At 35.8% G+C, this 144179-nt stretch overlaps 6 protein-coding genes and 1 non-coding gene across 8 annotated transcripts; 5 read left to right on the forward strand and 2 right to left on the reverse strand.

Moving 5' to 3' along the window:
• The first annotated feature begins 18960 nt into the window (after positions 1-18960).
• LOC126697192 (uncharacterized) lies at positions 18961-40155 on the forward strand. 2 transcript variants are annotated; one of them, XM_050394077.1, is made up of 14 exons: positions 18961-19300; positions 19715-19793; positions 19892-19981; positions 20075-20119; positions 22271-22351; positions 22730-22823; positions 25196-25257; positions 26131-26241; positions 26355-26491; positions 26572-26611; positions 27928-27990; positions 29544-29737; positions 33432-33916; positions 39854-40155. In XM_050394077.1, exons 1-13 carry the CDS (start codon positions 19059-19061, stop codon positions 33910-33912), a joined length of 1719 nt encoding a protein of 572 aa, XP_050250034.1. In that variant the 5' UTR covers positions 18961-19058; the 3' UTR covers positions 33913-33916; positions 39854-40155. The 2 variants fall into 2 exon arrangements, with proteins under 2 accessions (XP_050250034.1, XP_050250035.1); XM_050394078.1 differs by having other exon boundaries at positions 19162-19300; positions 19707-19793.
• A 1158-nt stretch (positions 40156-41313) lies between these two features.
• TRNAY-GUA (transfer RNA tyrosine (anticodon GUA)) lies at positions 41314-41405 on the reverse strand. Its single transcript is given in 2 exon segments — positions 41314-41349; positions 41369-41405. It is a non-coding gene; the product is annotated as a tRNA-Tyr (tRNA).
• Positions 41406-43873: 2468 nt separating this feature from the next.
• Positions 43874-49297, forward strand: LOC126697196 (uncharacterized). Its single transcript, XM_050394080.1, has 5 exons — positions 43874-44119; positions 46125-46276; positions 47353-47440; positions 48334-48400; positions 48830-49297. The coding sequence occupies exons 1-5, from the start codon at positions 44106-44108 to the stop codon at positions 48881-48883; spliced, it is 375 nt and encodes a 124-aa protein (XP_050250037.1). The 5' UTR covers positions 43874-44105; the 3' UTR covers positions 48884-49297.
• Positions 48335-57368, forward strand: LOC126697193 (vacuolar protein sorting-associated protein 24 homolog 1-like). The gene is made up of 7 exons (XM_050394079.1): positions 48335-48400; positions 51935-52073; positions 52321-52397; positions 52993-53095; positions 55906-56027; positions 56777-56971; positions 57056-57368. The coding sequence occupies exons 2-7, from the start codon at positions 51962-51964 to the stop codon at positions 57134-57136; spliced, it is 690 nt and encodes a 229-aa protein (XP_050250036.1). The 5' UTR covers positions 48335-48400; positions 51935-51961; the 3' UTR covers positions 57137-57368.
• A 4291-nt stretch (positions 57369-61659) lies between these two features.
• Positions 61660-65303, forward strand: LOC126697197 (serine carboxypeptidase-like). The gene is made up of 9 exons (XM_050394081.1): positions 61660-62032; positions 62496-62664; positions 62859-62978; positions 63213-63356; positions 63452-63602; positions 63764-63852; positions 64289-64547; positions 64672-64805; positions 64938-65303. Exons 1-9 carry the CDS (start codon positions 61701-61703, stop codon positions 65067-65069), a joined length of 1530 nt encoding a protein of 509 aa, XP_050250038.1. The 5' UTR covers positions 61660-61700; the 3' UTR covers positions 65070-65303.
• Positions 65304-69109: 3806 nt separating this feature from the next.
• LOC126697199 (uncharacterized) lies at positions 69110-73718 on the forward strand. The gene is made up of 8 exons (XM_050394084.1): positions 69110-69407; positions 70174-70247; positions 70646-70687; positions 71482-71523; positions 71800-71883; positions 72429-72516; positions 73208-73305; positions 73391-73718. The coding sequence occupies exons 1-8, from the start codon at positions 69218-69220 to the stop codon at positions 73415-73417; spliced, it is 645 nt and encodes a 214-aa protein (XP_050250041.1). The 5' UTR covers positions 69110-69217; the 3' UTR covers positions 73418-73718.
• A 316-nt stretch (positions 73719-74034) lies between these two features.
• Positions 74035-76855, reverse strand: LOC126697198 (U11/U12 small nuclear ribonucleoprotein 31 kDa protein). Its single transcript, XM_050394082.1, has 2 exons — positions 75939-76855; positions 74035-74477 (listed from the first exon to the last, which is right to left on the reverse strand). The coding sequence occupies exon 1, from the start codon at positions 76787-76789 to the stop codon at positions 75977-75979; it is 813 nt and encodes a 270-aa protein (XP_050250039.1). The 5' UTR covers positions 76790-76855; the 3' UTR covers positions 74035-74477; positions 75939-75976.
• Between the last annotated feature and the right edge of the window lie 67324 nt (positions 76856-144179).

Raw genomic sequence — 144179 nt, forward strand, 5'->3', positions numbered from 1 at the left:
GGAGAAATAGCAGGAACAGCCAAAGTAGAAAGGATCCTCTGCCGCTTGACTTTCAAATCTTGTAAAACTTTGTGAGCATGAGCCAAAGCTTCCTCAGCAACAGCTATCTCAGTGTCTATACTCTTGAATGATTGCCTTTAAAACAGCATATGAGCCAGCAGACGCAAGTGATCCAGCAGAAAAGACAAATTAAACTTGGCCTCTAGAAGGTCCTGCACCACCCCTCTCCACTCCAGAAGCTTTTCTTCAGACAACGAATCTACAGAGGAATTCCTTAGGGAAATCAACACAGCACACAGCAACTCCATCAAAATATTGCCTAGAAAAACGCCTCCCCTGAAGCCGCTGGTAAAATCCCCGTGACTCTTGAGCAGGCTCTCTAGCAGCGGCAAGCCTTCCACAGGAACAGAGAAGCGCAGGAAGCTGCCATAAGAAGACCCAAAAACATGAAAATGGCTGGCAGGAAGACTGTTGAATTCCAAAAGATCAAAGCGAGCCAGGAAAGAGGAAAGCTTTGAATCAAGATCTGAGGCAGCCATCTTCGAGGCATCCCCCATCGCCGTGTCACCACTTGCAGAGACCGGAGGACTTGCAGCCTTTTGCTCTGGATGAAGGTCAGCAACTTCAACAGGTCTCACAATTCCTTCAGGGATAACAGGCTCAGAACCTGCAAAGCCTGTATCAGTATTCAAAAAAAAAGGAAGAAAGAAGAAAAAGAAAAGGAAGAACAGATTTAGAAGAACAAACCGGTTCCAGTTTCTTGAGGCAGAACCTCTTCTTCCTGATCTCCTGACTTCCCCGAAGATTCTGGGAAGGAACATAAAGCAAGTTGAAGAAAAGGTGAAGGACCAATGGCAAAGTGGCTAAAGGAAGGGATAGATGCAGGGGGCTTCGCCATATATATAAAAAAATAAAAAATAAAAAATAAAAAAAAGAAGGGGGGGGAAAGAAAAAGGAAACACGATGGGAGCAGCTTGCACTCACCTTCTGAGCTCTCTGATTCTAAAGAAGAGGCAACACTGGGAGCAGATTTCTCACTGGTTTGACCTAAAGGAAAAAAAAAGGAATTCAAGAAAAACTGGAAAAGAAAGTAAAAAATATAAGGCTATTTCAAGGAAACAAGGTTTACCTGTTTGTTTGGATAGAGGAGTGTCTCCCAAAGCACCTTTATCTGACAAGGATTGAGGAAACATAGTCCTGATAGGACTAGGAGTGCGTTCAAGATGGGGACTTTGAGATGATGGGATCCTAGAAGCTTTGGGATCCTGAGAATCCTGGGAACCTTGCATCGGTTGCCCGGTTTCCTCAGCGGGATCATCAGTAGGGGGCTTCTCCCCCATAACAGGAAAAACGACAGAAAGAGCTGTGACAGTTTCCTCCCCCAGAGCCTTGCCAGTCACAGGAGGGGATACCTCCACCTAAAGGAAGAAGAAGCGGAGAAGGCAATACTAAGTAAAAAAAAAAAGAAAAAAAACACAACAGCAGGGAATGCTAACAACACAATGTCAGAACAAAAGGGAAAGAACAGAAGAAGGGGGAACACACGTACCACGTCGTCTCCAGAAGATTGGCTCTTACCCTTCTTGTAATCAGACTTGTGCTTGGACTGCAAAGGAAATCACCACTCGTCAGCAAAATAGAAAGTGAGTGCAACAAGAAAAAAAAAAGAGAGAAGAAGGAAAGAAGTCTTGCCCTTCTCTCTCTCTCTACAGATTCTCTGGAAGTCTTTTGCTTACTACGAGTACGCCCAGAGGGTCCTAAAGGAGGCTGGGATACCAAACCAGAGGATCCTAAAGAACCATGGACTGAAGCAGTCACAGGAACCTGGGGAAAAGAAGACTCTACCTTGGTCTTCTTCCGGGTCCTTGAAACTAAAGGTTCCCTGACATCCTTGCCTTCCTGTGATGCCAAGTGTGCTTGAGATTTCCCCGTTTTCCTTCTTTTCGCCTCAGAGCCTATCTCCACACCCCCTGTACTTTCACCAACATCAGCAGCTTTCATTTTCTTCGACTTGACATCCTTACCTTTAGCAGTAGCAGCACTAATTGTCTCTGTTGCACCCTTTTTGATGGGCACCCCAGAGGAAGCACCAATGATGAGACTATCACCCAGCCAAGCCTCAAGAAAATCCTGTCCATAAGCCACCCAACCTCCCCTGGAGGCATGCCACTCTGCAAACCCAGTCTTACTGCTTGCAGCAGCAGAAACAATCCCAGCAGTAGGAAGGGATAAACGTCTATTGGCTGTCGGAGCAGAAACAATGCTAGAATTCGGGACTTCCCGAACTGTACCAGTGCCAACATAGTCAACAAAAGATTTTTGTACTCTTCTCCAATAACTAGTATATCCACTGGAAGCAAAGACTCCTCTCTGGGAGTTAGGCACTACAAACTGGGGGCTCCTCCGTGACCAATAAGAAAAGGCCTGCAGCCTCAAGAAAGGATCCAAGGAAGGAAGGGATGGCACCACATCCTTAAAAACTGGCGGAATGTCCTGATCAAAACCAAACTGTCGAAGCACCCGGTGTGCTGAATAATGAGTATATTTTGGGCCACTTGAAGAAGGCACAGGAAGCCAGGAAGGGCTAATGCAGGCAAGATAAGCCAGACTGCCCTCATCACCGCGGCGCAAATCAAAGGTATTACCTGTTGAAGATAAAAAAGAAGACAACACAGAATCACACGCAAAGCCAGGACCAAACTCACGAGGGGATCTCCAATATAAGCTCCCTGCTTGGTCAAACAACTCCACAAGATTGAGGCCACCACCTTTCAAGCTAATCCAACGAAAAATAATGGGAAAGGCATCAGTAGAATTGCCACAAAGACCCTTCACTATGTCGGGGGATCCTTGGAACTTGTCCTTCACGAACTTCAAATTTCTACACTTAGCCAAAGTAGCTGCAGAACGGTCCCACATGAAAATCTGAAGAATGGCACAGTGAAGAGATGAAGTGATCACATAGCAAGAGTCACCCTCAGCCTCATCTCCATGAAGCTGGTCCAGTTGAGAATAAACATGACCCAAAAACAGAGGGGCCAAAGGATATTGGGTACCTCGAGCCAACTTGATTGCCAACGGAAAAAACGAAGACTTAACTCCGTACCCAAGGAACTCACTAAACAAAAATTTACTAAGCCAAAAGGCCAGGAAACCGGCCCACCTCACTTCCTTATCCTTTTCACGAGAGAGGGTCATCACCCATCTCCCCATCCTAGCCGGCTTACCACCAGGAGAGGCGGAGCGACCACCAAAATGACCAAATAATTTCTCTTCTACCACGAGATCCTCACCAGAAAGATCAATATCAAAGGGATTTTCTTCACCAAACACCGGGAGGAGGAAGTTATTAACCACATCCTCCAAGGTGATCGTCAATTCACCAGTAGAAAAGAAAAAAGTATGAAGGGAAGGACACCAACGACGTACCAGATGCCTGAGCCCTTTGGCGTCTCTGAAACCCTCAAGGTTTCTGGAAATAGCCACTGCCTTTAGGATGCCAGCGCGCTCCAAACGACCCACAAACTCAGCATCAGACAGTTCCTTGTCTACCCATATAGGCCAACCCTGAATCTTTCCCGGAACAAAATCAAAGAAAATAGGAACCGCCTCTCGGATTCCTTGTCTGATCTGGAGATCGAAAATCTCTCTAGGGTCGGGAACCTGGGCGGAACCAGCGAAACCCGCTTGGCCAGAAAATAGCCAAACGTGAGGGGATGGAGGAGCCTCACCATGAGATATATGAGGAAAAAATAAACTGAGAGAATACCAAGGATCCTGTAAAGGGAAGGCCGGACGTTCGGCAACCTCGTGAGAATCGCTCGGAGCAGAACCAGAAGAACCTTCACCCTCAGAAGGACTGGGAGTACGCTCTCTCCTCTTTCGGGAAGAAGAGGAAGCCATCGGAACAACACGTACAATGAGAAGAAAGGAGATTGAAAGTGCGAAAAAGGGAAGACCAGAGTAACAGAGAAGAAGAAAAACTCAGGGAATGAAAAAAGTTCAGAGAAGCAAAATGATAAGATGAAACGGCTACAATAAAGGCGCAAGTAGCAGTTGGGAAAAACAGTTTATGAAAAGACGCGCCAGTTGCAAAAAATTTAATTTGAAGAGGAGATTAATCAGCAGTTATTAATGAGAAGCAATGGGAAACGAGATAAGTGGGTAGGAGAGTTTTACCTCAAATACTCAACTGCCACGTCCCGTGTAAAGAGGAAGCTGCGAAAAGTAATAATTATAAGAGAACACAACACACAAAAAAGGAGGCGACCAAAAGCAGCAGAAGCGAGCTGGGATCCCACGAAAATCTTAGGAAACCTAAATCACTCACGCGTGGGCTTCAGGCAACCCACGAGCTCGGGGGGCTAAATGTTGAGGTCTAAAAAAATCATAGTAAAATAAGCCCAAGAAAGAATAAGCTAAGCCCAAAAAGAATGAGTTAAGCCCAGAAGGAAAAACCAAGCCAAGTCCAAAGGGATTATACGAAAGGTCCAGAGGATCCCGAAGCCTAGAAAAGAAAAGCATCCAAAAAAGATCACGGTAAAATATAAGAAGCAAGGATCCTCAGGCACCATCAATAGACGCGGATCCTTTCAGGCACAAAGAAGAAGGAAGATCGGGACAGCTCGATAGAAAGAAGACAGAGAAAAGAAAAACAAGAAAAACAAAAAACGCGAGCGACTTCTCACGGCACAGACAAAAGAGTCCTCGGGGAACCAAGACAGGGAAGAAGGATGACAACAAACGATCTTTAAAAAGGGCAGGATGGGATTCCGCCCAAATAGGAAAGAAAAGGAAAAGCTGAAGGCACCAGAAGTGGGGATGCCGAGAAGGGCATACCTCAGCACTCCCAAAGAAGATAGCCAACAAGAAGCTTTCAAAAGAATCAGAACTGAGAGAAGGAAAGAATAAGAAGAAGCGGAAAAGGGACATACCAAGACAACAGGGACAAGACGTGCTCTGTTCGCAGGAAAGCAAAACAGGGGAACCAATGGTTCCCCGGGACGCCCAGAAAACTCCATTATAAAAGGAGGGGATGGGTTGTGAAGAAAGGAGCGAGAAAAAAAGAAAGAAACATAAGAAAGAAGAAATTCTCTAGGAAAAAACTATCAGAAAATCTGTGCAGAAAGAAAATACTAAAGGAAAAACAAATACTGCTTCCCAATATCCTGTAAAAGCAACTATGGTACATACTCGGATTCAACGAGAATCAAACTTCGCAAGTTTTGAAGGCTAAAATAGCCATTCAAGGCTGCAATTTTTGAGCTCAATTGGACCTTGTATCACGTCCTAGTGAGCTTTCTGTAATCAAACAGATAATGCCTTAATGAAATACTGTTTCATAATTCCCAGGATCCCCATAGTACTTTCTTTTTATCGTCTTGCTAATCCTGCTTTTCTTTCTTTCTGAACTTACGTTGTTAATTTTTGGCACTCCTCGATATCCTTGTTTGTCATTTTTTCTGTATGTTGTCAGGAGTATTCTCTGCATTCACTTGATTCTTAAACAGCCATTTAGCTGCGGTGAGTCAAGGCCCAGTCCACCAAATCCTTTCTTTTTCATTCAGGCTCGGGATCCTTGGGCCTGAGTATCCCGAAAAAGACACTCTCACAAATACTAACAAAACAATTATATGAAACTCACATGGACTTCAAAATACCAAAGCTAATCCATGAACCCGATGGTAGAGGAGAGAGAAACCTAGGGTTAGGTTTTGAGAGAGAGAGAGAGAGTCGATCAAACCAGATCAGCCATTATGGTCTCGCCGAAGCCGGAATTTGTGTCTTGCTGCTGATCTCATCGAAGAAATAATGAATAGCTCACTGCTCTGAGAGATCATAGCTTAGTACTATTTGATTTAGTGCTTCACATGTCACAACTAGATTTGATCATGTGCATTATTCAATTTATTCTTTATTATTTTATTTTTCTTTCTTTCGTTCTTTCATTCGTTTTTCCTTTTTATTTTTATTCAAAATAAGAAATATACAATTAAATGCCTTAATAATTTAAATGATACCTCATGTTTTATGTTTTAAGGAAGACGTGCAGGATTCAAATTCCTTATAAGTTATGACAATCAATTTATACTTGAATTTGGGGCCCTTGAAGACAAAAAGCATTACAATAGAGTGCCTAGTTGGGTTGACTATCAGCAGCCCTAAAGGAAAAATTCAAAACATCCTTCTCAATTCGGGTTGGGCTATTGATTTCTTCATCTACCATCTTTAAGTTGCTTAAACATAAATCGGACACATCTCTTCTCAAAGCCAAAAGTTTTCAATTAAGAGGAGTTAATGTTGAATAATTATACCCGAGCTTTCATGATCCTCCATGATTGCACCCAAGCAAGCCTACCACCTTCTCAAACATGCACATCGACATAAACTTATCATGATATGGGCTAGCATTTTAATTCTTCCTCGTCGCTTCTGATGAGAATGGAGATCTACATCCATCATACAAAACACACACCGCCACAATCAAGGCTGCATATAAAAAGTTGTGTGAAAAGAATAAGTTTTTTTTTTTTTTTTTGCTAGGTGATTGCGGGGGCTAGAACACTCAAGCAATAGGTCACAAGGGTACCTGGATGCCAATAGGCTACTGAGGCCAATGGCATGTGAAAAGAATAAGTTGTGATTAATAAAACATCACTTTTATATAGATTTATGATTGATCACTTTTATTATTCACTAATTATAATATGTGTTGTGAAATTTTTCTATGTGTAATCATGGCTCCATGATAGACCATTCCAATTCATTGGTTCATAATTGAGATTTTTTGGGACCCAATGAACCCCTCTAGGAGTGGTCATTAAAATAGTGGTACTACAACTATACTATCTCAATTATCTAATTTGAAATGATTGATTATGACCCTTGTGCGATTCAATTGTTTGAGTAAATATTATTGAGGAAAAAGAGCATTCACATCATCTTGCATAAATTATCTTTTTTCTTTTTTGTCTATTTTATAGGAACTTTTTTATATTTTTACTGACTCACTTTCAAAATACCTTAAATCATATTATATATTTTATACTATATTTCATTAAAATCAATTTTTTTAAAAAAATTGTTTCTTTATTTGCACACAATAACTCTCATCAACTTTCTTCCTTCATCCTATGTAAATAAAGAATAAAAAACTAAATATAAAATGAATAAAGTCAATGTAAATTTACATAGCTATTGTAGTAACCATGTATAATATGTGTTGTGAAATTTTTCTACGTGTAATCGTGGCTCCATGATAGACCATTCCAATTCATTGGTTCATAACCAATAAATTGGGATTGAGATTATTTGGGACCCAGTGGACTCCTCTAGGAGTGGTCATTAAAATACTGGTACTACAACTATACTATCTCAATAATCTAATTTGAAATGATTGATTATGACCCTTATGCGATTCAATTGTTTGAGTAAATATTATTGAGGAAAAAGAGCATTCACATCATCTTGTGTAAATTATCTTTTTTTCTTTTTTGTCTATTTTATAGGAACTTTTTTATTTTTTTACTGACTCACTTTCAAAATACCTTAAATCATATTATATATTTTATACTATATTTCATTAAAATGTCAATTTTTTTTTTAAATTGTTTCTTTATTTGCACACAATAACTCTCATCAACTTTCTTCCTTCATCCTATGTAAATAAAGAATAAAAAACTAAATATAAAATGAATAATGTCAATGTAAATTTACATAACTATTGTAGTAACCATGTATAATATGTGTTGTGAAATTTTTCTATGTGTAATCGTGGCTCCATGGTAGACCATTCCAATTCATTGGTTCAAGACCAATAAATCGGGATTGAGATTATTTGGGACCCAATGGACCCCTCTAGGAGTGGTCATTATTATACTGGTACTACAACTATATTATCTCAATTATCTAATTTGAAATGATTGATTATGACCCTTGTGCGATTCAATTGTTTGAGTAAATATTATTGAGGAAAAAGAGCATTCACATCATCTTGCATAAATTATCTTTTTTCTTTTTTGTCTATTTTATAGGAACTTTTTTATATTTTTACTGACTCACTTTCAAAATACCTTAAATCATATTATATATTTTATACTATATTTCATTAAAATCAATTTTTTTAAAAAAAATTGTTTCTTTATTTGCACACAATAACTCTCATCAACTTTCTTCCTTCATCCTATGTAAATAAAGAATAAAAAACTAAATATAAAATGAATAAAGTCAATGTAAATTTACATAGCTATTGTAGTAACCATGTATAATATGTGTTGTGAAATTTTTCTACGTGTAATCGTGGCTCCATGATAGACCATTCCAATTCATTGGTTCATAACCAATAAATTGGGATTGAGATTATTTGGGACCCAGTGGACTCCTCTAGGAGTGGTCATTAAAATACTGGTACTACAACTATACTATCTCAATTATCTAATTTGAAATGATTGATTATGACCCTTATGCGATTCAATTGTTTGAGTAAATATTATTGAGGAAAAAGAGCATTCACATCATCTTGTGTAAATTATCTTTTTTTCTTTTTTGTCTATTTTATAGGAAATTTTTTATTTTTTTACTGACTCACTTTCAAAATACCTTAAATCATATTATATATTTTATACTATATTTATTTAAAATGTCAATTTTTTTTTTAAATTGTTTCTTTATTTGCACACAATAACTCTCATCAACTTTCTTCCTTCATCCTATGTAAATAAAGAATAAAAAACTAAATATAAAATGAATAATGTCAATGTAAATTTACATAACTATTGTAGTAACCATGTATAATATGTGTTGTGAAATTTTTCTATGTGTAATCATGGCTCCATGGTAGACCATTCCAATTCATTGGTTCAAAACCAATAAATTGGGATTGAGATTATTTGGGACCCAATGGACCCCTCTAGGAGTGGTCATTATTATACTGGTACTACAACTATTTTATCTCAATTATCTAATTTGAAATGATTGATTATGACCCTTGTGTAATTCAATTGTTTGAGTAAATATTATTGAGGAAAAAGAGCATTCACATCATCTTGTGTAAATTATCTTTTTTCTTTTTTGTCTATTTTATAGGAACTTTTTTATTTTTTTACTGACTCACTTTTCAAAATACCTTAAATCATATTATATATTTTGTACTATATTTCATTAAAATGTCAATTTCTTTTTTTAAATTGTTTCTTTATTTGCACACAATAACTCTCATCAACTTTCTTCCTTCATCCTATGTAAATAAAGAATAAAAAACTAAATATAAAATGAATAATGTCAATGTAAATTTACATAGCTATTGTAGTAACCATGTATAATATGTGTTGTGAAATTTTTCTATATGTAATCGTGGCTCCATGATAGACCATTCCAATTCATTGGTTCATAACCAATAAATTGGGATTGAGATTATTTGGGACCCCGTGGACCCCTCTAGGAGTGGTCATTAAAATACTGATACTACAACTATACTATCTCAATTATCTAATTTGAAATTATTGATTATGACCCTTGTGCGATTCAATTTTTTGAGTAAATATTATTGAGGAAAAAAAGCATTCACATCGTCTTGCGTAAATTATCTTTTTTTTCTTTTTTGTCTATTTTATAGGAACTTTTTTATATTTTTACTGACTCACTTTTCAAAATACCTTAAATCATATTATATATTTTATACTATATTTCATTAAAATGTCAATTTTTAAAAAAAAAAATTTGTTTCTTTATTTGCACACAATAACTCTCATCAACTTTCTTCCTTCATCCTATGTAAATAAAGAATAAAAAACTAAATATAAAATGAATAATGTCAATATAAATTTATATAACTATTGTAGTAACCATGTATATTTACACAATTTTGCATAAATTGATGTGGGTGAATTTTGGACTTAATTGACTAAAATGTGACACTCTTTTCTATTATACAAACATTGATGCGAGTGCTTTAAGGGTCCATTTGGTTGGAGGAGTGGAAAAGTGGGAGGATAGAAAAGATTTGGTTTTTTTCTCATATGTGTTTGGTTGGAGGGGTGGAAAAGTGGGAGGGTGGAAAACTTTTTTATTTGTTTATAGAGAAAAAAGGGAGGATGGAAAATGTAGTTTATATAAATTAACTATTATGTTCTTGTTATATAATATATAAGAAATAGATATATTTACACTCATTAAATGATATAAAAATTAACACAAATACATGTACATTTATATTACTTTTCTTTATTATTATATATAAATTAAAATTTGTGAGCAACAAAAATTGATTATGCATTAACTAGGAAGAAATTTTCAAAAAAAAAAAAACTTTATCCACATGACCATTTTTGCGTAAATTGTGAAGATATTTTCCAAAAAAAAAAAAATAGAATGAGGAATATAATGAGGACAAGGCCAAAAAAAAAAAAAAAAAAAAAAAAAAAAAAAAAAAAAGAAGAAGAAGAAGAAGAAGAAGAAGAAGAAGAGAGAAGAGAACCTGGAGTTCACGTTGCTATGCTGTGAAGATGCTAAGAATTCACGTTGCTATGCTGTGAAGATGCTAAGAAAGAGATAAGGATGAAGAGGCAAAAAGTTAATCAGGTCATAGGTGTAGTGGGAAAGTGAGAGGAGTAGGTGAGTGTAATAAAAGTAAGGATATTTGTGTAATTTATTACCCACATCATCTTTTCTCCTTAGTTTTCCTCCCAAATTGGGAGGACAAAATAATGTGGGCCTGGATGGATTATTTTACACCCCATTTTTTGTCTCTCTTGTTTTCTCTCCTGAACCAAATAAAAGAAAATTTCATTTTTCATCCTATTTTCCTCTCCTTCTTTTCCATCATCCCTGTTTTGACCCCAACCACACATATCATAAGAGAACCTAACCCAAGGGGAATAGGAGAAAAAGTAAGCCATGAAACTAGTTTCGTAATTTTTGTGACAATTTGTAGTATTCAAAATTTGAGAAAACATTGTCCAAATAAGAAGATCATAAATTTTGGATACATTACATTTTAAACCCTATATTTTACACTTTGTTTGGTTGGAAATGGAAAATTTGGGATATCTAAATAGAAAATGGTAGGAATGGAAAAGATTTAGTGTTTCCTCCTATATATGTTTGGTTGGGAGGATGAAAAGTTGAGAGATGAAAAACTTATTTGTTTGGTTGAGGAGGAAAAGTGAGATAATAAAAAATGTAGTTTTTATAAATTTACTCTTATGTCTTTATTCATATATATGAGAAGTAATTTTGTTAATCATTAAATAAAAATTTATTATTTATTATCAATTAAAATTAATTTATAAAATTTAACACATTACACATTATATTATATTATATTTATGTTAAATTATTATTTTTATATATAATAATTAGTTTTTTTTTTCAATATAAACACTACGAAATTGTTTCCAATGTTTTTTTTAATTAAAAAAAAAAACTGGACAAGGACATTGTAGTAGAAAGAGATAGAGATGTGTTTGAAAATGATAGAAGATGATAAGATGGGGTAGTTAACGTTATAATGAGAGGGACATAATTGTAATTACAATTTGCTTAAGTAACTTCCAACAAAATTACCTTAGTCAAACTGGAGGGATTACATTTTTTTGGGCCTACTGAGAGAATACCCGAGTCCTGCCAAAATCTCTCCTATTTTCTCCTCTAACCAAACCACTCAAAAAAACTATTCCCCCTCCCACATTTTCCATCCCTTCAATAATTGCCCCAACCAAATGGGGCCTTCAGGAAATTTCAAATTAAATATAATCATTCCAAATTAAATTATGAGTCTTAATAATATTGCTATAAAATATAAATTAAACCTTATAGTTTTGCTAATTTAAAGTTGAACCACGAACTTTAAAAATCATATCAATTTAAATACAAAACTTATCGAGTTTGATCTGGGGGTTTGAATTAATGTGATTTTAAAGTTATATGATTTAATTTGAAGCTAATGAAAAGGAGGGATAAAGGGAGATTTGTGGTGGTTGTCTAAGATGCCTTTTTTTTCCATTTGAAGAATTAAGAGTTTTGAGAGACAACCCTCAAAAAAAAAAAAAAAAAAGATTTTTGAGAGACACAGAGTACCTCTATATTGGATAATTAAAAAAAGAAAACATAACAAAAGGAATATATTTATTCCATTCATAAAATATATTTAAAAAAAATGACCTATGTGACCAGTGAGTTAACTACGTGTGAGAACTGTGACTTTAAGAGAAGAGATTAATTTCTGTAAGGACATACAATAAACTCATATTTTACACTTCCAATTCCAATATGTCACATCATCTAATCACATATTTAAGAATAAGCACAACTATACCCAATCAATTTTAATATCCATATATAAATTCAACTGAATTGAGAGTTTATTGAGATTTTATTAGGTGTAGTTGGATGTATTAAATTTTAAGTAAAAAACTGATGTAACAATATCTTATTGGATGGTGTAAAATATGGGTTTTCCACTCCATCCTTACCAGATTCAAACTCTTATAGGAATGCTTCAAATTCTCCTTTCTAGTTTCTAGTTTAAAATGGAGTTCCTTTTGATTTAATTACCTGAAAAAAAAAATTAAGGAAAAACCTTACACAAAATGTCAAACTGGAATAGATTACAATACTTTGGTACTAGTCTACTAGATACATTACAAGAAAGTAATTACACAACTTTGTTTCCTAATTACATTCTAAACGAGAAAATAGAGAAGAAATGATTACTAAGAAAATGCATGACTAAGTTACTGAATGAAAATGTGTTTGTCACCCACCCAGTAACCTAAAGTTTGTCTCTTGTTGTGCAATAACCAATATAAAACAAGTTATCTAAGAAAACTACCGAAGGTAAAATATTGAACCCTTTTTCAATTAAAATACCCTTTTTTATAGGTGAGAGCTTAGGTTTGAACTCGAGGTTGGTCCCTTTATTTTTTTTTAAATTTCAAACAAGAAAAACCATACTATTTGTCACGTCCCAAACCTGATACCCGAATTGCAACCATGACCGACATGCTGATATCAAGCTAAAACCTAATATTAACAAGAACCAACTAAACTCTAATAAACATAAATCTTCCCTCATTCTTTCTTTCTTTCTTTTTTTTTTTTTGTTTCTTTACTTTTTTTTTTAGAAAGAGTTTCAACTTATGGCATCCACTCTTAATGATAACTCTTTATTATCAGACCAAGTCACCAATAAGTTTTTGGTATAGGTAGGGATTGAACCCCAGATCTCTTATACAACCATCAGATATTTTACCAGTTGAATTAACTGGAACCCACTGTTTCTTTACTTCTTGATATAACTTTTCACTTAATATTCAGAGCATCTACATTGTACTTCAAGAGATAACACAATCCACCAGTTATTCAAATTATAAATTTCACATAATACATCTCTAATTATACTAAAATATACAACTCCAATCAGAAGATCCTAAAATACACAATACTACAAAGCTAAACATCAAATTGCTAATTGGGATCTATGCTTTTAAAACTAAAACCAGCTCCTTCCAAAACTCAGCTAAGGCTCCCTCTGCTCCAAAATAAAACCTGCTAACTGAAAGAGTGGAAAGGGTAAGCTACACAGCTCAGTAAGAGTAAGCTACACGAGAATTTAATAAGAATATATGTAAATCAAATTATTTCATTTTATGAATATTTAGATATGAGAACATCTTTTCATGCATAGTATTTTATATTATTCATAATAATAACTTATACGTTTTTCATATGAAAATAATTGTCCTCCTTTTTCTTATCAGAATAATATTACCAAAACCTTTTCAGACTGAATTTCTTCTATTTCTTACAAAGTCACCAAATATAATACTGATTGTTTAAAATCATATATATATATATATATATAGTCTTATTACAAAATAATCATTTTGACTTAAATTAGATAATTGGTAACTTTATCTTAAATTAGAAACATCTTGACAAATAAGAATATTTTTCTTTATAAATTTATTCTCATAAAATATTATAACTTTCATTGTCACAAAACTTAACGTTTCTTAAAGAACAGATATCTGATAACTTTTTAACATAAGCTTCCATCAGAAGCTTTATCTTTAAAGCATAACAGAACTTCAGAAACTTTTATCTTTAAAGAACCAACTTTTCCTTATAATTTCCAAATAGCTTAATAGCTCATTCATGATACATATTAATCAGTCCAATTGTAAGTCTGTCATAATTTTGAAAGGCTTCTAGCACATAGTGTCAAGCATCCAACATTCTCCACAATGCTAGGTAATCCCAGGATCATATCAGAAAGTATCACCCCTTTCGGTGTGATCTTATCATTAACCATGGGGGTCGATTAGCATCCTTCACAAGTTAGCCGTTCTCAACGAAAGCGGGTACAGCAGAGTCCTCACCACTTATAATAACCAATTAGAATCTCCATGGAAATACCAGTACTATAACCCCTACTGGCTGAGTTCAGGTTATAATAATGGAATAACCGAAAACTATATTTTTCAGATAACTATGCTTTTACATAAATATTTCATAACAGTAGCATATCCACTTCATTCTTAAACATTATATTCATGATATAAGTAATATCATCAATATACTTAAATCATATACATAAGGTTTCGAAAACTCATGAACATATCTTTGTCTAAAACATGATTATATGTCATATCTCTAATCAAAAAAATTTTAATGCATAATACACTTTAAAATAACCTCATGATTTATCAAATACCCATATAACTTATCCTTTATCTGAAAGCAGAAGAACCAAGAGCCTAAAGTCAAAGGAGTTCAGACCTGGGGGTTGGTAACACCTAAATCAAATATCAAAACTTATTACTATTAATTATTCCTTATTACACATTCATCTCAAAGCCTATATCTTAAAATTAAGGAAATCCCAATCTCACCTCAACAAGGTTCCCACAAACATATTATGCACACATCAACAAATGATGTACCAAACTAAAGAAAAACCAACATTCTCATATTTATATCATATCTCTAGAAGAGCTAACTTTATTTCAAATGGTGCTTTGGGATTAGGACAATAATGCATGCATAAACATAAAATCATTTAAACATGGTCATGTAACCATATACACTCACATGGAAACATACAACACGTTGCTGAACAAGATATCAACATGAAAAAAGCAATAAAATGGTTTAGAACCCCTCATTTGAGTACTAAACCTTGAACCAAGGTATACAAAATTTATCTATAATTCAGACATACCAAATGATGAGCATATTAATTTATAGTTCAAAACATTCACCCTAACTTTAGAATTAAATTCTCAAAGTTAGGTATGTCACTTACTGTTCACTATTTATTCCAGCAACATATATTCTACTTATAAAATACAAATGGGCTATCAATTTATATCCAATTTTCATGCTAATTTACAGAGCCACTTCTATGGATGTCTAGTAGATTTCATATCATTTTCAAAGCCAAATCATAAAACTATGATTGACTAAAAATCATACAAGAAAACATACTCAACTCTGTCCCAACAGAATTTCAATTAACTTACAAATTGCACTATTATTTTTGTATTGATCCAATTGCTGTGAGACCAAATCAACAACAATCACAAGTGTCTTAGATTTCATAGGAAGGATCCCTAGAATCCAAATTCATTGTATAAAATTTAATACTTAATTTATCATGCGTAAACACAGAATCTGTCACAGTGACAACTTTACAACATTTTCTTGTAATTTCACAAACAATTATCAAACGATGATATTTTCATATGAAATTTAATGCACACATACTAGATATATTATATAATAATCTCCAACAAACTTTTTACCCATATCTGTCCTAAAAAAATACAGGATTTATAATGACCAAATAGGTTAACCAATAAATGTAACTCTTAACAAGTTTATGAAATACCTATTAACTAACTCTCAACAAGCTTCAATTACTGAATCAACTACATATTCAGCACCTCAATTGGCAATTCCATAAGTTTATTTAGCTATTTTACTCATTTCAAGACTTACCCATAACAGATTTTATATTAGTCTATCATCTAGGAGCACATGCAAGCATAAACAATGACTCAATTCATATTCGGGCAATCAACAGTTTTTAGAATCCAACACACCCATATACAAATTCATATAACCATCACTTAAGTTTAAATAGACAATAGATAAAAGAATTAGATTTTCCCCTTACCCTAGGCACAGGTTCTTGGAGTGATAGAGCAAGAATCACTCTTGCATGAAAGGATTTCCCTTTCTTAGTTGTTGGACCCAAAAGTATGAAAGGTAGAGAGCTTGAGAGAGCGTGAGAGAGTTTTTGAGTTTTCTAATTTCTTTGAGAGAGTATGAAGAAGAAATGAGATGGAGCTTTATTTTTCTTTTGGTGTGTGGACCCGTGGGTTTGAAAAAATGGACTCAAGAGAGCTTCTAGCTCTTTCCTTAAGAGAAATGAGAGCAAAGTGAGGTGAGAATTCTGGTTTATTTGAACCCGCGAGAATAGAGAGGGAGAGAGCTTCTTGGATGTTCTAGTTGTTTTGCGAAAGTCAAAAAAGAATGAGATGAAGCTTGTTTGTTGCATGGCTAGCCAAGTGTTGGTCTTTGGGGTTTAAGAGGATAACATTGTAGGGAATTTACTCGAAATTCCCAACCTGTGAGAAACAAAAGAATAGAGAAAACACATGCGCAAAGAAAAAATAATTACATACACAAGACAGTATTTATGTGGTTTGGTAATTTGCCTACGTCCACAGAGTTGCGGGAATTTCACTATTATCAGAGAAAAAATACGAGTGCGACAGTATAGTTTTTTTTCTTTCTCTAAAAAAAAAACAACAACAAACCCTAATCACCAAAACTGCGTTTTCTACTTCCTGCACATAGGATTCACAATAGGCTACAAAACGGGCCAAAAATTTTTGGGTCGACTCCGCTTCATAGACTAAGCCTTAGAAAATCTCTCATTAAAAATCACACAACATTATTCGAGTCAGATCAGGTCGTCAACCGGATCAAACATAATTAGGCTCCACAAAGCCCAACAAACATGTGTCACACATGCATGACACTTTGGCTTTACATGTGTTGAATTTCACTTGGTTGCATGTGTGGGTGGAATTTCCACTATATCCTACTCTTGACTACTTATTTACAACCTTAACCATGTTATAACATCTCATGCATATACCTAATTAAAACACCAACTATGTATCTAATAACTTAAACCACTTAATATAGTTTTGTACATACTTAGTATATATAATACAATTAGCCATTCAATTATTTATAATCTTTACAATTCTTATTTAATAGCATTATAAAATAATATGTTTATTAAATACTCTTCTATTAATTATAGAAAGGAAGTGACTTAAAATAATAATTAACCACTTAAACACATAGTTTAACTATAAAGTTGGGTCGAGATGTTACACTATTGGTTAAGCTGGCAACCTTCAAATAGTCCCCTGTACAAGGTGAACTTTGATGATGCTTTGTTTGACTTAGAACAAAGCGCTGGTTTGGGTGTGATTATTAGAAATGAAGCAAGACAGGTGATGGTTTCTCTTATCAAAAGAGCTCTGCTCTCTTTCACAACCATTAAGGTAGAAGCAATGGCAGCTAGGCGGCCTTTAGTTCTAGCTCTGGAGATAGGTTTTGATCGAGTTATTTTGGAAGGTGACTCACTGGTACTCATCAACGTGCTCCAAAAACAACAAGTGTGAATGCAAACAAACAAGATAAAAAAGGAGTATAAGAACAAAGGAAGACACAACACCAAGAGCAAGCAAAGAAGAAACAACTCTCACTCTTTATACCCCTTCAGTCACATAGTAAAAGACAACAGTATCTTGCCTCTTGTTTTTCAGAAATACATTATTTCCATGTACATTGACAATGTAATACTGTAACTCACTCTTTAGCGAGGCGAGTAATATCTATTTCTCATGATTAAATCTTGATGGAAGATGTACCACCAGATGTTCTCTCTGTACTATAAGCCAATTTTAACGGCCTCCCTTAATGCAATGCACTGTCTTTTTTCTCAAAAAAAAAAAAAAAAAAAGGTAAAGTGATAACAATCCTAATATGTCATTATGGTATTGATGACAATTTCATTTTAAACAACTTAATTAGGCAATTTAAGAGAAGTAAGAAGTTCAATGCATTTGTTTGTTTGTTTATTTGTTTATTTGTTTTTTTCCATAACTCTTAGAGAGGATAAGGTCATTCTAGTGAAAATTTTGACTTATATAATTAAGAAAGAAAAGCAAAAAAAAAAAAAAAAAAAAATTGAATTAGGTTACATTTTAGTACCTAAAATTTGAAAAAGTTAAATTTTAATCTCAAAAAAATTGTAAACGTATTAAGTTAGTCATTTCATAACCCTTTCAATATTATTATAGTTTATGTGACTAAAGTCAATAAAGCCACCAATTGCTCTACTATAATTGCAAAACTACGAAATGACTTTGGTACATTTATTTTCATATAGAATTAAAAGAAAAACCTTTTAAATTTTAAGAATTGAAATAAAGCATGATCCAAATTATAAAGACAAATAAAACATTAATAAAAAAATGCCAAAAAAAGAAAAACCTTGAACTTTGTGCTAAAATCGAATTGACTCCACAATCTTCTAATTTAAAATTAAAAGTCCCTAAACTTTGAGAAAATGCTCAAATTATGTCAGGAAAAAAAAGCATAAGAAAAGAAGAAGAAAAAAAATTTAATTAAATGTAACACATTAGATCGATGGTTGAGTTTGATTTCGATCCAAAATCTATTTTTGCATTTTATCCTCAAATAATTTATTTTATATATAAAATAATAATAATAATAATAAAAAATTCTGTGGCAGCACTATGAAGGCCCAGCCCAGTACGGCACACAGATTGATCCAAGCCCAACAATCCGTCCATGCTGACGTGGCGAAAGTGGCGCCAGAGTTAAACCGGTACGTATATAGTAGCCGCGAAATCCCAACCCGACCTATTCGACCTTTCCCTTCTCTCTCTCTCTCTCTGATAGCTCTCACTCAGTCTCAGTGAACGGTTACTCGCTAGTCCACACCCACAATGTTCCCTATACCTTCCGACGCCGCCACGCCGACGCCGATGCAAATCGACGGCGGAGAAGGGCACGATCGTCAAATTACGGGAGAAGAAGCGTCCGAGGAGCAAGGCTATGGAGAGAAGGGAAAGGAAGAGAAGGAGAAGAAGAAGAAGAAGAAGAAAGAGTTGGGTGAGAGTAACTTGGACGGGCTTTGTTGCTCTATTTGTATGGAACCCTGGGCCTCCCATGGCGATCACCAAGCCAGGTCTGGCATTTCAATTTCTTTACCTTGAGTATTTCAGTATTCTTAGCCATCTGTATATGTATATTCTTAATTCAATTATTGTTTGTGTGTAATGCAATGGTGTTATCCTTCCCTAATAGCAACTAAATTCAACTATACTTATTGGCCAATTTGAATTTAATTAGGGAACCTAAGGTACAAAACCTAAGGAAATGTATCAAATTTTTGTTGTCTTTAATGGTGGAATAATAGTTTGTTGGTAATGTTTGTGAAGCGCTTGAGTATGGTGCTGGAAGAGGTGGCATGGCATCTTTTCGTTTGTGAAATATTTTGGGTGTGAAAATTGTTGTTCTGTTCTTATTCGGATTTATTGTTTATGATATTTTGTACATTCATATTGATCAATCATTGAACAAATATGGTTAAGGATTGCAGCTGTCTTCCTTGTGGACATGTATATGGTATGTCTTGCATCATTAAATGGATTCAACAGTGCCATGGATATCCTGCAAAGGTAATTTTTTTTTCTTATTAGTTGATGTGATGTACTGCTACTGAAGAGGCTTCAGTACATTCTTTTCTGCATCTTACCTATGCATTTCTTCTTTCTAGTGTCCACAATGCAATGCAAAATGTATTTCAAAGGATGTCAGAAAGCTTTTTGCGTCACCTGTGGTTGTGCATAATGAAGGTCTACAGAAGGTAATGCTCATGTATCATACATTGAAATGCCATTCTAAAAGATAGACATGGCACATGGGCACTAATATTTATTGAATCTATTGACTCATGCAGAAAATTGAATCTCTTCAAACTGAAATCAGGTCTCTCAAGAATGAGGTAATCCCCCCAATCCAAAAGAAAGTTACTTATTCAATTGCTTAGTTACATCGCTTCCTAATGTTGGCTGCTTTTTTCCTTTGCTGTTTTATCCGTATCAGACTATCACTTATTGTCTTGGTCTATCTTCATATATCCTTTATGCCTGAGTCTTACTGAGATTATGATGTGCCTACCGTTATGATGGCTATTAGCTATGACAGTAGTCAATGTGGCTAGGAATACTTTTACAAAATTTTCTGACTATTTTACATGCAAATTATACTTCTGTTGCAAAAAAATTATAGAAATTCAAGAGGCAGAGTTTCAAGGTAAGACCAGAGGGAACTTCCTTTAGTATATGAAGTACTCTCTCTCTCTCTCTCTCTCTCTCTATGTATACATATATATATATATATATAAAGTAATTAAATTTCATTTAAAAGCTCAAAATAAAGTGCTACCCTAGAACATGGGATGTGTACAAAGGAAAAGCAAAGAAGAAAAAACAAAAAAGGAACAAAGAAAGAAAAAAGGGTTAACATTTGAAATAGAAATCATCTAAGAAGCCCCTGAAGGTAAGTGTGGAGAAATTTGATGGCATTTTTTGCCCATTTATATAAAGCCTTAAGAAAAGCAAGCTTTTGACGTGGCACAGGTAACTCCTTGTCCTTTTTTGATAATTTGATAGTTGGGAGAGGGAGAATTTGAACCTTGGATATCTCCATTGGAAATTGATGAGGTGTCAATCAATTGAGCCACAAGGTTCTTGGCAAACGACATGTAAACCACATCCCACCCTATTGATTCCAACATACATACAACAAAATTAATGCCCCACTTGGTGATAAGCTTGCATTACTAAGCTTGGAAAAGACAAAGGTAACCTTGCCCTTAAAAGTACATCTATTATGCTCTTTTTAAAGACAACACATGAGATATAATTTGGATTCGGAAGTAAGATATGTTTATAGCAAAAATACTATGCCATTTACAAAGGACATAGAGAAGACTAAAGAATACAAAAGAATGAATTTATGTACAGAGAGACAACGACTCTATAAATTCAAGAATGTAACTGGTATTAGTGAATCCCCATGCTCCAGACCAATCAAATAAAAAACCACTAAACAAAGCTACCATTTGGGTTCCTATTATATCCTTATCCTCAGACAAAGACACCACATGAACTATAAAGGAACTGTCATCCAAATTTCTCCATTTTTTATTTTTCCCAATTTTCCTTTCCAAGAAGCCAACATATTAGTTACTGAATTGGGCATTACCTAAGTCAAACTGATATAGAAAGCGCAAAGAAAATTTTATTTTTATTCAATCTTATTTGATTTAAGAAGTCAACTCAAGTGTAATTTTATTGGTAAATTGGATTTTATTTTAAGTCTTATTAGTAAAAAGGATATTAGTTTTTTTTTTTATATAAATTTTCTAGAGTCGAGAATTAGTAATTCAATAATTAGCTTTCCTAAGACCTATAAAAAAATTGGCTTTTCTAAGTCTTAGGGTTTAGTTTTAGCAGTCTATATAAGTGTGCTATTGTACTCTTGTGGAGATAAGTTTGATTGATTAATGAAATTTCTCTTGGAATTTTTCCGAAGGTCTAGTGGTGACTCCAACTAACTCTAGATGTTGACTCCAACTAACCCTAGACAAATCTTATATTTCATACCTTGTTATTGTAAGTTGTGATATATTTCTATGCTTAAGGGGAAGGGAAACATGGGGGGATTCTTGATGTACAGTGACATCTGTTTGTGTGTAATTAATGTGAGGAAGTATATTGGTCGTTCTGTTTATATGGTAACTTCAGTCTTTCTAAAACTTGCACAATTGGTCTGGAAGTTAGCTGCTCATATCTAGAGGTTAACGAGGGGATGTGAATTGGGTTTTAATTGATGGTTTATGTCACCCTAAGGGGTGGCAAAATTGGCTGCGAACACCTTATAAAACGGAGGTCACTAGTTCAAATCTTACCTGTCCTCTTCCCTCGGGGCTTAAACTTATCCAAAAAGAAGAAGAGGAAGAAGAAGAAGATGGTTTCTACGTCATCAATACTTAGGACAATATTGTTAGAGGTTGATAATTCTGTTTACTATATGCTGAACTGCTTCAGAGATGCGTTAATCTCTCTCTCTCTCTCTCTTTTGGGTGCAGAGAGCTGGTTTGCTTGATGTTCAAGATAAGTTACTCGATGTACAGGATAATCTACTGAATGAATTGCACCAAGTCAAGAAGGTATAATCTATTGATGTTTGTATTTGGAACTTGACATTTCATGCCAATGTTTTAGGTTGTCATTTTTGATTTCCTCTTTTCTATGGTGTTGATTTTTTTTTTTTTTTTTTTTGGGGGGGGGGGGGGGTGTGGTGGGGGGGGGGGGGGGGGGGGGGAGGAGGGAATACTAGATCCTTCTTTCAATTTCCACAGGTCATTATTAAATGTTTTAAAATTATTTTTGAACTGAGAATACTAAATATTTTTCTGTCCAACGAAAAGATCTATAAAAAAAAAAACTTGAGGCCCAATGACTGATAGTTTTAAAATTATTTTGTTGTGTGTTTATAGTTTTCTCTCTTTTCCCTTAAAACTTGAGGCCTGATTTTGGTTTTGTAGAAGCAAGCTGATTTGGAGAATGCAACATTAGGAGGGATGGGGAGTAAGCCTCTTGGATTCTTTTCTGCTAAGGAATCCTGGGGAGAGAATAACGGTAATCTTCATCTTCTTATTTTCATTTTTTAATATTAATTTTGATGAATAACTTTAGGAAATGAGTATTGCTTTTGTTTATTTGTTTTTCAATAGTTTGATTGGTCATCAGTGTAGGCTTTGCCTAGACACCTAGGATGAATGGATACTCCATTTTTGCTCAATTACCCATATTTGATATGTATCTTACTGATATAACACCAAATACCTCTAAGATACATACCCAGTCTTTTTTTTTTTTTTTTTAAGTGTCAATACATTTAGTATACACCCGTAATACGACTTGGATACCATTGTTACCCAACCCCCAATAGTGAGAGATAGCCTAGACTTGTAAGAATTTTTATTTATATTTTTTATATATTGGTTTTAATGTTGAACACTTATCTAGTTAGCTTTTATTTACTCTTTTGGTTCTTATTTTTTATTCTTAACATCATTTAATGGTTATGAATTCACTTTGTTATCCATTATTGCTTTTAAAGTGATATTTGCTTAACAATATATAAAAAACAAATGTTTAACAATATATAAAAAAATATATTTAATAAGTAATTAATACATGTATCCCCGATGTAATCATACCCTAAGTTTTTAAAAAATTGTTGTATCCCCGTACCAATACCCATATCGTACCCATACATGTATCTGTACCATTCCATCTTTGCTAGACACTCAAGTGAGGAGAGGTGTTAGTTAGTACTTTACGATCCTTGAGGCAAGATGAGATTTGTTAGACACATGCCTTTGTGCCTAACTGAGGGCCTGGCTCTGGTTGAGGTAACAGGTACTAGAAGTAAGCCCCTTACTGAAGGCTCCTTCATTAGTGTACCATTATTACACTCAATCCAGGCAATCCTTTCTCATTCAAACTGGAATGTTCTTGTCCAATGATAATCTACCCTCCTAAAACAAGGGGAAAAAGATGCATATATTACAAGAGTACCCTTTGCCTTATGAACAATAAAGGTTCTCAGTTAAAACATAAATTTTTTAAGTAAGACATTGTTTTAATTCTCTAACAACATGTTGCACATAGGCCTCAGCAATAAGGTTCTTCCCTTTTAATCACATGGTTTCTTCTTTTAATTGATTATTTCCCAGATTTCATATAATATGATTATTTGGTTCATTAATAAAAAATAAACTAAGTGGCTTTTGTGACAAGTGTCCCAGGCAGTATAGGGACCTAGTGGGTACCCCTTGCCTTTCTTCTTCAAGAAAATTCAATTAAAATGGTGTGAAAGGGATGCAACCCTAGTACATGGTTAATATACAAATGAAAAGCCCAAGCAAAAAAGAATAAAAAATTAAAGTAAAAATACAATAAAGGTTATTGAAAGCTCAAGGTATCTAGGAACTCTAAAAAGTCCACATTAGAAAAAAGAATGAGAGACCCACAAATATTCTATGGAAGAGAGTCATTATTATTTTAGATTGGTGCGTTATGTGTAAACAGAATGGGGATTCGGTGGTTCATCTCTATCTTCACTGTCCTTTAGACTGAGTTGTGGACCATGGTGAACTGTTTGTTTGGAATTACATGGGTTATGTCAGCGGGTCATTGATATGTTAGCATCCTGGCATGGCAGTTTTGGTCAACATCAAAATATAGATATTTGGAAGGCAATGCCACTTTGCACAATGGGGTTTCTTTGGCGGGAACGGAATGCTAAAAGCTTTGAGGGAAAGGAATAGTCTGTTTTTGAGATTAGGTCTTTTTTCTTTCATACTTTGCTCAATTGAAATTTAGCTTTATGAACTTTTACATGCTTTTCTCATATATGTCATCCAGTAATTGTGTCATATATTCTATTTCCCAATCATTCACCACTCTAATGAAAAGAGGATTTCAATAAAAAGCAACCCTAATGTACTATAGATAATCTACAACACGAGCATCTTTGTCCCTACCAAATAGGAAAAGATTAGAAAATCTCTCCTAAAGAGTAGTCTTTCCCACAGGTCAAGCTATTTTAGAACCGTCACCAATGTCATGTACGATAAAATGTGAGAAGTTGTCCCATTTGTTAATATTCTTCTGCAAACCCACACCACATGTCCCCCTAAGCCAAGAACCTTGTATCTGAACTGGCACATCTTATTGTTTTCAAAGGAGGCATCTAGGGTCCAAATCCCTCCATCCCTAACTATTTATTTATAAAAAATATGGCCCCCTCATTAAAAATCAACTCCCTCAAGTGGTGCAATACGTGAAATCTATAACCTTCCCCCAAGGGTACCCTTCACTATGTTGCATCCGATTCTTTTATCTTTTTTCCATGTTTGATCATTGTTTTGCTAATCAAACATAGCCATAATATGTAAAATCAATCAACTAAGTGGTTTATTTACTGACATATGATGATGTAGGACACCACATTGACTCAAACATTAGCAAACAGGAAATTCTTCCCTGCAGCTTTGTACTACAGGTGTGCTTGTGGCTTTTCTCTTTCTTATTTGTTAACTTGCTTTCTCAAATTTTAATTACAATTGGCTGCTGCACATTACCAATCCAAGAAAAACAAATCCACTACTTGTGTAACAAACTTTTACATTTTTTGTGCAACAAAATTGAAGTATAGCATTGAATTACACTTTCCATCATGATCAAATGCTCTTGAAATGGAGCCATAATCATTTGAAACCGAAATTTGTCGCGTAAAATATGATTTAAGGACAACCAATGATCTCTTGAAACTAAATTAAACCAATAAAATGTGAAAAAATTTACTAATTTGACTCTACTGTGCAAATTGAATTTGGTTACTTATCTATTAATTGTTTCAATTTAGTCCTTCAATTTTTAAAATCAAGTCAATATCATCCTTTTTCTGGTACTAATATGTCACCCATCAAGAATGACATTGCCTTAATTTTGAAAGTGAAGGAATTAAATTGAATTTGTCAAATAATTCAGAGACCAAATTAGTAATTTAATCCTATAATATATATAATAGCCCCTGATATGCAATTTGTTATTCCATCTCATAAAATAATCTATATTTCTCTTTTTGGATGTCTAAAAAAAATTTGTCTTTGCTCTAACTGCCCAGGTCTTAAAAGAGGATGCTGTTTTGTACCATTACATATCATACAATCCTGCTGCATGCTTTACATTGTTTTGATCCTGTCCTTTGCATATCACATCTTAAAGTTTATTTGGTTTGGTTCTTTTAGTCTTGTTTGTGGATTTCAATTCCAAATGCTTTGTCAATATTTTGAATTTTTATTTGGACTATTCTCTTTGTGTGTTGACATTTTTCTTCTCTATGATTTTAATGAAGCAACTTTAATTTTGTCAGCAAGAGTTGGCTGTAGAAGGTGCAACACTTTTTGATATGGATGCTTCTTACCAAATTCTAATTCTTGCTCGAAGGATTTCTGGGATGGGTGGGACACATATGCTCAACAAAGTATATCTCTTCCTTAAACTGAGGGAGAAAATTGATTTTTGTAACACGTGTATGCACCTGAGTTTCTTTGTTCGACTCTTTAGTTTAATTTGTGTGAACTCTTGTTTCCACAGATTAACTTGATCTGTCCTCATGAAAATGAAGATATACAGCTTCCTAAAAGAATAAGGGCCATTAAGGATCTACGTGTCTCCCCATGTGGTAGACTCACCCTTTTAGCTTCACTTGGGAAGAAATTATCCATTCTTAGGTAATCTTTTCATCAGCCTGGTGCTTTTATATACATATATTCTTGGAATCTAGCTAATTTGTTTTGTTTTGTTGTTTCAGCCATGGAAGCAATGAATTAGTCATCAATTATGATTTGCTGGTACAACTTCATTCTCTTTTCTCTAAATGCCAGTGCATGAAAACAGAGTGTTCATGTTCCTTTTAAAAAAAAAAAAAAAAAAATCATTTCTCTTATATATTTTACTAGATATTTAACTATATGGTCTTAATTATTTTACTATATAGTTGGTTTGGAATTACTACTGCCTTAAAATAATTAAGACCTTATAGTTCTTTCTAACATTTCATGAAAAGCTGTGCCAAAGGGTGCCTTGTTTAAGAGTGTATGGTTACAGAGTATCCATGAAACATCCATTCAACCACTGTTCTAATCATATACGGAGTCTAGTATCCATAGCATATATGTGATACATTCAGACCTTGCAACAGGGACTGGAATGTGGAATGCCACTTAACCTTTAATGTCGTATGAAGGGATCAGGTTTATTTAGACCCTATATACATTGCTTATGCAAAAGATAGATTGTGCTAAGGTAGTCCTAAGATGGAAGTTTGATAGTACTGCCTTCTTTTTACTAAGGAAGTCATGGTCTATTGAATGTTTATACTAAGGACAATTTTTTTGTTGTCAATGTCAGGCTTAGTTATGAAAATAACAGTCAGACTGGAGATAAAATTCTGTCAGTAACTGCAGAAAATTACTGTTCTACCACTGAGGACAAAAACACCTCCAATTTTTCAAATCTATGACTCAAATAATAAACTTAATTAACTTTAAATTCCTTTCAAGTGCAACCTTCAACATCAGGTAGACCTTCACCAAACTGGATTCACATGTGGGCCCCAAAGATGAAAATAACTGAATAGCTAAAACAGTAATTAACACAGAAACAGCAATTTGACACTTTCTTCTCACTGGCATTAACAAATTTTATATCTAACAGCAATGATTCTTTTCTAGAGGCTATTATGTTTTGCAAGTTCTGGTTGAGCAACAAAGTATTAATAAGGGATAACAGACACAGAAAGGCAAAAAAAAAAAAAAAAAAAAAAAAAAGTACAACCACAAAAATTAGGGAAGAATTAGTGGCTATCTTAATTCTTAAGGTTTGGAACTAATTGATGGTTTCCCCTTGAATGCTTTAAATATTCTTCAGGATCTCTTTTATGGTACTCTACTCTCTCTCTAGGTTTACAAATAATTAATCTAGTTCTATTGGACGTATTTTGCAACAGATTTAATAAGTGGTCTTTCTTGCAAGAATTCATTTATATTTTACAGTGTAAATAATGGTGGATACTGCATTATGCAATTATTTTCTTTCCTTTTTTTCCTATGCTGCTACACTACTTCTGCTTGGTCTGTAATTCTTTATATAAACATTGCATTTCCAGGACCCGGCATGGTCATGCTCATGGGATAGTAACAACCCAAGTTATATTTATGCTGGTTTACAGGTTTGACACTTAACTATGACCTTTTTTTAAAAAATATATCCTTGATAATATAGTTAGCATAATTTGAAGAGTAATGACAGTTTAGAGTCCTTGGTGCTCGCTGTTGTCAAGAGAGTTAAAATCATATTGCATCTTTTTCTCCTGTTGCTGAGGATTTGTTATGAATCTCGTCTCTATTTTGTAACAGATCAACCTGTAATCTTTTTCTTTCTTCGCTTGATATGTACTTATTTTGTATATTAAAACAAAAATGAGGGAAATTACATTAAAAAAAAAAAAAAAACCCAGAGGTTTTTCCCTTGTTTCAAATTGAACTTGAAGATTTTAATTTCATGAATTAAGACCATATGATATTCCTTCCATTGCAATTTCCCCATCCATGAGCCCATGTGACTTGTACGTAACACCAAATAAACATGTGAAGTGATGCCATTTCTGTTATGAAGTTGAAGTGGAAAAAAAGAAAAGAAAAAAGAAAAGAAAACTCTAGTGCTGATCAGTGACCACCACTCTCTCCTCCCTCCCCACCTCCTCTGTCTTTCTTCTTCCCTTCCTACCCAACACTCCCTCTTCACTTCCTAATTTTTCTTCTTAAAACACCACCAGATATAACACAAATTTAGAACCAATTTCCTGAATTCATAACAAGTGTTGGACCCTTTCTTAACTGTTTCCAGGATCTTTTGTACTTGATTTTTGGATATTAATACAAATTTTTTATTATCTCTAGCCCAATCACGAGCCCCAATAGTATGAAAGCATACCAACCAAAGAACATCAAGTGCTCTAGCCTCCACCATTGGTGCCATACCCTAAGCCTAAAATGAGTGTTTTACCACTATGAAACATAGCTATTTTTGAAGGAGAGCAAAGGATCTCTTAACATTGAGCAAAAAAATAAAAGAATTCTTTACCACAAGAGAAGCCTGAGAAAGTTGGTGAAGGGTGGGACACTTTTGAATTCAATGGTTGTAGTATTGAATGACAGTCTAAACCAGTGTATGGTGTAGTATTTCTTGGACTGTGAAAACCCATAAGCTCTCTCCTCTTTTGATAGTAATACTAATCTCTGTAGGCACTAAGGGAGGTTCCTCTTATTCAGGTTGTAGCACCTCAAAAGAAATTCTCTAATCTTCTGTGTTTCATCCATGTTGCAACTCTCTCACGAGCAAGTTGAGAATCAATGGTCAGGTCATGCAGGTGGTGAAGGATTTTAATTTCTAAAACGAAATCTTTCTGGTTGTTTATTTGGATTTGATACTTCTCGGTTATTCGCATTTGAAGGATGCTTATGGATGGGGGAAATTGCAACAGTAAGGAAATTATGTAATTTTAATTGATGATATTAAAAACTCAGTCCAATTTGAAACTAGGATAACATCTCTGGGCTTTTTATGTAATTTACCCAAAAAAAAAAGATGTAGGCAATCCGTAATTCCGTATATTTTACTTTTCATGTTGGTTTATATTGTATAGTGCTATTATAATTTTATATGATTCAAATACTTTTGATTTGGATGAGATTGTAAAATTAACTCTAATCAATTTTGCAGAATGGTATGCTTTTGACATTTGATATGCGTCGGACCAGAAATCCTCTACAGTGCATGATTGGATTGACCTCCCGGCCCATTCATACTATATACTCCCTCATAAACAACCCAGCTTTTGGTCAGGGTGCTCACAAACTGCTCACTGCTTCTTCCATTGGCCCATGTGTGTGGAACACTGGTTGCGCCAGAGAAAGGTTGGTCTATAAAAGCATGTCAGAATTATTTACTTGGGTCCATGCCTGTTTTGCTAACTCATTCAGGAGGCTGCACTGCTAATTGCTTTAGTTGTGACTTAATATCTTGAATTTGAATCTTAATATATAAAATTCGTCCCCTTGTTGATGAACTTTATAAAATTTATTGCCTTTTCCAGTCATTAAGTTCAGTCCAATGATATTTTCCTTTTCGTCTTATATCCATTTTAATTTTGGTTGAGAGAGTACAACTGTATGCTTAATTATGCATAACTTTTGTTGTATCATCTTAATTATCTCATGCTGAGAAATGCATTTATTTCAAGCTACTGATTTATGTTGCTTGTTGACCCATTACTTTCAACTTGATTCCTTGTGACATGATCTAGAATCCCTTTCCCAGACATGAACTTCAGTAGTTCAGTCCATTGTTTTTTTTTTTCTTCATCCCATATTACTTAGTGTTTCAGTTGAAGAGTCAACCTCATGTGTAACTATCCATGACTTTTGCTTGCATCTGAACTATAGCGTGCCAATGAATGCATATATCTCAAGCTACTAATAAAATGTGTACATTAAATTTATTGTATTTTAGAAGTTTACATTCTGTTATAAGAGATCTGAAGGTAGTTTGGAAATGAAACATTGTCACATAGTTATTGTATTTGTATATGCAAGGTTAGTTTGTACTCAGCTTGGCACTTTTTCTATTATTAATAATATTCTTACGTTACTTATCAAAAAAAAAAAAGGTTTTTTATTCTCTTGGCGCACAAATATAAGCTTGCAAACGCATCAAGTTTCAGATAATATGCTATAACAGAATAGGACCTTATAATTGTGAGATACAATTCATGGAGGAAAGATGGTGTTGGCAACATTATGATACTAGTGGGCACCTTCTCTTGAAACTTACAGAAAATCTGAAACCTTGTCTAAACACACATCTTAGGTTGGTGTCATTCCCAAGAGATGGGGGCAAAGAGAAGAAAACATGTAAAACTGTAGGTAGAAAAGCTCTATATAGCTGTATGGAGAAACTAGGGAGAGCATTAAGATACTTGAAATATGTTATTTGCGTTGGACCATGTTTATGTGCATGATAAGTTCAGCCAATTATTGACATGCATGCACTTTCAAGCATGACGTGCATTGACATAAAAATGAATTCAAACCTATGACTAAATTTTACAGAGATGTAACAATTTATAAACCTCAATACCGAAGGGAGTTTTTGTGACACCTCTTTTTTTTTGTGTAAATTACTCACACACACGGTGAGTTTTAAACCCAAGATCTCACCCTCCATCCCATTATTATAGGGCGAGGAAGTACCAATTGAGCTATAGCTCTTTGGTTGAAACCACTTTCTTCATCCTGAAGCATTGCTGCTGCAGTTAGTGGATGCACTCATACGCCATCACAAAAAAGTAATAATTCCAGTCCATGTACAGAGTACAGACATATATCTGGTTTCCTAATCTTTACTTAAAAGCTGTACAGTAGATACTATGGATTGTAGTTAGTGAATGTCATCTTTGTCATTACTAGGTCAAAAGCATGTTAACATCCCTCCCTTTTTGTATGCTTGATGTACCAACTTATCCTCTTGGCAACAAAGAAAATGAAAGCAAAAAAGAAACACGTAGTATTGGGTTCCTGGTTACCACAATCGTTAACTATAGATTAAGTCACCTGCTGGCCAATTGTAGCCATCTTTAGGAGTTAATGGTCTGCATGATCTTTTCTTGTGCTTTTTATTAATTCTTTTGTCAAAGATTGACAACTTCCTCACCTACAATTGGTCTGTCTGGAAAAAAGAAGTTTTCTCATATTCGAAGTTGTTCACAAACATGCAAAGTAGTTGATATCCTAAGGGGCAGCATGTTGGTTTCAAGCATTAAAGCCCAGAAAACAATCCCTTTACATCTGCATTCAGTTTCCTCAATTAATGAATTTTGAAGGAGCAGGAAAGGATTTCAATGTTCTAGGAGGAAAGGGATAGAAATATTTAAATTTCCTAAGTGAAACATCTTAATGATGTCATTAGCTTAACATTTAGCACTGCCTTGAAATCTCACTGGTTGTTGGTATTTTATATATATATATATATATATATATATATTTTTTTTTTTTTTTTGACTTAGGGTTTGACTTCCAATCAAGAAGAACTTTTTCATTGCACCTAAAGGCAACCTCCAATTCTAAAGAAAGAGAATATGAGAAAGAGATGTATGAATTAATAATATCAAAATAGTTAAATTAAAGAACATTTTTTTGTTCACTAGGCACAGATCGAGAGAATGACTAAATGTTTCTGATTTTCTCTAACTTTTGTCATGTCAACCTGCAAGCTCTTCTTTCCCTCTCCCATCATATTTTTTTCTCTTTTTATGCTCTTTTTACGACTTTCCTCTTGTAATAGCAGAATCTTCTCATAAAATTCCATCTGAGTTTCTGCCATCTCTTCACACAGAATTTACTCCCTTTTCTGAAATACAGCTCTCTTAATTATAGGTATGGGATGGTAGAATTGTATTGAAATTTAACCTTCTTCCCAGCCAATCATATTTTTTATCCTTATCTAGATAAGTCCCTTATCCATTAGGACTTCATCTGATCAATTAGCTGCTGCCAGCAGTGATCCATTTCATTTAGATCAGTTTTCTTAAGCCATAGTCTGATGCAGAAAGGAATGGGTAGAAAATAGAAAGAATGGGGCAAACCCTAGGCTCGATCACCTAGCTTCTAATAAGAAACCTTTGTTCAAATTGCACTGCCCCAAACCATTCCTGGAGCCTTTTTTAATAGGCTTCAAGTATTACAAACAGCCACAATTACATCCCATAAAATCCTCAACAACATAAAAGACCAAATTCAAAATTAAAAAATAATAAATTAGGCTCCAAAGATTACATCAAGCCACAATTACATCCTATAAAATCTTAAACAACATTAATGACCAAATTCAAAATTCAAAATTCAAAATGTGATCTGAAAAAAGAATAAATTCTTAAAATAAAATTTATTCTGCTCCCTGCACCAGAGTCTAGTAACAAATAGGGTTTAATTCCAGCACAAAGTGGGACCCAAAGTGGCTTGTTTGGATGCTGGAAAACCTCTAGCTGTGGGCTTGGAACCAGGCCCATATCTGACATATTTTTGGGCCTTTCAAGTCTCCTTTTAAAGCCCAATGCTGCCCATCCTCACCAAAGCATGGCTCCCCCTGGCTTTTCAAAAATTTTCCCTCCCCCTTTTTTTTATTAATAAAAATTATAAAGTATGTGTACATTTTACAGAGTGGTTCCCCTTGATATTTAAAAAAAAAAAATTATGCAAACACTCATTTGAAGTACTATTGTCTTATTTTTTGGTGGGTGGGGTCGTGTATCCATTGTTTACTCCCCAATGGTGGGTCCAAAGGGCCCTATCTTGGTGAGGTTCCATGTGATAAATAAAAAAGTACTAATGTCTTTTAATATATATATATATATATATATATGTTATTCAGTTTTTTAGTAATATAACTTATTAAATTATGGAGCATTGAAAGCCTATGTTTTCAAAATATATAAATAAATCTTTTTTAGTAAGAGTCCGAATTTTTTTTTTTGGGGGTGGGGGGGGGGGGGAGAGATATTTTGCTTTAAAAGTTTAGGACATGTTCTAACATTTCTCTTATTATATATTGAAGGCCATTTCTAGTTCCTGGTTTGGAGAATCAAGGCATTTGCATGTCACTTGCTTATAGCCCCTCAAGTGATGACATTGTTGCTTCATATCGTCCTAAGATCCTAGCATCAAATGGAGCTACTAGTTCTCAATCTTCACAGTCATCCACTGCTCTTAATACTGTGGGTTCTCAAGTTCTTGTCAAAAGGGTAGCTGGTAACTTTTACAATAAATTGGGATCTACGTCTACCAATGTAAGTTATGTTCAGATGTCAAAGTCTACAATTATAAACATAGAGAATTGCTACCCAATTTTTGCATATGGGGATGAAGAGACCCACGGATTGAGGTTGAGGGCATTGCCAAATCTATCTGACAGCCAGAATCTTAAACCACATCAACTTCCTATACTTGACGTGAAGTATGCACATTCCCAGGGCTCAGGTTTACTTGGTTGCATTAGTAAAGAGAAGTTGCAACTTTTCTCTCCAAAGTACATGTGAATAGGTATGTTTATCACTGAAAGTCTTTAATTTCTTCTGCAAAACTTCTTTATCTGGTTTTTCTATACAAATGGAAACAATATATCTCAGTCTTTCTGTTTTTAGATTTTAAACTATTAATATCTGATTGGTTCTGCTCAACTTTTTTGAATTAAGGCTTTGTTGAGTGTTTCTCAAGCATGACCAACTTGGCTTACTGTTCCTCTTCCTCCTCATCTCATTTGTTTACTCTTGAACCCCAAAACACCATTGTGAGAGGGAGCCGGATTTTGGACTTGTTCTAGTGGCTAATGAATGTCTGGATAGCAAAATTAAGAGCTGTCATTTGCAAGTGATTTGCAAATCTGATATTGAAAAGTCATATGATCATGTCAACTAGGATTGCTTGCTATATTTATTAGGGGGAATGGGTTTTGGAAAACAGTGGAGTTGGATTCACTCTTCAAAGGAACCAGGGGTTGAGATAGGGTAATCCTTTAGTGTCCTTAATCTTTATTCTTCTCATGGAGGGTGGTTGCTTTTTAGGCCTTCAAGTGGGAGATGATGCTTGTGTTACTATTCCAGTTTCTCATTTGTCAATTGTTGATGATGATACAATTTTGCTTCACGATGCTCATGTAGAGCATCTCCTTCACATTAGAGTAGTTCTACTTTGTTTTGGGTTGTGACAGGATTGAAAGTGAACTTGTTCCTGTGGGTGAGGCTCAATGATTTGGCTAGTTTCTTGTGCTGTAAAGTTGGTTAACTACCTATGAATTACTTAGGGCTGCCATTGGGTTCCTCATTCAAAGCAAAGTCTGTTTGGAATACAATCATAGAACAAGTAGAACAGAGAGTGGCTGGGTGGAATTTCCAAAGAATTACCGCAGCTTTTCCACTCTGTTTGTTTATCACATACATAAAGTCTCTTCCACTTTCCTACCAAATCTTTTTTTTTTTTTTTTTGGGATAGATAATGAAAAAAAGTTTATTAATAAATAAATATTTAAAAAAGTCAACCCAAGTACACTGGAAATTTACCATAGGGGCAAGAATCAAGAACCCAGATAACAAAAATCAATTAAAACATGAAGGGAAAAACATTAATATGTCAGCAACACTAAACTCCATTCAAGGAGAGTAAAAATGAAAATAGCCTTAATTTGGAGAATAGACCGTTCACAACCTTCAAAGCATGTAGCATTCCATTCCCTCCAAATACACCACATCAAACAATGCAGTACAAACCTCCAAATAGATATATTTCGATGCCAATTGAACTTTTCTTTCCATGAAGCTAATAACTCAATAACCCTGTGCAACATAGCCCAATGAATACCAAACAAGCAAATGACCATAGTCACTACTCATAAGCTATACGCCAGTGAAGAAGAAGATGATCTTCCGATTCCCCACAGCGCTTACCACACATAGCACCAATCAAGAACTACAATATGCCTTTTTCGAAGATTATCTGTGGTAAGAATCTTCTTTGCGTCGGAAGGGGATTTGGAAACCAAAGATTCCTAAGCGCGTGGTGGTCTTTTTGTGGACAACTACTCATGGTCGGATCCTCACTTTGGATAATCTAATGCTTAAGGGTCGCCCCTTGGCTAATTGGTGTTGTATGTGTTGCCGTGATGGGGAGTCGGCAGACCACCTTCTTCTTAATTGTCCTGTTACTCATTCCCTATGGTCCTTTATGTTTCAGGCTTTTGGTATTCATTGGTTATGCTAGGTTCGGTGGCAGGTTTGTTATCTTGTTGGCATCAATGGCTTGGGAAGCATAAATCGGACATTTTGGAACTTGGTTCCAGGATGCTTAATGTGGATTGTGTGGTTGAAACGAAATCGTCAATCTTTTGAGGACAAGGAGAAGACGTTGGATGAGTTAAAGGTTTTAAGCCATCGCAGTCTTTTGGAGTGGTCTCATTGTTGGGGTTTCACTGATTGTTCTTCTCTCTTTGAGTTTATGTCTTCTCTTAGCTTAGTTTCCTGATTACCCTCTTTTTGTTGTGCTGTGTGCTCTTTTTCTTTCTTGTTGTTCATCATCATGAACATCTTGTACTTTTCTCTTAGTTTTTATCATTAATATTAATTTTCTGATTAACTATCAAAAAAGAAAAAAGAATCTTACCTAAGGAGGCAGACCAAGACCCATCTATCTTTATTTGGACACATAAATGAAGGGATCAAAGAGATTATGGCTGATCGTGTTCACCAAGAAATTACCTGAAATTGGATCTTGGTTCATTTTAGATTTTTCCTTTTAATCATAATCAAAGATGTTTTCTTCTCTCATTTCTTTTAAAAAGAAGAAGAACCTAGTGGATCCAACTTTCACTTTGAGTAACCTTACTGCGGTCGCTCTAGTGAAGAAAGGTTGCCACTTCCCCCTCTCTAAGAATAAGGTAAGCTTACAATGCTCCTTCCTTAACCTAGGTGAGCCTTTTGACATAGGACAAATTGGAAAATTTGTCTGTTTGCTTGTGGTGGGTTAGAGGTAGGTGAATTTGTGGATCTAAAGTTTAGAGTTGTTGTAGAAAAGGTTATTGAGTTTGTATTAGAAATTAAAAGATGGTTTGAAGAGTTGTTTGATGGTTATTTGGTAGAAGAAAGTATGCGGTAAAAGGAAGGGTTTGATTAGGGATTGTATGGAAGAAGGAAACGAGAGGATTTTATGGTGTTCAGGGGCTATATGAACAGTACCACAAGAGAGAGAAGAAGAAAAGGAGATAAGAAAAAAGGAGAAAAGAACACGCAAAAGCCAACATGCCTCAATTCTCAAAATACTCAATAATTTTATTAATCAACTGCATCTCCTTTTTTAGAACATTGATCTCACATACACACACACATATGTAAGTACTATTTCTTGTCTTATTATTATTAGGACTCCTATTTTGACTAGTAAATTAAAAACCAATGAAAGACTAACTTTTTTTTTTTTGATAAGTAATAAAGAAGTATATTAAGAAAACTACCTCATGAAAACAGAGGCAGAACAGACAATACAGAGAGAGAAACAAACAGAAAAAGAAAAGAGAGCTAGAAAACAAGCAGAAAGCAACAAAGAACTAAATACAAAGAAGAGAACAAAGGAACAAAGGGAGGGAATCACTAGAGGTGAGTCCCCAAGCCCTAGACCAATCAAAAAGAGAACCACAAAAATAAGCGAGCAACTGGTCATCGGATTTGTCCCTGTCCTCAAAAGTTCGCCAATTCCGCTCCCTCCAAATACACCACATTAGGCACAACGGAGCTAAATTCCAAATGCTAGAAGAGTGCTTTCCAAACCAGTTCCACCAACTAAAGAGCATTTCTGCAACTGATCTAGGCAAGACCCAAGAAATCCCAAAAGATCTGAAAATCAAACTCCACAACTTATAAGCTTTTTCACAATGAAGAAGCAAATGATTCACCGTCTCCCCATTACAACGACACATAATACACCAATCAACTAGCTCAAAGCCTCTACACTGCAAAGTGTCCCCTGTAAGAATCTTCTCCCAAGCAGCCGTCCAAACAAAGAAAGAGACGTGCGTAGGGGCCTTAACCTTCCAAATACCTTTCCAAGGAAAGGGGCTTCAAAGCTTGTCGTAAAAGGAACGAATGTTGAAATCCCCCTTCTTCGACAATTTCCAAACCATGCGGTCTTCTTGCTCGGAGTGAGATAAACAAGAATCCAAGGTATGGAGAAAATCATCCACCTCTCCCATCTCCCAATCGTTAGGATCCCTAAGAAAAGGAACCTTCCAACTTCTACGAGCCTCAGTCCCCAATCTTTCAAGAGATGAGGCCACAGAAGCCTCTCTATTAGAAACAATCTCATACACAACCGGGAAGGAAAGATGGAGTGGAGAGTCCCCACACCACTGATCTGTCCAAAACTTCACTCTATCTCCCACCCCTATCTCAAACCGGATAAACTTGCTAAAAACCTCCCAACCTTTTCGGATACTTCTCCATAAACCACTCCCATGAACACCCCTACCTAACTTGGAAGACCAACCCCCCCACTCTTCCCCAAACTTCAAAGCTACAACCCTCCTCCATAGACGAGTCTCCTCAACCCCAAACCGCCATAACCACTTCCCAAGTAAAGCTTTATTAAAGGTAGTTAGTTTCCTGATACCCAAGCCACCATTAACCTTAGGAGCACACACCTTATCCCACCCCACCAAATGAACCTTCGACTCCCCCCACAGGAAGTCCCTCTGAATCTTCTCAATTTTATTAGCCACATGCGACGGTATGGTGAAGAGAGATAAATAGTAAGTAGGAAGGCTGGAAAGCGTACTCTTGAGCAGCGTCAATCTTCCAATGAAAGACTAACTAAGACTCAAAAGAAAATAAAACCTAAGATACTTGGGATATCCTGGAAAATTATAGACTCAACTAAAGTACCAAAATACCCTTAATTTGGAGGAATCACAGAGATTACAGATTTACCCCTGATTAAAAAACCAGCCATAACTAAGAAAATAAAAACCCAAATAAAAAATTGTTTAACTATAAAAAATTCATACCTAGACTTTTAAAACCATATGACTTTTATTTCAATTGGACTTCACACATGGACCCGATAAAATAATTCTTGAATAAGCAAATTTGCAAAGTAATAGCAAATCAATCTTCCGTCATTACCTTGGCCTTTTGGATCGTCTTCTACCCAAAGCGATATCCCCTGTTTTATGTTTCCCATTGGGTTTACCTTACCTTGTTAACAGGTTGACCCCATTGCATCAAGGAAAGTCTATCTTGTGCTATAGTTCAGCGATCTCTTTCCTACCAAGGCACTCAAACTCCCTAGTGTCCTAGATCACATTCTATGAATTGAAAGGGTAGCCTACTCATCCATCAGTTCCTCTCATAGATCGGTTCAGTTTTACGAAGCATTTAGGCACAGTTCACTTGTGTTGATCAATCAAGAGCTTTGCCGCCCCTCCTTAAGGTTACCTGTTGTATCATACACGTCTTTCATTGTTTCCCATGCTCCATGCCCCATGTATTTATCCAAAGGATGAAGAGTACATTATTCAGTCTACCAACATATTCCACCTTGTTATGGAGAGAAGGAAAATCATCTCTAGAGAGAGGTTGATCAGGATGAAATACGGGGCTGCATTAGGGCCATTGGACCATGCAGAAGGCTCAAACTAATCCTAGGTGTGGTTTTTGTGTGTGCGCACCACATGTTAATAATTACTCATAGGTATGGTTTGTGGAAGAGTGTAAGAGTAGGACGGGATAGATTTGTGACCTACATTACTCGTGGTTGGAGATGGATATAGGATAAGATTCTGGCATGATTATTGGAGTGGTGATCATGCATGAAAAGAGATGTTCCTGAGTTGTACTCCATCATAGTTGACAAAGTTGATAAGATTCTGACATGATACTTGGAGGAGGAAGCACATCATGGAACGTTAGATTTGTTGGCAAGTTTAATAATTGAGAGCTGGAATCAGTTGAAAGCAGAATGGTAGATTGGCAAGTTCCTCTCATAGATTGGCAAGTTTAATACTTGGAGGAGTATATCTTTATCATTCTATATTCCTGTACTCCTAGAGGTAGTGTTCATGATTGCTTGGAGTTGAGATTGAGAGCAATGGAAAGTTTGATGTGAAACTCTTCGTGGATCCAATGATGTAAGATTCTCATGGAAGAGTATATGGCATGTAAAGATGCCAAAGAGTTTTTTTTGTTTTTTTGTTTGTTTAGACAGACGCATTGGAAAAGATACTGAGAGGGAATAAAAGTAACTTTCTGTTAATAAAACATGATAAAAGAAAAACTCCTCTCTACCCAATCTTCACTGCTGAACTAATGATTTTTTTGATAAAGATGATCTTAATGATCTATTATTTTGTACTCATTCGGATCATCTTAATGATAAAGACAACTCTATTGATGTATTATTTTGTAATCATTCATGACACTGATCATCTTAAATTTTCAGATGAATCGAAGTGCTTCCTGGCTTTCTGGTATACCTTCTGAGCACAACACACTTAATGGTGAGTACTGTCCACTTGAGTATATGATGAGTATAAGTAGGAGGAGATGGCTGTTAAATTGTAAATAGCATTATAGAAAAGGAAAGGTAGCACTATGATAGCCCGAGGGCATGTTTGCCTAGAAGATGTGAGGTTTTAATTTGTTAGGTTGTAGACATGCCCAGTTGCTTAGATGGTGCATGCGTTACTTAAAATGTAAAAAAAATAAAAAAGAGCTCAATGTTTCAATATGTTTTTTTAGCCATTGACAGTGTCAACTTCTTTTTAGCCTTTTTTTTTTTTTTTCTTCCTTTCAAGTGTACATAGGAGGATCGAATTGAACACCAGACGTTTATCCACATAGGGTAAGGCATGCCATTAGGCCATTGGAAATTATCTTTTTAAACCATATTTCTGGTTCAAGTGAGATGGCCTGAACTTTTATCCTCTTCACTGAAATCCATTTACCTTATGTTTGGTTCAACTTATTTTCATGCTAAAAAGGAATATACAAGTCTTAAGAATCACATTTTTCAAGGTACAACTGTATTTTTACACAATAAATTGAATAAACTAACGAAAATGAGCCCATCCAAATGTACAATAACATCCAAGTGGGATAAGATTTAGCTAAATTTTGGAGGAAATTGAAATTCAATTTAAATGGTAGGAAGGAGACTTAGATCCTTTTCTCATCTAAGTCTCCTTTACTCCCCTAATAATGATAATTGTCACCCTAGTTCGAATAATGTTTTTACACGCACCATCTCGAAGTTTCTTCTTATTCTAAACTATACTATCTTAACTGCTCGGTTACAATTGAAAGCCCAAACTTTACTTCCATAGTGAAACTTCTTATTCTAAACTATACTATCTTAATTGCTCAGTTTCAGTTGAAAGCCCAAACTTTACTTCCATAGTTTGGCTACTTTATCTACCAGTAGATTTATAGATCCATATACTATGATTACTTAGCAAAAGCATATTTCTGATTCCAAATTCACAAGGCATAAATTAGTACAATGGCCTTTCTACAGGGAAATGAAAGAGTTGTATTAGTACAATGGCCTTTCTACAGGGAAATGAAAAAGTTACAACTCGTATATTATAATGTCTTCATTAAACATCCAACCTAAAAAAAAAAAAACCTAAGCTATGAAAAAAATGTCCAATAATCTTTCCATATAATAATAATAAAAAAATGCCCAATAATCTTTCCATATAATAATAATAATAAAAAATGCCATATATTTAAACTTCTTTTTATTTTATTTTTAAAATGATACTGACTTTATTCCACAAAACAGAAGTTAGATACATCGGGCCTGAGCCCATCTCTATTTTAACTTTTGTAATATACTGTAATCAGTGGAAAGCATTGAGTTATTTTATGACGGATATTTTAAAGTGAAAAAAAAACGAGTCCGACCTGCCGGATTCGAACCAGCGACCTAAGGATATCTATTAGGATAAACCTACTACAGTCCTCCGCTCTACCAACTGAGCTAAGGTCGGTTTGTGTTTTCATTTAGATTGTAATTTGTTATGTACCTTGTACGGACTAAACTTGACAACATCCCAATCTTGAGAGTTGAAAATCATGCTCAATGCGTAATCTTGCGAAGGAGATAGTACAACTGACATATAACATATAACAAGAGATGTCATGATCATGTCTAATAAAAAAAAAAGATATGAGTTTTTTTTTTTTTTTTTGGTAGAAAACAAAAATAAGTATGTGATGAAGCGATTCCTATGCACTTAGGGCAATCGAGAAGAAGATAAGCACCAACACGCTCACTACTCAAGACCAAAATCTTATTGGCCCAAGTCCCTTATCATTAGGTTACTTGTCATGTTAGCTAAGGTTATGTTTGGTTGTATATTTAGAAAATATTAAAAATAATATTTTTTTAATTATTTTGTATTTTCATAAACTTTAAAAAAAATTCAAAATCTCTGAAAAACTTTAAGAATAACTTTTATGCAATATGTTTTTAGAGTACACTAGTAGCATGCCCGTGAGATTAAAAAAATATATTCATTATATATAAACAAAAATAATATTTACTATATTATGGAAACTATTTTAATAATCAATGAGCCACCTAAAATTTTAATAGAGTTTCACCTAAAGTAAATTTAATTATCTTTATTTAATGAACCATACGACAAAAACACATTCATTTTACCACTAAATTATGGTAGGTAATTAATAAAAAAAATATTAAATTTAATTCTAAATTGTTTGAAACTTTTGATATTAAAATTTTAATTGGGGTAGAATTCAAACTTTCTTGAAATTTTAAGTAATAAACTATTGTAACAATTAATAAATCACTTGATATTTTGGTAATAAACTATAAACTAAGATAAACTATTTTAATAATTAATGAGAGGGAAAATAGTCACTTGGCACAACCATGGTTTCTAAGACCCCATTTTTTTATTATATAGTATAGTAGATGAAATATATGATTTGATAATTCATGTCATTTTCACATTGTTTTCTACTTTAATAAAAAAAATATTTCTTTTCAAAACAAGTAGCAAACTATTTTTGAAATTTTTATTGAGTAGTAATAGGGATACAAAATTTTCCACAATCTTTTTCATTTATGAAAAGTTACGTCTCTAAACTTATTATTATTTATTTATTATTATGATTTTTTTTAATAATAAAACAAGGAAAACAACAATGGGGGTTTATGTACCTATGCACTCTCAAAAAAAGCAAGGGCTTAAACACAACATTCCTCATGGATGGCCTCCACTGCTCTGAAATCACACAACCAATTACAATACAATGAGAAGCCCACCTAGATAGTAAATGAGCCCCACATTCCTATCTCTATTCACCCAAATAACGTCAAACTAGTTAGATGGATGAGTTAGACTTAGTCACAAGACTCACAACACTAGAGGAAAGCTCGTGTCATCAACAACCCTTCAACAACTACCCTCGAGAACCTTTCCTTGGTTGCAATGCAACCACAACTACTAACCTAAATGCAAGAGTTATTGCAGATAGGGGATTTTCTTGTCTTAAACCTCTAGATGACTAAATTCTATTCAACATTACACACCTTTGTGAAATGAAATTTGGCAAATTTTTCACATGTATTGAACTTGGAATGGATAGTACAACTAACAAAAGAAAAAATCATTCATTCCTATCATAGGCATACTGCATATCCACCTTGATCCCCAACATCTCTCTCCCTTTCCTTCTGATCTCAAAGTTATGGACAACTTCTTGAACTATTATGGAATTCTACCGTAAGCACCTTCCTAGAACAAATGCATCTTAAATAAGGCAATAAAATGTTTTAAAAGGGATCTCACTATTGAAATCAATAACTTAGTTATAATTTTACAAGAGAAATTTAAGCTTATAGGCTTAGACAAGCTAAACTGAGTGAAAGAGTTTGGTCCAACAAGCTTTGAAATCAAGGATTGAAGGTTTGGTTTCATTTCTGCAGCAAATATCCCTAGAAAAAGAAATTCCCGACAAAATATATTATAACTTCTTCTTCTTCTTTTGAGAAAAAGAGTAAAAGACTAACTTTATTATAACTTTTTTTTTGTTAGAAGAACTTTATTATAGCTTTTTGATTGTTTATTATTTGCCTTAAAAAATAAGATTGTTTAATATTAGCTTGATCTTAGAAAAATTATTTTTAAAAAAAAAGAGCTTGGTCTTAGAAAAAACATGCAGCATAGATGTTTATTATTATTATTATTTTGATAGGCATGCAGCATAGATGTTGGCCGTGCAATAATAAAATACATAAAAACTGATTTTTTTTTTTTTAAAGTAAAATATTGAAATCCCAAATGCAAGCAAGGTTCTTCCCTTTTGTAACGCGAAATGACCAAATTGTCCTCTGACGTTACGTTAAATTTTGCATTTTTTCTCCACGTAGGTTGAGGGTATTCCTGCCATTCCAATTGATATAAATACCTATATATGGCCTACTTATCCAATTCCAGACACATCCACGTCAGAAGGGCACATAGAATTCAGAAGCCTGTGGAAAACAAAGTTAACAAACACAAAACGCAAGCAAAACACGAAACATACAAAGAAATTCACAAATTCTACATTTTAATTCTAATTCTGTCTCCTATTATCACTCAAACCCATTTCTCTAAAATCTCTTCTCTCTACTCTCTCTGTATCAATTTCTCTGCAAAAGAAAATGATTCTGTAAAATGTGCACGACAAGGTATGGCTTAATTTTCCGTTTTTTTTTTTTTTTGGTTATAGTATTATTGTTATTATTATTATTATTATTATTAAGTTGTTGCTTCACTAGTATAAGGTTTGTGTATAAATATGATATGGGTTTGTGTGATTTTTAACTATTATGGTTAAATGCATTGCAAAAACCCTGAAATAGAATCATGGGTTTAGGCTCGTACTTGTTGTTTTTAGATTTTTATTTTTATTTTTAATATTAAGAGTTAAATCTGTTGTGTGTAATCTTTGTGATGTTTCCTTTTCTTCTTCGTTTTTCTTGCAGAAGTTTTGTTTTTTCAGGTAATTTTTTCAGTAACGTAAATGAAGTTAAATGTTAAGTTGAGATTGAGAAATTTGAGATTCAAGATTACTGAATCAATTTGGTAAAGGAATAAAGATTTATGCTTTGCATCTTGGAAGCTAAAAGATGAATTCTTGAATAAAATAATTCTTCAATTTGGTTTTGTAAATAATGCTTGACATTTTGGATAAGAAATTGTGTAGAATCTTAGCCCAGCGATGAATGGGTAATTGGGTATGGTATAACAAGTTTTTTTTTTTTTTTGATGGGTTAATTTGTATTTATTTTTTTAATTTGGTTCACATGGTATGGGTTATGTTGAAAAGGAAATCCGCTATGTTTATCTAACATTTGGATCTGTGTTGAACAAGCAATGATTGTCAAGTTTTTTTAGTAGTTATAGATGGGGAGAGTAATGAAAGCTTTAGCTCTACCATAAATTGTGCTTGTGTCAAACAAGGAAATGGGTTCTTGCATTTGAATGTGCCAGAGTTGATAGAAGATAGAAAGTATGAAAATTAATGCTTGCGGTTGCTTGTTGGGAAGTTATTATTTTTCTATCTTTAGCAAGTAGTAGAGGTTGATTGGACAATGAGTGATGGTCTAGATTGTATTGTGGAGATGCATGGGTGTCTGAGATAAAGAAAATACATGGTTGTAGAGAGTATAATAATGAGACTAGCAGTGTGACAATGGACGATGCGCTTGTTGTATTGAGAAGTAGCTTAATACCTTCTAAGTCTGATTTTTATCTCTAGAAATTTTCTATCTCTCAGGACATTTGACACTTGATCCAAAATATGGGGTATTGAGTGGCCTAGGGAGTCATTTTTATCTATTTGGAATTTGATGAAAATCAGATTATAAGGTACAGTGAACTGATACAGTGATACCTGTTTGGATGGAAGTTCTTACTGAAAGTAAAAACCAATTTCTGGGAAAGTAAATGAAGAGGGAGTCAGTGATAGAGGTAGAAATGAACTTTGTGAATGATTATCTTTTAAAAATAGTACTAAGCATTTCCTTTGGCCAATGAAGGCGTAATAGCTGTTGCCATTGGCATTGGCATTTTCTTTCTTTTTTGGTTTTTTGTTGTTTTGGATAAGTAGTGGGGTTAGTGCTTCTTTTTTTTTTGGGGGGGGGGGGGGGGGGGGGGGTGTTAATATGTCGTTAAGCTTAATTACAAGTTTGCATACTGTTGAGAAATAATAACAACTATGAATTTACTAATAAGGAAAATGTGGTTCATAAGATGGAGCTCATGTCATCTTTGTCTTTTCTGTTGAAATTCTTGTGATGTTTGCAATTAAATTGCACATTCTGTGAAAATATTTAGAAATTAATATGAAAAATTGGAATCAAACATATGTAAAATTTATGTTTTGTGTGATTCATGAATTTCTCATTTTGGGAGAATCTATCAAGTTTCCCAAGTTTCATAATTTCAAATTATGAAGCTAGGAGATGTCAACTAACATGTATAGTTTTCATGTTAAGATTATCCATATTGTTTTCTTTCTTTCTTTCTTTCTTTCCTTCCTTGACATGTCCATAGCACTGAAGAGCTACTTTATGTTGAGCATTAGCTGTTTTGTCACGTCCCTGTATTCCACATGGCCATTTCTGTTGATAGAACCTTAAGATGGCTTCTTAAAAGGAACTGTTGTCAACTTCCATTGTGTCATTGCAGAAGGGAATGTTCGTTCAGTTCAGAGACAATGGAGCAAAATACTGGAAGTTTCCGTCGCAATAGAACACAACCTTCAGAGCATTCTACATGTACTGATAAAGAAAATCAGTCCAAAGAAAAAGATATGGGCACTTCCGTATATGTCAATCATGGTAAGACTCTTGATTTGGGTGATCTTGTGCTGAAGGGTTTTGTAATGCTAGTTAAAAGTTAAAACATAAAACAAGGTAGTATCATTTTTTTTCTTTGGATAATCCTAGTCTGTCAATTGCAGTGATGTTGTCCTCCAATTTCTAGCTTTGTTTTAATTTAGTCCCGTCCAAATACATTTAAAAAAAGGTATTGGAGTTAAGTCATATGTTAGCAATGTGACTGTACAGCTTCCCATTTTTGTCACTTTTCCCTTACCAAAACTCAATAGCTAGTCTTCCATGAGAACCAAGCCTGCCATATTCTCACAAAAAGTTACAAGTGAGATTGTACATAATCAGACTTGGAGATCCAAATCCTTCAATGATCAAAATTAATGTGGGAGAGGGTGCAGTTTCCAGCAATACATGCAGGTTAATTGCTAGAGAGGAGTTGCTTTCTGGCACCCCATGAGCAAGATAATCATTGTTGATTGGTGTTATATGTGCAAACCAAATGGGGAGACAATTATCCATCTCTTTCGACATTGTGCTATTGTTAGGAAGCTCACACTGCTAATATTTGCTCTGTTTGGGATTTATTAGATCAATGCAAAATTAGATCCTAGTTTTTCTTTTCTTTCTTGTAAACCTCCCATATACTAAGGTTTTGCCTTCTTTTTTTCTTTTTCCTAATAAATTTTGATTGCTTATAAACAAATATAAACAAAATTCTATTGATGTGGGCCAATTGGCATAACTCTGTTATGACTTCCTTAAATGGAAATTTCATTCACATGACTTTCTTACGACTTAACTTTGTTAACTTGACCAAAACATATTTATGAATATTATTACTTACAAAAAACATATTTGAATGAAAGAGTGAAATTGAAATGAAGTTAAACATTGAAGAGTAACATTGCTACATTCGAAAGAATAAGCACGAAATAGCAACATTATTATGAAGACCAAGAGTGCACTTTACTCTTTCCTTTTCTTTTCTATTCTGTATTTTTCAAAATATTTTTTATAATTACTGAAATTCATTATTCAAATATTGTTCTCTGAAGAGTAATCGGGCTGAATGTGTGATGTAGCTGCAATTGCCTGGCAAGAGAGTAGAAGAAAGTGGGTGGGGGATCCATCTCGACGACCAAAAAGAAAGGCAAAGGACCCAATTATAAGGTATATACTTTTCCCAATGCTTCGTTGATACAATGGGATCAGTGACAGTAGTCAATGTTAAAAATATTATACTATCTATATATTTTACTATTTAAGCAAATAGTCTTCTTTTTTTAGAATCATAAGCAAATAGTCATTGAGATTGAGGGATGTGTTATTCTGAAGCCTGAACTAAAATCTGTGGACTTGCAAACTCGAAAGAACCTTTTTGGTCTTAATTCTTGGAAGCAAAGGTAGTGAGTATAAACAAAAGGGTGATTCATAATAGAGTGACTAAATTTTACGCTAGCCGTCAACCTACCACAACCCTCCTCCTTTTCTTGGGCTTGAAACCAACTGTGAGCAAAATATATGGCACTAGCAAAAATAAAAGGATGATTCGGCTTCTCTATTTTTTTTTTTCTTTTATTTTTTCTTATTGGTGAGATTTTTTTTATTCATCTTCATTATCAGACCTAGTGTCATAAAATGAGGATCCTGTTGCAGATTAGGTTAGGAAAAAAGATTGCTTACATACCTACAAAAAATATATATATATATATATATATATACACATACACACACATGAGAAAAATGAAGAAGTCCTCTTGTTCAAAAACCCAATTATGAAACTCCTTTCCACATCACACCTCTGAAAATAATGTTCTTATAAAGTGAGATGTGCTTTCACATCTTTTAGGGTACTTCTGAGATATAGAGCAGGGCTTGTAGCTTAAAGGATTAGAGCACATGGCTGTGAACCACCAAGCCAGGGGTTTGAATCCCTTATATTTGCTTCTTTTTCTTTTTTTTTTTGGGTCTGTTACAATATTTCTGGCCATCACAGTCTTTGTCCAATGTCATTTTTCTGTAGTTACATGATTGAAAGATATCTGGAAAATTTATTGTTTCAGTTGGTCCATGGCATATGAAGATCTGCTCTTGACTAATGAGCCTTTTCCCGAGCGAATTCCTCTACCTGTAAGCTTCTCAACACACACAATTCATACATGCATGTCATGTTCTTGTATTGAATATTTATTTATTTATAACAGCAGCACAGGGTGCTGATGTGCACGTGTTTGTTGTGTGTGTGTTAGGGAGAGAGGGGGGAGAGCAAGAGACTTAGATTTGAAGCTTTGAAAATTAAAATGAGAGCAAAGATAGAACTGATCACATCATTACATAACTTATTCTTTTTGGTGCTGACTGCTGAGATCACATTTATGTCTTTAAATTGATTCCGAGTTACCCATTTTACCCCCCAAAAAATATTTCTAACCAATAATTTGTAGTTACAGTTTAGGACAGGGGATGTCTAGAGTGTATTATAACTGCCACCTTAATTGTGCGCGTGCCTATGATTTTGGAAGTGTTTATGTGAATCTGGTTGATTGGTCGCTTGTGCAGGAGATGGTAGACTTCTTGGTTGATATTTGGTATGATGAAGGCCTTTATGACTAGATAGCTAATTGATAGTGTTTGAGTGATGGAATGGAGACTGATGGAAGGTGGATACACTTGAACACTTAACATTCCAATTACACAGTCTATTTCTTGTAGCCTATTCTTCCATTTACTTCGAATTAACACGACTCATATAGTCGGATTTTTTAGAAAGTCCCCACGTTGGTGGGGGGGTGTTCCTCTAGAATTATAAAGTTCACATTTTATTGAAAATTATAGCTCTGAATTATAGCTCTCAGATATTAATGTATCTCATTCAGCTTTTACCATTGATGGAAATTGTGTTGTATTTGTCACTTGCATCATCAGGAAAATACTACCTATTAGAACACGCTTTGTAATTCTTCTGTTATTTGTAATCTTTTTAACATAGTTCTGTTATTTGTAATCTTAGAAGTATGTTATTCTGTCTCTTTAGTCTTTTTTGCTAGTAGTGTAAAAAAATTTGTTTTTACTTAATTGATTTTTTCAAACCCTTCCATTTTTTTTTTCTAGGATGCCACGTAAACTCTACAATTAGTAAAACGATTTATTTTTTGTTCATTTTTAGAGTGACATAAGTTAAAAAGTTTGAATAAATTTGTCAAAACTTAGTTTGCGTTGGTTTTGAGCAATTCTTTTGGATTAGCTAACGAATATTAGTCCGAGCCTGATGATCTCAACCTGAATTTTGGATAATTGCACAACTTATAACTAGCATGGTTTTGTAAGTTCCAAGTAGCTCAACTAGTAAAAAAATTTCTCATCAAACCAAGCTCATCACACGCTCTTTGCGTGTGCAATAATACTCTTTTTTATTTATTTGTTTTTTTGGTTTAGTGTTATAATTTTTAAAAGTGATATATAAATAACTGTGTTTTTTTTAGTGTTATAATGTTTAAAAGTAATATATAAGTAACTAGGAAGATAACGTGAAATAATGTTTAAAGATGAGATTGAGATAGTGTCTTAAATTTAGTCTAAATGCCAAAAAAAAAAAAAAAAACTTTAGGCTAAATGGAGAAGATAAAAGAAAAAGTCTAAAACTTAAGAATAGTAAATTACTCTTTTAACTTGTTTGTGTTTTTTAATTTAAAATTTTTTAACTAAAAGATAGGGGTATTTTAAAAAGTTTAAGAATTTGTGTGAGGGTATTTTAGTATACAAAATATTAAAAATTAAACCAGAAATCCTGTTATTAATAATGTAGATAGATAGATAAGAGGCCTGAGTTTGAATTGTCTACACGAAAAAAAAAATTTCTTGGTGTCTTATAATAAAAAACAATTTTTATAAAGTGAACATTAAATATTTTAAATACTATTGTATTTATTAGAAAAAGATCTTCGAACTTAGTCATCACTGATTCACTAGTCACTATAGGCTGTTATATGGCATAAATTATAATAATATTCAACACTGTACAAGATAGAAAGAGTATGTATATCATCAGATAATTGGCTCAAATGGATTAAATCTGAAATCTTGTGATATAATTATCAAATCCCAAAATGGTCTATAGTAAGGACTAAGGAGGGCCATTTTGAATCTCCTACGTCCTTAACCTTGCCCAGCACATTCAAATGGGCAGTTTGGATTGCCTATCCCTTACCTGTGGTGTGAAAACAATGTTCCCAATCATCTTTTAGCAACCTTAAACCTTCAAGACGAGGTCCCATAAAAAAGCAGTATCCATGTCGATAATGATCAGGCAATCTTCTTGAGTTTGGTATAATATAAATCTCTTAGCTGAATATATGAAGTCTAAATTGCTAAACTTTTAAACCCAAAACCGAGTTGAATTTATATCGGAGTGAAAAAATAGTTTCTTCAAAATCAAAATTTTAACACAGTTAGAATTATTGAAATTGGTTCTTTCACAAATTGGATAAAATTGATATGTTTTCCAATAACCAACTTTCACAGATTCTCTCTTATTTTTGTGTTGCGATGGACGCAAGTGAACTAGTGAAGTAAGATAGTAAGTATGTGTGAGAAAGTTTGAAATTAAAAAAAAAATATATATATATATATATATATATTACGTTAGTACTAGTAGGCTTATCAATAGATCTTAAACGGTATCTATGTGATATGATATTCACTAGGATTAAAATTGTTTTATTTCCAATGTTTCTTAACCTTTAATTTATATTAATATTAATGAAAGAATTATGGAGATTAACACCATGTTATGATTGAATTGGATTCTATTCCTTCAAAAATAAATTACAGAGGCTACCATAGAAAAGCACCAAAAAGGGGGAAAAAAAAGGTTGTATTTGGTTCGATGGAAATTGATTTTGAAAAAATATTTTCTGCATTTACAAGTGTTTATTATAGTAATTGAAAATGTTGATTAACCGGAAATTGTTTTCCTATTGACTATAAAATAAAGGCACTTATAGTGGAATACAGTTTACACTTTTATTTTCTGTCTTACTCAAAACTTATCAACTAAACCTCCAATCCCATCCCTATTATCGTCCTTGGTCACCATTGCCATCGGTGGCCACCATCGTCGGTCCCCAATCACAATATATTTTATCTAAAATGTTCCTTTTTTTATTGTGTTTGGAAAATGAGAAAATTTAAAAATAAAAAATATATTTTTCATCCCATTTTCAGAGACACAACCAATCACTTGAAAACTTTTTTTTTTTTTTTTTTGTTGGGGGGGGGGGGGTGTAAATATTTTATGGCCAGAAAAAAAATTTCATGGAACCAAACATGGCAAGTTGTAAAGTAGCAAAACGGCGTAGTTGCTTCATAACCAAGTTAAGCTGCAAAACCCATCAAAAAAAAAAAAAAAAAAAAAAGTTAAGCTGCAAACGACATCGTTCTAACGCAGCCACCCCTGGACCCCGGCTAGACTTTTTTTTTTTCTTTTTCTTTTTACCGCAGAAGGACACGCAGACTTTTCCTAGGAAACAAACACGGAAAATGAGAACGAGTAGATGCTTTGAGTTTTGATCCAAAGCAGAATATCATCTTCTGAAGGTCTTTATTATTTTTTTTTTTTTAGTTAGTTCATCTGAGTTCTGAATTCTCTTCACTTTTCTTTGAAAGGCATAGAAAAAACAAAAACAAAAAAAAATGGACAAATTTAAGAGCGTGTTAAAGCCCAAAGCTAACCCACAAGAGCAATTGAGAGGTTGGCAGCGACGCCTCCGCCAAGAGTGCCGCAACATCGAGCGACAAATCAGAGGCATGTTCTCTTTTTTCTCTTTCTCTCTCTTTTTTTGTTAAGTAATGTAAATTTTGATTTATGGGTTTTTTTTTGTTGTTGTTGAAATTAATGAATTTTGTTTGAATTCGTCAACTTTTTTGTTTGTTTGTTTGTTTTGGTTTAATCGGTTTCAAAGATTGGATTTTTAGATTGATGGGGTTGTCTGATTTTGTGTTTTGATGTTGAATTTTTTGTCTAAAAAAATTTCTTGGGTTGGTTTTTTTAGATGTTCAGAGAGAGGAGAAGAGTGTGCATAAAGCAATTAGAGAGGCTGCAAAGAGAAATGACATGGGCTCAGCAAAGGTAATTTATAAATTTTATTGCTTTTTCCCTGATGGTTCAATTATTCATTTATTGTTAAAACTTTTTTTTTTTTTTTTTGGGTATATATATTTATATAAGATCTGGGACTTTGGAAATAATGAATTGTTATGATGACTTAAGATTTGTTAGAAGAATCGAGGATTCGTATGTTTGATGTGTTCTCAAAGTCTATCAGTGTTGTCTTAGTTTGTTCCTTAGTTCATAAAGTTCCTAAAGTCATAGATTCCTTGAAGGATTTGTGGGTTATGAACAGGTTATGTATTTGAAAGGAAATGCAGTTAATTATATGGTCCAGATGGTCTTTTTGCCCGTGTTCTTTCTTTCTTGGTTTCAGGAGTAACACTGTTCTGATTGCAAGAGTAAATGAAAGGACTGATGGAGTATTATGGCCCTCTTGCATGTGTGTCTAAGTTCAATTTTTATGCGGGCATGTGCATCTCAGTTTAGGTTTAGCCACATGGAATGCTTGGGTGTTCACCTTACACTGAATGTCTACTACTGTTACTATGTTATAATTGAGCTTTCATCTTTTCCATTATTTTACATTCAAAATTCTCATGTATATTAAATCCAGGCACTTGCAAAGGAAATTGTGATGTCAAGAAAGGCTGTGAATCGCCTTTACGAGAATAAAGCCCAACTTAATTCAATCTCAATGCACCTTGGAGAAAGTGTTGGTATGTTGCTTAACTTATCTGAACATATTTGTAATTTTTTTTTAATAAGTAGTGCAATCTTTATTGATATAAAAATAGAGTCACTCCCGTATACATGGAGTATACAGCAGGGGACCAAATAATCACATGCAAATTACATGAATCTAATCAAACAATAACAGAACATAAAGAATGACTATGTATGATTGACATCCAATCCAATAAGGTTCTAAGAAAAAACAATTTAAGGTCAGGCATAGTCCTTTTTGTGTCCTCAAAGCTCCTATTGTTCCTCTCCCTCCATATGCACCACATCAAACAATGTGGAGCAGACATCCACAAAAGTCCATTCCGATGGGGCGTCTAAAGTGACCTGGCCAAGAAGCTAAATAAATCCACAACAGTCTTTGGCATCACCCAATAAACTCCAAATAAACCCAAAGCCATAGTTCATAATTCTATAGCAATAGGGCAATGCAGTAAAAGGTGATTAACTGATTCCCCATTGCATTTACACATATAGCACCAATCCAAAAGCCACATTTTCTTTTGCCATAAATTGTCAATTGTCAAGATCTTCCCCAAAGTGGCAGTCCAGCTAAAGAAAGCAACTCTATATGGAATCTTTGATTTCTGTATGCTCTTCCAAGGGAAAGATTGGTCATCATTGCCAAGTAGAACCCTGTAATAACCCTCACTGTGAAGCCCTTATTGTTATCAAGTTCTAAATTCAATGCAAGCATGTAATTTAGGGATGGCAAAAATTTCCACTCCGCTTGACCCACCCTGCCCCACTTTACCTTGCATGGGTTTTCTCAGCCCCAAAGAGGCTATGAAGCACGGGTGCGTTTCGGGACTCGGGTGCGGGTGCGGGTGCGGGTGCGGGTGCGGGACTCGGCAATTTTTGAAAAAGTAGGGTGCGGGTGCGGCGGGACTCGGCGATTAAAAAATTATTAAAAATATTTTTATTTATATTTTTTATATATTTTTACTATTAAAATATTCTTAAAAAACACATTAATATACTTGATTCACAAAACAAAGAAAGAATAAGGCAAGAAACGCATCTGAGGCCAGAATTTCGGCCTCTCTGGCGATTTTCACGGCCGATTTTGGCCTGTTTCGGCCGATTCTGGCATGTTTTGGCCGATTCCGGCCTGTTTCGGCCGTATCGGTCGCCGGCCGATACGGACCGATTCGGCCCGATTTCGGCCGCGTCGGCCCGAGTCGGATCCGCCACGTGGCGCGACGCGGCACGACGCGGGACGGACGCGCGGTCTGCTGCGTCCCTCCCGCGTCGCCGCGTCCCGCAGCGTCGGACGCGGGTGCGCCGGCTTGGGAGCCGCGTCCGTGCATCCTTGCAAAGAGGTGACTGGCAAGGGGCGGGATTTACTCCATCAGCCTCATCTTACTCCGCCCTGCCCCAAATGTGTGTGTGTGTGTATATAATGTTTTAAAATATATATTTAAATTATTTTTATATATAATTTAATCTTTTTTTGCATTCCTATATATAATTTTCTTTGAACATCTATTTACAATTATAATTTTTTTTGGTACATATTCTATTATTATCCCCCTAAATTCTTGCTTTCTCTCTCTCCCTTAGCGTTCTCATGACTATCCTTCTCCTTTGTGTTTCATCTCTACCCCATTAATGTTGAAGCCAACTCATTAGGGATGACAAAATACCTCCAAAGCCACCTAAATCTGACCTGGCCCGCTCCTGCCCACACGGGTTTTCCCGCCTTGAAGAGGGGACATGGCACCTTTGATCTGAGCCCGCACCACCCCATCGCCATCCCTAGCATGTATATTGTCATGTGAAAATAGACATTACCTCGTTTTTAAGCATCAAGTTGATGAACCTTGTTTGTGACTTACAACTGAAGAAAATTACTCCATATTCTTCTTTTCTTTTTCTTTTTTGGAGGACTTACATTTCACAATAAGGTAAAAATTAACATGTTGCTTAAGAATTTTAGTACATCAATGCTAGATTTTGTAAGAATGGTTTTCGAAAAGAATGGGCAAACTATGTTCCCATGTGTTGGTGATATAATACCTGATCAGTACAGGAGTGTAAATTCTCAACTGATGGCAACCCATGCTGTTAGACATCTTTTATGATAGTTTATTCAAGGACAAATAACAAACTTGAACTAGAGGGTGTAGTAGGTAGAATTTAGACGAAACCATTTTGTTGGAGTCAATATATGGTTTAAGAAAGAATTCACTTCTTGCATGTTTGTGATATGACATCTCTAAAATAGTGAAAGAAATTTACTCCAATATGAAAATTTTCCTTTGTTTCTCTTCAGAAAACAAACTAAGAAGAAAGAAGGGAGAAAGAAATATAGAGATCAACTAACATGTATAATTGTGTTGTGACTGGCCTACAAATTGATTGTTGAAGGAAAGTCTCAAAGTCCACCATTTAGTTTATGACTATACTTGCTGCAAAGAAATTCTTTTGCCACTGCTTAATGGTTAAAGTCATATTCAATGAACTTGACTTTATTGCTGATAAGCAATGACTTATGTGAATAAATGGAGATTTTCACTAATGACTTTTTCTTTAGATATTCTATAAACTAAACATACAAATAGAATTCAGAACCCCTTACCATCTTTATGTGTAAATTTATGTTGTGGTCTATGGATGTGATGTCAGCAGTGAAAGGCTTTGTCACACTCGTAGCAATCTCTTTTAATTATAATTGTATTGTGTTCTCATTGATTCTGTGTTTGCTTGTTTTTAGTTTTTTTGCAAGAATATTTTGAAATAATTTCAGTGAAATAAAAAATTCAATGTGCCATGAAACTTGCAGCAATTTCTCGTACTGTTGGTCATTTGTCCAAGAGTGCAGAGGTCATGAAACTTGTCAATAACCTCATGAAAGCTCCGGAAGTGGCAGCCACAATGCAAGAATTTAGCAAAGAAATGACCAAGGTATCTCTTCACCTTTGAACAAGTATTCATTCAAATTCTTTATTGGTAAGAATGATACTTTTTGACAGTTCTAGTGGGAAGAAAACTATTGTGTTTTGCTCTTCTGATGTTCACTATTTCAGTGTATAACCATTTTAATTTCCACTGGGAGTGGTTTTAATGGCATGTTAGAATATCTTTTGACTGCACTTAATGCGCTAAGTGCTCAATCTGGCTTAACTAATGTTGTTTGGAGTTACAATCTTGTATGCTCCTTATGTTAGCTTATGTGATTAGACTTCTCTTGTTTTACATATTAAACATTTTGGCTGAGAAGATATCATTTTTATTAGAAGAATGTTTGTTATGTATCCTGCAAAGTTTGACTGTTTTCAAATGTCATTTAACATATAATCATTTTTTATATAATTAAATTGTTACAACAAGTGGGGAGGGGGGGATTCAAACCTTGGCCTTCCTCATAAAGGAGACCAAGCAATGCCACTAAGCTACAAGGCTCTTGGCCATCTAACTTACTCATGTGAGAATGAATAAAGTATTGCTCAATTCTCTCAATGATATGCAAAAAGATGAGTCAGACACACCCTTTAATTTGGGTCCCTGTGATATAAGGTGTCAAGGAGTGACCTTTTACATACTAAGGTTTCGGAATGTTCACTGTCAAGCACCAGTTTTGATCTTCTTTTAATTATTCACTTTTGTCATATGTTCTTGAATTCTCTAGAAGTGACACTTATTTTTTAATTCAGGCAGGAGTGATTGAAGAATTTGTGAATGATGCTGTTGACACTGCATTGGATTCAGAAGATATAGAAGAAGAAACTGAAGAAGAAGTTGATAAGGTCCTGACTGAAATAGCTGGTGAGACGGCTGCACAGCTTCCAGAAGCTGTCAGGAAGGAGAGGACAAAGTTACCTGCCCAGAGAGCTAGTACTTCACAAGAAGTATGTGGAAAATTACTCTCTTCATAACTTTACGTGAATTTTTTTTAACGAAACCAAGGAACTGATCCGTATGGATTTTCACAGGAAGAAGCTATTGCTGAGGGAGCAGACGATGAGGAAGAGCTGGAAGAGTTAAGAGCACGGCTTGCTAAAGTGAGATCATAATTTCTCCAATTGTTTTCATTGCTTAGCCACTAAAGTATTAGAGAAAAAGGGGTTTGTATCATTAGGGTTCTAGCCCATTGTTCTGTTTGAGATTAGGGCTTCAAACCCAGCTTAACATATTATGAACAGATGATACTTTTTTAGCAAAGGCCATTATATGCTATCTCGTGTATGATATTAAAAAAAATACTAACAAAATTTTTATTTTTTTAATAAAAATGAATTTCTGAAATCTTCTAGTTTTTATCTGATTATCTGTTTTTGCTTTATTCGACAGCTTCTTGCCTTTCTTTCCTTTTCTGAATTAAGGATTTTTTTTTCCCGGGTGCGTATGTGTGAGTTGGGGTCTCTGATGTAAGAATTGGCACTTGGCATTTCTTGACATAACAAACAATTATAATTGAAAAACACTATAGAAAATATTGGATTTTTTTTCTTAATCCATCCGCACCTTGTGGTCTAGGTTGGAAACTTTGGTGCTTGCCTTTTTTATGCTACTTAATACACAATGTTTTCCAATTGGCACAATCTTGAATATTGATGCCTTCAAATATAAGGAATTTTCAGCATTCAAGTTCAACCATTATAGTTTTTTCACTAATGATGAGAGTTCAATCATGATATTATATCTATGTAGATTGTGTTTTAATATAAACTCAAATTTTTATTTTCAAAAAAACTAAGTATTAACACAAACCAAAATCCAACCAAAACTACAAGAGAGGGAGAGAGAAAAGGCTCTGTGATGGGGAATTAAAAAAAAACACACATAATAATATTAATAATAATTTTTTTAAACCATAAACCTAAATTAGAGTTATTTGATGCTTCAAAGCTAAGGCTACTAAACATAGCTTCTACTACTGGACTGAATTTTGGATTTGTTTTTCTCCTTTTGTTGTTTAGTTATGGTGGCCTTTGTAAATCACATTAATTTCGTGTACGAGGAAATTCCTACAAAGTACATAGCAAAAAAACAAAAACAAAAACAAAAACAAAAAAAAGAGTCTTGCTTAGACAGAGGGGAAAGGAAGTTATATAAAGAAAAAGTCTTGTTAATTTCGTTGCCTTGTACAATTGGCTTGCACCTCTTACATAGGAAGAGAGGATGTAACATGACAAATCATGAATACTTACAATTCTCTATCAATAATACACGCTTCCTTCCTACTCAATGAATATTTACAAATTTCTACTTATACAAATTGGTGTCCTTATAGTCATATATACTTTCAACTTCATGGCAATTTATAACGAATAATAGATAACTTTATGGCTGTTCGCAACGAATAATAATCTAAGAACATCTTTTTAGCTGTATGTTATACTTTTAATACTTTTACATTGATTTATATTCTTAATTTATTTTGAGTAATTAAGTTATCATGAATAAATAAATAAAAAAGGTGCAAATGTACTTTTAGTCCTTACATTTTGCACTTTTTCAATTTTGGTCCCTACATTTTATTTTTACCACTTTTAGTCCCTAAACCAATTAACGCGTGACATTTAAGTCATTGCCGTCAACCAACTAACAAGAAAAGCTGAGTGGGTTCCAGTTAGCTCAACTGGTAAAGTCTCTGATGATTGTATAAGAGATCTGGGGTTCGATCCCCGCCTACACCAAAAACTGATTGGTGTCTTGGTCTGATGATAATTAGCTATCATCAGGAGCGGACGCCATAGGTTGAAACTCTCTCTCAAAAAAAAAAAAAAAAAAAACAAGAAAAGCTGAGGTGGCTGATGGAGAGAATTAAAAATCATTTAGAAACATTAAAATAATAATAATAAGTTTTATTTTGGTATTAAAAATGTCACATCAGTATATAAATTTAAAAACAGAATTAAAACCCAAAAATCACAAAAATTAAGATCTAAAAAGTATCTTGAACAAAGTTAAAAAAAAACAAAATTTTCGGAAAATTTTCTTTTTCATTAAAATATTCAGAAAAACATGTTTTTTCCCCAATCTAGTTGGAAACATGTTCAAACCATCTCTTTCTTCCAATTCCATTTCCAATTACAATTCCTAACTAAAACCCAACAAATTTGTATAAACCAATTTCTCTTCTCCACTTATCAAAAAAAAAAAATTTCTCTTCTCCTCTCTCTAAGCTATTCCACAGTCCCGATCAAATCTCTCCAAACCTCTATCTCTACCTCTTGATCTCACTCTCTTAGCAAGGGTGATGACAACCTTGAGCTTCTCCATGACAAAACCGTTCTCGAGTCAACGCCATAGCTTGAGGGGTTCAGGTGGAAAGAAAATTTATGGGTTTGTGTTTAAGTTTGTTGGTTGGGTTTGTGTTTATGTTTGTTGGCTGGGTTTGATCGGTGGAGGTGGTGGCTAGATTTTTCTGTGTTTGGGTAGAGAAAATTTCTAAGTTTGGGTTCGGGTGGAAAGAAAATTTTTGGGTTTGTGTTTAAGTTTATTGGCTAGGTTTGTGTTTATGTTTGTGTTGTTAAATGTGAGTTATTTAAGTGTTTAGTTTGAAAGAAAAATCTTGATTTTCTAGGGAAAATGTTGATGATTGTTCAAGAAAAATTTATGAGTTTGGTTGGGTTTGTTGTTATTGTGAGCCGAATTGGCTGGGTTTGTGTGCATGTGTTGTTTTATAAGAAAATTTATGGTTTTGGGTGGAAAGAAAATGTTATGATGCATCAGTTTTTTAGATGTGAATTTTTTTAGTGTTTGGTTTGAAAGAAATTTTCTGGGAAAGAGTTCTTTGATCTAGGTTCTAGTTCTTTGGTTATGGGTTTATGGTTCTATTTCTTGGATTTATGGGTTTGATTTACTAGAGGTTTCAATGTTGAATGTGTTAGAATTTTTTGTGTTAAGATTGATTATGAATGTTGGCTAGTTGGGTTTGTCTTGATTGGGTGAAGAACATGAAGTTCATGTTCTGAAGAAGAAGTAGAACATGAAGACTATTAACAATCATGTTCTTCCCAAAAACTAATGAGTATTTTTATTTATTTATTTATTTTAATATTTGTTTTTAATTTAATTAATTAATTAATGTGTGTGATTATATTATTTTTTTATTCCCCGTCGGCCACGTCAGCTTTTGCTATTAGTTGGGTGATGGAAATGACCTAAATATCAGGCGTTAATTGATTTAGAAACTAAAAATAGTAAAAACAAATTGTAGGGACCAAAATAGAAAAATGTAAAATATAGAAATTAAAAGTGCATTTATGCATTAAAAAAAAATCTTAAAGTGGTAAACAGATTCAAAAATATGAAAAATCGTCAAGAGAAACTAAGCAAATTAAACCAAGTTTGAAAAATAAATTACAATTTAACATTTCTATTTCATTTTATATGACAATTATATTATTCTACAATTTTTTTTCAATTTTATTAGTGATATCAATTAATATTTTAAAAATAAATTTTACTTTCCGATTATATGTTTCTACAACCATTTTCGGTGTGAACTGTGAAGCATCTTAAAATGTGATAAAGTGGGCAGGAAAAACAGAATCTTTAACGTAATAAATAAACAAACATAACATTCCCTTTTTTAACTTCTTTAATAAAAAGCAAAGCAAGGTACGTCATGAAAAGCATTTTTTTTCCTTTCCCTAGTTAATATCTCACACAGACTAGCACCGACCTTCTCGCCCACTCCACTGCCAAAAGACAGTTCTCTCAGCTTTAGATAGCAACGACCCAAAACGGAATCTCTTAGACCAAAGCTTATTAGTTACGTGCATTCTTTTTAACAGTAGCCCACTTCACACGTGATCCCTCCATCCTTTACTTCCCGCAACTGCAACCCAAAGCAGCTTCTCCTCCACTCTCCACGTCACCACCATTACCAACCCCCCAAAAATATCTTTAAACCCAAAAAATAAAAATAAAATTATACTATCATATTTTCATAGCAAATTTTAATGGAGGAAAAATTATAGTCTCTTATTCATTATTTTACTATAAAACTCTTACATGTTTAAAATTATTGAAAACTTTAGTTAGTTTATAATAAAAAAAAATTGTTAAATTTACTTAACAATTTTAAATGAATAAGAGTCTTTAAGTAGAATAGCCGAATAAGGGATAAATGACGTTGTCTACTTTGAGAACGGTATAATTTCTCGTAAGTAAAGTGTTGTTACTTTCTGTTATTGCCGGACAAAAAAGTAATTTTAGTAATGATTTCAAATTATAACCAGTAACAACCATTAGAATTTATTATGAAAATATTATGAGTACTGAAAAAAGAAAATCTGAATTCAAAACTTTTGCCAGTATGTTGGATCACTCTAAGGAATTCTTAGGTGTGGAATAGAGAATTACGTAACCAAAAGAATAGTCAAATTCTCAAAGAAAAAACTCGTCCGTTTCGTATGTTATAAACCGACCCAGACCGACTCTCCCGCAACTAACAGCCCACGAATGAAGTAGACCGTTAGATACTTAGTTACCGCCACCTCACCAGTAACAGGTGAGTCAGGTGACCTGTACTCTCTCTCTCTCTCTCACTCACAAATATATATATATATATAAGCATTTCCATTTCTCTCTCTCTCTTCAGAGAAGAAAAAAAAACTTACAAAAATGGAGTCCTCAAAAATCTCTCTCTCTGTTCTATTCACTTTCCTTTCCCTCTTCTCTCTCTCTTCCTCGATCAACTTCAACGAGGACCTTCATATATCTCGGTCGAACCTGCCATCGGTCCAAGCCGAGAAGTTTATCAGAGACCTCAATTTGTTCCCCAAGACCGAAATCAACGTCGTCGACCGTCCAGGTTTCTCCTCCGCCGCCGCCGAACCCAAGAAGATCGTCGAGAAACGGTTCGCTTTTCCCGACCTCGTCGGCTCCGGAGTCACCGTCGACGATTTGGGCCACCACGCTGGCTACTACGATATCGAGCATTCCCATGCCGCTAGGTCAATCTTCTAAACCCTAGATTTTCCTTAACGGTCTCTGATTGGTATTTTCATGTAATTATGCGAGTTTTAGAACCGTAAAGTTTTTGTTCTTATCTTAATCTGATCATTACTATTAATTCAAACAAATCAGTGATTTATTACTCTACTGGGTTTCTTTAATTTTTTCCTAATATGTGTTAATTCAATGCTTGTTTGTTTTCAAATTATAGGACAAACCCAATTTAAATTTGGTATGTGTAGGCGATTTAGGAAATGAATTTGATTCGATAGCAAAGTCTCACATGTGGAAATAGTGAAATATTATTACTTTAAAGGGAATTAAGGTCTTAGTTGATCATCAAGGTTTTTTTTTGGTAGTTTAGCTGTTTGTAATAAAATTTTATTCATGTTTGTTTCTACGTAAGTGTCAATTTTGGGTACTTGGTTACTGTTTCTTAGTATTTGGTTTGATGTTTTTCAGGTTGTTCTACTTTTTCTTTGAATCGCGCACCAACAAGAAAGACCCTGTTGTTATCTGGTTGACCGGAGGGCCGGGATGTAGCAGTGAATTGGCCATGTTTTATGAAAATGGTCCTTTTTCTATTGCAAACAACATGTCTCTTGTGTGGAACGAGTACGGTTGGGACAAGGTATCTATTTTCTTTGTACTTTTAGATGTGATTCTATTTCTATGGTTATAGGTTGTATTAGTTTAAGCTAATATGAAAGTGTTAATATTGTATAACAATTAGATGGGTGTTCCCTTTTTGACATGTAGCCACTGTCTACATTTCAAGTCTTCTATCTAGAAGAGAATTTACAAATTCGTTTGCTGATTTTGTAGGCATCAAACCTCCTCTATGTTGATCAACCAACTGGGACTGGCTTTAGTTATACTTCTGATAAACGCGACATCCGTCACAATGAAGATGGTGTTAGTAATGACCTTTATGACTTCTTACAGGTGTGTCTGTCTATTCATAATAAAAGTTATTGTGATAGAAAGATAATTCAGTAAAAAAATTTCTCAATTGACTCGTTTGTGTATTATAATGTTGTAAGGAGAGAATTAACTGGACTTTACATCATTGGGATTATTATTAAGAAAAACACTGTTGAGATGAGAGAGAATAAAAAACCGTGTTGTAACTGTACGTGAGTATTATTTTGACTCAATGAGCTCTTTCTATGATATCAGGCTTTCTTTGCGGAGCATCCTGAATTTGCAGAGAATGACTTCTACATAACTGGGGAATCTTATGCTGGGCACTACATCCCTGCCTTTGCTGCTCGAGTTCACCGTGGAAACAAAGCTAACGAAGGAATTCATATAAACCTAAAGGTCTGTCACTGATGACTGATATAACATAATCTAGATTTTATACTTGGTCTTTTTAACTTTCCTGAGCAGCTGACCTGAAATTAAATGGTTAACAGGGATTTGCCATTGGTAATGGACTTACTGACCCTGCAATCCAATATAAAGCTTACACTGATTATGCACTGGACATGGGCTTGATTTCAAAAACTGCTTACAATCGCATTAGCAAGGTGATTCCGGTCTGTGAAACCGCGATCAAGCTTTGTGGTATGTTTGCATGTTAGATTGGCATATCCCCTAATGTAAATTTGATACTGTGTTGATCTTTTCATTTGTGCTTGTGCATTGTAGCCTCTTGTTGGTTGGCTACTACTGCTTTTTTGTCTCTCTCTCTCTCTACACTGTGGTTAAACTTTTTTTTTTTTCAGGCACTGATGGTACAATCTCTTGTGTGGCTTCATATTTTGTTTGCAATACTATATTCAGTAGCATCATGGCCCTTGCTGGCGGTATCAATGTAAGATAACTCATTCTATTCTTCATTTAGTGCTTTAAGTCTGATCATGGTACTGCAATTTGTCAGTTCTTTTTTTTTTTTTTGGGGGGGGGGGGGTGAGTAATTAAATTTTCAATTCTTAATTTAACATGTTTAGCATTTGACAATTTCCTTTTAATGAAAAATATAAAGAATGATTTTTTCAAACAGAAGAGTTTGTAGAAGATGGGAATATCCCCCTTTTTTTTTTTTTTTTTTGTATAGACAATGAGACTTAAGACCTGAAAATATAGACTATTTGTGACATAAGCATAATTCCTTTTTTTTTTTTTTTTTTTTTTTTTTTTTTCCTGAAACATAAGCATATTTCCCTTACCTCTTGATTTTCATAACTATGTGCATTCTGACACCTGGATAGACCTCAAATTTGACAAGCATTAATATTTTTACTTTGCAGTATTATGACATTAGAAAGAAGTGTGAGGGGACCCTCTGTTATGATTTCTCAAACATGGATAAGTTCCTAAACCAGGAATCTGTTAGGGATGCACTAGGAGTTGGGGATTTAGACTTTGTGTCGTGTAGCCCTACAGTGTATCAGGCCATGTTGGTGGACTGGATGAGGAATCTCGAAGTGGGTATTCCTACACTTCTTGAGGATGGAATCAAATTGCTTGTGTATGCTGGAGAATATGATCTCATATGCAACTGGCTTGGTAAGCTTTTATGCTTAATGGAAAACCAGCATGTTCTAAGTTAGGAATCTAATGTGTTAAAGAATTACCAATAACAATTGTATTGGATGTGATTCAAGCCTGGATTATAATTTTGTTTGAGTAGGTAACTCAAGATGGGTTCATGCTATGGAATGGTCTGGTCAGAAAAATTTTGTAGCATCCCCTGAAGTTCAATTTGAAGTCAATAATTCAACAGCTGGAGTACTGAAAAGCCATGGACCTCTCAGTTTCCTTAAGGTCTCTCTCTCTCTCTCTCTCTCTCTCTCTCTCTCTCAGACACACACACCACACGCACACCTCACCTACCAATGGCTAATTGTTGGTTGCCAGTGCTGACATAGTTGTGTGATATATGTAAACAATAAACAGGTCCATGATGCGGGTCACATGGTTCCTATGGACCAGCCCAAAGCTGCATTAGAGATGCTGACAAGGTGGACTCAGGGCAAACTTTCTGAAGTGCCATCTGATGATACTGGAATATTGATTGCTGAGATGTGATTGCCTCCTTCTTTCATCTTATTTTGTTATCTTATACAGAGCTGTGTTTGACCTCAATGTCAGAGCAAATCAGTATATTGTTTCCTTGGGTTCTTACTATGCTTGTAAATATTTGTGCACACCTCAACTTTGGTATGAAAAAGAACTCTAGTCTCTAGATAATGTGGTATCTTGACGTTTTTTGAAGATTTCTCAACAATAACCAATGAGAATATGATGCCTAATGTTTGTATAGTTGATATGCTTCTGTATATTCTTTCTTTTTCTAGTTTGTCTATTGTTCTGCGTTGTAATTTGACCTGCAAGACATTTCAACCATCATCATGTGGTCATTCAAGGGGAGTGGATGTAGACGAAGTTCTCAAACAAAAAGTCTGTTTTGTGTTTTTTCAAATTTCTCAAAAGAAAAGTCTGTTTTGTGTTTTTTCTGCATTGATAACCAATTACGGCTTTGTGCTAAGCCATCTGATATCACCATGAGGTCGATGGTTATTTGCTTATGGATGGTACTTCTGTGATGCGCAGTAGACCAAGTATGTCAATCCTGTCAATTTTGATAGAACTTGAACAAACTACCAGGTTGAAGCCCATGAACACAACCTTGAACAAACCCATCTGAATACTCTCTCTCTCTCTCTCTCTCTCTCTCTCTCCCCCAATGCCAGAGCGGGAAACAATCCTTGAATTTCTGCTGCTAATCTCCCTATATTCTCATTTTCCCCCTCTTTCTCTGTGTCTTCTCTATTTTTATGTATAGAGAAAAGACGAGAAGGGGGAGGAAAATCAGGAAAGATGAGATGGAAGAGGAAGAGGGGGTAGTAGATTATAGGTTGTAGAAAAGATCTTGCTCTGCTAAAACAAATGCAGTTGAGATCTTAACGTGCGGGGTCCAGACTACAGAGGTTAATGTTTTGCGGACCATTTATATGTTGGGGTGGGCTACCTCATGATTGGCACAATTTGGTATCAGTTCTTCTCCCAAAACTTTCCACCTCAATTTCATGTATATATCAATGTATGTCTTAAATGCAATGGCTTTAGCATTTCGAGTGTGAGCCTATCAATTTACCAGCAAACACTCTTCTAGCCCGAATGCCATTTCTCACAAGTCACAACTAACCAGTCAGGTTAAAATTAAGTCTCTCTCTCTATGTACTCGAACCCCAAGTTTGCTTAGTCATCTGAAAAGGTTGTCCCTGCACTAGATGCTAGAATATCTCATTAGCATTATGGAGTACTATATAAAAGTATACAACTGAAACGGATCTCGATGGATAACTTTAGCCACCAATACCATGAAAATTTCACGAGTAGAACATTTTGTTACTGGGAGAGGTTTATGAGTTAGAAACATTTGTCGAGGGTTCTTTTTACATTTCTTGTACCTTAAACATGCGTCTTAATATTATTGGACAACGCTTAGTCTAGGCTTTTTCTAAGAAGGAAATTGGGCCTAGCGCTCCGTGGAATGGGCTCCAAAGTACCATTCTGCCGCTGCTAGTTTGTGCGCAAACATTGAGTCCAAGTCCAAGGGAAGACGTTGCAAAGTAGGCTTATCCTCTGTTTCTGCCACAGAAGGAACTTTTCTTCAGTTTCTGCCATAGGACTGACTTTTTTGCTGTGCGGTAAAACTTTCTGCTGTCCAATAAAATCCTCTGTTGCACAGTAAAACTTTCTGCTGTGCAGTAAAGCTTTTTGCTGTGTAATAAAACTTTCTGCTATGCAATAAAATCTTTTGCTGTGCAATAAAGGTTTCTACTGAGTAGTAAAGCTTTCTGCTGTGCAGTAACATTTTCTGTTGTGTAGTAAAACTTTCTACACTTTTCTGCAACATGAATGACTACTCTTCATTTTTTTTACTGCAGAAATACTTTTCTACTTCCTGCACATAAACAAATCTAAAATCCAAAGAAAATACCATCAAATAAATGTTAGTTTAAATGGGTTAGCATATTCTCAAATATATATATATATATATATATATATATGCGTATATATACATATATGTATTCATATTTACATATATAAAATATATGGCAGAACATAAGCTACAATGTATATGTATATATACTTATGATGGGATAATGATTAGTTCACGTCAAAAGTAAAACACGTAATAACAAAGAAATAGGAAAGTTTCAGCAGAAAAGGTTTAGCTAGTATAATAGCTAACACAGTAAATATAATAAAAAAGGTGCTATAGCAGAATAACTAGTACAACAAGTAAAAATACCACAGCAGAACAATTGATCCAGCAAACGTGATAAAAATGTGCTACAACAGAATGACTAAATACAACAGATATAAGTTCCAATGAGTGAAATCAAATATATTTGCAATCAAAATCAAGTATTGAATCTTCCCATAGGATAATTAAACCAAGAAAGAACCCAAACCCCAACTTGAACAACATTGCCATAGGCTTTTGCCATCAAAATTGTGCATTTTGGAAATAGGCCTAAATGGCCATTAGCTAATACTTTTGAGGACTTCAAAGAGTGGGTTTGCTAAGAGTGAGGGAAAGGATGATCTATTGATGCATGCCCCTATTTCTGCCGTATTTTCTCTCTTCTTTTTACCACTTTCTTTCTTTATTTCTCTCCGTTCTTTTTACTCTTAGTTGCTTACTACTCTCTTGTCATGAGTTGTTTTTCTCCCTTGGGTATTTTCCCTTTTGAATCCCCCTCTCCCTAGGTGCCTCTCTCTCTCTAAGTGCCTTCCGTAGGTTCTTACTGCTCTCTTACCATGGGTTCCTCCCCTTAGGTGCTTCCCGCTTTCATCCATGGCTACCTCTTCCTTTTATAGCGAATTGATTCAATGAGATTTCTCCCTTTTACCCCTAGGGTTTTACCAACTATTTTTCGCTTGTTGTGAGCATTCCTTCAGTACTGCCCACCAACCCATTGGTTGCCCGGCCACTGCCTCTGCTCATAATACATTTGCTGCATCACTACTCATTTATTTCCTTTAGTTTGGCTTTTCTTTCCTTCACGCAATTCCTGCTATTGACACTTCCTGTCGTTCCTTATTTCTTTTTATGTTTTCACACCTATCTTTTATACAAAAGGATTTGGGCCTTTGTAGGCCAAATAATGTTAACTAGATCAAAAAGGTCTTGGGCCCAATTTGCCTTGATCTGTCAAAACCATTTTGCTGAAGAACTGTATTCTGCGGCAGATCTGTATTCTGCTACAAATTTGTAATCTGCTGTAGATCTGCATTTTGCTGTAGATCGCTTTCCCTTGCACTTCTTTCTTTGGACCTTTCTTGCTCTATGGTCTTCTTGGTGGGTCTTTGGGCCTTGCTTTTCATTGGGCTTTCCTCCATATGGGCTTTTGGGTACAGATTCAAAAAATGGGCATCAACAACATTCAATCATATAAATGAAATTAGACATTGCTATGTTTGGTTTGCAAGTTTCCGTCCCCAATTCTCACTTTTTATAACTCAATTCTCAGATTTCATGAACCCCACCCTATTTTAGTTTGTTTGGGTTAGTTTCTGTAACTCAATTTCCATAATTCAATACTCAAAAAACTGAGTTTGAGTTATGGAAACTGAAAACGAGTTTTCATTATTTTTAGGTGATGAGTTATGAGTTTCAATGGCATTTTTGTAAATTTATGTAAACAAGTGGGATCCACTCTCATGACTTGTCTCAACAAGTCATACCTCTCCTAACTTCGTTTGAGTTTTGTGTGATGCTAAAACTAAACATAAACTTAGTTTTCAATATTTACCTTGTGTTTAACATATTAAATTATCTTTATCTTTTAAAATATTTCAACTTTAATCTTTTTTTTTTCTATTATCCGAAGGAAATTTAAAAAATAGATTAAAATAGACCATTGATTTCTGAAGTTTGCCAAGTGATTGTTTTTGGTCCCTCTCAAATATCTTTATATGTTATTAACTCATTTGTTAATTCCCCCTCAAAAAAAAAAAAAAAACTCATTTGTTAATTGTTATACGAGTACGACAATGCTTTATCTGTCACCCACTATTTATCAATACGGCGAGCCGTTTCCCTAACATAGCAAGTTAACAACAAGAAGCTCATCGACAAGTAAAACAAAAAACAATGTACGAGTTCGTTTAGCTGCCTCCGGATAAAGAAAAAGGTAGAGTCTCAGACTCATAGTCTCATCATGGCGTCCATGCTTGGGTTTTTACCAAACCATTCTCTGTACTCTCGAACGCTATGGGCCCCTTCGGTCTCCATAAACCATTTTGTAGCTTCACCTTCACATACTTCAACTGTTTCATATTTATCCCCAAACAACACCCATCAGCTGAAGCTCAAGCATTTCCCACAACCGCAAGCATCTTCTTCTGAAGGTGAGCTTATCCTTTTCAGTTTCTTCATTTCTTGTCTTTATTTTCACTCAGGAGGGTATTTTGGGAGATGGGTATGTGTTAAACTTTAGTGGTTAAGCTTTTAGCCTTTTAATAATGTTAAATTTTGCATTTTCTTGATTGTTTGCAAAGTTGAACCAATTGAAGTTGAATATGTAGCGTTATAATAATGGTTAAATGATCAAATTCACCCTTTCTTAATGCTTTATGCTGTTGGAACAATTGGAAATTTATCATAGTATGGAGCAGATGGTCCTGAGTTTACATGTGAAAGGGAGTGTTAGAATAATAGCTAAATGATTAAACTCATCATTTCCTAACAGCTTAGGCTTTGGGGAAATTGGTAATTTATAATGTAGTGTTTGGAGGATTTGGGAGCAGGGACTATGGTTGTATAAGTGAAACAATGTAGGAAGGTTAAGGGGTAGAAGGAATTATTTGAATGCAATTTTGTTTGTTTCTTTTGGAGTCATTTGCATTAGAGAATGAATTTGACTTATTTGAACAATCTTATCTTCTTGATGCTGCTACCATTTCTTCCCAGTGGGCAGGCAATAATTGAAAATTCAGTAGAGACAAGAAGAGGAATTGGTTGTTGGAAAGTTGGCATCTTTATTTCTAAATCGAAACTTATTCATAAACACATTTTTGAGATACACTCGCTCATTCTCATAATCATTATTTATATTCTTATATTCTTTGAAATTTAATGCTACCTTTTTTTTGGATTATTATCTTCATCTTACAGGAATTCCTGGTGATTTAATTGAAGACTCAAAGTTTGTACCTTTGAATGCTGAGGATCCCAGATATGGTCCACCTGTAAGTTCTGGTTAGTTACATTCCAATTGTAAAATTCTTACTTCCTCCTATGTGATGACAAAGATTGCTCATGCTCTTATTAGTAATACTTTTAGACAATCGTATATACTATGTGGTTTTGCTGTATGTATCAGCTCTAAGATACAAGTTTCTGAAACAGAAAGATATTTTTAGCTTTAAATCTTTTTCTATATTTAGTTGTTCAGTTTAGAATTTACAGTACCTTAAAGAAAGTAGTTACTCTTATTTTTGGATCATGTATACTTATAAGTTATAACCACAACCATAACTTGTTGCCTGGGAAATCATAAACATTTTCCTAAAAGTGGTTATTAAAATAACTAAATAGATGGGATCATATTCTAAATCCTACTGAAGTTGATGATTCAAACTTGCAGGCTTTATTGTTATTGGGCTTTGAAGTGGAAGAGGCCATGAAGGTAATCTTTTGTTTTTCATATCATTTGCCATCTCTGCCACTATTCTATACATTAGGTGAATATTTGAATAGGCTCTAGGAAATGCTTTTGTACAATAATAAGCGTAAATCAATGTAATACTGTTGTTTGCTACAAAATATATATTTTTTCATATTAAAATTCATGCATATTGTGTCCAATAAGCTTTGACTCAAATGACATGTTGAAATTTGTTGTGTGTGTGTTGGGGGGGGGGGGGGGGGGGTGTTATTTTGCACCTCTGTTTGAAGGTTATAAGGTTCAACGTTTAACTTAAGCGTTCTTTTCTGTCTCAACCAAATCTTTGAACACCATTTCTGCTCACCATATATAGTAAGAAGTGCCGCATCCAGGATCTTTTGTTTATTCTCATAGTATTTATAATGGTATTCTGACTGATTATTTAAATATATATATATATATATATATATATTTTTTTTAAAAGAGAGTTTTGTCACTCTTTAGTGGTCAGGTTAGCATGTATCATTATGATCGTATAACTCGAGGTCTATTTCTAAGATAATAATATCAAATGGTGAACCAGTATGATTTTTTTTAAGGGGGGGATAGGAAAATTGTCAATGTGAAGATATGGTGCCTGAATTTGAATTTGTAAGCCTTAGGAATGACTTCCGTGCAGCTTTGAGATGAATCTTCATTTAAGGAAGCATACTGTGCTTGGCTACTTGCCTCTTTGTAGGACTTTTTTTTATATTAATGCCCAAGAAATTGGTTCTATCCCACCCTACAATTCTTTTTTTGTTTTCCTCATGCAGATACAACAGCTTTTGAAAGAGTTGGATGGTGAATTCCTTGAGGTATTTAGTTATACCATATATTTGTGTTCACTTTATATGAGCTTGATGGAGAACTTTTTCCGGATAGGGGGTAAACCTGAAAATCGTAAAAATCATTTGTTTCTTTTTTCTATACGTTTTCCATTGATATCCTGCTCTTGACTTAATTATTTTGAAATTTTCACTTTATGCAACTCTGGAAGATATTGAGTACCATAACCCCATGCTTAAGACTTACGTGATTTTGTCTAAATGTGCTCCTAATCTCTATATTAAACTTGATGCTCACTATTGTAGATTATTTTTTGTACTGAAGACATGATTACTCGTCCCCTTTGGGAAGCAATGAATACAAGGCAGCCCCATTTGGAAGCAGTAAAGGTTGATTTCTTCAACTTGCTACTCACTTTTTTCCTGTTGATAATTCTATTATGGCCAATTTTTTACCTATGTCCTGCCTATCGTATCTTGCCACCAACATGTTTCAGTGGAAGCTGAATAATCCAATCATGTTTTAATAGCATTTGATTCAATATATCTTGTTGTTATACCATCGAACGAGTACATCTTTTCTCTTAGAACTCTTACAAAGGGAAAGTCATCTTAGTATCTAAATAAATATCTCTTTACTCAATTTGTTGAATTTTGTTATTTACTGGGATGGAAAATGTAAACTACTACATACTTGTTTTTAATATTTTTCATAGCATCAAATGCCAAAAACTTCTCTTCTCAACATTATGTGAACCAACCAAATAATAATGCAGTCAAAGCATTTCACCTATTGATCGGAAGCCAATACTTCCCAGAGAAGGCAGTGCTTTAGGTTCTAATAAAATGAAGGATCATCTCAGATTATAAAACTTGTTAAATTTCAACTTGTATTCATACTTGTATGCATGTAACCAGTGTATTTTCTTCCGCAGGTAGCCAAGTCACTGCCACGGATCTGCTTCTTATCTGGTCTAAGTGGAGAGGAGATGATGGTGTTGATTGATGCCTTTCCAGAAACTGGTATTGGAACTTTCCTTACCCCAGATGAAGCTAGTAAACTTCACATTTCGCTTTGAATGGTAGTCAAGTCATAATTGAGAATTTTGACTCAACCAGAGGGGCTTCCTGAAAATTTTGAAGTTCCAGAAACTCTAATCTCAATACTTTAATATGAAGGAATAAATCACATTAAAACGGAAAGAATGTCAGACGCATCGATACAAAAGGATGTTGAAATCTGGAACTTGTTACCAAGTACCAGCATTATGGCCTGGGTATATATGTGGAACAGAGATCTATCTCCACCATATGTACATGCATTTAAAAAAAAAAAAAATTGACGAATATGTATATGCATTTAATTCATATGGGTGAACTTGTAGAGTCATAGCAATTTCTTCATGTGGTTTTCTTGTACAGGGATGCCCCAAACCCAAATGCAAAACTTCATTTTGCAGTATATTTATATTTATACACATACATGCCCCTTCCTCCTAAACCCTAATTTGGCTCAGGGAAGTGGACTCTTTGGTCTTCTCAATGGGTGACCCCTTGTGTCTATCAAGTATCGTTACAGTTAATGGCGATAAACCATATTTCCAGTGTTCCTTCTTTTAATCAATTATACAGTTCCTGATAAATATATCCTGATAAATATATCTTGTGCTAGCTTCCATCTATGTATTACATTTGAAACTGTCCTTTTATACAGGACTAGAACCAGCCGTATTTGCGGCACTTGTTCCCAATAGTGCTGATAAGCCGCTCCAGGAGTTGATAGAAGAGATTATGGGGGACCATGAAATGCTGGTAAAGATTTTTCCTTGATATCTATGTGAGTTTCTATGGAATCATCTCATCTTGTTACCGATGCTATACTTTTATTTTCATGCAGACTGCAAAGCAACCCAGTTCGACATAGGCATATCCAAATCAGATGTCTGCAAGAGTATCACTTTTCTTCATGAGCTCGATTGTTTTATATAGTGTTGTGGCAAAAGATCATCTAGTTTTCAGTTAGAAAAACGTATCTTATGTTCTATAGCAGGAAAAGAGCATATAAGTAAATATGAAGCTTTGTACGTCATTAAAACTTCAAATGATATCCTAATCTTCTTATGATGTTGACAATGATATCTGACGCCTCTTATGATGTTGACACCAATGCACGTGTAAAATTCAAGCAACTCTAGAAGCTGAAATGGATACCTTGTCTTTACATTGTTTTTGGCTTGATGATCCAAATATGTTACATAAAATTGCTCAATCATCATGAGATATATATATATAAATTTGAAACATCCAATGTTTTATCGTTCACATGGTAGTTTTGCTTGTAAAGTGCTCCTGTCTTTCTAATTCCTATTCCATCAATAGTCACAAAACCTGTGGAACATGGATGTCTTCCCCAATCAAAGCCACCATCCAATAACAAGATATGAAATGTGTTAATTAACAATTTCTTTAACTTTTTCACTAGGTCAGCACTATGAATGTAGGTACCAGCCAAAAGGTACAAGCTAGTCAGTAGACAAGCGGTTATTGTAAAGGTTGATAGAATTCCTGCATTCATTTGCGTACAATGTAATTTGAATACACATCTCTATGTCCACCGTGACCACTGCTCTAGGACATGAATTATACTATCCTACAGGCCTCGATACCAAAGGAAAAAAAGGAAAAGAACAATAACCCTAATCACTAGAACTTGTGCTTCTTTATTTCTTTTACACAGTATGACAAGAGTCTATTAAATTACATACTGCTCAGAAGAACTTCAGACTGAGCGAGGACCACCTACATCATCATAGAAAGAGAACCAAAAAATTGAGATGATCCAAAATAATTTAAGCCAGAGCATCAATATTCAACTACACTGGTCCTTGCTACAGCAACCACAAATGTGCTCTGGTGAGAATTCAGAGCAGTCTTAAGCAACCTTGCTGGGAGAATATGATGAGCAGCATGCAGCATTATGTCTCCTGCAAAAGAGAGAGTTGGTTTGGTTAGCCCCAATATCCGAGTAATCCTGATATTAGCAGCATAAGTGTACTAATTATTACCAATGTTTTATCTGATAACTTCCTCTGTATTTAGCCATACAACCTATTGTCAATACATAATATCTTATCTTCTCCTATACTCCCCATCCAAACATATTATTTTTAGATAGGCAAAATTAATTTTATTGAAACAAGACTACCTAGTGAAAATAGTCACGAAGTAGCCTAAAGAATTAGAAACGAAAAACTATCTACATATGCATCAAATCTATGAAAGAATTAATAGAGTTGCTATCTGTGAGACCCAAAGCAAAGGACCACTCATAAAGATAACTAACTACTACTACTACTACCATGTTCTTTTTTGTTTTGAAAAAGTGGTTAATTCAAAACAACTCAAGTTCAGTCATTCTTGAGTTTATCCTAATCAATCAACAAACCTAAACCCAGTATCCCCTATTGTAGACTCTAAATCATATATTTCCCCAAACCTAGCCATTTGAGCAAGCAGTAACATCCAGGTCACCATATTTATCATACACAAAGTTGGTTCATAAATTTCAAGGAATAAACCAAAACAAGCATCAAACTTATCCAAATAACAAAACATTTGAGCAAGCAAATTAGGCCCAGGCTCAGGTAGCTTGGTTTTTTATTCAGGCCTCTGAAAACAAATATATCGTCTCTTTGCAAACTACATATGAAAGCCCTAACGAAACAAACACATCTAAACCAAATTAAAATGAATGCATATAACCCAGAGAAAGAGAACTCCCTAACAACTTTACTCAACCTCTTTTTCTACAAAGGCTAGAAAAGAAGGAACAGGGAAAAGCTTATGTTTTAATGAATCACTTGTAGATATATTGCTAATACACAAAGAGTTAATGGTATTTCACGATGACCAGTCGATTGAGGCAAAGCAATACTTGAAACAGCAATCCATAAGATAGGAGACACACCTTCATTTATAAAATCTATGCAAACAAATTCATCCAAGTAACATGGCTGCTCAACAAAACCATTAATCATTGATACCTACAAACTTCCTGTAACCCCAAGTTTACAAAGAATAAACCCCACTACCTCCAATGTCTAGACAACTAAGAGAACAGTACAGAAACTTTCAACCATGTCCCCCAATCTCATGTTATGGTTTCCCAACACAATCATATATAGCTCTACATACAATAATCCCATCAATCAAAGAACCACCCTCTGCAAAATTAACCAAAACTGATCTTATCTTCACAATTCAGGCACATCCAAATATGTCAATGATAAAAATCAAAACTAACAAACCCCCTAACTTGACATCCACTACCATCTAAACCACGTATTTTCAATTGGCATCTCTTGGTATTTCCAATGGAAAGGTTCAAACAAAGTACAAACAATTAAAACACATCAAATAAACCAGTGAGGTTCGATTAAACTTACATTTAAAGCATACCCAACACAACAAAATTTGGTTTTTTTCACTCATCCTCTTCACTCTCATCGCTGAAGTAGCTAGCTTTCTTAACTTTCTTCCTCTTCTTCTCCTCAACCTCAACAACCCCATCAGTCAACAACCGCTGGTTAGCCCCACCGTCCACCACCGACGCCCAATTATCATCCTCCAATCCCACCACCTCTTCCTCCTCCTCCTCCTCCTCATCATCATCATAACCACGATCTCCAATCCGAAACCCACCACCGCCACCGCCACCGCCACCGCCACGTGGCTTTTTGGGAACAGGTCGCTCCCTAGGACCCAGCTGATTCTTAGGACACTCATAGGAAAGGTGCCCATCGTCCCCACACTCATAACACCGAGACTTATCCTTGTACACGCGCTTCCGAATAAACTCAGGAGCTCGCCCATTGTCGGCGGCAATGGAAGCCGAGATGGTTCGTCCATTGAGGATCTTCCCGTGCATTTGACGCGCGGCGGAGAGAGCGTGGTCCTGGGAGACGAACTGGACGAAAGCGACGCCGCGGCTTTGGCGGGTGACGCGGTCTTTGAGGACGGTGACGCGGGCGATTTTGCCGAAGGTGGAGAAGAAAGTGTGGAGGTCGGAGTTGGTGAGGGTGTAGTCTAGGTTTGATACGTAGAGCGTTGATTTTGATGGGGCTAGCCCTTTAGACCCACCTTTGGTTTTGGCGGCTCTGTTATCGTTGGCGTTGGGGTTTTGTTGGGGTTTTGAGGTTGTGGTAGATGCTGGGTTTGAAGAAGAGGAAGAAGGGTAGCGGTAATAGAAGGTGTCGTCTTCATCGTCGCTGCTATCGGTTTGCTTCTTCCGCACCATGGTGCCTTTTCTCTCTCGACTGTTCTCTTTGCCACTATTTGTTTTAATTTTTTTTTTTTATATATGAAATTTCTGGCTTTTTTTTTTTTTTTTTTTTTTTTTTTCGCCCGTATAGCACAATTTAAGAAAATTTTAAGTGAGACACTTCCGATCAAACTCTTGAAAGTCTCAAGCGAAACTCAAGTCTCAAGCAAGCATTATGGGCTCACATGGCCATTTGATTAAATGGATTTGTTAACGGATGCTTTTAGAGCAATTATTAATAAACTATAATAAAAAAGTTTTGATACCACTTTCATGAGAAATATAAAAAATTGCCAATAATATTTATTGTTTTATTATTCTCTCAATAAAATGTTTCTAAAAATAGCTCTTAAACCAATGCCCTTAAGGTATTGGTTAACATTTCCCTTAAACATAATACTTGGAACTTGAGTTTATTTCACTTTATTCGAGTTCTAAAAAGTACTATATAATTAAATAAGTTTGACATGATATTTTTCTTACAATTTTTATAAAACTATGTTATTTGGCAAAATTATCTTGAAATTTCATCATATATATGCATATCTTAGTTTTTTTTATAAAAAAAAAAAAAAAATTATTATGGACAAATAATGGCTACAACTTAATATGCCTATATTTTGAAAATCTTAGATTGCATGTTCTTTTAAGATCTTAACATGCGTGTCAAATTTTGTATCAATCATATATTTTTTATTATTCAATCTCCGTAAACCTATTTTTTTGCACATAATTTTATACTACAAAATTTAAAATTTAAATATTTGATTGACAATTTAGATATCGTTCTTTGATCTTCTATAAGTTTGCACATATGGAGGGTATAAGAAGAAAATATTATTCAAATGTGAATTTATCAAAATTCACATCCGATAAAAAGATATTTGGTGAAGTTGTAGTCCTTGGTTACAATTAAGTTTATAATCAAACTTTTTCTATTTGTAATCCCCAAATATTTGTCTCTCATTCTCTTTCAAAACTCTCACAGTCGCCCTTCCATTTTCAATTTCATCTCTATCTTAACAATAATGGAGTCATATTATTAAGAAAAGTAAATTACCTCTATCTTGCCCCATTCCTAACTTACCTCGCTTTCACCATGTGCTGGTTTTACCAACCTTACCCCACCCTATAACAATCCCTAATAATTTTATTAACATATCAAAAGGACAGTAGAGTTCCTTGCTCCAACAATTGATTAAACTAGTTTACATCTTCTAAGGGATTGTGATGCAGTGAGGAGGTTGTGGTGTCAAGCTGATACTAATAGGCGTGATAACAGGTTCTTTAGTGCAGACCTGGGCTTTGGGTTGTGGAAGAACTTGTGTGATAATACGAATTATGGCAATCACAATATTACTTGGAGCTATTTCTTTGGTTTTTGCATTTGGAAGCTTTGGTTATTTTGCAATAGATGAATATTCGAACCAGGTGACTCAAGTACACTTGCAGTGGAGGAAATCAGAAACATGGCAGTGGAGTTTTCCTTCTCTGCTGGGAAGGTGAAGCATACAAGTGGCAGGTTCCCAATACAGGTTAGATGGAATAAACCTGATATAAACCGGATTAAGTTGAATACTGATGGTTCGGCTTTAGATAACCCCGGGCTAGCTAGTGGCAGTGATCATAATGGTAATTGGGTATCAAGTTTTGCCAAAGCTCTTGGCATCACTACTAGTTTTGAGGCTAAACTATGGGCTCTTTGTGATGGTCTTAGACTAAGTTCCTCACTTGGGGTTCAAGCACTGGAGATAGAGTTAAATGCAAAAGTTGTTGTGGATTGGATATTATTAGGACATATGTGATTCACTTGTTAAGAACATATGTCACTATTTTATGTAATTGACTAATCTTTTGACAAAACGCACTTTACTTGTAATTGAATAAATCTAGGATGTGTTTAATGCTTCAAGAAACCTTATTTCAAGTTCAAGTGTTAAAATCATGCAAGTCCGTCTAAGATTCAAGTCTAAAAAGTGCCTGTCATTAAAGCTCAACAGCTAACTCGATAGATAGGTATCTATCGAGGTTTATGAAAAACAGAGTTTCAGTTCTGTTTTGACTCCAATCCGTGATTGTATATTTGGGCTTTCTTTTCTCACAACTCTAGACATATAAAAGGATTATTTTAAGAGCCGTCAAAGGTAACACAAGTTGCACAAATATTGAGCAAAGTTTGTTCAAGCAAATTGTGACCGGAAACAAAATTTGCCCTAGTTCATCTTTCTTGTGAAGAAGCTGCTGTGTTTGTACACCGTAGAGTTTTGTAACCAAGAAACTTCTTGATCTTCATTGTGTGATGAATTGAAGAACTTTGTAGCCAACAACCTTCTCTAGTTGGTGATTGAAGTCGCGTACTAGGATCCACGCAATTGGTTAGTCACGTACTGGGAGCCGTGCATTACAATGAGAGATTGTCACTACAAAACAAATCCAATTGGGTATTGGGGTAAGGGTTAAACTGTAGGTTGGTATAAGGTACTAAGATTCTTTTACTTGTAACTGAAAGTTCAAAAACGTGTACAAAAACACTTTTGAACGTTTAGACCCCCAAAAACCAATTTAATCAACACACGCAATATGTTAAACAATAGTGTGCGGAAACTTAACATATGCTATAACATTGTATTGATTAAACAACTATCTAAGCCACAACAAAATAAACCACAGCAGATAAATGTAAAGGCAGAGATAGAGAGGAAGGAAGATGCAAACACAGCGATAACACCAGATATGTTATCGAAGAGGAAACCGAAGACCTCGGCGAAAAACCTCTCCGCCGCCCTCCAAGCGGTAATCAATCCACTAGAAAATACAGTTGGGATACAAGGACAGCAATAGACCCTCCAAGCCTAATCTACCCAATGCACCTAAGCCCTCCAAGCTTCTTACTCCAACGAGGTTGCGCCGAACCTTTTTCTTTTCTAGCTTTCCGGATTCCGCTACTTCACCGTAGCATCAACCAATAAAGATTGGCTCCTTCCTAACTGCTTCCCAGAACTCCAAACGACTGTCTCACAGAGATGATAATGGTGAGAACCAGGTTTGGTATAAAGGCCTCTCAAGGATTTGACAATGGAGAGGAAGAGAGTGAGGGATTTTGATGAGACTCTAAGGTAGAGATTGTGGGTAAAACAATCTGGTTTTTCTTTAGGGTTTCTCTCTCAAAATTCTCTCTGGAAGCTCTCTTTCAATCGTGGGTTAAAAGGGTATTTATACTGAAGAGGAGTGGAATGCGAAACGTCAGGTTTTTCCAAAACAGGGGTGGCTCGCGGCTTGACCTCGCGGCTTGACTAAGTCGCGAGTTCCAGTCGCGAGTTAACCGTATGGCCAGTTGTCCTGTTTTGTCCTGTAGTGCTCCAGCTAGCATGACTGTTCATCTTCCAGCATGCTTGGCACGTGTGCAGATTCTGGCGGGTTGAAGCCGCGAGTCCAGTCGCGAGTCCCAGCCGCGACTCTCTGTTTTCTTGCACACTCTTGAGCAATCTTCACACTATCTCACTCACTACCCTTACAACAATCCCACCTAAATACAGGGTTACTAAATGCTGAATTACAAGCAAATTTGGCACGGAATAAAGCCAATTAGATGGTTGAATAAATTCAACCTTACAATCTCCCCCTTTGGCTATTCCGTGACAAAACCCTAAAACAGACTCTAGACTTAACATGTGAGTTGGGAACAGTTGAACAAAACTCACTCACACCTAACTCTAGAAGCTGTAAAGCACTTGAATCAAATGAACATAACCTCCTGAAACACAACAATACACCATGATCATTGTAAGCAGAAAATTCTAAATGCATATGAAACAGGCAAAAAGAGATCAAGCATAAGATGGAGTTAATGAACAAACCATGGCTTGATCAACCAAGTGAACACCACAAAGTAGTGATCACAGTGTTCATTCACACATGGAATGAACACAAGGACATACAAGTTAACAAGCACAAGGCAAGACACTTGTATGTTCAACACTCAACCAATGCATAGCACACAAGGCATATGCATCTAGGAACAATCCTACAAGGGCACAAGAGTGACAGTACATAAACCACAATGCTGAACATTTAGATTTAAAATACTGATTTCACATAGCATAAAGGCTGCACTTAAGCATGGTACAAACCACAAGGCCTACAAACTATGCATAAAACATAAACCCTCAAAGCTTACAAAAGCATATGGGTACAAAACATTATATTGAATAAAAACTTAAACAATATAAACTAAAAGTGCTTTAAAATTTCTCCCTTTCAAAGAGATGAGAAGCTGTGATGCACTTGGAACATATATGTACTTGTGCCCTGAAACACTTGCACAAACCACATTAGACCCTCAAGGTAAAGTACGTAATAAATGACAAGTATAGAAATGACTACAATGATCACATAGCAAAGCAAATGATCATCTGAACATGCATTCAATGAAGTATAATAACATAGGGATATATGCATGTCCAAAGCACAAACATGATGCAATGAGAACACCAAAGCATAACACAAAGCACCATAAAGCTAACAAGAAAACAAACAGAACAAGGTTTTCTAGTTAACACAATGTCTTCTCCCCCTTGGTATATGCATCTCCCCTATGGAATATCTCTCCCCCTACAAATGTGCATGAGAAATAGAATTTCTCCCCCTAAGGATGTGCACAAGAGTCATATAGAAATGACAGAATACTCCGAAACATACTCTAGAGTATACTCTCCCCCTTTTTGTCAGGAATAGACAAAGGGTCAAGAAGAAACGAGGGTAAGATATGAAGGTATGAACAATGCTAATGATGCATGAGGGGAAAAAAGAAAAAAAATTTTTTTTTTGAAAACAACTTTGAAAATAACCCTCAATATGCAAAACACGCGATTTTCGCGACTGAGTTAAGTCGCCAGGGCAAGCCGCCAAAACGCTCAAAGACAAAATTTTGAAAAATTTTCTAAGTGTTTTTCGCGACTGAAGGGTCTACCCGCGAGGGAGTCGCGAGCTGAGCCGCCAAAATCTCTGAGTAACCCTCGCGACTGGACCTTCCACTCACGAACAAGTTGCCAAAAAAGACCCGCGAAGACGCGACTGAGTCTCGCTACTTGACTTACCCGCGACTGAGTCGCCAAAACAGGGCAAAACTGTATTTTTGAAATTTTCAGATTTTTCCAGCAAAATACTTTCCAAAAACACCTAAAACACTCAAAAATCTTTTTGTGCTTGAATTAACAAAGATTGAGCATGTGAAAACACATTTTATCAAGTACAATCACACAAATGAATATGGCATTTATCAAACATAAACTTGTGTGATGTGTGTGGATATCAACAATGAAATAGTCCTTTGTCTAATGTGAAGCTTCAATGATCAATTCAACCAAGGCATACACAATTAGCACTAGATCATGTGACCAATCTCAATTATAGAAATATGAATATATGACTTCCCACACAACTTGATAACATAACTTGGAGCTTTTCATTTGACTCCACTAACAATCATAACATTTGATCTTTTTGATCTATTGAGGCAATCATCTCTCATTGTGAAAGGGATAGACAACATTTTTCTTTGAAGAACAGGCCTTTGGCCTTTTTGAAAGAAATTTCACTTTTAATATAAGGTCGCTTACCCTTTTTCCTAGTCAAATACTAGAATGTGCGACAGGCTTTTGCAGCTCAATATCTCTTTTCATTTGGAGATTTACATTTGGTGAGCTCTTTTTAGCAAAAAAAATAAAAAGTGGGAAGATATATAGACACAAGTCTATGCATGTCTCAAGATCAACATAACCATTCACTAATCATTCATGACAAGTTTGGAGATCTATTTACAACAATCACATAGATTTCAAGATTTCTTCCACAGTGATATGAGTGCAAAGAAACAAGCAATGCTCGAAAATGCACAAAGCCATTAGCACAAAGGTACAAGGCAAAACAAGTTTTGAGACAAAACTCAACAACGTCGATCAAGCTTTTTGATTTTCTACTTTTTATGTGGTTTTGGATTTTTACACACACAAACCAAAGACATAAAAGTAAGATCAAAACAAAAACAAAACAATGCATATAAAGATATGCATGATGCACAAATGCATGACAATGAAGCATCTAATGCATAAAGGGTCCTACAAAGATCGAAAGAATTAGATCAAGGACCAAAGGAGCAAAAGCTCAACCAGAGGAACCCTTCCTCATCCAAACAGAACAATTGTTTGGAATGAGTGTCTCATGAGAAGTGAGACGAGGGTTGGAAGAATGAGAACCGGAGATGCACATAGACAAGGAGTTAAGAGCATTAAACACTTTCTTTAACAACATGCCATTATCACTCAAATCCGGTTTATCCTTTTTAGCACAACTTCCAAGAAGCTCAAGTTTTTCTTTTCTTTTGATTCTTTTAAAAGCATGAAACTTAGAGCATTGAGGTCTTAGATGACCAAAGGCACCACAATGGTGACACACAATGTGTTTAGGTCCACTAGGCCTTTTGGGAAGGGATCTAGCAATATGGTTTTGTTCCCTCTTCAACTTATGACATTGAGGTCTTATATGACCAGTCACACCACAATGGTGGCAAGTTGGAACAAACTTAGATCCATCCAGAGCCTTAGGTTGAGACCTAAACAGAGGCTTTGACTCAACAGCCTTTCTCTCCACATTTTGATTTCTTTTATGTGGAGGAATGTACACCGATTTGTCCTTTAAGGTAGAACACACACTAGGCACAAAATCGGGTATCACAACATGATTGCAACAAATATTTTCATCCTTTTTAACAATAGGTTCAGCAATCAAACACTTGGCATGCATCTTAAGAGATTCATTTTCACATTTAAGATCATCAACAAGTTTGTTAGACAAAACAAGTTTAGCATCCAAGTCCATATTCAAACATTCAAACTCTTTCAGCTTTTCAAGAGAAATTTCAGCAAGTTTTTTATATTTCTCAACCAATTTGTTGGATTCATTGAGCTTAGCAATCAAATCATCCTTTTCACAAAATAACTTGCTCAAATTCTTTTGAAACTTCTTAGCATTTTTCTTCAAGAGTTTGTCAACAACACCCATGGATTCAATTAACATGTCATCACAATTATGAGGATTAGCACTCATAGAGACATTTTCACAAACACGTGGCATGTTACATTCATCACCAACCAAATCATGCAAAGAGGCATACAAAGCACAATCCATGGCAAATAAACAAAAGGGGTCAAGGATCACACTTAGGTATTTAAACCACAATAAGTGTACCCGCTCTGATACCAATTGAAAGTTCAAAAACGTGTACAAAAACACTTTTGAACGTTTAGACCCCCAAAAACCAATTTAATCAACACACGCAATATGTTAAACAATAGTGTGCGGAAACTTAACATATGCTATAACATTGTATTGATTAAACAACTATCTAAGCCACAACAAAATAAACCACAGCAGATAAATGTAAAGGCAGAGATAGAGAGGAAGGAAGATGCAAACACAGCGATAACACCAGATATGTTATCGAAGAGGAAACCGAAGACCTCGGCGAAAAACCTCTCCGCCGCCCTCCAAGCGGTAATCAATCCACTAGAAAATACAGTTGGGATACAAGGACAGCAATAGACCCTCCAAGCCTAATCTACCCAATGCACCTAAGCCCTCCAAGCTTCTTACTCCAACGAGGTTGCGCCGAACTTTTTCTTTTCTAGCTTTCCGGATTCCGCTACTTCACCGTAGCATCAACCAATAAAGATTGGCTCCTTCCTAACTGCTTCCCAGAACTCCAAACGACTGTCTCACAGAGATGATAATGGTGAGAACCAGGTTTGGTATAAAGGCCTCTCAAGGATTTGACAATGGAGAGGAAGAGAGTGAGGGATTTTGATGAGACTCTAAGGTAGAGATTGTGGGTAAAACAATCTGGTTTTTCTTTAGGGTTTCTCTCTCAAAATTCTCTCTGGAAGCTCTCTTTCAATCGTGGGTTAAAAGGGTATTTATACTGAAGAGGAGTGGAATGCGAAACGTCAGGTTTTTCCAAAACAGGGGTAGCTCGCGGCTTGACCTCGCGGCTTGACTAAGTCGCGAGTTCCAGTCGCGAGTTAACCGTATGGCCAGTTGTCCTGTTTTGTCCTGTAGTGCTCCAGCTAGCATGACTGTTCATCTTCCAGCATGCTTGGCACGTGTGCAGATTCTGGCGGGTTGAAGCCGCGAGTCCAGTCGCGAGTCCCAGCCGCGACTCTCTGTTTTCTTGCACACTCTTGAGCAATCTTCACACTATCTCACTCACTACCCTTACAACAATCCCACCTAAATACAGGGTTACTAAATGCTGAATTACAAGCAAATTTGGCACGGAATAAAGCCAATTAGATGGTTGAATAAATTCAACCTTACAGTAACCTATTGTTTTGATAATAGTAGATTTTCAGGAGTGATAACCTTAAAATCACTCGGTGGGGTTTTTACCGTGTAAGTTTTCTCCATTCGTAAACAAATCACTGTGTCAATTTATTTTCCACTGCATACTTAGTTTAATTGGTGATTTGTTTGTGCTACCACATGCTTTGCATGTTAATTTGATTAATTCATAAATTTGGCTAATTAATCAATTAATATATCATAAAGGGTCAATTCGTTTTTGGCCTATCAAATATTAGGACGAGCTTGCTCAAATTTTCGCCATTCCTCTCTTGTTACAGATTGCAAAGAGTTGATGAGCAAATTTCGTCATGTAGACACCATATTTTGTATCCCTTAAGACTCCGACCCGAATTCCCCGATTGATAGGCCACAAACTGAATGACCCCTTGTGATAGATATTAATTAATTAATTAACCAAGTTATTAATTAATCAATTTATCATGCAAACGTGTGGTAGCACAAACAAATTACTAATAAACTAATAATGCAACGAAAAATAAATAACACAGTGATTTGTTTACGAATGGGGAAAACCTAACAGCAAAAATCCCACCGAGTGATTTTCAAGTTACCACTCCCAAAACTCCACTATTATCACAACAAGCGGTTACAAGTAAAGGAATCCTAAGTATCTTACCAACCTACAGTTGAACTCTTACCCCAATATCCAATTGGACTTGTTCTGTAGTGACAGTTCCCCTTTCAATGCACGACTCCCAAGTACGTGACTAACCAATTGTGCGGATCCCAGTATGCGACTTCAATCACCAACTGAGAAGGTTGTTGGTTGCAAAGTTCTTCAGTTCATCCACACGATGAAGATCAAGAAGATGTTTGGTCACAAAACCCTAAGGTGCACATACACAGCAACTTCTTCAAGAGAAAGAGATGAACTAGGGCAAGAACTTCATCTCCGGTCACAATTTGCTTGAATAGAGTTTGCTTGAACAGAGTTTGCTTAAAACTTGTGCAACTTGTGAACCGTTTGACGGCCCTTAAACTGATCCTTTTATATGTCTAGGGTTAGGAGAAAAGAAAGCCCAAAGACAAATTCACGGATCCCAAGAAAATTAGATTGGAATTCTGAAAATCTTAAACCTCGACAGATAGAAGGTGTCGAGCAACTGTCGAGCAGGTGTCGAGCACACCGAATGTAGAACAGCTTTCTTAAGCTCGATAGATACAGTTGTCGAGCCAGCTGTCGAGCTTTAATGATTTTGCACTATGAACTTGTTTTCTTGGACAGACTTGAAGGCTTCAATACTTGATCTTGAAACAAGGTTTCTTAAAGTATTTAAACACATCTTAAATTTACCCAAATACAAGTAAAGTGCGTTTTGTCAAAGGATAAGCCAATTACATAAAATCATGACATATGTTCTTAACATGTGAAACACATATGTCCTAACACCAATGATGCTAAACTCTAAAGTTCAAGGTTGATTTAGGGCCCAATCAAACTTAATTTGACTTGAGAAAGGTTTTTACCCTAAGGCATGTGTATGCGTATGCAAGCTTCATGCATGCGTACACATACACGGGCACGCGTATGCATGCTAGGGTTCCAGAAACTATGAAATGCAAGTTTTTCTACATTAAAACTGAGGTTTGGAGTGAATCTCACATCGTTTGGGAGCCGTTCCAAACCCTCACTTTCTCAATATAAAAAGCCATACATGGTACCTTTTGAAAATACACAGAAAATCCTAAGGGAAAATCTAAGATTCACTAAAAATAGTGAATCAAAGAGGGAGTTTTTTACAAACATCCTCAAGTCAATATTTTCTAATTGGGGCTTTTTCTAGCCTTGATTTTCGAGTTTTAAGATTACTAATCACTTTTGCATTTGATTGTGAATAGATTTGACTGAGAGGAACGATCAAAATCAAGCCAAAGAGCTTTGTGTTTAAGGTATATGTTCTAAGTCTTTTTCCTTTCTTTTCTTATTTTAATTCTTTTTTTTTCTTTGTTTTTCTGGGTTTATTTGTGATATAACATGTTTGTTTAAGTTTAGGTTTTCTCTGTTTTAAAGCATGTTAGGTTGTTAGATTTAATAGTTTTTGTTTCTGCTCTGTTTTTGTTCTTGTTGTTTTTGGGTTAAGGTTTGGGCATGTATGCATACGCATGCGTTCTGCATGTGTACGCACACTCAAAGTATGCATACGCATACAACCAGGGACAGATTCAGGATTTTAAACTAGTGAAGACCAGAGTATAAAGGAAAAAAAAAAAAAAAACTCCAAATAGGCATCCATATAGTATTAAAAAATTAAAAATATTCAAAATCGTTGTTTCTAAATACATTAAGATGAAATCATTTACCAACAAAGGCAAAAACAAAAACAAAATAATGTTTTTTTTTTTTAATACTAGGCTGGTTAGGATTTTTTTTTTTATTATAAAAAAATTAGAGCATTTACAATGGTGGTGTTAAAATTTTTAGCTTTTAGCACCTCAAAAAGCTACTTTATCTATTTTACCACCTCACTTTACAATACACCCATATCAAATGTTATATTTTTTTATCACTTAATTAAAAATAATATAAACAACTCGTTAAAATAATAAAAGAAGTCATAAAAAAAAAAAAAAAAGGAAGTGAGAGAATTTGAGTTTTTTAATTGAAGGAAGAGATATAATCTTAATAAAATATTGTATTTTATTTTTAACAATTTGCAACACTCAACTGGTATTTATACCAGTTTACTGTAGTTGTAAAAAAATTTGTTTTAGCTTCTCCAATAACATATGATTTTTTGGTTCTTTGGTAGTAAAATAGTTTTTTTTTTTTTTTTTTTTTTGTTGCTAAAATACAATTACCATTGTGAATGTTTTTATTGTTTTTATTAAGTTTTTGGGTTGGATAGTTGCTATTTGGGTGAAGCTAGTTAGGCTTATTTAGGAGAGGGGGGCCTTAGGTTTTGGAAAAGGGCCTAACTATAGAAATGAAATATATAAAAACTAAAAAATATATATATATATATTTGGACCTAGGGAGGCCCGGGCCCCCACCTGTGTTTGTCCCTGCATACATCTGGGCCACGTACGAAGGCCCTATGTATGTGTACTCGTACTCAAGCCCAGAAACCTTAATCTGCATCTTTTTGTTGTTGTTTCTTTGCTTCATTTATGATATATGCCTTTGTTTTGTTCTCTTTTTATGTTTTTGAGTCTCTGTTTCTCTGTTTGTGTTTACTTATCCTCCTGATGTTAGATTAGCGTTTTTCTTTCAATTACTCTTTGATATATCATGATCATGCATTTACATGTCCATCCAATTGTTGCATAGGTAATGTGATGCACTAAGGTAAGGTATGCATTCATATGTAATTCATTTGATTGAATATGATCTTGTTTAGGTTTAATGAACATGATATGTGAGTTTAGATGGACATGTTTGTGTTCTTGTTTCTTGATGCTTTCCGACAATTCTCTGATGCTATCATGTCTATGTTTCTACCCTTGGGTATCTTGTTTATTTGCTGCCTTGAATGAGATAATATGATATGTATGACAGATGCATGCTAGGCTTGATGTGAGTTGCCATGATAGATGTAAGTTAGAGTTTTGGGGATGATAGATGTAAGTTAGAATTTTGGGGATGAATGATGCTATGTTGTATGCTGAGATGTATGCTAGTGTGTGTGTGTGAATTTAGAATGCAATGTTGAACATGCCTTTAATGAGATTAAGATGTAAGATACAATTAGTGGAAGCTGACCCACGAGTCGGGCCGTCTTAGGTGCCTAACACCTTTCCAAACGGCATCTAAACTTCAAACCCATACTCGGGTAGTAAGATCAGTCCTTCCACATAAGGGCGCTATATACATGGTTCCTAAGCCATAAAACTAAGTGGCGACTCCATTTCTTTTCTCTGCCTTGGTCCACTCGGCCGAGGCATACCCCTCCTCCAAAAAAGCGCTACGCCCATAGTGGCGGCTTTGCTAGGGATAGAGAGTTTGATTCCAATGGCACTACAACAAAGTTGGTTTCTATCGAGGGTCAGAACCCTTAAAAAAGTATTAAAAGCCCTAAAAAAGATTATTTTGAGGGTCTAGAAGGCCCTTGATAATATTTGAAACAAATTCCCTCGAAAAAAATTTCGATGGCCTATGTGACCCTTGAAACAGAAATTTCGACAGCCAACACAACCCTTGAAACAAATGTTTTATCTTTATGGAGTATTGGCGACCCTCAAAAATTCAAAAATAAGGAAAAGTACAATAACCTTTTTTTGAGGGTCTCTAGATCCTCAAAATAGGGTTTTTCTCTTCTTTTTTTTTTAAAATAAAAAATAAAATCCCACAGCAACCCAATTGTAATGAACAAAAGCTTAAGTAGTAGAAAGGAAATATACAAGGCTAACTCATCTTATATAAAAATAAATAAATAAAACAAATCTTAAAATAAAATTTTTGGTCAGTATCCCAAAATTAATTACTAACATCAGTAATTTTGCCATCTTTGTTTCTGATAACTTGGACAAGGTAATTTTCCTCTTGGCCATCTACAGTAAGTTGAAAGCATCCTAGAATAATGTAATATGGACAAACCCACCTGATAGAATCCACTGGTGCAATTATTTAAGATATATTTTAGTTTCAGTGCTTAATTATGTTAAAAAAAATTAAAGAAAAATATCAAATAAAATAAAAAGGAATAAGAACGGCCATATTTTAACAAGAGGCTTTAAAATTAAGCATTTGATAATAAACTTAGATTAAATGGAAAGTGGAAACTCTTCCCACCATAAAATGAGGAGGAGAGTGAGGTCCTAGTTTTGATAGAAAAATTGAGCATGTTATATTCATCAATAATTGAAGTTACGAACCAAAAAAAAAAAAAAAAAAAACCTTTAAACACAACTAACTAGAGGGATAATCATGGCAACCACATACTAATTCTGAGTTTTTGATAGATCTCTGTGGGGGGCCTTTTCATGTTAATGGGCCAAAGCCCGTCTGCTACACCAAGGCCTGTGAGTTAGTGGGTAAGGGAGTTGGGACTAGCTTTGTGGGGTTACACTGCAAGCCAGCTTATGCGCAAGCCAAGCATGCCCAATACTTAAACAATAGGAAAACGGTATGGTAGGATGGACACGACAAATGTAGTCACAGCAGAATAACTGTCACCACGAACACAACGAAAGATACAACAGTAGAACAATTTTTATAATAAAGTATAATAAAATAAACTACCGCAGGACAACTAATATTGCAAATAAAATAAAAGATAATATAGCAGAACAACTGATACAGCAAATAGAGCAAGAATGTTACAGCAGAATAACTAATAATTTGAAAAACACTACAGCAAAATGAATAATGACGGGGATATCAAATAAGCTAAAATATGTCATAGCGAGGGAATTACGATTCTAAGCAAGTGCAATAGTGTTAGCTCGCTCTCCCAATCCTAGACCAAGTCATTCAGCATGAACAGGTCCAAGAAGGGAACCAAACGCAATCATGGGAAACCTCGTTACAGGTTCCTACCATTAAAGTTACTTGTGCTAGATAAAGGGTCTAAATGATTTTGGGTTCTGATTCACAGAGTTTCAAAGGGTAGGAATGTCAAGAGGGTGAGAAAAAATGGTCTACTAATGTATGCCCCTATTCCTACCATATTTTCTCTCTTCCCTTTTTCTTTTTACTACTTCGCTTTCTTTTCTTTGGTTCTCTAATTATTAGTTTTTTTCTTTACTCTCCTTTCCATGTTCTTCCTACTATTCATGGCTACCTCACCTCCTTTTATATTGCTTGATTCCATGGGATTTCTCCCTTTTGTCCCTAAAGCTTCACCAACCATTTTTGGTTTCTTGTGGGCTTCTCTCCAGGATTACCCACCAACCCATTGGTTGCCCGGCCATTACTTCTGCTCAGAGTGTGCTTGCTACACCACTCTTCATTCCAGGACAAAACTCTTTGTTTTGTTTCTCCCTCCCCTCCTCCTCCCCCCCCCCCCCCCTCCCTTCTTTGCCTAACCCAAATGGATAAGAATTGGAGGCTCTTTCCCTACTTACCCCTATGGCATGCATCAAGTGGCCTCGGCCCTTTGCTTGCCTCTTTTTGGGTGAAATGCCATCCCAACAAGGCATTTTCCCTAAAAGAAGCCTTGACAAGAACCCAAAAATAGACCTCTTTTCCCCTACTACCAAAGCACAACCTCTGAATCCCTTGACTGAGGGGCCACCTCTTCTGTATTGGCTGGGTTCATGTAGGTGGTGCTCCAGCCCTTGTGTGAGTTCCATTATCCTCTATGTTTGTCTTCTTTTACTCCCACACCATTTTTTCCATTCTTGCCTTATCTCATTCTGCTGCATGTTCATGCTTATCCCCCACAGTGAGAAAAGCGTGGGCTCTTGGGCTTGCACTGCCTCCTTTTATTCCCTTCGTGGGCTTGGACATTGTCTTGGTAGAAGCCCTTGTCGGTCCAACTTGTTGGGCTTCCATTTCTGTTGCTCCGTTTCTTGCCATGCCTATGGGCTTGCCATGTTGGCTCATTGGACTTATTACCTTTTCCGTTGGGCTCCCATGGCCCATTTACTTTACTTTTACCTCTTATTAGGCCCATGAACCTTCTGTATGTCATTCCTACCATGCTGGCTCATTGGATTTATTACCTCTTTTCTTGGGCTTCCAAGGCCCATTTGCTTTACTTTTACCTCTTGTTGTGCCCATGAGCCTACTGGCTGTCATTTCTGTCATGTTGGCCCATTGGGTTTGTTACCTCTTTTCTTGGGCTTCCATAGCCCATTTGCTTTACTTTTGCTTCTTGTTGTGCCCATGGGCCTGTTGGTTGTCATTCTTGCCATGTTGGCCATTGGGTTTATTACCTCTTTTCTCGGGCCCACGACCCATTTACTTTACTTTTACCTCTTCCATTGCCCTTTTTCTCTCACCTTCCCTTATTGTTGGGCTTCTTCTACCATTGGGCTATTTGTCAAAAATGGGCATCAACAATCTCTAGTATAAACTTGTACTAGCTCCAAACCCTCATTCATCACTTAGCTTTGTTTGGGAACACCCTCACCACTAAGGCAGAACCATTTTTTCATCCACTCACATGTGAACTTAGCTCTAAAGATTTAAGGGTTAATCCAATTCCACAAGCACACAAGAATCAAAGGGAATTTCTAAGCTATATTTAGTTTGAAAAAGAAAAGCAAGAAAAATCAAGTTTGCATGCAGAGTTTGACTAAAAATGGAGATCAAAAAAAAAAAAAAAACAATCAGCAATCTACAGGACAAAATGTATTGATAGAGCGATTCAGGTAATGGACATCTTATTCTCCACGTTTTCTAATCAATTTACCAAGAATTAGTCCACTTGTTTTGACACCTTTGACAAATGCCAACCATCAAAGTCTACACACTACAAAATTTAAAAAATAAAAATCAAACATGTATATGCAAGGAATTCTGACAAGGCATAAACTACTAGTACATTCTTGTCACTGTATAAACTGAACAAAAAAAATACAGAAATAATAATTGAATCAGAAAGAATAAATTGCATTTTGTTTTATATGGATTCATTACATTAGACCTTGGTAAGATTTCCATCAGGCTTGGCAGCTTTGAGGCTAGCTAATCCAAATAGAATCTTTATCCTATGTGCATCTTCTTTTGTTCTACTGCAAATACAAATAGAAAGCCATTTTGATTAAGTGAACAATCTATGAATAATCATGCTTCATTCTTCTTCTCATTCAATAGAGAAATGCATATAAGCCCCTGTAATCAATATAGGACTAAACCAAAGAAACCATATGCTATATGATCAACCTTTTTACCTAGCCCCTATAACGGTCTATGAGATCTATCCTTTTGCTTGTATGCTATATGCTCTGCATTTGTTCTTGAAGTTACAAGCAGGGAACGAGAAACTAGCAATAAATATCAGCTCTTTAAAGAGGAATGGCATTATAAGATCATCTTATTATTGATTTTACATGAAGTACATCTAACCAGTCACCTAAGTCATGTGCAAAATATAATCACCATCTAATTGATCCCAGAGTAGTAGGAAAGAAGGTTTGAAATGAAATTCATCATCTCTTAGATACCAAAGGTAATTCTAAGGGACTGTTTGGAATCCGCTTATTTTGCTAAAACTGAAAACTTTTTACTGAAAGTACTGTAAATAAAGGTAAAAGTTAGCTGAAATAGTATAGTTGGACCTAGGAGTGTGCAAAAACTGACCGGCACTGACAATACCGCACCGCCGTTAGAGCCGACTGATGGAGTTAAGGCCGGTGAACGGAGGGGAACCCCAGTTCCGACGCATGTGCGGTACAGAAGTAGGAACGCAAGTCTGAAACCGATTCAAAAAATCGAACTGTCTGATAAATCTAATATATATATATATATATATATATATATCGGAACTGCGTCATTTCACTTAGTTAAAAAAAAAAAATAAAAAAAAAATAAAAAAATAAAAAAAAAGAAAAAAAAGAAAAGAAAACAACGACGTTTTGTGCACAACCCTTGCCCTAACTCCCAGGTATAAATTCGTTATTTTCTCAGTCTTCCTCCTTAACCCTCTCAGTCTCTCTTTCGCCTTTGGGCTTTGTTGGGTGATGGCTCTCTTTGAGTCATTGTCTGCCATGTCTCTCTCTCATCGCCTCACCAGTCACCGACTGACAGCCTCGTTGCCACTAGCCACTCCACCGATAACTCCATGTCTCCGCTCTCCATCTCTCACCATGCCATTTTAAAGATTCTCTCTCTCACTTTGAGTCCAATTGTCCAAGTCCATCTGTGAACTATGATCTATCTAACGTTTTTTGTTCTTGGCATTTTTCAGCAATTTGATTTTTGGCATCTGTGAATTATACCTTTTACTCATGTTTTCGCTTATTTATTTATTTTATTTAGTTATTAAATTAAATCTGGGGTTTTCTTATTGTATTGGCTTTTTCATTGTTGGACCTAATTGCCTAATTGAGTAATGTTGAGTAATGAGCAATGTTAAGTAATCAGTAATTGAGTATAATTTGTATAAGTATGAGTTGGAATATGTTTTTTTATATGGCAGGTTGTTGTGAAAAATTATTTGTGATGTTTTTAGTTTTTACTTTTGTGTTTGTGTTGTTTGGAAAAAAAAAAGTTTCAAACCGACCAAACCGATTAAACCGACCGCAAAAAACTGCACCGCTATATGTCGGAAAACCGACCTTAAGCGGTATGCATCGGTTCTAATTATAAGAAAATTGACGTATATCGGTTCAGTAATAAATTTGGCAAAACACCGAGCCTACCGAACCGCGCACACCCCTAGTTGGACCCATAAATAGTACCAAAAAGTGCAGTGGAACCCATGAATAGTAGCTAAAATAAGCTGAATAGTAAAATAAGTTGGCAAAATTAATCATGCCAAACAGACACTAAGTCATACTTATCGAGTAATTCAGATCAAGCAATTAGGACCCAATGGACATGCTAAATAAAGCATGCATAATGAATGTTCTTGAGGCCTTACAGGTTCTCTAGCTTCGTTAGAGCACCAAAGCTACTTAGGACTCGGCCTTCAAGCGATGTACCTAAAAACAAATGCTGCACTTCAGCTTATAAATATATCAATTAAAATAGTAGGTCAAACAGTCAAATAACTAAAAATAAAAAGTTAGGAGAGTTATCAACGTGGCACCGGACTTAATGATTGTAATACTTAAGTTAATGAAGTAATGGGTCTATAATGAGTGGGGTAAGTAACTACATTCATATTATCAAGATTTCCACACGTAACCACCGCGCACCCTTGGTGCGGTGATCACTCCACAAGTATAAATACTTGTAGGGTGTGGGGTGGGGGGAGGGGGGGGGGGGGGCAAGAGCCAGGGTTAAAGTCTCTAGGAGAGAGTTTCACTCATATATACACTTCGATTAGATTATCTTGTAAAAAAAAAAATTTCCACACGTAGTTATATATTTGTATGATGGGAATAATGTATTTTCATACACTATGCTTGGGCCTTTTGTTCTCAATCATAAGCTAAAGTCGATCTCCTTAAGTCATTTCTTAGTTAGGCTCTTAGCTTGGTCGATCCATCTTATTCGGTGACGTGACATCTATGTGCCATCTCTATTTATGGAATATTATTATTCTACAAATCTATCATAAATTTTTTCCTTCCTCTTATTGAAAACCCAAAGTGGAAGAGAAAATATTGCTAAAAGGCTTTACCTTACCATTAACAACTCAACCCTTCCACCATTTCCTTATCTTATGAAATTATTGTCTTGATTAAACTAATGAATTGTATTTATTTAAGTCTATTTAGGTCAATTGATAGAAAATGTATGTTTTGAAAACATGACTTTTAAAATGAAATTGAGCATTTGGTAAAACTAGGGATGACAAAATGCCTTGCCCTACCTACTCTGCCACACACAAGTGTGTATATAGAATTTAACTTCTTTTTTTTACATATCATATTTATAATAATTTTTTATATAAAATTTGGATATTAAGACGAGCTTGCTCAAATTCTGCCCATTCCTTTCTTATTGCAGATTGCAAAGAGTTGATGAGCAAATTCCCAAGTGTGCAGATCAAACATTACTATAAAGAAGCCAATCAATGTGCTAATCGGCTTGCCAAATCCATAGCTAAGTTAGGACAAGATTATGTTGTTAATGGTTCTCCTCCTACGGAGATTAATTTGTTGTTGTTTTATGATTTGTCTGGTATGTACTTTGAGTGGCTTATGCCCTACTCTGTTCCTTAGTTTTTTTCTCACTTAATAAACATCTGAATTTCCACACGCACACAAACAAAAGAATGATGTGAGTGTTTTCAATTTATTTATAGCAATATCATTAAAAACATTTTCTATATCTTGAGTGTTTTGAGTGTTTTCAATTTATTTATAACTATGCCATTAAAAACATTTTCTATATCTTGAATGTTTTGAGTGTTTTCAGTTTATTTATAAATACTATGCCATTAAAAATATTTTTTATATCTTGAATGTTTTTAGTATATTCATTTTATTTATAACTATGCCATTAAAAACATTTTCTATATCTTGTATGGTTTTAGTGTATTCAATTTATTTATAACCATGCCATTAAAAACATTTTCTATATCTTGAATGTTTTTAGTGTATTCAATTTATTTATAATTATGCCATTAAAAACATTTTCTATATCTTGAATGTTTTTAGTGTATTCAATTTATTTATAACTATGCCATTAAAAACATTTTCTAAATCTTGAATGTTTTGAGTGTTTTTAACTTATTTATAACTATGTAATTAAAAACATTTTCTATATCTTGAAAACATTCTCTTGGCCATTTTCAAAATCCTATTCTAAACAAAGAAAATAGGATACAAATTTTTAAAAATTGTGCCAAAACTAGCCAGAGCACATTCATTACCACATACTCCGGATGATCTTTATTTAGATAGTTAATTAATCATCACGCATTGTTTCAACCTCCTCAACACATGAGGAGCAACATTATATATATCTCTGTAGCTTAACTGCTACAATGTACTTTATGCCCTTCATATTATCCAAAGGGCACACATAACTTTCTTCATCCTTTCCAATAACATTTTCTTCTTGAAAAAGATACCAATATAAGACATGGACACCAAGAAAGCCATTGCCATGTCCCTAGTCGTCTCCTCCATGCTGGTTGTGATGGCATTTACATACCACCCTGATCTAAAAAAGGAAAATTGCGTCAATGAATGCGTGCCTCCGTGCGAGCAACAGAATCCTAAGGCAAATCCTGTTGCATGTATCAATGCCTGCACAGAGTCTTGCAAAAAAATTAATCATGACCGCAGCCAAGATCCTAGTTCACTCGTTGAAAAAATAAATGCTTTAGCTAAAGGTAAATTACATTAAATGTATTCACTTCCTAGGCTCCTAGCTACTTCATTAACTTCTTTGCTTTGCTTTAATAAATGAATATGTACCACTTCCCAAACTATATTTTTTTAAGGTTCTCTTGTGGTCATCAAGAGTGTTCCTGGGGTATGTATTGTAATGAATAGGATTCGATATTATATGTTAAATTATTAATTATTATTAGCAACGCGATGTGTTATATCATGTTGTGTATGCTAGAGTAGATACGGAAGAGGAAGCATAGAGGAGGAACACTGAGAACACGAGGGTTACGTGGTTCAGCCTTACGGCCTACATCCATGGAGGAATCCCTTAAGGGCTACATCTTTATTGTATGAGAGTGTAGTACAATAACCTCCTATGTTACAATGAACCCTAACATGAGTATATATAGACGACTAAACCCTAGACTACTAGTACAAGCAGGAATGGGCTTGGGCCTATTACATTGGGCTAATATGTCTAATATATAACTCTAACATTATATATGAATATGGGTTTTGTTTATTTTTCGTTCTAGTGATCTCAGTATTAGGTGTGTTTGTGCTAATAAGATAACTAAATGGGTAACAACAAGTAATGCATTAAGAGATTAGTTATACAATATTTGTTGGGTTGTTGTATCTTGGAAGAGACAAATTAGAAAAGGTCTACACCTGTTACAAAACTTAGCTAACCGAGAATTTGAATCTTTTTAAAGAGAGCGAGTGTCATGTCACAATCTAAGGTGTTGTGTAATTTCTTGCAAATAAATATTATCCGGATTTTTTTTTTTTCAGTTTCTCTTGTATATTTCCATTTTTCTTCTGTTTGCACCAACAAGTTGTAACATGTAATTGGAAACAACTGGTTAATAAATAAAATTTGGATAAGTTCTCCTTGCCCAATCTACTCTGCATTGTATACTAGTTTTGACATTTTGATAACAAAGAAAGATCAAGAGCCATGTAACTATCCTATCCAAAAGAAAAAAAGATTGGGTGGGTTGGAGGGAGTACATGGGAGGACATGGTTGGGTGATTGAAGTGGAGGATTTTGGAGCTAGTGGAGCTTATCTGGATACATGTAAGAAGTTTGGTTTTACAGAAGAAAATGTTACTAGGGTCACCAAGTCCTTCTTATGTGATTAGCAACTGTTGTTGTTGGTTTTTTTTTTTTTTTTTAATTGATACCATACATAATATATTTTTTTTCTTCATCATCAAGTTGATACACCAATTAGTTTTGGTAGAGATTGAACCAAATTTCGGTATCTTATTCGACGACAAGAAACTTTATGAATTGAGCGAATTAGAACCCACAAATGGTACTAAAGAAATAATACATTGGGGAGACTCCAATTGAATAGTTAATATAACATATAGAAATACCACTTAACTTAAAAGCTCAAGTGAACAAATTTAGATCTAATTGTGTTATATATTAACTATTCACTCTTGCCATTATTATTAAACACTAGCCGCGAACCCATGCGATGTGTGTGATAATTTTTTTTAATTAAGGTGATCTCATTAAATTTATTTTTTACAATTTGGACTAATATAATAAAGGGTACTGTATTTCATAATCATATTTTTACTGATTATAGGAACAATAATAAATGTAATATAGGAAAAATCATAAATCATAAATATAAATTTGACCAATCATATTTTTCTTTATTATAAGAACAATCATAAATCATAAATATAAATTTTGTCGTACCAAAATGAAAACAATACAATTTTTCTCAAAAATTCAAAATGCAAGTTAACGAATATATTCATTATTTTAATAAAATTTGTTTATAACATTTTTTGAATCATTAAAAAGAATATAAAATTTTGAAATTATTCTTTTAGTTTTAAACAAACTTTCTCAAACCCTATTTTTTCTGCCCTACAATCCAAAACAGTGAAAAATGTAACTAAAGAATTAATAAAACTTAACAATGATTAATTGGAACAATTAGGAGAACAATTTGTTGTTGATAATCTATTAAGATTATTTTCTTTGTAAAAATTGCAATTTCATCCACCCAAAACATATTATCAAATAAACAAAATATTAGAAAAATATAAGAATTAAATTTCTATATATGCGTAGTTATAAAATAATAATAATAATTAAAATACAATCGCAAAAGCTAAAACATGTCACCCATCCGATTATTTTCTTTTGATTGACCTTTGTTTTTCTCTAAATAAATAGCATTATAGAGTACTTCTAATACAACTATTAAGAATACTTTGTCTACCCCAAAGGATTAAAAAATAAACAAAAATTATTAAAACATCTAAATTGGTCACTATAAAAATTCAAATTCTAACATGCAAAACAACTAATTATTAACCCAAATCAAATCAAACCAATGGGATAAAGAAAAAGAACTTATGATCGGAAATTGGAATTGTTGGGTTAATTGATCCCAGTTAATTAATTCAATTACCCAAGTTGATTAATTAGGTCAAATTACATGCAAATCGTGGAGGCACCAACAAATCACCAAATAAACTAAGAATAATGCTAGAGATACAAATATTTTACAAATTTTTTTACAAACTGCTGATGTGGTGAGTGATTATTGGTAAATGAAAAAGTGATATTAATGGTGGACCTAGATGAAAACCAATAAAAGGTTGGCCATATCAACATTTGGTAAAAATGTTGTAAAATAGTTTGTGGCTATAGCATTACTCACAAACTAAATATAGCAGAAATTAAATTGACACGACGATTTGTTCACAAACGGGGAAAACCTTTCGCAAGGCAAAAACTTCACCGGGTGAATTTAAAGTCATAACTTCCAAGAATCCACTAATCAATAATCAAGCAGTTACAAGTATGAGTAATCTTACCACTACCCTGGTCTATTCCAAAATACCAACCTACAGTTGAACCTTTGCTCCAATACCCAATTGGACTTGATCTTGTAGTAGCCTTCTTTCTTTTAATGCACAAATCTCCAATCTATGTCTAACTCCTTTGCATAGATACCAGTATGTAACTAACTCCAATAACTTGAATGATTGTTGTTGCTGGCAAAGTTCTTCACTTCATAAATGATGAAGATCAAGAAGCACTTGATTACAAAACTCTATAGCTTACAAATGCAGTAGCTTCTTACAGAGAAAAATAAACTCTTGATCTCTTTATCCGTATTTGACGGCTCTTAAAATGAGCCTTATATATGTCTAGGATTGTGAGAAAAGAAACCCTAAACAAATACATCAGCATGGGCCAAATTTCAGATTTGAAAATTTTGAAATCATAATTCTCGATAGATTGAGTTTCTGTCGAGCTTCCCATTTAGTCTCGATAGTATCTATCTGTCGAGCTTTAATAAAGCAACTTTTCTTAACTTATTTTTTGGATCAATCTTCATGTCTTTAATACCAACACTTGATATGTTTGAACAACATATTTATTGATGTATTAAATCCAACTTAGATCCACCCAATTACAAGTAAAGTGTGTTTTATCAAAGGATTAGTCAATTACATAAAAAATATGATCCTAACAATCTCCCCCTTTTGCAATCTGTGACAAAACCACAAGCATAATTATGAGAGAAGTATAAAACAACAATCTCCATAACAATTACACAAAGAACTACATAAGCCTAACCAATACAATGAGCTTTTGAAAAACTTTGCAAGAAAAGAGATCATGGCAGAAAGACTTGCAACCTATTTTAGCTGAAACACTTAGACAAAATCCATCAAGGCATCAAGTGTGAAATGTAGACAAGTTATATAAAAGAATAGACATGTGTATAAAAAGAGAAAAGAAACATACATCATCATAAATATATCAAGTAAATACAATGTATGTAAAGTGGTCACAAGACCATGGTGCATCAAGTGTGAAATGTAGACAAGTTATATAAAAGAATAGACATGTGTATAAAAAGAGAAAAGAAACATACATCATCATAAATATATCAAGTAAATACAATGTATGTAAAGTGGTCACAAGACCATGGTACATGAAGTGAGAAAGATACAACAAAACCTTACTACATCTCTCAAAGCACTATCCCCCTAACTAGTCTATCTCTACACCAACTCTCCCCTAACAATATGACTACTCTTTCATAACCAAAACTACTCCCCTTTTTGTCACGAGTGACAAAAGGTGAATCACTAAGAAATAACCACCTCATCATCGCTAGGAGAACCAGAAGCATCATCACTCTCATCATCTCCACTATCAGAAGACTCTAAACAAGCTCAAAAGAGGAAGAAGGAGTAAAACCGCCAAGAGGAGATTGTCGACAAGCGATGCAACCAATCCTAGTGTTCATCTAACACATCTCATCAGAAATATGGTCAAGCAGACTACCAATATTAGCACGCATGTGCTAAAGCTGATCCAAGATGAAGAAGGGGGTCGAGAGGCATAGACAACATCCTCTGCAGCATGAAAGTCAGCCTCCTCTTACTGAGCTGGAGTAGGCTCCACACGAGGCTGCTTAGTATCCAACTGTGTATCACTCCTCCATATAGACTCCTTACAAATAGCACCCATACAAGAGAAGAGAAGCGCAGAAGGAATAGGAATGTGCAAGTGTGTGAGGATGCGTGTGATAGTTGAAGGAAAAATTAGCTTATCATTGATACAATCATGTATGAAGGAAAGTCTATAGAGAGACCCTCTAAGAGAGAGAAAAGAAAATGAGCACGAGGCTCAGTGATAGTGTTATAGTGAGACCGTGGAGTGAGAACAAAAGTCATCACCATATTAAGGATCCTTGGACCTTTAGCAAAGTCGTGTGTGGTGAAGTTTTGAAGTCCACCCCACACCTTGGCCGTTTCACGGAAATGTGTGGCCAACTCGTCTCGAGAGATAAAGCAAAGACAAGGATGACTAGGATAGTCCGGACGAGCTACCCTAGGGACATGTAGTACCTCGAAAATAAGCTCTAGGGTAACTATAATACGTGTCCCTCTAAATATTGTATTAAACTGAGGAACAGAGGTATCAATAGCGTGTATGTTGGAGTAGAACTCCTGTATAAACATGCCGGGGCACCTTGAGGGTTTCTCACAAAGAGATTCCCAACCCCAAGAGCTAAACGCTCTATGTAAAGGAATGTCTGGAAAATCAGACAGAATGACATGGCGTTCTAAGTGAATCGCCTTATCACTAAAGTTCTCATCAAAATCCTTTTGGGATTCTGAATCATGGAACCTATCCCTATGTAGACACCGTATTTTGTAACCTTTACGACTTGGGCCCCCATTCCCCAATGATGTTCGAACTCTAAGGCCCAAGGCCAGTTTAGAGCCCAATCAAATATTAAGTTGACTTGAGGAGTATTAAATGAGCAAAAATATATTTTTTGAAATAAAATGACCAAAGTGACCCTCAGCCTGCATACGTGGGTCACGGCCTGTGTACGTAAGCTACAACATGCGTACGCAGGTACATTCCTGCGTACACAACTAGGATTTCAGAAGCATAAGAAAAGCAAGTTTTTTGCAATAATAGCTGAGATTTGGAACGAAACCCACATCGTCTAGGAGCCGTCCTTAACCCCATTTTTTCCATCATAAAAAGCCTTACATGGTATATTTTCAAAAAATACAGAAATCCCAAGGGGAAAAACCTAAGATTCACTAGAAAATAGTGAATCAAAATGGGATTTTTCACAAAACACCCTCAAGTCTCTTTTTATTTGATTTGGACCTTTTCTGGCCCCAATCCTCTAAGTTTAAGATTAGTAATCACCTTTTTATTAAATTGTGATAGATTTGACTGAAGGAAACGGTCAAAAATCAAGCTTAGAAGCTTTTGCTTTAATGTATTCTTTTAAACTTTTCTCTTTCTTTTCTGTCTTTAATCCTCGTTTTAATCTGTTTCTTTTGCTTAGTTTATATCTACTTATGTTTGTTTAGGTTAGTTTTACGTTTTCTTCATGTCTTTAAGTATGATAGGTTACTAGATTTTATGTTTTAAGTTTCTACTCTATTTTTGTGTTGATTAAGGTTTCTGGGTAAGGATCTGTGTATGCATGATCTAGCCTGTACACGCAGGCTAAACTCATGCATACGCAGACCTGTTCTAGCATACATGATGTTGCTACCCAAAAAATCCTAACCTTTGTTTGTTTTGATTCTGTCGTCACATATTTGTTTGCATAGCCTCCTCTTCACATGTTTTTAAGTCTCATAAAATGTTTGCTCACCTTTTTAACATGCTTGTTTGTTATCACATGTCTAGATTAGGGTTTAGTCTAGGGTTTCTTTGTTTTGATGCCATTTATTCACATGTTCATGCATTGATGCCATAGGTGCTATACTGCTGAGAGGTAAGTAAAGGGTAAGTCATGCTTTAGCAATGTTCATGCATTTGTGTTAGGTTTTCTTAAATGTATGATTAGGGTTTCTAATATGTTAATGCTTTGTGTTTGATATGTTTTGTTTGATGATATGCTTGCCGCCATGTTTTGTTTTAGATATGATTTTTCATATGTTAGATGTATGGTTAGGATTTCTTCAATATGTTTAGCTTTCTTTTGTTTGGATAGATGGATAAGTATGTGTTTAGGGTTAAAGATGCCATGTTGTGTGTTAGATGCATGTTAGTGTTTGTGTGTGTGAGTCTAGAATACAAGTATTTCGATAGTTTTTAATAGGGTTAAGATATAGGACACTGTAAGAGGAGGACAACCTTAGGGTTGGGTGATCTTGGGTGCTTAACACTTTTCCAAAGGCGTACCTAAACTCCGAACCCAAACTCTAGTAGTGAGATCAAAGGTCCTTCCTCATAAGGATGCTATATTCATAGTTCCTAGACCATATAACTAGGTGGCGACTCTGTTATCCATTCATCCCTTATGCCCACACCCTAGCCGAAGGAGGAGGAAAAGAAGAAGAATCATGATGAGTGATTGGGTTCTTAGAAGGATTAAACTTTTTGGGTGCCATAGTTAGAAGCTAAGGAAGGAGACAGAGAAAAAAATAAAAAAAATAAAAAAGAGAAACACAGCAAAAGAGATGCTCAGGAAATATGCCCACACCCTAGCCGAAGGAGGAGGAAGAGAAGAAGAATCATGACGAGTGATTGGGTTTTTAGAAGGATCAAACTTTTTGGGTGCCATAGTTAGAAGCTAAGGAAGGAGAGAAAGGAAAAAATAAAAAATAAAAAATAGAAACACAGCAAAAGAGATGCTCAGGAAAGAAGAAAAAGAAAAAGAGCAATGCATGAACATGTAACATGCAAACCAAAAATGCATCATGGGAAAAAACCAAATCCAAACTACAGCGTTCACATTGATTAATCAAGCACACAACCTAGAGTGCATGAAAACATGATTATAATGCTAGAGAATGCAATGCATGATCATGTGAGAACAAAACCACAAAACCTAACCCAAAAATTTTAACAAAACCATAAAAACCCCAACTTTTCATCAAAATAAAAAAACCTAGATCTAAAATGCATGAAGAATGAGAAAAAAGAGGAGATTAAGAACACATACTAAAGGATTTAGGCTTGGAAGAGACTGAAAGGATTTTAGAGAAAAAGAGGTGTTTGGGTCGAAAGAAAAGAGAGAGAGATTGAAATGTTGAATGAGAATCAGGTCGAACCTCAAGTATATATTGAATCAGATATCTCGATAGATCGAGAGGTATCTAGGATCTATAAAGAACAAAATCTCAATAGACCGAGAGGAATCGAGGAGGTATCAATGGCAAAAATCTTTGATGGATCGAGAAGGTATTGAGCTTCTACGGACTAGACAGAGAGTTCAGAAAAATAGCTCAATGGATCGGGCTATTGATCAAGAGGTATCAAGAGGTATCAAGAAAAACCCAAAAAACCTCAATAAAAGAGGCTTGTGTCAAAAGGTGTCGAGATGCTATTGAGCATACAAAATCAAGGTTTTTCAAGGAAGAAAAATCACATAAGATGAATGCAACCAAAATAGACATCAAACCAAGCAACAAAGAAGCATGATAAGCACTCAAACACATCAACAACTCTGGATGCAAAGCATTCCTAGATCAAAACACACACTAAACAAGTCTAACCAATTTTATTTTCAAAAACAAGTTAAGACAGTTTAGTAAGCTTATACTACCACATGTATTCTTTGTGATGGCCAAATCACATTATACATGTACAATAGTATCAAGAGTAGCAAAGAATATGCGTGTTGTGTGTGAAACTTTTGCAAGAAAGCATAAGTGTCTCATCATATGAAGAGTAATCATATAAGAGAATCATATGCATCCACATACAATCATAATTGTTTGATGGGGACCAACACATTTGAGATACATCATATAACTCCCACATCTCCTAGAAACATACTTGTAACCATATTTAAAAGCATTTTGATTCTTTTTACTTTTCATATTCTTTGCATATTTTTCTTTAAAGCATAAAATGGCATAACATGCATGGGTATATAAGAAAGAAACTAATTACCCAATTATGTAAGCAAGACATCTTGTTTTTGTTATGCAAGTGCTACACTTTACCGAGCATGACTTTTATAAATTACACACAAATGTTTGATAATTGACAAGTTTAGTGGTGAGATAGTTATTTATGCCTTTCTCTTAGGATTTTTTAGTCATTCTCGTCAAAAAAAGTGATAAAGTTATGAACGATAAAAGATTACCAAATCATACAAAACACATAACGAACCACAAAGCTCACATTACTTAGTTGTGCATGAAAATACTCATCTAAGTTACAAGTGATACAAAGTTGAGAAATTTTGTTTCAAAGGCCATCCAAGGCACACAAGTACCAGTATACACATACACACACCGTTTTTGTATTTTTCATATTTTTTCCCCTTTTTCATTGAAAAAAAAAATAAACACACAAACAAACATATTAAAAAAAACTAGAGTGACACAAAAAACATCAACCAAACACACAAGAGATGCAAGAACAAAGATGGAATCACTTGAAGGAGTCTTTTTCCTTCCAAACAGGAGACTTGGAGGGAGATGAATTATTCCTATTCTGAGAACTTTGATGAGGAGAATATGAAGGAGGATTAAACCCATTGAAGTTTGTCAAGAACATCACAGCCTTTAAGAGTTCCCTAAGAGGAGCCAAAGAGTTTTAATATTGATTTTGGCCTTTGAAAGATGACACACTATTGCTTTGTTGAGTGGCAAGCCATTTATAACAATTTGGACGAGTGTGTCCTATGCTCCACAATGATGACAAAAGTGAGGTTTCCTAGATTGAGACTTCTTATTAGTGGAGCGATGATTGTTCTGTATAGTTTCTTAAACAACCTTAGGTGGTGCTCCCAGAATAGATTTTCCCTTATCATGTTTAATCTCACTTACATTTTCAATTTTGGGTTCAATTTTCTCAAGTTTAACATTAGAAGTAGAAGAAATAAACACAACATTATTCAAATCACTAGAGGACGTACTACAAGAAGAGAGAGAGAATGATCATACCTGAGACTTGTTTTACCGAATGCAGCCTTTTGGAAATTCAACATTTCATCTAACTTAGCACTTAAAGTTCTTTCCAATTGAGCTCTTACTTGAAACAGCTCAACATCCAGTTTCTTGGCCTTCTTAGCCTGGAAGTTGTTTTCAAACTGCAGTGCTCCGATGGCTTGATTTACTTCATTAGCTTTAGTGAAGAGTTCTTCTCATTCCAACTCCACTTCACTCAGCATCCTTGTGGCTAGCCTGTAAAGTTTTTCATGCTTCTCAGAATTCTTGTAAAGCTTTGAGTAGGCAATATAGATATCATCTTTATCATCCATCTCTTCAAATTTAGACTTCATCAATTCCTTTTCCTCATCAACCAGTTCTTTGAACTCCTTGGATAGATCAACAGTGGCTGTAAAGGCGTTGACTATCCCTTCTTGATCACTATCCTCTAAGTCTACTTTTGGATCGGTATTACTCAAGGTGGCAGTTAGGGCTTTGCTCTTGCCAATTGACTTGAGATAGGTAGGACATTCTGGCTTCATGTGTCCATACCCTTGACACCCATAACATTTTGGACTGGTTGGAATGTTGTTGCTTTGTCCACCTTCTTTGGATTCTCTTTTGAATTTCTCTTGAGTTTTAGATTGAGAGAATCGAGACTTTTTGCAATCCTTATCATTTGCTTTGACATTCACATTCTTAATGAACTTCTTGAATTGTCTGGTAATGTAAGATTTGAATTTTGAGTCTTCAAACAACTCATCTTCTTCATCATTCTTGGCTTTGAGAGCCATATTCTTGCTCTTGCTCCATTTGTCAATCCTCACTAAATCTAATTCATAAGTTTGTAGATTTCAATCAACTCCGTCAAAGGGATAGTGTCAATGTCCCTTGACTCTTCAATGGTGGTGATCTTAGCATGAAATCACTCTGGAAGAGATCTGAGGATTTTCCTCACAATTTTAGGCTTTGGGATCTTCTCACCTTAGTTCAAAGTAGAATTCACTATGTTTTTTAGCTTAGCATAGAATTCATCGAACACTTCCTTTTCATCCATCCTAATTTCCTCAAAGCTCGTGGTAAGCCTTTGAAGAATGGAGTCTTTCACAGTTTTGGTACCTTCATAAGTATTTTGAAGAATTGTCCATGCTTCATTGGCACTCTCTATAGATGAGATCTTCTTAAACTCCTTGTTAGTCACATTACTAAACAAGGCATTCAACACTCTACTATTGAAATTCGTAGCTTTGATCTTGTCATCATCCCAAGATGTAGGTGGATCAGTAGGTTTGGTCCATCCAACCTTGATAGCCAACTAGAAATTTTCATCTAAGGATTGCAAAAAGGCTTTCATACGTACTTTCTAATATGCATAGTTAGTACCATAAAATAGAGGAGGTATAATCAAAGATTGTCCACAATCCAGTACAATAGGGGTCAATGGATCACATAGCAAAGATTAAAACCTAATCAAAGTGTGCCTACTCTAGTACCACCTGTTGGGTTAAGATAGCTTGAACCTTGGTAAATTAATTCAGTTATCCAAGTTGATTAATTAGGTCAAATTACGTGCAAATCGTGGAGGCACCAACAAATCACCAAATAAACTAAATGCAGTGAAAATTAAATTGATACTGTGATTTGTTGACAAATGAGGAAAACATTTCGTAAGGCAAAAACCCCACCAAGTGAATTTAAGGTCACTACTCCTAAGAATCTACTAATCAATGATTAAGCGGTTACAAATATGAGAAATCTTACCACTACCCTGGTCTATCCCAAAATACCAACCTAAAGTTGAACTTTCACTCCAATACCCAATTGGACTTGATCTTGTAGTAGAATTCTTTTCTTTGATGCACAAATCTCTAATCTGAAACTAACTGCTTTGCACGGATCCCAATACATGACTAACTTCAACAACTTGAATGATTGTTGTTGGTTACAAAGTTATTCACTTCATAAACGATGAAGATTAAGAAGCACTTGATTACAAAACCCTATAGCGTATAAGCGCAGTAGCTTCTTATAGAGAAAAATAAACTCTTGGTCTCTGTATCCGTGTGTGACAACTCTTAAAATAAGCCTTATATACGGTAAGGGGTGTCCATGGGTCGGTCTGAGTCGGGTTTGTGCCCAACCCAAGACCGACCCGATAGAATCGGGTTGAGAAAATCCTGACCCGCCGTCGACCGACGAGGGAGTCGGATCGGCGCGGTCGGTTTTGCGCTAGAAACACGATCGGTTCGGTCGGAACCGTCCACGGTGAATAATCCAGCCAAAATAGTTGATTTCAAGAGAAAAAACGCCAAATCCGGCGGAGATCTAACCGGATCTGGTGAGATCTCGCTAGATCCGGTGAGATTTCACTAGATTTGGACAAAATATCACTAGATCTACTTGATAAGTCACCAAAATATGAAAGTTTGTTGCCAGAATCTGGAAATTTGAGGCCAGAATTTGGAAAATATGGCCGGATTCTGGAAAATATCACCGGATTATGGAAACTTCCGCTAGATTCTGGAAATTTTTTGATGGAAATCTTAGTACATCAGTCGGATCGGGTTTTTTCGGGTTTTGGGGAGGAAAACCAAGACCAACCCGCCGGAGTCGGTTTTTGGAACAAATGACCCGCCGCCGACCGGTGACTTGATCGGGTCGGCCGGTTTTCGGGTCAGATCCGGTCGGAATCTTCGGGTGGGTTAGGTCTTCGGATTGGATGGACAGCCCTATATATGGTTAGGGTTGTAAGAAAAGAAATCCTAAACAAATACATTGGCATGGGCGAATTTCAAATCTGAAAATTCTAAAATCATAATTCTCAATAGATCAAGCTTGTGCCAAGCTTCCCATTTAGTCTCGATAGCAACTATTTGTCGAGCTTTAATAAAGAAACTTTTCTTAACTTATTTCTTGGATCAATCTCCATGTCTTTAATACCAACACTTGATATGTTTGAACAAAATATTTCTTGATGTATTATACCCAACTTAGATCTACCCAATTACAACTAAAGTGCGTTTTGTCAAAAGATTGGCCAATTACATATAAAATATGACCCTAATAGGAATACCAAACTATTTAAATATGCATAAAAGTTGATACAAATTTACCAAAAAGATAAACAAATGTGATGTGATAATTAAATCAACAATAACAAAAAGAACCATTAGTAAAAAAAACGGGTTGAAACAATAAAAAAAAAAATCTACCAAAAGAGAAATAAAATTGGAGAAAGAGAGAGTATTGACCTTTTCATTGTGGACAACTTGGAAGGAATATGGGTGAGAGGTGGAAATGAAGTAAGAAGAAATTTATATAAAAATTAAGATGGAAGAGGAAGGGTGGAAGTAGATGAAAGGTTGAACAAAGTGAAACCGTAGAATTTAAGAAGTTATAAAGGGAAATTTTTTTAAATCTAAAGGGAATCAAATGAAAATTTAAAAAAATAAAATAAAAATTATTGGAAGGGCTGAAAGATTGAACAAAAAAGACAATAGTTGAAGAAGATGAAAAGTTGAACAAAGTAAGAATTACAAATAATAATAATAATAATAATAAGAAGAAGAAGAAGAAGAAGAAGAAAAGATGCTAAAGATGTGGTGCATAAAGAGCTTTATAAAATTTATTACAAAACTTCCATTATTATATATAGTATAGATATGTATAGATATTGTTTTTGGTTTTTTATTCTTCATTGATTTCATTATTTAGCTATAAACATCTAAATTAAAGTAGATGAATATATAAAGGCAAAATTCTATATAATGTTAAAACCATATGTACAGTACATTTGCCAAGGCATGTGAGAATGCTGACATGGCTAAATTCAAACCCTACACGTGGAATGGCTATGAGCAAAGGAGAGAAAACGTTGTCTGGGGAAAAGATCTTTGGTCCATGCCAACGGCGTGACCATCTTGGGGAAGAGTGAGATTTGCACCTAACATGGACACCCAGCACTCACAAAAGGGAGATAGTGACCCCCTTTGGTTAGAGGCTATGAAATCCCTCCCTTTTATTGGCTGTGCTTGTGCTTGACCACTGTTAAGAACACATGCATCACTCTTAATGCCCCTGATGTCCCTTTCCTTGTCCAAGGATTGCTACCCATGTAGTGGCAGGGTCACCTTCCACGCCGCTACCCTGACCTCGACGTGCTTACTCTGTCTCCTCCAGCCACTACATAGTATAGCAGCTGTATTAGGGTTCAAATGGGGAAATCACGGTTTGACACCTGTCTTTTGTACCTAGCAACACTCCTCGGACTATAAGAGGAACATGTTACTGGACCATTAGGGCAAGGACCAGGAGAGAACATTAAAGAAAAGAGTAGAAAGTTTATAAGGAAGTGAGGTAGAGAAAAGACCTTTCTTTTAGTAAGAACGTCATCATTGTACAAGGAAAACTTCCATTTTTCACATAATAAAGAGCTTGAAGGAGTAAGGGACATTCACCCTTACTCACCCATGGTTTTTCACCCATTTTTTAGGGTTTTCCACATACATTCCATTGTTTTCTTTGCTTTCCTTTTCTCTCGACTTTATGGTTTTAGAGCTTTCATTTTTATCACTTTCGAGCTTTTTCATCAAAATGTATTGTTAGATAGTCCAAACACTTTTTATATGAGTTTACAAATCTAACTTGTACCTACACCACTCAAGATGAATATGTAAAGTCAATAATCTATTTATATTTTTCTGTAGAAAAAAATAGGAATAAAAAATAAATTCTAAATTAAAGTAGATGAATATGTAAAGGTAAAATTATATATAATGTTAAAACCATCCAAGATGAATGTGCAAAGTCAATAATCTATTTATTATTTTAATAAAAATAGGAATAAAAAATAAATAAGAAAAATAATAATTATGTGGCCAATGATGTGGCGATGAGGTGTTGCAAGAAGAGCTTAGCAGCAATAAATGCTATGCTTCAGCTTTTAGATGTACTATAATTAAATAAAATTATAATTAACTAACCTCACGTTTAAAAAAAAAAAAAAAAAAAGGCTAAAAGAATTAGTGAGAGACTGATTTGCCCACCAAGAATTTAAAAGAAAAAAAGATTGAGAAAGAATAAGAATGTGTAATGTTACTTTAAAAGTGTAATTTTGGAAACTAAAGCAACATTAAAGACAATGGGGAAACTATTTGGAAAGAGTATTGCAACTTTTGTATGTTTACTTGGCTCAAGACCAAAATTCAAATTCAATTTTGCAAAAAAAAAAAAAAAAGCCACAAATCCACCTTTTGCTCTAATTTATTTTACAAATCATACACTATCAATAATTCAATAAACACTATTGCTAAATCTACTATTTATTGAAACAAACTTGATGTAAAACCAAACATTGGGCTTTCAAGGGGTTCAACAAATACATTTTTAGCATTTTGAAAAGATGATTGACAATAGCTTGTGAAACTTGAACATTTGTTTTTATAAAGAATATGCACAAATTGTGAATAGGTTTCATGTATATAGCTAATTTAAAAAGAAAAAAAAAAGTGTGAACAATCAAATTATTATTAAGTAATTGTTTGTATTTATCTCAAAAGTCATAGCCTTGTATAAATACATTAACTATTTTATATATACATATATATTATCGCCTATTATATACTATATTAGATTATATATAACATTCTCTCTCAACAACACAGTAAAACTTTCAACAAAAAAAAAACACGGTAAAACTTTAAACTTTTTTTTTTATACCAGACAGAGATTACAACACAAAATTTGGAGTTTGTCTTGCTATCATATTAGCAAGTTCCCTACATTCAGTTAGTGGTGTTTGGTAGAAGAGTTTGGATAATGTTGTTTAGGTATTTTTGATATACGTGTTGGTGAAAAAGTGTGTAATGTTGTTTAAAATGCTCAAAAGTGTGTTTGAACTTAACTACCAAACACCCCCTAGTATGAAGTTTTCAAAAAAAAACATGGTAAGACTTTAAACTTGACAGCCACAAGTTTTATTTTTATTTTTTTAATGAAATCAATAGATAGCCACACGTTTAGAAGTCAAGGAACTTAAATTGTTGAAGTAGAGCAATAAGTTTATACAGCGCACGGTTTCCCAAATGTCAAAAGAAAGACAACAAAAGCAGTAAACCACTTAACAGTAACTAAACAAAGCATGCGAGAGATGTATACCAATGGTGATGGCTTGGACTAGAGTTGGAATTGAAAGGATGACATGTGGTGAGCAACTGGCGGTGTGAGTGCACAGCATAGACACGGTAATATAGTTTAATTTGTTTGTTTGCTTTTTTATTTTTTAAATAGTGATCTAGGATGATTTAGAATGTATTATCTGGGGGTTTTTGTATGTTAGTATTTAGATTTAGAGGGCCATGGATTGAAGGATTTACCAAATATATTGGGGTTTTTCTAAAACTATCGGGTTGAGGTTAAACAGAGAGAGTGACAAAGATACAAACTTGATGGCTATGGTGGCTGTTAGTGACAACAACGAACAACAGTGGCTATGTCATGGGTGGGAAAGAGAGAAGAAAATTGGGGAGGGTGTTTGGGGTTTTCAATATTTTTCTAGAAGAGATTTGTTTTCGTGTTTGACAGAAAACCTATAGGCCATAGTCGGGTTTGTCAAAGCTTTCGTGTAGTATTTAATATTTAGTTTAAAAAATTAATTTTTTTTTATAAATTAAAATAATGATGTGGAAAAATGTGAGAATTTCAGAGGTTTTGTTTATGTATATATATATATATATATATAGATATATAGACTAGCAGCAAACTTATGCGATGCACGAGAAAATTATTATAAATTAAATTTAGAAGCAGTAATAAATGCTACGTTTTATCTTTTAGAAATATTAAAATGGTAGATCAATCAGTCAAATAACTAAAAATAAAAAGTTAGAAGAGTTATCAATGTGGCACAGACTTAATGATTGTAGTACTTAAGTTAATGAAGTAATGGGTCTATAATGAGAGGGGTAAGTAACTACATTCATATTATCAAGATTTCCACACATAGTTATAGATTTGTATGATGGGAATAATGTATTTTCATACACTATGCTTGGGCCTTTTGTGCTCAATCATAAGCTAAAGTCAATCTCCTTAAGTCATTTCTTAGTTAGGCACTTAACTTGGTCGATCCATCTTATTCGGTGACGTGACATCTATGTGCCATCTCTATTTATGGTATATTATTATTCTACAAATCTATCATAATTTTTCTCCTTTCTCTTATTGAAAACCCAAAGTGGAAGAGAAAATATTGCTAAAAGGCTTTACCATACCAATAACAACTCAACCCTTCCACCATTTCCTTATCTTATGAAATTATTGTCTTGATTAAACTAATGAATTGTATTTCTTTAAGTCCATTTAGGTCAATTGATAGAAAATGTATGTTTTGAAAACATGACTTTTAAAATGAAATTGAGCATTTGGTAAAGTTAGGGATGACAAAATGCCTTGACATGCCCTACCTACTCTGCCACACACAAGTGTGTATATAGAATTTAACTTCTTTTTTTTACATATCATATTTATAATAATTTTTTTATATAAAATTTGGATATTAGGACGAGCTTGCTCAAATTCTGCCCATTCCACTTATTGCAGATTGCAAAGAGTTGATGAGCAAATTCCCTGGAGTGCAGATCAAACATTACTACAGAGAAGCCAATCAATGTGCTAATCGGCTTGCCAAATCCAGGGCTAAGTTAGGACAAGATTTTGTTGTTAATGGTTCTCCTCCCACGGAGATTAATTTGTTGTTGTTTTATGATTTGTCTAGTATGTACTTTGAGTGGCTTATGCCTTACTCTGTTCCTTAGTTTCTTTCTCACTTAATAAACATCTGAATTTCTACACAAAAAAAAAAAAAAAAAAAATAGAATGATGTGAATGTTTTCATTTTATTTATAACAATGTCATTAAAAATATTTTTCTATATCTTGAATGTTTTGAGTGTTTTCAATTTATTTATAACTATGCCATTAAAAACATTTTCTATATCTTGAATGTTTTGAGTGTTTTCAGTTTATTTATAACTACTATGCCATTAAAAATATTTTTTATATCTTGAATGTTTTTAGTATATCCATTTTATTTATAACTATGCCATTAAAAACATTTTCTATATCTTGTACGGTTTTAGTGTATTCAATTTATTTATAACTATGCCATTAAAAACATTTTCTATATCTTGTATGGTTTTAGTGTATTCAATTTATTTATAACTATGCCATTAAAAACATTTTCTATATCTTGAATGTTTTGAGTGTATTCAATTTATTTATAACTATCTCATTCAAAACATTTTCTATATCTTGAATGTTTTTAGTGTTTTTAACTTATTTATAACTATGTAATTAAAAACATTTTCTATATCTTGAAAACATTCTCTTAGCCATTTTCAAAATCCTATTCTAAACAAAGAAAATAGGATACAAATTTTTGAAAATTGTGCCAAAACTAGCCAGAGCCCATTCATGACCAATTCAAAAAAAGAAGTTCTTTTACCACATACTCCGGATGATCTTTATTTAGAGAGTTAATTAATCATCACGCATTGTTTCAACCTCCTCAACACATGAGGAGCAACATTATATATATATATATCTCTGTAGCTTAACTGCTGCAATGTACTTTATGCCCTTCATATATTATCCAAAGGGCACACATAACTTTCTTCATCCTTTCCAATAACATTTTCTTCTTGAAAAAGATACCAATATAAGACATGGACACCAAGAAAGCCATTGCCATGTCCCTAGTCGTCTCCTCCATGCTGGTTGTGGTGGCATCTACATACCACCCTGATCTAAAAAAGGAAAATTGCGTCAATGAATGCGTGCCTCCGTGCGAGCAACAGAATCCTAAGGCAAATCCTGTTGCATGTATCAATGCCTGCACAGAGTCTTGCAAAAAAATTAATCATGACCGCAGCCAAGATCCTAGCTCACTCGTTGAAAAAATAAATGCTTTAGCTAAAGGTAAATTACATTAAATGTATTCGCTTCCTAGGCTCCTAGCTACTTCATTAACTTATTTGCTTTGCTTTAATAAATGAATATGTACCACTTCCCAAACTATTTATTTTTAAGGTTCTCTTGTGGTCATCAAGAGTGTTCCTGGGGTATGTATTGTAATGAATAGGATTCGATATTATATATGAATATGGGTTTTGTTTATTTTTCGTTCTAGTGATCTCTTTATTAGGTGTGTTTGTGCTAATAAGATAACTAAATGGGTAACAGCAAGTAATGCATTAAGAGATTAGTCATACAATATTTGTTGGGTTGTTGTATCTTGGGAGAGACAAATTAGAAAAGGTCTATACCTGTTACAAAACTTAGCTAACCGAGAATTTGAATCTTTTTAAAGAGAGCGAGTGTCATGTCACAATCTAAAGTATTGTGTAATTTCTTGCAAATAAATATTACCCAGAATTTTTTTTTTTTTCAGTTTCTCTTGTATTTTTCCATTTTTCTTGTGTTTGCACCAACAAGTTGTAACATGTAATTGGAAACAACTGGTTAATAAATAAAATTTGGATAAGTTCTCCTTGCCCAATCTACTCTGCACTGTATACTAGTTTTGACATTTTGATAACAAAGAAAGATCAAGAGCCATGTAACTATCCTATCCAAAAGAAAAAAAGATTGGGTTGGAGGGAGTACATGGGAGGACATGGTTGGGTGATTGAAGTGGAGGATTTTGGAGCTAGTGGAGCTTATCTGGATACATTTAAGAAGTTTGGTTTTACAGAAGAAAATGTTACTAGGGTCACCAAGTCCTTGTTATGTGATTAGCAACTATTGTTGTTGGTTTTTTTTTTTTTTTTAATTGATACTATACGTAATATATTTTTTTTCTTCATCATCAAGTTGATACACCAATTAGTTTTGGTAGAGATTGAATCAAATTTCGGTATCTTATTCGACGACAAGAAACTTTATGAATTGAGCGAATTAGAATCCACAAATGGTACTAAAGAAATAATACATTGGGGAGATTCTAATTGAATAGTTAATATAACATATAGAAATACCACTTAACTTAAAAGCTCAAGTGAATAAATTTAGGCCTAACTATGTTATATATTAACTATTCACACTTGCCATTATTATTAAACACTAGCCGCGAACCCGTGCGTTGTGCGTGTAATTTTTTTAATTAAGGTGATCTCATTAAATTTATTTTTTACAATTTGGACTAATATAATAAAGAGTACTGTATTTCATAATCATATTTTTATTGATTTTAGGAATAATAATAAATGTAATATAAATTTGAACAATTATATTTTTCTTTATTATAAGAACAATCATAAATATAAATTTTGTCGTACCAAAATGAAAACAATACAATTTTTCTCAAAAATTCAAAATGCAAGTTAACGAATATATTCATTTTTTTAATAAAATTTATTTATTACATTTTGTGAATCATTAAAAAGAATATAAAATTTGGAAATTATTCTTTTAGTTTTAAACAAACTTTCTCAAACCCTATTTTTTCAGCCCTACAATCCAAAACACTGAAAAATGTAACTAAAGAATTAATAATACTTAACAATGATTAATTGGAACAATTAGGAGAACAATTTGTTGTTGATTATTGTGGGGGTAAAATCCGCCAGTCAACGTTGGGCCATAGTACCTGTACTAGGCCCAACCACAGTAAGAAGTGAAGACACGGGCGGAAGAGCCCCCCAGCCCAATCATGTTGGGTCGGGCTTGCTTAGGGGCGTCCGAGGAGGAGTACCTCCTCGGACGCACCAAATGGGAGTCCGATTCACTCCCTTTACATGGCGCAAGGCCAACCAATATCAATGAAGGGTGCATGACGTTTGGGGGGGGGGGGGCAACCACAACTGCCGCATTAAATGCCAAGGAGCAACTTTTCCAGCCGCATTAATGTGGAAAGGACTGGAGAACAGGATTATCTTGGCCAGTGCAACTCACAGAAAAGAAGGAGGATGTCCTATGGGACAGGCACTCAAGTAGAGGCCCAGATGATCAACAGGTGTAGGGTCATTATCGTAGCAAGGATGCTATATAAGAGAAGAAAATCCTCATGGTGTGGGGAGAGGCAGAAGAAGAGGTGAAAAAGAGAAAGGAGTTGGAGGAAAAAGCAGAAGATACAACCCCACGGACTATTATCCCAAAAGCTTAAAGGAATATCCCCACGTCCAACTGGTTGCATGGCTTGCTCATAACTACGTTCACGCTGTCAAGACCTAGTTCTGCGACCTACTCTCTACAAATTCATTGTTGAGGGACTTTTGGGCCAGAATCGCTCGCCTGTTGGGCCAAAGCCCCAAAAACCGCCCTTACAATTGGCGCCGTCTGTGGGGAGAACTTGTGTCTCGACAAGTGAAACAGTAAGGGATGGAAGGATCAGGTCCGCGCCAAACCGAACGTGCAGAGTCTCAACGACAGGACAACTTTGTAAACCTCGAACGAGCGAAGGACCATGATTATCAACGAGAGGGCAGTGTGAACACCTCTCACATGAGTAGAAGCCGCTCAAAAGGGAAGGATCACGCGTCCCACCAGCACAACGAGCGGAGGGCTCTACAGCAAGAGATTGATGATTTGAAGAAGAAGCTGCGTCGAGCCCAGCGAAAACATCCTTCGCCCGTTTCGGACACTAGCAGTGGCGAGGACGATGAATACAGGCGAAGGTCGAGAACCCCTCCGAGCGAGACGTTCTCCTATGAGGAAGAACGGCCTCACAAACGCGGTCGCAAAAGCCCGTCTTACCAAGGCTTGGTCAATGACGCCATGAGCAAGGCCCTGGACCGAATCTCCCAGTCGCCATTTACTCGTAGAATAGAGAGGGCGGTGCTTCCTCGGCGGTTCAATCAGCCAACGTTTGCCCTATACAATGGTCGAACTGACCCAGTGGAGCACGTGAGCCAATTCAACCAAAGGATGGCCGTACATTCCAGGGACGAGGCGTTAATGTATAAGGTGTTTCCATCCAGCTTGGGACCCCTGGCAATGAGATGGTTTGATGCCCTCCCACCGAATTCCATAGATTCCTTTAAACAGCTGACGCAGGCTTTTGGTTCCCGTTTCATCACCAGCACTAGAGCCCCTCGGCCCCTCGATTCCCTCTTATCCTTATCCATGCGAGAAGGAGAAACGCTGAAAGCCTACTCGGACAGATATTGGGAAACGTACAACGAGATAGAAGGGAACTACGATGACGTCGCCATCAGTACATTTAAAAGGGGCCTGCCAACAGAGCATGGCTTGAGAAAGTCTCTCACTGGGAAGCCAGTCACCAGCGTGCGACAACTCATGGACAAGATAGACAAGTACAAAAGGGTCGAGGAGGACCAGCAGATTGGGAAGGGAAAGGCAAAGGTTGTCCCTCAGGAGAGGAGGGACTTCAGGTCGGACCGTTTCGGCAGCAGTAACAAGCCGAGAAGAGATTATATGGAACAATCTGGATCTACTGGGGCTCAGGTAGTCCACGCTGTATTTTGAGAACCATTGCATGAGATCCTGGAGAAAGTAAAGCGCGAACCTTTCTTTCAGTGGCCAAACAGAATGGCAGGCGACCCCTCCAAACGCAATCAGAATCTATACTGTGCGTATCATCAAGAGCCCAGTCACGCCACTGACGAATGCAGGAACCTGAAGAATTATTTGGATCGACTTGTCCGAGAAGGAAAGCTAAGGCATCTGTTGCACCGCCCTGAGCAGTCGAATGTCGAAACCAGACAAAGCGCATTGAGGCCACCCATAGGCACGATAAATGTCATTCTTGCCGCACCTGGGAGAACCGGTTCCGGCCCGTTCAGAGTGATGTCAGTGGGTAGGTTCCCGACAGAGCCAGGCGAAAGAGGATCCACGGGAGCCAGAGTGAGGGCCCCGCCACTAATCGGGTTCACGGAGGAGGATAAGGAAGGAACTATTCAACCCCATAAAGATGCCCTAGTCGTGACGCTCAGAATAGGAGGCTATGACGTGAAGAGGGTGTTAGTTGATCAGGGTAGCGTCGTGGAGGTAATGTACCCAGACCTGTATAAGGGGCTGAACTTGAAGCAGGAAGACCTGTTGCCATACGATTCACCCCTGCTTAGCTTTGAGGGAAAAGTCGTCATCCCAAAAGGCATGATTAGGTTGCCTGTGCAAACAGACTCAGAAGTAGTGGAAGTGGACTTCATCGTGGTAGATGCATACTCCCCCTACACAGCTATTGTGGCACGGCCATGGCTTCATGCACTAGGGGCTGTGTCGTCAACCCTGCACCAGAAGGTGAAATATCCATCAGAAGGTCGAATCAAAGAGATAGTAGGGGACCAAGGAATGGCCAGGCAATGCATGGTGTCGGCTTTCTCGACGATCGAGCAGCGGACCTTCCACTTCGGCCGGGAATAGCTTATAGCAATCAAGGACCCCGGTCCTAACTACGGGTATTGAAGGACCGGCCATGGAGGTGAGTTGTGAGGAGCTGGAGAAAGTGCTCGTCGGAGTAGACCCCGAGAAGTTTTTCCAAATTGGCTCGGAATTACCAGCACAGGAGAAGTCGATGCTAATTAATTTTCTTCGACAAAATGAGGACGTATTCGTATGGGATCCTTACGAAGCCCCTGGGGTTGACTCAGACCTAATACGCCATCATCTTAACGTTAATCCGACTATTACACCGAAGAAGCAGCCTCCCCGGCGCCCGTCAAAGGAGCATGCGGATGCTGTGAGAGAGGAAGTCGCAAAATTGAAAAGAGCTTGGGCTATCAAGGAAGTATTCTACCCCGAATGGCTGGCGAACACAGTCGTGGTGAAGAAGAAGAGCGGGAAATGGCGGGTCTGCGTGGACTTCACTGACTTAAACAAGGCATGCCCGAAGGATCCTTTCCCGATGCCGAGAATAGACCGACTGGTGGATGCAACTGTCGGGCATCCCCGAATGAGTTTTTTGGACGCTTTCCAGGGCTACCATCAGATATCCTTGGCCACCAAAGACCAGGAAAAAACTGCTTTCGTAACCCCAGTTGGCAACTATCATTACAAGGTGATGCCCTTTGGCCTGAAGAATGTCGGGTCTACCTATCAAAGGATGATGACTAGGATGTTTGAGAAACAGATGGGAAAAACTATCGAGGTGTATATAGACGATATGGTAGTAAAGAGTAAATTGGTGGCCGACCACATCAGAGACCTTGACGAAGTGTTTCAAATCCTGAGAAGGTACAAGTTGCGACTGAACGCATCCAAATGCTCCTTTGGGGTGGGATCGGGGAAATTCCTGGGCTATATGGTAACCCACCGGGGGATCGAGGTTAACCCTGACCAAATAAGAGCCATTCATAGCATGCAGCCTCCTCGGAATCCCAAAGAGGTCCAGAAACTTACCGGCATGATAGCAGCTTTGAATCGTTTCATCTCCCGCTCAGCTGATAGATGCAGACCTTTTTTCCTCCTATTGCACAAGTGGAAGGGTTTCGAGTGGACTGAAAAGTGTGATTTAGCCTTCCAACAGCTCAAGGAATACCTCGCCCGACCACCAATCATGTCCAGTCCCGACGCCGATGAGGTGTTGTATGCATACATCGCGATCGCTGCTCATGCGGTGAGCCTAGTACTAATCCGGGAGGACAACGGCACGCAGCGGCCTGTGTATTACGTAAGCAAATCGCTACAGGAGGCGGAGACCCGGTACCTCCCCCTCGAAAAGGCCATATTGGCCGTCGTGCAAGCTACAAAGAAGCTCCCCCACTATTTTCAGGCACATACAGTAGTTGTGTTAACCCAACTTCCACTGAAATCAGTCCTCCGTAGCGCCGACTACACAGGAAGAATAGCTAAATGGGGAACCATCCTAAGCGCCTTCGACAATAGATACATGCCTCGCACCGGCATAAAGGGTCAGGTCCTCGCTAATCTGGTAGCTGAGTTCGCGGAGCCCACCTTAGAGGGGGTGGAAGTGTCGGGATCACCGAGTACCGATAGGAGATTGGTTGGCACGATTTCTCTGCGAGAACACGATAAGTGGAGAGCATACATCGATGGTGCAGCAAACCATAGGGGCTCCGGGGTGGGACTCGTTCTAATCTCTCCCGAAGGTATAACCTTGGAAAAGTCGTTGAGACTGGGATTCCCGGCAACGAATAACGAGGCCGAGTATGAGGCACTGTTGGAAGGGATGTCAATGATCCGGAAGTTGGGTGGGAAATGCGCGAGCATATTCTCGGATTCGAGACTCATAGTGGGGCAAGTAAGTGGGGAATTGGAGGCGAAGGATGAAAGAATGCGAGGGTACCTTGCCCGAGCTAAACACCTGCAAACCCATTTCGACGACTTCCGTTTAACGCATATACCCAGAAGTGGGAATACCCATGCTGATTCTCTGGCAACACTGGCCACCTCCTCGACCCAGCCCCTTTCGCGAGTTATTTTAGTTGAGGACCTCTGCCGCCCAACGAAAGAGGAGCCCAACGGTATTCGAGTACACAACGTCGGGGAGGGACCGAGCTGGATGGACCCTCTTGTCCGGTTTTTGAAGCACGACTCCTTACCGGACGATAAGGTCGAGGCTGACAAAATCAGGAGGAGAGCTCCACGATTCTGGTTGTCCAAAGACTCCAAACTTTACAGACGCTCATTCTCAGGGCCATACTTGCTGTGTGTGCACCCAGGGGCTACGAAACTCATTCTGGAGTTGCATAAGGGGATTTGCGGAAGCCATACTGGGGGCCGGTCCCTCTCCCACAGGGCCATGACGCAGGGTTACTGGTGGCCGAGCATGCACAAGGAGGCTCTGGAATATGTGAAGAAGTGTGACCAATGCCAAACGTTTGCTCCGAATATACATCAGCCGGGCGGAGTACTTAACCCATTGTCCAGCCCTTGGCCATTTGCACAGTGGGGCCTAGACATACTAGGGCCGTTCCCCAAAGCTGCCGGGAACAAAAAGTTTCTTCTCGTCGGCACCGATTATTTCACGAAATGGGTCGAGGCTGAAGCGCTGGCAAACATTAGGGATGTCGATGTCAAGAAATTTATCTGGAAAAATATTGTCACCAGGTTCGGGACCCCACACACCCTGATCTCGGACAATGGCCTCCAATTTGACAGCAAGGCCTTTAGGGAATATTGCAGTGAACTGGGGATTGTCAACCGATACTCTACACCAGCCTACCCGCAGGGTAACGGACAAGCGAAGGCCATCAACAAAACCATAGTGAATGGACTAAAGAACAGGTTGGACGACGCAAAAGGGAGGTGGGTTGAAGAGCTGGCCCATGTCTTGTGGACGTACCGCACCACGCCTCACAGGTCCACGGGAGAAACCCCCTTTTCGTTGACGTACGGGTCCGAGGCCGTCATCCCATTAGAGATAAACTTTCCCTCTCAGAGGACTACTGCATTCAACCCCATTGCTAACGACGGACTTCTCGAAAAAAGCCTGGACCTCCTCAAAGAGAGAAGGGAAAGCGCGATGGTGCACCTAGCTTATTATCAACAGAAGCTCAAACAGGGTTATGATGCCAAGGTGAAGTCGAGACCCTTGACGCCCGGGGATCTAGTGCTGAGGAAAGTCCTGGGCATTGCGAGGAACCCTGCATGGGGAAAGCTTGGACCAAACTGGGAGGGCCCATACCGTATCACATCCATGGCTGGCATTGGAGCGTATTTTTTGGAAGACTTGGACGAACGTGTAGTGCCACGTCCGTGGAATGTAAATAACCTGAAAAGGTACTTCTATTAATGAAAAACACTATACTTGATGCCGTGTTACTGGACAACTATTTGGAATAAGTGTTAAACAGAACCCAAGTCCTGCATGGCTCCTCGGACCACAGACTTGGGGGAAATTAACCACGCAACGATTCTCAATAAGTGTAAAACAGAACCCAAGTCTTGCATGGCTCCTCGGACCACAGACTTGGGGGAAATTAACAATGCCACAATTCTCAATAAGTGTTAAACAGAACCCAAGTCCTGCATGGCTCCTTGGACCACAGACTTGGGGGAAATTAACCACGCAACGATTCTCAATAAGTGTTAAACAGAACCCAAGTCCTGCATGGCTCCTCGGACCACAGACTTGGGGGAAATTAACCACGCCACGATTCTCAATAAGTGTTAAACAGAACCCAAGTCCTGCATGGCTCCTCGGACCACAGACTTGGGGGAAATTAACCACGCAACGATTCTCAATAAGTGTTAAACAGAACCCAAGTCCTGCATGGCTCCTCGGACCACAGACTTGGGGGAAATTAACCACGCAACGATTCTCAATAAGTGTTAAACAGAACCCAAGTCCTGCATGGCTCCTCGGACCACAGACTTGGGGGAAATTAACCACGCAACGAGTCTCGATAAGTGTTAAACAGAACCCAAGTCCTGCATGGCTCCCCGGACCACAGACTTGGGGGAAATTAACCGTTATGCGATTCTCACTAAGTGTTAAATGGAGCCCAAGTCCTGCACGGATTCTCGGCCACGGACTTAGGAGAAATCAGCATCGCAGCCGTTTTTGCCCAATTATAAATTATCGCCATTCTAACGTATTCATTCATTTATTCTTAAAATGGCAAACTAATTTCCATTCATGATGAAAACAAAATAGAATAAGGCAACGATATTTGAAATGAAATAACTTTTGTCATTTGATGTTCAACGTAGCTTGGTTCACAAACATTAGCAATGATTAAACAAAACGAGGTACAAAAGGCAAAACAATTACTTCCCTATACTACGTCCCTAAGGGCCTAATTCGGAGCAGGCTGATCATCCGCTGCCGGGTTCTCCGGGGCAACCTCTTGGGCCTGTGCAAGGATCACGCTGATGCGAAGACTGTCCTCGGGTGACTGGCCCTGCGTGGCTTGCTCCGTGCCCCCAGCCTCGGGAACAGAGGAGTCTGTTGGAGGAGGCTCAGTGGAGGCGACCTCATCAGGAATGTCACGTATTTCCTTAGGGAAAAAGATGTTCTCAGCTTTCCTGAGATCAGAATCTGCTAGGACGTCGGCCCGATCCAGGGCTACACCCCAGGACGTGGTGACGTATTCCCTGCAGACGGTGGCAACTTCCTCGGCCAGTCTCTCCTCAGTATCGTGGACCTCACGTTCATACGAAGCCGCCACGGCTTTCTCAGCAGCTTCCCTAGACAAACGAGCTTCCTCCTTGGTCCTTGCAAGCTCAGCCTTAAGCTCTGAAACCGCCTATTGCTTCGCTGTCAGCTTTTCGTCAGAACGGCGGAGCTGCTTGCGCAGCTCGTCAGTTTGCTTTTCAGCATTTTTAAGGCCGGCTTCTGCATTCGCATTGGCCTTCTTCACCTCCTTCAATTCATTACCCTGACGATCAAAATCCCGTTTGAGATCACCAGCGGCCCTCTCAGCTGCAGAACGGGACTGAGCCTCCCTATGCATATCCTCACAAGCCTTCTTGGCCCACTCCTCAGCAACATAAATTTGTTGAGTGACCTGCGCTCGGACGGAAATGAAAACGCTATTAAAACATAACGATAAGAAGGTACACAGTATAGAGACAAGACGGAAGACTCCACTTACCACGACCATGTCCCTCTTCAGTGACATGAAAAGTTCTGGCTAATGAATCTTCCTGAGACCCTCCATGTCACGGGGCAAGAGAAGAGGCTGCTGCAGGGCCTCGGCCAAGAATGAGGCCTGCTCTCGTTGGGATTCCCATAGGGTCGCATCCCAGGGGATTGGGGCACCCTCTAACTCGATCCGAGGAGACCATGTCTGTTGCCCCCTAACAATGGCCGCTTCATCTCGGCTCACAGTGGACCTTGTCCTTCTCTCTCGGGGCTTTTTCGTCTCCTTGCCCTTCTTTTTAGGCCCGGCCTTTTCACGGGCAACCTCTCCCTCCTCCGTCTCTTCTACGGGCCTTTTTCGCCTTAAGTTAGGCATAGGCTGCAGCGCCGCATCCGACGAGGGAGGTAGAGGAGGAACGGGAGCTTTAGGGGCAGTCTGTACCTTCGAGACGTCCCTGGAGGTCTGCCCCTTGGACCTGTTAGATAGAAGGCCCCTGAGGCCAGTCCTTGGCTGGGGATCCATTCCTTCTTCTTCTTCTGTGTCTTCGCTGATATCGGGTTGTGCGATGACTAAACCAGTACCAGGAGCCGCTGAGGCGCGATCCAAGTCAGCGTCAGAGTCGGAGAGCTCTACTATTTTGACCGACGCTTCCCCTTCCCCGGTAAATTGAAACTGGTCTATCTGATCCTCTAAGGATGAATGCGAAGAACCAGCCTCCTCCTCCGGGATAACTACTGGGGGAAAAGCGCGTTGGGGAGGTAACTGAATAGGAGGCAAGTCGTTTGCAGCGAGAAACCCTGGTATGGATACGTCAATGCGTGCCAATCTCGGACTACCAGCCCTTATAGCTTGTCCGGCTTCCACCAGGGATCGAGTGAGTGGAACGTAGTCCAAAATCAAAGGAGCCGACCGTAGTTGTCCATCCTCGCTAACGAAAATCTCGGACCTCAGGAGGTAATTCAGAGCCTGGATGTTGACCAAGCTCAGCCGAGGTGATGTTCGCCCTTTGTTTGCAAAGGCCGATAAAAGTGTTATGTTAGTCCGAGGAGACATGCAACCAAACCAACAAGTTTAAAATAAAAGAAAAAGGGGGGAGAGGAGCTCAAAACTAAGGTCCTCCCCACGGAATCTAGCTCTATGACACCCCACCTGGCGTTCCCGCCCTAGTCGGACAGTGAGGGCCGTCATGCCATGGTCCGGAGACGATCAAATGGTCGTCCTTCAAGCCTTTGCTGGACTTCGGAAGGCAAGATATCAACCTCACTTCGTCAGTCCTGGACTTTAGATAGTATGAGTCGCCGAGCTTATGGCATTCATAAAAATGAACCACGTCGTGCCATGAAAGTCCGAGGTTCATTTGATCGTTCAGGGCGTCGACACACCCCAGGATCCGGAACAGGTTTGCGGTGCATTGATGGGGGGCCAATCTATGACCACGTAGGTAATCCCTAGTTATTCTCCCCATTGGAATCGTCATTCCTCCTTCCACGAAGGCTATCATTGGAATTGCGACGTCCCCTGTTTTTCTCTTGAGCAAAATATCCTCCAGATGGCAATACTCTAAACCTACCTCCGGTGGAATACGATACTTCGCCCTGAAGCCCGCCATACCGGCCGGAGAATCTACCATTTTCTCAAGCCTACCCATCCCCTCTAATCCTAAAACAACTTGAAGGTAGTTTGAATAATGGAGAATAATGAAGAAAAAGCGCGCACTTACGGGTAAGAAGCTCGAAGAAGTCTTCAAGAGAATGGCAGCAGAAGTGAGAACGGACCAAAGGAGAAAGCTCTGAGACGTTCTGAATATTGGAGTGCTCGTCAAAAATGAGGGGCGAACGCCTTCAAAACCTGTTATACTTGGAAGAAGTTGAACAGACGCACTTACGCCCAGAGCGAGTGAAACGCTGTCCACCGTAGATCCGGTCTCCAACCGTTGGATCAGATGAGTGTAAAACCTCAAAAGCTGCAGTTACTTTCCCCCGGTCATTAAACGCCCTCAGCATTAATGAGGCACGTGAGGGCATACCCCCTCCCTTTACACGTGTAAAGCAGGAATTCATCACGAACTGTCCAGTGAGTATCAAAATCCCGCCTTTCCTCCTCGGACCCAAAAGAAAGGCTGGAATTTTGAGGGGCTATTGTGGGGGTAAAATCCGCCAGTCAACGTTGGGCCATAGTACCTGTACTAGGCCCAACCACAGTAAAAAGTGAAGACATGGGCGGAAGACCCCCCCAGCCCAATCATGTTGGGCCGGGCTTGCTTAGGGGCGTCCGAGGAGGAGTACCTCCTCGGACGCACCAAATGGGAGTTTGATTCACTCCCTTTACATGGCGCAAGGCCAACCAATATCAAGGAAGGGTGCATGACGTTTTGGGGGGGGGGGGGGGCAACCACAACTGCCGCATTAAATGCCAAGGAGCAACTTTTCCAGCCGCATTAATGTGGAAAGGACAGGAGAACAGGATTATCTTGGCCAGTGCAACTCACAGAAAAGAAGGAGGATGTCCTATGGGATAGGCACTCAAGTAGAGGCCCAGATGATCAACAGGTGTAGGGTCATTATCGTAGCAAGGATGCTATATAAGAGAAGAAAATCCTCATGGTGTGGGGAGAGGCAGAAGAAGAGGTGAAAAAGAGAAAGGAGTTGGAGGAAAAAGCAGAAGATACAGCCCCACGGACTATTATCCCAAAAGCTTAGAGGAATATCCCCACGTCCAACTGGTTGCATGGCTTGCTCAAAACTACGTTCACGCTGTCAAGACCTAGTTCTGCGACCTACTCTCTACAAATTCATTGTTGAGGGACTTTTGGGCCAGAATCGCTCGCCTGTTGGGCCAGAGCCCCAAAAACCGCCCTTACAATTATCTATTAAGATTATTTTCTTTCCAAAAATTGCAATTTCATCCACCCAAAACATATTATCAAATAAACAATTATTAGAAAAATCAAAAAATTAAATTTCTATATATGCGTAGTTATAAAATAATAATAATAATTAAAATACAATCGCAAAAGCTAGAACTTGTCACCCATCTGATTATTTTCTTTTGATTAACCTTTGTTTTTCTCTAAATAAATGGCATTATAGAGTACCTCTAATACAACTATTAAGAATACTTTTTCTACGCCAAAGGATTAAAAAATAAACAAAAATTACTAAAACATCTAAATTGGTCACTATAAAAATTCAAATTCTAACATGCAAAACAACTAATTATTAACCCAAATCAAATCAAACCAATGGAATAAAGAAAAAGAACTTATGATCGGAAATTGGAATTGTTGGGTTAATTGACCCCAGTTAATTAATTCAATTACCTAAGTTGATTAATTAGGTCAAATTACATGCAAATCCTGGAGGCACCAACAAATCACCAAATAAACTGAGAATAATGCTAGAGATACAAACTATTTTACAAATAATTTTACAAACTACTGATGTGGTGAGTAATTATTGGTAAATGAAAAAGTGAAATTAATGGTGGGTCTAGATGAAAACCAATAAAAGGTTGGCAACATCAACATTTTGTAAAAATGTTGTAAAGTAGTTTGTGGCTATAGCATTACTTATAAACTAAATGTAGCAAAAATTAAATTGACATGACTATTTGTTGACAAACGGGGAAAACCTTTTGCAAGGCAAAAACTTCACCGGGTGAATTTAAAGTCACAACTTCCAAGAATCCACTAATCAATAATCAAGCAGTTACAAGCATGAGGAATCTTATTACTACCCTGGTCTATCCCAAAATACCAACCTACAATTGAACCTTTGCTCCAATACCTAATTGGATTTGATCTTTTAGTAGCCTTCTTTCTTTTAATGCACAAATCTCCAATCTGTGACTAACTCCTTTGCACGGATCCAGTACATAACTAACTCCAGTAACTTGAATGATTGTTGTTGGCGGCAAAGTTCTTCACTTCATAAATAATGAAGATCAAGAAGCACTTGATTACAAAAATCTATGGCTTACAAATGCAGTAGCTTCTTATAGAGAAAAATAAAATCTTGATCTCTTTATTCGTATTTGACGGCTCTTAAAATAATCTTTATATATGTCTAGGATTGTGAGAAAAGAAACCCTAAACAAATACATCAGGATGGGCCAAATTTCAAATTTGAAAATTTTGAAATCGTAATTCTCGATAGATCGAGTTTGTGTCGAGCTTCCCATTTAGTCTCGATAGTATCTATCTGTCGAGCTTTAATAAAGCAGCTTTTCTTCACTTATTTTTTGGATCAATCTTCATGTCTTTAATGCCAACACATGATATTTTTGAACAACATATTTCTTGATGTATTAAATCTAACTTAGATCCACCCAATTACAAGTAAAGTGCATTTTATCAAAGGATTAGTCAATTACATAAAAAATATGATCCTAACAATCTCCTCCTTTTGCAATCTGTGACAAAACCACAAGCATTATTATGAGAGAAGTATAAAACAACAATCTCCATAACTATTTCACAAAGAACTACATAAGCCTAACCAATACAATGAGCTTTTGAAAAAATTTGCAAGAAAAGAGATCATGGCATGAAAGACTTGCAACCTATATTAGCTGAAACACTTAGACAAAATCCATCAAGGCATCAAGTGTGAAATGTAGACAAGTTATATAAAAGAATAGACATGTGTATAAAAAGAGAAAAGAAACATACATCATCATAAATATATAAAGTAAATACAATGTATGTAAAGTGGTCCACAAGACCATGGTACATGAAGTGAGAAAGATACAACAAAACCTCACTACATCTCTCAAAGCACTAGCCCCTTAACTAGTCTATCTCTACACTAGCTCTCCCCTAACAACATGACTACTCTCTCATAACCAAAACTACTCCCCTTTTTGTCATGAGTGACAAAAGGTGAATCACTGAGAAACAACCACCTCATCATCGCTAGGAGAACTAGAAGCATCGTCACTCTCATCATCTCCACTATCAAAAGACTCTACAACAAGCTCAAAAGAGGAAGAAGGAGTAAAACCGCCAAGACGAGACTGTCGGCGAGCGATGTAACCAATCCTGGTGTTCATCTAACACATCTCATTAGAAATATGGTCAAGCTGACTACCAAAATTAGCACACATGTGCTGAAGTTGATCCAAGATGAAGAAGGGGGTCGAGAGGCATAGGCAACATCCTCCGCAGCACGAAAGTCAGCCTCCTCCTGCTGAGCTGGAGTAGGCTCCACACGAGGATGCTTAGTAGCCAACTGTGTATCACTCCTCCGTAAGACTCCTTACTAATAGCACCCATGCAAGAGAAGAGAAGGGCAGAAGGAATAGGAATGTGCTAGTGTGTGCGAATGCGTGTGATAGTTGAAGGAAAAATTAGCTTATCATTGATACTATCATTGTCCCTAAGGCTTCACCAACCGTTTTGGTTTCTTGTGGGCTTCTCTCCAGGATTATCCACCAACCAGTTGGTTGTCTAGCCACTACTTCTACTTAGAGTGTGCTTGCTACACCACTCTTCATTCATGGACAAAACTCTTTGTTTTGTTTCTCCTTCCCCCCCCCCCCCCCCTTCTCTGCCTTACCTAAATGGATAAAAATTAGAGGCTCTCTCCCTACTTATCCCTATGGATGCATCAAGTGGCCCCAGCCCTTTGCTTGCCTCTTTTTGGGTGAAATGCCATCCCAACAAGGCATTTTCCCCAAAAGAAGCCTCGACAAGAACCCAAAAATAGACCTCTTTCCCCCCACTACCAAACCACAGCCTCTGAATCCCTTGACCGAGGGCCCACCTCTCCTATATTGGCTAGGTTCAAGTAGGTGGTATTCTAGCCCTTATGTGAGTTCCACTATCCTCTATGTTTGTCTTCTTTTACTCCCACACCATTTTTGCCATTCTTGCCTTATCTCATTTTGCTGCATGTTCATGCTTAACCCCCACAGTGAGAAAAGTGTGGGCTCTTGGGCTTGCACCACCTCCTTTTATTCCCTTCATGGGCCTGGACATTGTCTTGGTAGAAGCCCCTGCCGGTCCAACTCGTTGGGCTTCCATTTCTGTTGCTCCTTTTCTTGCCATGCCTATGGGCTTGCCATGTTGGCCCATTGGACTTATTACCTTTTCCTTTGGGCTCCCATGGCCCATTTGCTTTACTTTTACCTCTTATTAGGCCCATGAACCTTCTGTATATCATTCCTACCGTGTTTGCTCATTGGATTTATTTCCTCTTTTCTTGGGCTTCCATAGCCCATTTGCTTTACTTTTACTTCTTGTTGTGCCCATCAACCTGTTGGCTGTCATTCTTACCATGTTGGCCCATTGGGTTTATTACCTCTATTCTCGAGCTTCCACAACCCATTTACTTTACTTTTACCTCTTCCATTTCCCTTTTTCTCTCACCTTCCCTTATTGTTGGGCTTCCTCTACCATTGGGCTTTTTGTCAAAAATGGGCATCAACAATTTCTAGTATAAACTCGTACTAGCTCCAAATCCTCATTCATCACTTAGCTTTGTTTCGGAACACCCTCACCACTAAGGCAGAACCATTTTTTCATCCACTCACATGTGAACTTAGCTCTAAAGATTTAAGGGTTAATCCAATTCCACAAGCACACAAGAATCAAAGGGAATTTGTAAGCAACATTTAGTTTGAAAAAGAAAAGCAAGAAAAATCAAGTTTGCATGCAGAGTTTGACTAAAAATGGAGGGGAAAAAAAAAACAATCAACAATCTATAAGACAAAATATATTGATAGAGCAATTCAGGTAATGGACATCTTATTCTCCACGTTTTCTAATCAATTTACCAAGAATTAGTCCACTTGTTTTGACACCTTTGAAAAATGCCAACCATCAAAGTCTACACACTACAAAAAAATAAAAATCAAACATGTATATGCAAGGAATTCTAACAAGGCAAAAACTACTAGTACATTCTTGTCACTGTATAAACAGAACAAAAAAGATACAGAAATAATAACTGAATCAGAAAGAGAGTGGGGAGAGGGGGATAAGCAATTGCATTTAGAACCTAAGGAAACAATCTATGAACAGGAGTTTCAACTAAAAAGAAGGTACAAACCTTTTGCACTACAATCAGAATCACCGATCAATGACTTAAATGATAGTGACATACAGAGGAGTAATGTAATGAATCCATATAAAACAAAATGCAGTTTATAAAAGCTACACACATCAAGGCATTAGACCTTGGTAGGATTTCCATTAGGCTCGGCAGCTTTGAGGCTAGCTAATCCAAATAGAATCTTTATCCTATGTGCATCTTCTTTTGTTCTACTGCAAATACAAATAGAAAGCCATTGTGATTAAGTGAACAATCTATGAATTTTAATCATGCTTCATTCTTCTTCTCATTCAATAGAGAAATGCATATAAGCCCCTGTAATCAATATAGGACTAAACCAAAGAAACCATATGCTATATGATCAACCTTTTTACCTAGCCCTGTAACGGTCTATGAGATCTATCCTTTTGTTTGTATGCTATATACTCTGCATTTGTTCCTGAAGTTACAAGCAGGGAACGAGAAACTAGCAATAAATATAAGCTCTTTAAAGAGGAATGGCATTATAAGATCATCTTATTATTGATTTTGCATGAAGTACATCTAACCAATCACCTAAGTCACGTGCAAAACATAATCACCATCTAACTGATCCCAGAGTAGTAGGAAAGAAGGTTTGAAATGAAATTCATCATCTCCTAGATACCAAAGGTAATTCTAAGGGACTATTTGGAATCCGCTTATTTTTCTAAAACTGAAAATTTTTTACTGAAAGTACTGTAAATAAAGGTAAAAGTTAGCTGAAATAGTACAGTTGGACCCATAAATAGTACCAAAAAGTTCAGTAGAACCCATGAATAGTAGCTAAAATAAGCTAAATACTAAAATAAGTTGGCAAAATTAATCATGCCAAACAGACACTAAGTCATACTTTTCGAGTAATTCAGATCAAGCAATTGGGACCCAATGGACTTGCTAAATAAAGCATGCATAATGAATATTCTCGAGGCCTTACAAGTTCTCTAGCTTCGTTAGAGCACCAAAGCTACTTAGGATTGGGCCTTCAAGCGATGTACCTAAAAATAAATGCTGCGTTTCAGCTTTTAAATATTTTAATTAAAACGGTAAATCAATCAGTCAAATAACTAAAAATAAAAAGTTAGGAGAGTTATCAATGTGGCACCAACTTAATGATTGTAATACTTAAGTTAATGAAGTAATGGGTCTACAATGAGAGGGGTAAGTAACTACATTCATATTATCAAGATTTCCACACGTAACCACCGCGCACCCTTGGTGCAGTGGTAACTCCACAAGTATAAATGCTTGTGAGGTGTGGGGGGTTGGGGGGGGGGGGAGGGGAAGGGCCAGGGTTCAAGTCTCTAGGAGGGAGTTTCACTCATATATAAACTTAGATTAGATTAGAGTAGAAATTATATCTTGTAAAAAAAAAAAAAAAAAGATTTCCACAGTTAGTTATAGATTTGTGTGATGGGAATAATGTATTTTCATACACTATGCTTGGGCCTTTTGTGCTCAATCATAAGCTAAAGTCGATCTCCTTAAGTCATTTCTTAGTTAGGCTCTTAGCTTGGTCGATCCATCTTATTCGGTGACGTGACATCTATGTGACATCTCTATTTACGGTATATTATTATTCTAGAAATCTATCATAAATTTTCTCCTTTCTCTTATTGAAAACCCAAAGTGGAAGAGAAAATATTGCTAAAAGGCTTTACCTTACCATTAACAACTCAACCCTTCCACCATTTCCTTATCTTATGAAATTATTGTCTTGATTAAACTAATGAATTCTACTTATTTAAGTCCATTTAGGTCAATTGATAGAAAATGTATGTTTTGAAAACATGACTTTTAAAATGAAATTGAGCATTTGGTAAAACTAGGATGACAAAATGCCTTGACATGCCCTACCTACTCTGCCACACACAAGTGTGTATATAGAATTTAACTTCTTTTTTTTACATATCATATTTATAATAATTTTTTTATATAAAATTTGGATATTAAGACGAGCTTGCTCAAATTCTGCCCATTCCTCTCTTTTTGTAGATTGCAAAGAGTTGATGACCAAATTCCCTGGTGTGCAGATCAAACATTACTATAGAGAAGCCATTCAATGTGCTAATCAGCTTGCCAAATCCAGAGCTAAGTTAGGACAAGATTTTGTTGTTAATGGTTCTCCTCCTATGGAGATTAATTTGTTATTCTTTTATGATTTGCCTAGTATGTACTTTGAGTGGCTTATGCCTTACTCTGTTCCTTAGTTTTTTTCTCACTTAATAAGCATCTGTATTTCCGCACACAAAAAAAATAGAATGATGTGAATGTTTTTAATTTATTTATAACAATATCATTAAAAACATTTTCTATATCTTGAATGTTTTGAGTGTTTTCAATTTATTTATAACTATGCCATTAAAAACATTTTCTATATCTTGAATGTTTTGAGTGTTTTCAGTTTATTTATAACTACTATGCCATTAAAAATATTTTTTATATCTTGAATGTTTTTAGTATATTCATTCTATTTATAACTATGCCACTAAAAACATTTTCTATATCTTGTATGGTTTTAGTGAATTCAATTTATTTATAACTATGCCATTAAAAACATTTTCTATATCTTGTATGGTTTTAGTGTATTCAATTTATTTATAACTATGCCATTAAAAACATTTTCTATATCTTGAATGTTTTGAGTGTATTCAATTTATTTATAACTATCTCATTCATAACATTTTCTATATCTTGAGTGTTTTGAGTGTTTTTAACTTATTTATAACTATGTAATTAAAAACATTTTCTATATCTTGAAAACATTCTCTTAGTCATTTTCAAAATCCTATTCTAAACAAAGAAAATAGGATACAAATTTTTGACAATTGTGCCAAAACTAGCGAGAGCACATTCATGACCAATTCAAAAAAAAAAGTTCTTTTACCACATACTCCGGATGATCTTTATTTAGAGAGTTAATTAATCATCGCGCATTGTTTCAACCTCCTCAACACATGAGGAGCAACATTATATATATCTCTGTAGCTTAACTGCTGCAATGTACTTTATGCCCTTCATATATTATCCAAAGGGCACACATAACTTTCTTCATCCTTTCCAATAACATTTTCTTCTTGAAAAAGATACCAATATAAGACATGGACACCAGGAAAGCCATTGCCATGTCCCTAGTCGTCTCCTCCATGCTGGTTGTGATGGCATTTACATACCACCCTGATCTAAAAAAGGAAAATTGCGTCAATGAATGCGTGCCTCCATGCGAGCAACAAAATCCTAAGGCAAATCCTGTTGCTTGTATCAATGCCTGCACAGAGTCTTGCAAAAAAATTAATCATGACCGCAGCCAAGATCCTAGTTCACTCGTTGAAGAAATAAATGCTTTAGCTAAAGGTAAATTACATTAAATGTATTCATTTCCTAGGCTCCTAGCTACTTCATTAACTTGTTTGCTTTGCTTTAATAAATAAATATGTACCACTTCCCAGACTATATTTTTTTAAGGTTCTCTTGTGGTCATCAAGAGTGTTCCTGGGGTATGTATTGTAATGAATAGGATTCGATATTATATATGAATATGCGTTTTGTTTATTTTTCGTTCTAGTGATCTCATTATTAGGTGTGTTTGTCCTAATAAGATAACTAAATGGGCAACAGCAAGTAATGCATTAAGAGATTAGTCATACGATATTTGTTGGGTTATATATCTAGGGAGAGACAAATTACAAAAGGTCTACACCTGTTACAAAACTTAGCTAACCGAGAATTTGAATCTTTTTAAAGAGAGCGAGTGTCATGCCACAATCTAAAGTGTTGTGTAATTTCTTGCAAATAAATATTATCCAGAAATTTTTTTTTTCTTCAGTTTCTCTTGTATTTTTTCCATTTTTCTTGTGTTTGCACCAACAAGTTGTAACATGTAATTGGAAACAACTGGTTAATAAATAAAATTTGGATAAGTTCTCCTTGCCCAATCTACTCTGCACTGTATACTAGTTTTGACATTTTTATAACAAAGAAAGATCAAGAGCCATGTAACTATCCTATCCAAAAGAAAAGAAAATGTTACTAGGGTCACCAAGTCCTTGTTATGTGATTAGCAACTATTGTTGTTGGTTTTTTTTTTTTTTTTAATTGATACCATACATAATATTTTTTTTTTCTTCATCCTCAAGTTGATACACCAATTAGTTTTGGTAGAGATTGAATCAAATTTCGGTATCTTATTCGACGACAAGAAACTTTATGAATTGAGCGAATTAGAATCCACAAATGGTACTAAAGAAATAATACATTGGGGAGACTCTAATTGAATAGTTAATATAACATATAGAAATACCACTTAACTTTAAAGCTCAAGTGAATAAATTTAGGCCTAACTGTGTTATATATTAACTATTCACTCTTGCCATTATTATTAAACGTTAGCCGCAAACTCATGCGTTATGCGTGATAATTTTTTTTAATTAAGGTGATCTCATTAAATTTATTTTTTACAATTTGGACTAATATAATAATGGGTACTGTATTTCGTAATCATATTTTTCTTGATTATAGGAACAATAATAAATGTAATATAGGAAAAATCATAAATCATAAATATAAATTTGAACAATCATATTTTTCTTTATTATAGGAACTATCATAAATATAAATTTTGTCATACCAAAATGAAAACAATACAATTTTTCACAAAAATTCAAAATCCAAGTAAATGAATATATTCATTTTTTAATAAAATTTATTTATTACATTTTGTGAATCATTAAAAAGAATATAAAATTTGGAAATTATTCTTTTAGTTTTAAACAAACTTTCTCAAACCCTATTTTTTCTGCCCTACAATCCAAAACACTGAAAAATGTAACTAAAGAATTAATAAAACTTAACAATGATTAATTGGAACAATTAGGAGAACAATTTGTTGTTGATTATCTATTAAGATTATTTTCTTTGCAAAAATTGCAATTTTGTCCACCCAAAACATATTATCAAATAAACAATTATTAGAAAAATCTAAGAATTAAATTTCTATATATGCGTAGTTATAAAATAATAATAATAATTAAAATACAATCACAAAAGCTAAAACATGTCACCCATCCGATTATTTTCGTTTGATTAACCTTTGTTTTTCTCTAAATAAATGGCATTATAGAGTACTTCTAATATAACTATTAAGAATACTTTGTCTACCCCAAAGGATTAAAAAATAAACAAAAATTATTAAAACATCTAAATTGGTCACTATAAAAATTCAAATTCTAACATGCAAAACAACTAATTATTAACCCAAATCAAATCAAACCAATGGGATAAAGAAAAAGAACTTATGATCGGAAATTGGAATTGTTGGGTTAATTGACCCAAGTTAATTAATTCAATTACCCAAGTTGATTAATTAGGTCAAATTACATGCAAATCCTGGAGGCACCAACAAATCACCAAATAAACTGAGAATAATGCTAGAGATACAAACTATTTTACAAAAAATTTTACAAACTGCTGATGTGGTGAGTGATTATTGGTTAATGAAAAAGTGAAATTAATGGTGGGTCTAGATGAAAACCAATAAAATGTTGGTCACATCAACATTTTGTAAAAATGTTGTAAAATAGTTTGTGGCTATAGCATTACTCATAAACTAAATGTAGTAGAAATTAAATTGACACGACGATTTGTTGACAAACGGGGAAAACCTTTCACAAGGCAAAAGCTTCACCGGGTGAATTTAAAGTCACAACTTCGAAGAATCCACTAATCAATAATCAAGCAGTTACAAGTATGAGGAATCTTATCATTACCCTGGTCTATCCCAAAATACCAACCTACAGTTTAACCTTTGCTCCATTACCCAATTGGACTTGATCTTGTAGTAGCCTTCTTTCTTTTAGTGCACAAATCTCCAATCTGTGACTAACTCCTTTGTACGGATCCTAGTACATAATTGTTAGGTTCTAAATGTTTAGAACAATTGGCAAATTGTGAACACAAACTTATCTAGATATAGATCTTAGAGTCTATAGGTTTTATTAGACAATGCTCAATGTGATTCAAGTCAAGATTCAAGAACATACAAGTTGCAGGAAGAAGATTTCATAATCTGTTTGGTTCGATCGATCGAAAGATAGGCTTGATCGATCGAAATTCGTATCTGCAGAATTTTAATTAAACCCAAACAACAGTTCAAGCCCATTAAGGATTAGGGTTTCTAATCTACTTCTACCAGTATATAAAGGAAACTCTAAGCACGTTTTTATGGGGCTTTTCAGAGAGAAAAGAGTGTGCCTCTTTTGTATTTAGGGTTTTGTTCCTAAAAAACTCTCTTATGTCTTCTACCGGTGCTATTCCTTGAAAAATCTCAAGATCCGGTATTGTAGAAGTTGCTGCCTTCTCTTGTCATCAAAGGTGTTTATGATCTAAACCTTCAAGGGTGGTCTTGGTGTCACAAACAGGAGAGTTTGTGTTGCTAAACCTTTGAGTGGGATCTCAAAGTCACAAACGGGGGTGTTTGTGTTTTGCAAAGGCCAAAGAAAGAAGGAGTCTGTGGATTCGGAGCTTGCACGTGGTCGTGTTAGTAAGTTCTACTAGTTGGTAGCAATAAGAAGTCGAGCGTGGGGACTTGTAAGTCTTATTGTATGAACTTCAATTCTTTCTAGTGAATTTGCTTTTTACCTTGAGAATAGCTAGGTTAAATCCTCCCCAGGTTTTTTACCGGTTTGGTTTTCCTGGGTTATCATATCATTGTATTATTTATTTTTCTGCTGCTTTGCATGATATGATCTTTGTAATTGTGATAACCTAGATTTGTTAAATTGGATAAAGTAACAACTTGGCTAATTACCTAGGTTAAATCAATTGTGTTTTAAGGGGTCTAAAAACCATCAAGTGGTATCAGAGCAGGTTGCTCTTTTGTTTTAGATCTTTTGATCTAAGAGCTGATCCTTGACCCCTGTTGTCATGGATAATTTGAAGTGTCTTTCTGATCATGTTTCTGCTCATGCTTCTGTTGATTTTATTGATGCCTGTGAAACTCTTCGTAAGGAATTATTGAAATCTATGAAAATTGCTAAGAAATTCAAGGAAGAGTTAAAATTGGCTAATCTTGAAAAAGAGGAATTGATTGTTAGATTAGATGAATCTAATAAAAAGAATGAATTTTTGAGAAATCAAATTTCCTCTCAAGATGAGAAGATGAAAAGCTTGGAACAAGAGTTAGATGAATCTAAAGCTAAAATTGAAAATTTGACTAATACCAAGCCTGCTGTTAATAACAGAAGTGTTTATGTTTCTCTTAAGTCTAAAACTGAGAAAGTTTATATCCCTCCTTTCAAGAGGAATAATAAAGAAAATGCTTATTTTGCTAGGTTAGACAAAGTAAAAGTTCTGATGTAGACGCTGAAGTTTCTAAACCTATGTCTAAACCTACTATTAGAGAGCACAATAAATCTGTTTTTGCGCCGACCTGTCACCTTTGTGGTGTTGTTGGTCATATTAGACCAAATTGCTCTTTGTTGAGGCAAAAACCAAAATCTGAGACTAGATTTGTTGTTAGGAATACTGATGTTCCTAAATTTGTTCCTGTTTGTCACTTTTGTGGTGTCCATGGTCACATTCGTCCCAATTGTCATGAATTAAAATTTAAGCATTCTGTGTTTCAATCTAGGATTTGTGATGATATTTCTCCTGCCATAAGTCCATATAAATTGTTTCATATTCTTTTGAAAAATTTGAGCTTGTTGGCTTGTGAAAAGAATTTGCAGGATTTCAGTCTTTCTCAGAAAATTGGTGTAATCCCTCAAATACACTCTGCTTCACATAGATTTTCACCTACAAAGCTGAAGACTTGTGCTAGATGGGTGAGAAAAAATTCTCCAAGGTGAAACTTGTCTCTAATTTAATTCTTTCAATTAATTGTGGACATGTTTTGTTTCTGTTTTTGGTCGTGTTTTTTTTAGGTTGTTTTTTATTTAAAAAAAATTTCCAAAAACATTGAAAATTTTCAAAAAGACAAAAATATTTTATTTTGTGTCTAGTGTTTCTTTTTGAGGATTACATGAATTATGATATCTCTCTCTTGATTTAGAACATACTTGACATTGTGGAGAAACTTGAATAGTATGTGTTATAAGTGCTAAGCTTTTTCTGATTTTGTGTATGTACTAGTTTGTACATGTACCCAAAGGTTAATTAAGAAATTGATATTTCTTGTTTGTGTACCCTCTATAGCTTAGTTAAGCACTGTCATGCATTGCATTTGCATTATTCTTTTAGCATAATGTGTGTTTTTTTGTTTTTGGTCATAAATTTTCAAAAAAAAAACAAAAAGTTTTTTGTGTTTTGTATTTCACATCTTGGATTTATAATCAAGGATTGGCCATATTATCTTTATATAACATGTTTATATACCTTGTTTAGCTTGGATGAGTTTTTATTGCACTTTACTAGTTTGAGCTTTGTAGTGCATGTTGTGTGGGAGATGTTTATAGTTTTTGATCACTTTGTCTTGACCTTGAAGTCACATGTCTTTGACTGTTGGACTTAAACCTTTTGAGAAAGACATAAATAACCATCTCACCACTGTTTACTAGCCAATCATGAACACCTTAGTGCATATCATAGGATTTTGTGTTCGAGAAAGTATAGCACATGCACAAAAAGAACATAAGGTGTAGCCTCAGTTTAAATGTTAAAATTGGTGTATACATTATTGGACTTAATGTTAAATCAATCAAATAAAATTGGTGTGTATATTATGAGGCAAATTAAGAAACTTACATGATTGCAAGCTTGTTTTCTAGGAGATGTGGGAGTTATATGATGTAACTCTTTAGGTGATAGTCTCTTTCAAATTCTATGTGATGAATTTTGTAGAAATTGTGATTGATTTTTATTTACATATCACTTCACCTGTTTTTCAAGCTTTTGCTAGTTGCACACACTACACAAGTTACTCTTTGCTAAACTTGGTACATTATATTGTGTGTGATCTTGTTATGGCCATCCAAGATTACATATTCCTGGATTTTGATGCAAAATGTCTTTAATACTTGAGATTTGAGGACAAATTGATTGAAAAACTTGTTTTTGGAAGATCTGGGTTGAATTCAAGTGTTTTTTTTTTTTTTTAACTTTTAATCTCATACTCATGCACTTTATTCATGAAATACTATGCTTTGAGGAGTTTCTGAGTTTTTGACCAAATTTTTTTCATGCGTCATTTATGTTTAGGATTCACATGCATTGCATTGATTTTTTGTATCCATCTTGCAGTTTTGCGGTCATATCTCTCATTGGTTTCACACATAACATGCATACACTTTGCTAAATTGGGTACTCAACTTGATTAAAAAAATTGATTGATTAATTTTTGAGCTATGTACTTTCTAATATATGCCTTTTTATGTGTGAACTGTAGAAAATATTTTTCTTAAAAGATATGATGGACAATCAATGTGCAAATATTTTCTCTACTCATGCAACTGTTTATGGGTCACATAGTATCATGTTTGCATTTTATTGAAAGAGAGAATATTTTTTCTTCATGTGTATCCTTAACTTAGTTTTTTTTAACACTTGCTTTGTGTCTTTTTATTTATCCCCACCCCCTTTATTTTTCCCCAAAACTGTTTTTCCCAAAACTTGTTGTGTTTTTCCAATTTTTATAGGGGGAGAAGCTTGTTTTTTACCCTTGTTGTTCATAGGGGGAGTTGTTGCTCTTCGTAGAGAGAGTTGTCTCTATTTTCTCTTATTCTTTGTTGCGTATGTTTTCTGTCGACCTTCTGATTGGGTTGACTTTGTCAATACATGACAAAAAGGGGGAGATGAAATGTGAGAATATGTGGGAACTGAGAATATGTGGGAATCCTGTTTGTTTTGTTTAAGGGGAGATAAAATTGTTTTTCAAAGGGGGAGAATATAAAAACTTTTTGATGTATCTAACTTAGGGGGAGAATTAGAATTTAGTTTTGTTTTTTATATTCTGTTTCATATTATTGTTTATATGTCTTTCTTTCCACACATGCGGTGATGTGTTTGTTGAGTGTTTCAGGAAAGACAGGTGCATTCTGATCAAGACCTTCTACCTCTTCTTGCAACTTCTAGGTTAGGAGTCTTAGATTGGGATTTGTGATGTAATTGGGCATTTTATTGTATTGGGTTGTTCTTGTATTTAAGCATTTCATTTTGTATGAAATTTTTGTCACGAATTGCCAAAGGGGGAGTTTGTTAGGTTCTAAATGTTTAGAAAAATTGGCAAATCGTGAACACAAACTTGTCTAGATATAGATCTTAGAGTCTATAGGTTTTATTAGACAATGCTCAATGTAATTCAAGTCAAGATTCAAGAACATACAAGCTGCAGGAAGAAGATTTCATAATTTGTCTGGTTCGATCGATCGAAAGATAGGCTCGATCGATCAAAAGTCATATCTGCAGAATTTTAATTAAACCCAAACAGCAATTCAAGCCCATTAAGGATTAGGGTTTCTAATCTACTTCTTCCAGTATATAAAGAACCCTAAGCACGTTTTTATGGGGCTTTTCAAAGAGAAAAGAGTGTGCCTCTTTTGTATTTAGGGTTTTGTTCCTAAAAAGCTCTCTTATGTCTTCTACCGGTGCTATTCCTTGAAAAATCTCAAGATCCGGTATTGTAGAAGTTGCCACCTTCTCTTGTCATTAAAAGTGTTGATGATCTAAACCTTCAAGGGTGGTCTTGGAGTCACAAATAGGAGAGTTTGTGTTGCTAAACCTTTGAGTGGGATCTCAAAGTCACAAACGGGGGTGTTTGTGTTTTGCAAAGGCCAAAAAAAGGAGTCCATGGATTCGGAGCTTGCACGTGGTCGTGTTAGTAAGTTCTACTGGTTGGTAACAATAAGAAGTCGACCATGGGGGCTTGTAAGTCTTACTGTATGAATTTCGATTCTTTCTAGTGGATTTGCTTTTTACCTTAAGGATAGCTAAGTTAAATCCTACCCAGGTTTTTTACCGGCTTGGTTTTCCTGGGTTATCATATCGTTGTGTTATTTATTTTTCAACTGCTTTGCATGATACGATCTTTGTAATTGCTAAACCTAGATTTGTTAATGCCATTTATTCACATGTTCATGCATTGATGCCATAGGTGCTATACTGCTAAGAGGTAAGTAAAGGGTAAGTCTTGCATTACCAATGTTCATTCTTTTGTGTTAGGTTTTTTTAAACGTATGATTAGGGTTTCTAATATGTTAATGCTTTGTGTTTGATATGTTTTGTTTGATGATATGCTTGCCGCCATGTTTTGTTTTAGATTGGGTTTTTCATATGTTAGATGTATGATTAGGATTTTTTTCAATATGTTTGGCTTTCTTTTGTTTGGATAGATGGATAAGTATGTGTTTAGGGTTAAAGATGTCATGTTGTTTGTTAGATGCATATTAGTTTGTGTGTGTGAGTCTAGAATACAAGTATTTCGATAGTTTTTAGTAGGGTTAAGATATAGGACACAGTAAGGGGAGGCCAACCTTAGGGTTGGCCGATCCTGGGTGCCTAACACTTTCCCAAGAGCGTACCTAAACTCCGAACCCAAACTCCGGTAATGTAATCGAAGGTCCTTCCTCATAAGGATGCTATATTCATAGTTCCTAGACTATATAACTAGGTGGCGACTCCATTATCCATTCATCCCTTATGCCCACACCCTAGCCAAAAAAGGAGGAAGAGAAGAAGACGAATCATTACGAGTGATCGGGCTCTTAGAAGGATCAAAATTTTTGGGTGCCATAGTCAGAAGCTAAGGAAGGAGAGAGAGAAAAAAAAGTAGAAAATAAAAAATAGAAACATAGCAAAAGAGATGCTCAGGAAAGAAGAAAAAGAAAAAGAGCAATGCATGAACATGTAACATGCAAACCAAAAATACATCATGGGAAAAAACTCAATCCAAACTACAGCACTCACATTGATTAATCAAGCACACGACCTAGAGTGCATGAAAACATGATTATAATGCCAGAGAATGCACTGTATGATCTTGTGAGTACAAAACCACAAAACCCAACCCAAAAATTTTAACAAAACCATAAAAACCCCAAATTTTCATCAAAATAAAAAACCAAGATCTAAAATGCATGAAATGCATGAAGAATGAGAAAAAATAGGAGATTAAGAACACATACCAAAGGAT

The sequence above is a fragment of the Quercus robur genome, chromosome 8 (assembly GCF_932294415.1).
Source record: "Quercus robur chromosome 8, dhQueRobu3.1, whole genome shotgun sequence".
NCBI classification, from domain to species: Eukaryota; Viridiplantae; Streptophyta; class Magnoliopsida; order Fagales; family Fagaceae; genus Quercus; species Quercus robur.

What these genes read in the sequence shown, in the direction of transcription:
- LOC126697198 (XM_050394082.1), bottom strand. Translation starts at nt 76,789, where the DNA reads ATGGTGCGGAAGAAGCAAACCGATAGCAGCGACGATGAAGACGACACC.
- LOC126697193 (XM_050394079.1), top strand. Translation starts at nt 51,962, where the DNA reads ATGGACAAATTTAAGAGCGTGTTAAAGCCCAAAGCTAACCCACAAGAG. An exon ending in TTAGCAAAGAAATGACCAAG is followed by an intron (nt 56,028 to 56,776) that starts GTATCTCTTCAC and finishes TTTTTAATTCAG; the next exon opens with GCAGGAGTGATTGAAGAATT. An exon ending in GAGCTAGTACTTCACAAGAA is followed by an intron (nt 56,972 to 57,055) that starts GTATGTGGAAAA and finishes GGATTTTCACAG; the next exon opens with GAAGAAGCTATTGCTGAGGG.
- LOC126697197 (XM_050394081.1), top strand. Translation starts at nt 61,701, where the DNA reads ATGGAGTCCTCAAAAATCTCTCTCTCTGTTCTATTCACTTTCCTTTCC. An exon ending in GAGCATTCCCATGCCGCTAG is followed by an intron (nt 62,033 to 62,495) that starts GTCAATCTTCTA and finishes GATGTTTTTCAG; the next exon opens with GTTGTTCTACTTTTTCTTTG. An exon ending in ACCTTTATGACTTCTTACAG is followed by an intron (nt 62,979 to 63,212) that starts GTGTGTCTGTCT and finishes CTATGATATCAG; the next exon opens with GCTTTCTTTGCGGAGCATCC.
- LOC126697199 (XM_050394084.1), top strand. Translation starts at nt 69,218, where the DNA reads ATGGCGTCCATGCTTGGGTTTTTACCAAACCATTCTCTGTACTCTCGA. An exon ending in ATCCCAGATATGGTCCACCT is followed by an intron (nt 70,248 to 70,645) that starts GTAAGTTCTGGT and finishes TCAAACTTGCAG; the next exon opens with GCTTTATTGTTATTGGGCTT. An exon ending in TGATGCCTTTCCAGAAACTG is followed by an intron (nt 72,517 to 73,207) that starts GTATTGGAACTT and finishes CCTTTTATACAG; the next exon opens with GACTAGAACCAGCCGTATTT.
- LOC126697192 (XM_050394077.1), top strand. Translation starts at nt 19,059, where the DNA reads ATGTTCCCTATACCTTCCGACGCCGCCACGCCGACGCCGATGCAAATC. An exon ending in CCTGCAGCTTTGTACTACAG is followed by an intron (nt 25,258 to 26,130) that starts GTGTGCTTGTGG and finishes TAATTTTGTCAG; the next exon opens with CAAGAGTTGGCTGTAGAAGG. An exon ending in ATATTTATGCTGGTTTACAG is followed by an intron (nt 27,991 to 29,543) that starts GTTTGACACTTA and finishes TCAATTTTGCAG; the next exon opens with AATGGTATGCTTTTGACATT.
- LOC126697196 (XM_050394080.1), top strand. An exon ending in GCAAAGGACCCAATTATAAG is followed by an intron (nt 47,441 to 48,333) that starts GTATATACTTTT and finishes TTATTGTTTCAG; the next exon opens with TTGGTCCATGGCATATGAAG. An exon ending in CCGAGCGAATTCCTCTACCT is followed by an intron (nt 48,401 to 48,829) that starts GTAAGCTTCTCA and finishes TCGCTTGTGCAG; the next exon opens with GAGATGGTAGACTTCTTGGT.